The 144,179-nt window shown below is 39.6% G+C and overlaps 2 long non-coding RNA genes across 4 annotated transcripts; one reads left to right on the forward strand and one right to left on the reverse strand.

The window, feature by feature from the left end:
- Positions 1-37,577: 37,577 nt before the first annotated feature.
- LOC116782483 lies at positions 37,578-83,312 on the forward strand. 2 transcript variants are annotated; one of them, XR_004355248.1, is made up of 5 exons: positions 37,578-37,665; positions 57,296-57,379; positions 68,824-68,918; positions 82,937-83,093; positions 83,226-83,312. It is a non-coding gene; the product is annotated as an uncharacterized LOC116782483 (long non-coding RNA). The 2 variants fall into 2 exon arrangements; XR_004355249.1 differs by lacking the exon at positions 57,296-57,379.
- A 7,340-nt stretch (positions 83,313-90,652) lies between these two features.
- LOC116782482 lies at positions 90,653-97,253 on the reverse strand. Of its 2 annotated transcripts, XR_004355246.1 has the most exons (4): positions 97,146-97,253; positions 96,312-96,403; positions 95,329-95,435; positions 90,653-90,783 (listed from the first exon to the last, which is right to left on the reverse strand). It is a non-coding gene; the product is annotated as an uncharacterized LOC116782482 (long non-coding RNA). The 2 variants fall into 2 exon arrangements; XR_004355247.1 differs by lacking the exons at positions 90,653-90,783; positions 95,329-95,435 and adding an exon at positions 95,526-95,654.
- Between the last annotated feature and the right edge of the window lie 46,926 nt (positions 97,254-144,179).

Here is a 144,179-nt window from a genome sequence, read left to right on the forward strand (position 1 = left end):
TCACCCCAGGGATAGTACCTGCCCAGCTCAAAAGTGACTGACTCTGAAAGAAGGTAAGCACTTTCTGGATGCTACCTTCTGCATGGAACATGCAGTGCTGGTGTTTCACGAGCACAGTGTTGTGTTTTGTCACCTTACAGTGTCACTGAGGTCCCCTATTGCTGTGTGGCACAGGATTATACCAACTTGCTGTCACAATATGAGTTAGCTAAGTGTACACATACCTAGAGATCTGGCATGTTTGGGTGGTAACTCTTCCCTTCAATAAATAAGAAAAGGCAACCTTATGGCACTCTGTATGCTGAAGCATTGAATACAACCATTTTTCCAGTAATATGAATAACTAAATTACTATCAGCACATATTTATTTACTGTTTTATGCTCTCTAAAACCTTTTTGGAAGGAAAGGTTTTAACAGAGAAGGTAATCTAAGCACTGAGAGAAATAATTATATTCTTCTGCGTTACTCCTAAGCTAAGCAGGTTTTAATTGTGTTTGAGTCTTTTAAATTTGCAATGTATTGAGAGTATTGATTCCTTCTTTTTGTAGGTGTATATTTGTATGTGTGTATTTTTATATCCACCGAGTAGACGTTTAGTTGCTAAACGAGCTAAAATCAACCTGTGAATTCATGGAAGTTTAATACAGTTACAATTTAATTCAATTAACATGCACTGAGAGTCCCTTGTGCTTTGATCCCTGCTGGCATCACCTATTTCTAATAGTAGGGCAGTTGACTAAGCTATTGATGAATGATGGGCACAGTGGGACATCTGAGGATTTTTATATAAAATCCCTACTCTACTTTCTGTCTCAGTTCTTAACAGGGTCGTTACATATCTCAGAAACAGAATACAATTTTGAACCGATGGAGGCCAGTTAATGCTTGATCCTCAGAAAAGAGTTATGGAAACACAACTACCAGAATGGAAATCATGAGAGTAAAGTACCAAAAAGCTTTCTAGGGCGTATTTTAAAGGAAAATGTGTGTGGCCAGGGATATGAAGGAGGAAAGCTAGAAAAGGGAAATCTGTGCGAGTAATGCCTGTTTACAAATATCTAGCATTCATGTAATGTTACCATGGAACTATAACTGAAGTGCATTACCCTTTGTAATATTCCTTTGGATAATGCTGAAAGGTATTGGGGAAAACATAAAAAGTTATTGGATAAAAGAACTGAGGACCGGCGTTCTGACCTTTCTTCTGAAAGCAGAGGTATCCCTGTGAGCAACCACGTATCTCCACACCCAGGTATCTCAGTCATACAGTCATAGTCATAGGGCTTCTGGGAGGGCTTCAGAACTCAGCTGGAGGAAGCCAGGTGGGCTTTTCCAGAACTTCTTACACCTCAGAGAAGATCTGCAGTTATATGAGGCAAATTGACCTGTTTGAATTCCACTGTGTTGTGGATAATGAGCACTATCCTGTCCACTTGGTAGCTGTTTTAGAGGTAGCCAGTGTCTCTGGAAATGCTGCAGTGACTACTAAAAGCTGGTGGTTACTGAAAGCTCTGAGAAGCTTTGACAAAAAATGGCTTTCTTCAAGTTCCAAGGAACTGGTACTGAATTCCCAGATATCAGCTCCCTACTTCTTTTTCCCCTGAGAAAGACTAATCATATGCTTGACCCTTCCCCTGTTTGTAAAAGGTACATGAAAAAATAATTGGATTGACAGTGTGGTGTTCCTTCCTTCCTGTGCTGATAGGATAATACAAAACCCTCAGAAACACTCTGATAACATTCAGTAAAGCTAATTTAATAGTAATTGAATTCTTGAAAGTTCTCATTAGGATGCTAAAAGCAAGCATCTGTGTAATATGAGTATGGTCAGTGTCACAGAGGAGCATGGGGAACTGATGTTGCAGCTGCCTGTTCTTCATACAAACAAGACTACTTATTTTGCTTCTTAGTAACTTTCTGCAAATGTATTTGAAAGGTTGCACGGCGGAAAGAAGAGGGAGAGAGAAAAAGTGTTTACACTGTTTTCTTTGCCAGAAACCTATTGGTGTATGTGCAGCTGTATACATTCTCAGCATATACTAGGCCTGATCAAAAGGTATTGTACTCCCTCTAGCTTAAATTCAGTCACTTTATGTTGTGCTGCTGGTATTGTTCCAGTTCATCATATGCTTAGATGACTCAGAGTGCATGCATTGTGGTATTTAACATAATATGTTTTCCTCTTTTTAAATTAGTCTGCAGAGTATGATGTGAAATACAATTCACAATTAGCATTTCAGCACTATTAAATCCAGCTTGAAGTGTTTTGATGGAAACAGCAATCTGTTTCATTATTAAGATTTCCCTAAACAAAGCAAATGTATCAATAGCTAATAGTATATATTATACAGAATTAAGTGTTGTCTTTCAAATACCATAATATTTAAGGATTGTTCTTTCATAAGCCACTAGCAGTCAAAGAACCCAGTCTCACCTCTTCCAACAGTACTGAATTATAGCAGGTTTGATATGCTTTTGGTTTATCCCCTTCACTTCTGTTGCTCATAACCTACAACAGTCAGACCACAGAAAATGAAGTGGGCTGACTGATGTGGTGCTGGATTGTTTTTGCAAACGAGATAGCCAGAGTTATTGGCATGTCCGTGTTGATTGTGAACCCCTTCCATGTTTGGCATTTAAAGTGATGATCTCTGACAAGGCCTCAGGGACAGAAGAAACCCCAGCTGCAAGAGCTGAAGAGAAGCTACATAGCACATGTATGCATTTTAGAGAGACGCAAACTGTGTTGAAAAAAAGGAGGCGTGGCTCTGAAAAAATGCTACAAATAGAAGAAATGGAGGAGGGGCATGGGATAGAAAAACAAAAGAAAAATGAAGTAGAGAGGGGGTTCAGGTGAAACAATGAGAAAGAGGAAAAGAGCAATGATCTAACTGACCATCCCTCAAAAGCAAGATGAAAATCAGATGGCAGAGATACTGCAGGGTCATCAAATAAAGGACAGAGGTCAGCAGAACATTGCTCTCTCTCTCTCATTAGCAGCACCATGTGCCGTGATGTTAATGCAGCAATGTATCTGAGCAGTAGTGCAGCCAGGGCTGTCTGATGATCAGACATATTATCTTTCTTCCATCTAAGATTGCCTGTGCATACACAGTAAGTGTGATGCCTTGTGGAAATTTTGAAGTAACCAAGCCTATGTGTATCTTGTAGAATTTGCAAAGTATTAAATCTTAGTATATCTCTTTTTCATCTGCTGAGCAAAAATATGAGATGTTAACAGGCAGTCTGCAGGGTATTCAGTTGAGTTGTGTCTGCCATCTGGACTAGGGGCTCTTTGCTTCAAACCAAGATCCTTCTACCTATGACATTTCTGATGGTTTCAATCAAATGGTTCAGTCAAATAGTGCTTAAAACTGTGCTGATGAGGTTTTTGCATCCTCCAGAAAAATTTATTCTACTGGCTTAACCAATACCAAAAGCCCTTTTCTCAATCTAAACTTTCAGTATTTCTTCTGATTCATAGACAGCATGTTTGTTTGTTTGTTTTTTGGTTTTTTTTGGGTTTTTTTGTGCCTTGCAAGCATTCTCCCCCAGATAAAACAATTCCAATAGTTTCAATATTTTTTTTCCCCCAAAGATCAAATCTCTTTCACTTTGTTCAGCATTCTCCTCTGGGTTCTCTTTTGATTGTCTATGTCTTTCTCGAAAGGTGATACCCAACACCTGACACATCAGACCTGCTGATACTCCAGGGCTGGTGAAGAAAGTAGAAAAGAGGATTATTTTGTACCTATTAGAGATTATACTCCTGTTTGTATAAGGAATATAAGCTCCCAATATAAGGAACATTCATTTCCATAGCAGTAGATCAATGCTGAGTCATTTTCTGTTTGCATCCTCCAGATCTTTTCCAGCATGGCTTCTGCCATAGTTAATTGTTTTCCATGTTGTATTTGTTTACACTGTTCTAGAGCTAGAATTTACACTTAATGAATTACATTTTTCCAGACCATTTATCCAGTTTGTCAAGAACATCTTGCGTTTAATGTCTCCCAGTATTTGCAGCCCTGCACGACCTCTGTTATGCTTGGGTTATCAAGAAAATGTTGAATGTACAAGGCCCCATTATTACTGACCAGTAAGTAACCCCACTAGGAATCTAATTCACTTGCTGACCTTTCTGAACCAAAGGGGAGAGAGAAGATTCACTTTTGATCATAACTAAAGCAATAATGTAATTGCATGCAAGGAAAATTCTAATAAAGGGAAAGAGATAAGAAAAGAATGGAAATTATTGTTTAAGTGGTAAGATGCAGTTTTGCTTTCCAGTAGTTTTAGCAGCTAAGTAGCTTGTAACTATCCTCTGTCTTTTCTTCATTTGCTTTTAATTTTGTCCTTATAATTCCTTTTGACTATAATGTTGTATGTTTCCTATGTAGTTCAACCAGAAGGAACTGACAGACTTACAGATTCCTAAACCAGTAAAATCTATTTCCTAACTCTAACTTTGACCTAATGATCGACAAGCCCTGAATAGGATCCGAAAATCTTCAAATCATAGAATGGTTCCAACACCCTACCATGACACCTTCCACTGGACCAGGTTGCTGAGGGCCCCACCCAACCTTGAACCTTGAACATTTCAAGGGATGAGGCATCCACAGCTTCTCTGGGCAACCTGTTTCGGTGCTCACCATGCTCACAGTGAACAATTTTCTTCTAATGTCTCACTTAACCTGCCCTCTTTCAGTTTGAAGCCGTTCTCTCCTGTCCTATTGCTGCATGTCTTTGTTAATTCTCCAGCTTTCTTGTGGCCCCTTTAGGTACTGGAAGGCTGCTCTGGAGCCTTCTCTTCTCCAGGCTGAACAGGTTAAACTCCTTCAGCCTGTCTTCTGATCACCTTCTTTGCCTTCCTATAGATTCACTCCAGAAGGTCCACATTCTTCTTATGTTGGGGGCCCCAGAACTGGACACAACACTGCAGGTGGGGTCTCACAAGAGTAGAGGGGCAGAATCCCTGCCCTTGACCTACTGGCTGTGCTGCTTTTGATGCAGCCCAGGACATGGTTGTTCTTCTGGGCTGTGAGTGCACATTGCCAGCTCATATCCAGCTTCCATCCACCAACAAGTCCTTCTCCTCAGGGCTGCTCTCAATCCATTCTCTGCCCAGCCTGTGTTTTTGCTTGGGATTGTCGTCACCCACATACAGGACCTTGCACTTGGCCTCACTGAACTTCATGAGGTTCACATGGGTCCACCTCTAAAGCCTGTCAGGGTCCCTCTGGATGGCATCCCTTCCCTACTGCATATGACCACACCACATAGCTTGGGACTGTTGGCAGACTTACTAAGATTGCATTCAAGCCCACAAAGTCACCAACAAAGAGGTTGAACAGTGCTGATCCCAATACTGAGGAACACCACTTGTCACCGTTCCCCACTTGGACATCGAGCCATTGATTGCTACTCAAAAAATTGAGTGTCACCATTCGGCAAATCTGTTATCCACTGAGTAGTCCGTGATCATGAGGGGTTTTGCAGATTGAGAACTTGAGTTTCTGCAAAGTATTTTTTGATGTTCTGCCACCAGGTGAATGCAACAACAGAGCTCATTATAAGATTGACCTGGAATCTGAAATCAGTAGAAAGATAACACAAGACAACATGAATTGCCACAATTACTATGACAACTAAAACCCTATGATAACTCAAACATAAAGTATCAAAATCAGCTACCGCAGCCTTGAAGCATGGAAAAGATCAAATGGCTCAGAAAACAGATAAAAAATTAAAATTGATATCATGGAACAGCTGAGTATAGTAAGTAGTATATGAAGAAAGAATGAATGTTCTTTTTTTGCATTGTATGACACAGACCAAAATGTGCTGTAGTTCAGAACATCTTTGAGGTATACTCTCATACTCCATACTATTACCCTCCTGAATTTTGGTTTAGATTCAACCCTTTAGAGGATTCTTGGAGTGCATTTAATGTATTAAGGATGTTTTCCTCATAATGGATAGAGCCTGTGTTTAACGCCCTGTGGACTAAGGAACCTCCAAGGATATGGCCAAGGAGAGAATTTGCCCTTTCTGTTTGTTAATTGAACAGCCTGATACAATGAGAGGCATATGCAGACTCTAAAAAAATTTTTTGTTATTAGTAGTAAATTGGATGAGGCAGTTCTCTAGGTTTCAAAAATAGAAATGTATCAACAAATCGAAAAACAAACAACCAACAAACTTGTGTTACTGTTACAGTCACCTTCTTATTTCACCCTTATTATTCTTCTGGTAATACCCTGTGAAGCTTTTCTTCCTTGTCCCTGCCCTGCAGAGTCAGATAGTCTTTTGCATAGAATCTCTTTAATGTATTCTGAACCTTCAAAATATCAGGTGCTTTAGTCCATGCTAATGATTTGGCCTCCATCTATCAGTGTGAAGAGAGAGTGGCACCTCTGCAGAGCAAGTTTAGGGCATATAAGGTGAATAAATTGCTGCCTTAGAGGTGTGTTTGGCTTTCCCATCCCCTTCTCCAGGTTAGGAGAGACTGAGTGCATGCCTCTGATCTCCGCCTCACCCTGCAAGCTGTTCACCTTTTGCTGTTTAGTAGCTCTCAGCACTCATGTTTTGGTTTCTGAGATCCAAAGCCTTTTTGCTTTTAAAGCCTGCTAAATGATTGCAATAGCCTTGTGCTGAAGAATGGGCAGGGTGGGGAAAACAAAGCAATTATTACTCCTCATAGTGCGGGAAGTCTTGCATATCGGACGATATATGTATAATAGTGACAGAGTAGTAAACAATGTATATAAAGTAAGAGTAAAAAGACTGAATAATAAAATGTATTCCCTCAGCTCTGAGACTGCATTTAATTTGGGGCATTAATTTTCCAGAATTATCTGAGCTGATACTTACACTGTCATTTGCAAAACGGCTTTGCTATTACAGTAATTTCAGGGGAGAGAGACATTAGTCTGTCTCGTAATCTGCATACTCTGTGTGTGTGAGCATTACAGGACACATAGGTGAATAGGGGAGCTATTATATATTATTTCTGATATAAATCAAGTAAAAATTAAAACCTGAGGTAAGAGTGTTTCTTTGTCTGAGTGCTCCAGGGCTCTGGGGCTGAGTGCCTCCAGTTATGTTTTCTTGTGCTGGAACTTGGCTTGGGAAAATTTGGCTGGCAGCTTAACATTTTTTACCTCCTAAAGGAGGCATCCTACTAACCAGTAGGCATGAAGCGTGTTTTTTATCCATCCTCCAAAGCAGTGAGGTTGTCAGGGTTTGTCCCACAGCTGATAAAGAAAAACTTGCTCATAGCAAATCCTTTGGAGTGAACCCCTTTGCCCCCTCTGCTCCTGCAGAACTCCCCAGTCCATTCTCCTCAGCTTCCTCACCTGTGATCTCCTTTATCATGATACTAAACAACATACTGTTTTTCAGCTTTCACTTCTCCAAGCAGCATTTTATGACAGTCTGCAGTGCAACCATGTCCTTCATTTCACTGGATTGTGATTTTTAATATGGGGGGGGGGGTAGGTGTGCACAATATAGCAAATAATAAATATTTTAATTTTGAGATTAATCAGCTTCATTGCTCATGTTTTTTGGACTTAGCGTTTGGACTAATTCCACATGTATGAATAAAGGCTGAGTGCCTGGTCTCTATTTTTTGAGCCATTTCTTGTTATAATCCCTTGCTAAAAGGGATTTTTTTTCCGCTGTTTTTTCTGGTTGATACAAAACTTAGCATACCTAAGGACTCTGCAGACTGTTAGTTCCCTAAATTGATTTCTGAATAATGACCTGCCTGCAAGATATAAAATAACTTGAGTATTTTTTCTTCCTATTTTGCCTGGTTTGTGATGACTACACTTAAAGTCTTGGTGCATACTCTTACTTTTTCCATCCCATAATGTATTGCTGCAACAGCCTCTGACTAAGAGCATCATTTTTGTTCACCTTATAGCATATTTGTGTGAATGTTCCTTCAGTGCTTCCACTTCTTGATGACTTCTTAAGTGCATTCATTGCCTGCCTCTTTCTGTATCTGATGTCCTTGACATTTAATGCTCTTCATTCTGTAATGTTATCTGGTTACTGGGTTTTCAGCGCATTCAGTGTACAGGACACACAGTTTGCACTTAATTTCTGGCTTGTCTCTAGTATCTACTTTTAACAGGCTGTCAGCTCCGATAAGTTGTTTTTCACTGAAGTTGATTTTGGTTTGATTTGTTTCTGATGAAATTCTCAACCATTCAAAAGTTGTAGTATGGACTGATAACACAGGTGCATTATTTTGTCAGTTGTGGAAGTAAAAAATGAAGAGGTTTCTGAAAAAAAAGTTTCTCTTTTCAAAAAAGCATTTGTATTTATAAATAGTAAAATTTTGTGTAAAACGTCACTTTTGATAAAAACTAATTAAGGAAAAATGATGAAAATCTCATTTTCAGTCATACATAATGAAATGCTATCATTTCTCACTTAAAATTCTTCTTATTTTCACAACCTGTATCCTGAACATAAATTAAAATCTGAACAAAAATATTCATTTTTTGAAGTGGAACATATTTATCCAGTTATTTTTGTTTTATTAAAATTCCTTATAAATAAAATTCAGCTTTTCCCTTTGTCCCTCTCATAATGAAAACAAATCTGGTGTTTTCCAGTAGAAAAGAAAGTCTGTGTTCAGATCAGCATGCACTGACTTTATTTGCTTAGCATTGTAGGTTAATTTTATTTGTCATACTATGTCGAGTAGATTCAATATAAAAATGGTTGGTTTTTTTGATATATATGTCAGCATTTGAAAAGAGGGAGAGATTTTGCCCATAGCTGCAGTCTTTTCTGGATTAGTACCTCCTGACTATGTGGTTACCCATGTGCCTCGAGTGTATTGAAAGTTCCTTGTCTGTTTTTTTTCTGCTCATAACGTTCAATCTACTGCTTCTTTCATTTATATTTTCATAGTTTACATAGATGCATGAAAGACTTTATTCAACTTTCTGTTATTTTTCTGTAATGGGAAGCAGTTTATAAGTGATTGCACCAAATTTCCATTGAGACTATTAGTGCCTTGGTGAAAAAGAAATTAACAATGGAAGGAGATATGTGATGAGAACAAGAGATAGGAATGTACAGCTTGACAAAGAACACTGGTTTTTGGAGGTCTAGTTAAAAATTGCAGTATTTGGAAGGTCTGAAAATAAAAGAGAAAGGGGGTTCTGTTTAGTGCAGTAGGTGAATGTGTCTTCCATTCATAGTAATTAAAAGCCTGGCCCATTGAAACCACTTTTATAAGCCTGGATATTGCAGTAGGGAGTATCCAGCCATGACATTATGGGAGATGTTATGACACATGAAAAATAAATGTATTGCCTTATGTTTGTCTTCACAGTTTCCTACTTTTCAGTTTTACATATCCACTTGAAATTTACATCTTCATTTTTGTGTAAGTCTTGCTTTTAATAAAGGATTCATGACTTTCAGTGGAAAGCAGAAATCTAGTTCTGGCCAAAATAAAACTGACATCAAACCCACTGTCTCTCTTCTCTGCTTTTGGAGTTGACTTGTAATATTAGGAAGTCAGATATCAGTCAGTGCAATGAATGAAGATGACTAAGAATCTAATAAAAGTAAATTTTAAGCCCTTCATTGGAAAAGTGTAAACCTAGGTTTGAGAAAGGATTAAGAAAACTGCCTTTGAAAGAACGGTCCTATGTGGGAAGCTCTGAACTAAAAGACAGGTAATAGCTTTTGTTTTCATTGCTACTTACCAAAACTGTTACTGTTTTACACATTGGGAACCTGGTGCTGCCATTCAAATCATTGCACCAGACCCTGTGGTTCCACACCTCCACACTCTTGGTACAATCATGAATCCCCCATTTCACATACTTTATTGAAAACATCTTGCACATTTCCACCAGAATCCACAGTTCAATGGAATGCAAGTTTTAGTTGTTTGGGAATTTACCATAGCTAGGCAAATTGAAACCCCTCATTTTAAGATTCTAAGGCATAGAGGTATCAAAGATTTTGCTAAAGTTCATCCTTACAAAACTCCATCTACTAAGATTAAGTCACTCCAGCCTATTTCCCACTACTTTTAGCATGAATGTTCTTAGACTGATGCCTGGAAAATGACTGTACAAACTGAAACAAAAATATTTATCTTCAGCTTTTGCTTTGTCTCTCTCTTATATCCTGTGGTGGTGCTTTTTGTGAAGAGATCTGTGGATGCATTCTTTCCCCCCACTGATTTTTTCTCATCAATACCTTCAGTTATGAAAACTACTAATTCTGATAGTGTATGGTTTTTAAAACAGAGTGGCACTGGGGCAAGTGGAAGCCACTGGTAATCCAGAGAACTCTGGCCACACTGCAACTGCATGGCTATACAAAGTGTTGATTGACAGGAAAATAGTGCTTGCTGAAGGATAGTCTGGTTTTCAGAGAGTCATGTTTACTCAGATAAACATGATTTGCAGAACCAAGAGCAATCAAAAACCTTTAATTTTGAACGTTTATTGTGCAAATGTTCTTTATGGTTATTATACCATTGTATATTTTGTTAAAAAGTTACTGTCTTTAGCAAATGATATTTTCTGTCTTCCTTTTTTGTTTTCATGCCTAGACATTTAATACAAGCACTGTACCATGGATTTCAAAAAAGTTTACCATTGTTCTCACACAAATAATATTTTATGGAATAAAATAGCTATGACTTGACTACAAAGAACAGGGAATGACAGAGTCTTTTGAAAACAACACTGCTCCTTTGTAACCTGCATTATTAAAACCCATTCCCAGAAAGAAATTTCATGAGTATTTTATTAGATTCCTTTAGCAATGAAGAAATTCATCAGATTCTGTGCAAAGATTTAGCCACTACAGTACTTGTTGACTCAGTGGTGCCATTTGCATATTTTACCATTTAGGAGCACAGGATGGCATTTTTCTTCTGAGGAAGCAGTGTAGATTTTCTCTGCTGTTTAATATTGTCCTTAGCCTGGTATCATCAGATGTCTTCTCTGTGAGGTTCTCTGCATCCTTTGGTCACATCCTCAGTGGTCACACTGAAGTTTTAGCAACCCGTAATTTCTCTGAGTCCACAAGTTCAATGCCAACATGAAACCTCATATGTCAGTTCCTACTTGGCAGCTCAGTGCTTTTCTGCTTTCCTAGCCAAGTGTGTTCAAGATCAGAGTGTGGAAAAGTTGCACACCTGAAAGAGACTGTTCTTTAACATGTTTTTCTCTAAGTTTTGAAATTCAGAAAGGCAAAAAGAGCTGCAGAAATTCCTTTAAATAGTGTGATCTAACAAGGAAAGAACAAGCATCCTGTGTGAGGATATAGGACGTTTATTACATTTGTATGCGCATTCATGATTTTACTCCTTGGGAACTCTGAATGATAAAATTGCAAAGAGTGTCTGGTTAGAGGCACAGGCCCATAGGGAGTATTTGAAAGGCACATGCAAAGCAAACACGATGTAAGAACTTATATTACAAGGTTTCTTTTGTTAGTTTTTCTTTTCTTTCTTAAAGAAGTGAGAAAGTACTTTGGAATATTATGCTTCACTTCAGACTTTACTAGTGCATTGGCAGAGAGGCAACAACTGGAAGGCCAGCCTAACCCTGGGAGCTGCACTTTAAGTTGAATTGGGTATAGACTTTTTTTTTCTTAAACAGAAGTGTTTTCCTTGTAATTCTGCAACAATTTTCTATTAGATAGCGATCCCTTTCTTGGCTGTTTTTGTCTTTCAGATGTGTTATTTTTCAGTACTGCACTGCATGAATATTTTACATTTTTCTGTTTCTGGTTGTATTGTTCTTTCCTTACTATTAGCCAGAATTTACTATCAGGAATAGACAGCAGAAACTTTTGATGCTATTGAGAGGCTGAAGATCTCCTGATCTCTATTGCAACTGCTTATAAATTCTTTTCCTCTTCAAATTCACTTCCTCTCCTTGGCCAATTTGCAGCCCAGTGAGCCAACTTTTCAGCTATTTCATATTTCTGCACTTTAACCTTTGATGAAGTGCTTGGCTAAATGCTCTTTGAAGGTGCAAGTACTTCATTCTATTTTTGCCAAATACTGTAGGATTGAAAACTCTGCAGAGCAAGTCAGGCTGTTTTTACCTTTTTAATAGTTTTTATTTTTGTTTATACATAGATGCTTTTCTCAAAAACAAGAACAAGAAATAAATTAAGGACTTAACGTATCTATCACTTGCAAAATTATACTTGAATTAAATGTCAGGATTAATTCTTGGGCCAACAAAACCCCATGGAGAAAAAAAAAAGGTCAAATTTTGCATATCTTCTGCAGAAAAAGAAGGACAAGAGCACAGCCAAGGTGTGGAGGAGGGCACGGCCAGATTTGGCTGGAGAGGCAGCTGATGCTGGGCCAAGGCTGCTGGTCCCTGGTGCCAAGTGCAGGACCCTGGGCTGTTGGCCTCTGGCTGCTGCTGCAGTCTAAGTGGTAGCACTTACTAAAGTGGTAGCGGTGGCCAGAGGGGCACAGCCCCACTGGGAGCTACATGGTGGGTGCACTGCAAGTTCACAGGGTGTTTGCTTCCTGGCGTGTGTGGAGCATCTTCCAATAGCTGTGATTTCTAGTGACAGGGTTCCTAAGGCAAAGTCAGGGTTCTTCTTATGCAGATCTGATGGATTTGAAGGGAGATTTCCTATGGTGGGCTCTCCTTGTGGCTATGGCAGACCCCTTTTGGAGGTCAGATCTGGCTCTGCTGCCTGTTCCTGCCCTGTCTGGGGCTAAAGAAGCTCAAGGCAATAGCACAGAGCTAAGAGTGGGAGGCTGATGGATTGGAGGATGAGGTGTGCTCGTCTCCTGTGCTGAAGACCTCTGGGACATAGAGACCTCAATGGCAGTCACAGCTTTTAGGTTGCCTCTGATACATTTAAGAACATGCTAATCTAATACTGATGTTATTTATAAATTAATATCTTTGATCCTAAACCTACCTGAGGCCCATCTTGACTGTTTCCTCAAATGCCAAGTGTCAGTGCCACAGACTAATGATCAAGCACTAGGGAGAGCCGCTGTATTGCAGATGGGGAGAAGGATGATGTTACAAGGCTGGGCTGTGCTCCCAGAAGTTTAGACCAGCTGGTAGAACTATCACTGTCACCAGTCCAGCTGCTGCTCTCCAAATCTGACCATGCAAGTGTGGCACTGGACTACTGAATCACCTCCATGCTTAATGCTAAGCCCGTGCTTCCTGTTGCTATTCTGAAATGTAAACATGTGCCAAAGGCATGTGCATCCTTTTACTCATGAACTGGGCTCCAGTTTCTGGAAATAAATGCTTTACACACTGCTGTCAGTATATGAGCTCTAAAAATTGTTTTGTCCTGGATCCATCGACTTTATTCTGAAAGTCATGCTCTAGTACTTACCTGTCAATCCCCTATTGAGAGCGCCCTAACTCTCAGATATATTTGTCCCTTAATATAGTTTCTTCTCCCATAATAGATCTGGTCCTTTTTTTCACCACAGTCCGTGCGTGGGAATGAAGAAAGGAAGGATGGGGAAGGATAGGTGGAAAGGGTCTCGCACTTTTGCTGAGGGGTTTCTTGTCATCCACAGGGTTGTAGCACTGTCACACATCTTGGAATTTGTTCAGCTGCGTTTTCCTGTGGAATGTACCTTCCTATATTCTCTGTGTCAGATAACTTGATCATTGGAGGGATATTTGCTCCCAGGAAATTTTGTCTGAGATTGGGGATACAATGGATTAAGCAGCTGCACTTGACCTAACAAAACTTGTGGAACTGAACTGCTGCAGTCCTCAGCAGCACTTCCCAAGCACGCTGCCACAGTCTTAGCTTGTATATTTTAAACCAGATCTTTGCTCTAGAGTGACTTCAGAATATATGTTCAAGGTTTTTGGAATGATTTGTCTTTCTGGAATCAAACTATGTCCCACCTTCCCTAAAAGCATCCTAATTCAACTCTTCTGGTAAAGGATCACGGACACGGTGGCTATCAAAGCTTGTGTTTGAAGCTTGTTCACTGCCTCACATCCTGAGACAGAACCAAAGGAATCCCATCACAGGGAAGGCTGTTGGGAGGGAGGAGGGGAAGGAGGCATTGAACAGAAAACTGAGATCGAATAACAGAACTGGTATTTTAAGGAGATGGTTTAAAGGATTTAAAATTTTGCTGAGTCTCATGTAACAATAGGGATTATAAAAAGAAATTATAAATCACTATGTTTTCATTATTTGCTGTTGGTCTCACTGGCTTTTGTTGAAAGTAAATATTCATAGTTATTTTTGGTACAACCCTAAAACAATATCTTGCAGCAAGGCATTGTTCTTATTACAGTTTTAGAGTGTTTATGAAAACGAATCAATTAGTTAGCTGGCAGAATTGAATTTCAAATGTGAAATGAGCCACCCGTATTAGGTATAGCCATACACAGAAATTGTGTGCACCCTGCCATAAATTACGCAGGCATTCAATGCTGAAATGCTGAAATGCATTTCATTGCATTTGAAAGATTTGAAAATCCCTTAATTTGCATACTTTGAAAGATGGCTAATAATTCAGACCTATTCCACAGAAAACATAGCTAGAAAGAAACGTACAAATGCCATAACAAGGAAGCTTTTGTCCTATGTTGCTATTGTTAAACAAGCTAAAATTTTACCATAAGAAGACCTGTGCAGGTAAATCTTCACCCCCATACAAACAGCTCTAGATGAGCAAACAGATCAGCTTAATACTTTTCAAATTCCATGGACTAATGATGGATTTTAGACCTCATTATTCTAGAGAGGTCTATTTAATTCTGTTTTCAGTGAAAATATTCTGTAGTCTAATCTCTTGCAGTACTGACTCACTGGCAGTAACCATAATTCCCTCATGTGTTTGTCCATTTTCCTTCTTCTCCTACATTCCAAATGAACAGACAACTCTCAATAAAATGAAAAATCAGTTTCCCGAACAAATCTTCATCTCTTCAAGAAAGAAAAAAAGGGCTATTTTTTCTTGGGTTGATACAGAAGAACCTCCAATATGACATAGCTGAAAATTGATGTGCTGATATATGCAGAAGAGGGAGTGCATTTTTGACAGGCTGTGTTTCAGTCAAGAGCAGAGAAACAGGCAGCAGTATATAGAGCGGAAAGCCATTCGCAGCAGCTCGGGAAACCACGGTGATCTCTTAGGGTGATGTCCCTTGCCATCCTTGCTATCTCAGTGTCTAATCTGTCATGGTTCATGAAGCAACATTTTAAAACCAGCAAGGTATCTTCCCACCATTGTTCCCACTGACAGCTCTCTTGGAACCTCCTGGCTCAACTGTTGGAAGCCTTTTTCTAACTTCAGGCCTGAATACATTAAGGAATGTAACGTAAGGATATAAAAAATGACTGTTCCTGATAAGCCTAGAGCTCTTTCCAAACAAGCAGTCCATTTCTGCTGCAGTCAGTCAGGTGACTCTTCTGCAGGAGCACTCGAGCAGAGCAAACAAAATGAGTCCTTGGTATATTCTCCCCACTCTTTTTCTTTTTGCCCCTGAAGAAAGACACTGGCTTGAGCAGAGGCGTCCTGCAGACTGAATGCAGCCTGTGGTCCAATATTTGGGCAATACAGTCCTGTGTAATAACTGTGAAAGAAATTGTTCTTCTTAGACTGTACCATATAGCATTTCCTTTCCCAGAGGCCAGGTGGTGATTTTCTTACTGACACTGAGTGCTATCTTATTTCTAGGGGGGTACCACTGAGACCGTGAGCAAGTCACATAAGTGAGGGAATCTTGGATGTGAATTTTGCATACTGAGTTCAGGATTTATTTCACTCAGCATGTTGTAGCCTCTCGTCTTTCTAAAAAGGGTCGCACTTTTTATGCCACACTGTGAGGCTAATTATTCTCAATTTATTTGCACAGCCCTGCATTTGCCATCTATTATTCCTGAAATATAAAATGATCTAAATTCTTTTATATCTGGCTGCACTACCTAATTATTCCTCATTTGTTTTTATTCTCTTCCAATTTAGTATCATCTGCAAAGTTGGAAATCATGTTTTCATATCATAATTAGACCTCTAAGAGAACCTAAGAAAGTTACTTGGTGAATAAGCATGCAAAGGGCTTGTTTTTTTCCCCTCTTCTATTTTCATTTTAATGGAGATTTAAAGTGAGACAATAAATTAGAAATGCATGAAATTATGAGCTAAAAAATTTAAGTTGTTTGCCTGTGGGCCATAATGTTTCAGCAACCAGAACTGATATGAAGTAGTTATGATGAGAAAGTTGGTTAGGAATGACTGATAAGGATGTAGAAGATGAGCTGATGTGCCCAACTGTGCTGCATTAAAAGATGTGCTTATTTGGACAGTGTATTACTGGTGTTAGGAGTCTAGCAGTTCCTCTTCTGCCCTAGCTACATGTAGCCAATGTGCAGAAGGAAGTCAATAAGCGGCTGTGACTGTGATGCAGATGCAGTTTTCTACCTTAAGCAAGTAGTTTTCTACCCCCAACATTAAAAATTATCCCACCTTTAAAATATGGTTTATAGTACTTCCTGTGCCTCAGAGATACACGTATCTCACACTGAATAACAGAGAAGATATTAACACATTTACGGTATGACAGAAAAGGGCTCCTTTAATTATGTTACTTAGCATAATGCAGCAGAAATCAGCCAGTTTGACATTTTCTGAGGCCAGAAAGGCAGAGCAACTCAGGAGCCTTTGCTTCAGTCATCTGTATATCTGGCAGTCTCTATCTTAAACAGAATGAGCGTTGTATAGCATCTGTCTTTTTTTGTCTCCCTTTGGCTCAAGTTGTAGCAGTTGAATGCATTGTTTCAAGATGTTACAAAGCTGTAGGCAATTCAAACCAGGTCCCTTCCAACACAAACTATTCTGTGATTCTGTATTTTTTTCAAATGTGTAAAAACAGAATAAGAGGATAGCTATCCCATAAACAGACAAACAAACAAACAAGCAAAGCACACAAAAGGTCTCTCTCCACTGTTCGTATTTCATTCCATGTTCTTCTGAACAAGACTAATGTTGGGAGCTGCAGCCCTCTTAGAAGAGGAGCAAATCTGATGGACCGACCCAGTACAGGATCAGTCCTGAGGCCACAGACTGTGTTCAGACCCTTGATTACTCTTCTTCTTCATTTCCAGATGGAAGAGATGATGTTCTGCTTCCTGCACTATAGGCACATAACCATCCTCAGCTGATTTCCAGCAAGGAATCACAGAGTGTTCCCCGTGTGAGTTCACACAGACTTTGCATTTGTGACAATAAGTTTATGTTGATTGTGATACCCTCCTTTTTCCAGTTCAGACAGTGCTCAGTGGAGCTGCATTACATTTCCTCCTCATGCTGATCCATGCCTTGGCTTCACTGTGAGAAATCATAAAACTAGGGGACAGGCCATGGGAGCTCAGCTGTGCCTCAGTGTCAGCTGCTTTGTTGCACTTGAAAAATCTGACGAGTGAAGCTCATTTTCCAAGGACACTGCCACTGGCTGTGGGTGCACCAAATACTGTTGGGAATGAGACAGGCCAAGCTGTCACACCTGTGGAATGCATCTGGTGATCTGAGCATCTCTGGGCCTGATTCATTCTTCCCCAATGGTGTCAGACAAGAACAGCCCCTTCAAGTTCAGAACAATTGCACCGGTGACAGTATTGTCCTATGACACAAGAGATCAGAGTCACGTCAGACCTGCCAGAAGGAACAGATTTTTAAATTGCTTTCAGTGGTGGTTTTAGCCCCCACTTTTTAGGCACATTCAATTACAGATGCAACTTAAGTCATTTATATGTCTTCCTGACTGACAGATATATTGGTTAATGTCCTAGCTGCCAAATTATGCCCACAGGTATGTGCAGCTGTTGTTCTGAGCCAGCAGAAGGAATGTATAGGCACAGTACTTTAGCAGCTGTATTTCTTCTCTGTAGGATGTTGAAAAGAAGAAACACATTTTTTAAAAAATCCAATTGATCCTAATAGGATAAGATATTTAAATGTAGTTATTAAATATCATCTCTACAGGACAAGGTTAAGGGCATTTGTGTAATATAACTTCATATTGTTCCCTAAATCTGTCAAACATTACTCTTAATTGTAGCTTCAACTATAAATTTACAAGGTTTGGAGTGGCTTGGTTTTAGATGCTGACATTCCTGCAAAACCAATGATGGGTGAGTGAGTCATTTATCTTGAGAAATAAAAATGTTCATGAAAAGGTTGCAGTGAATACTTTAAAGTCTGACTCTTTCTGTAGAGATCACACTGAATATGGATTAAATTGTTCTTTGATTGCATGGTTAGTCTCCTAAATCTAAGATAGACTGTCTATTCCTTCATGAGATGACTCAAAGATTTCAAGAAGAGTTAATTAATTAAAAATTACAAATTTCAGGAAAAATGCTATTAAACATTAACACATGCCTATTTTTAAAAAAAACTCTGGAACACTTTCAAGCATACCCAGTATTATTCAAAATAATTCACAATGAAACCCAATACATTACAGCAATCTGGATGTTATTCATATGTGATTAAAGTGATAGGGGAACTCTAAGAGTTTAGAAATTGTGCAAAAAAAAAATGGAAGAGGGACAAAGACACCTCAAAATACCATGTGAATGATATAATTTTAAAGCTTGGAAATAGGAACTTGATTTTTATGATAAGAAACCACATCTTGATAAAGGATTGTCACCAGAGTTCTCTGTTTTCGTTTCCACCAGTTTACCACGGCTCATACTGTTTTTGAGACAACACTGAAATGTGGATAAGGCAAGCACGGATGTACACAATGCCATTTTTAAAAGAATCAGCACCCTTTATACCTTAACTTGTAATAGCTATTTAGGACCCAACAGAGTCCTAAATGTCTCATTTTCCTCCTCCCCATGTCACATTGAGCCAGAATAACTCCCATGCCATCCCTGAGGTGGTCGCAGTGCTGGCCATAACCCTTCCAAACCCACGGAGGAGCTGAGCATCTGTCAGCTCTTCTGCCCCATCTTTTCTATTGTGATCAGTACAGGTGCCTTGCTGTTCAGTACCTGGTGAAAAGCTAGCACAGAGATATTTTCTGTAGCAATAATTGGTCCTAAAATTCCAGTCATATCTTTGCCTGTATTCCCCCCACCCCCTCTATGCGGCACTATGAAAAATATAAGTCGCTGTAGAGAGCATTGAATCTCTAACTTTCTAAAAATTTTATCTGCAAACGGCTTTCAATATAATTAAGGAGGAATTATACCAAATTCTCACATTATGCCTCATTCAGTAGAGAGGGCTGTGGAGTAGTTCTGAAGAAATTAGTGTGTTCTTAGGCTATTTGTGATGGAAGCTCCTTCAGATTTCATGGCTTTGTCACGCTTGAGATCATGGGTACTGCACTGATCAGCCGTAAAACTGTCCTTTATTTGAAATTAAATGTGGAGAAATTTAAATTGTTCTGTGTGTATACAGACATAAGTAGCTCATCTTTGGCAGTACTCAGATTATTTATACTGCAGCTGCAGTAAATTTGAGTTGCACCAAATGTAACTCTCTAAATGTCAGCTTGATTTTCTCAAGACCTACTTTTCACTCGTTATAAATATTACTTGTTACAGATGCTAAGACTCTTCAAAAGAGGAATGTCACTGGGTGCAGAAATACGTATCATGACAGGACATTTATTTATTTTTTTCTAAAAATTTAGTAATTTTATTTTTTTAATATTTTACATTTTTTATATGCATTTAAGGATTTAGGGATTGTGAGAATTCACCTTCTCTGTAGGTAGGTACACACAACTTTCGCATAACTTCTGATGACTGCAGTTAGTGTTAATGTAATGGTTTGTATGTATGTGTGGAGGCACATCCAACAATCTTTTCTAAAATTGAATTAATGCAATCAAGTCTAGGAAACATTAATTTAAAAGCTGGCAAAAGAAAAAAAAGAAATATGAATGTCAATTTATATAGACTTCTTACTGATTATGTTATTTATTATCTCCAAAAGCTGTCTACTTTTCTCTTTTTATGTATAACAAAGCAAGAAGATAATTCACTGTTTATAATTTAAGATCTTCAGTTGCTGCCAGGCAATTAGGTGGTCCATAATTCACAGCTTAAAAGTGAAAAGGAATATGCAGCATCTTTTTCAGAAACTCAGCACTGAGCTTAGTCTCCGTTCGTATTTTTTATTCATTGAGACAAAATAAAAGGGTCAATGCTATGTATAGGAGCTGGATTAAAATAATATTGATTGTAATTTTCTTGATCAAAGGGAGTGTCAATTTTCCATTTTTACACCATGGCAAAGCAGAAATGAGGAGAATTTGTGTGCATGTGGGACAGATCAGCCACATTCGGAAGAAAAATGACCTATCTTAGAAGACAGCTTTAAAGTAGACAGGTCACTCTTCAAAGAGTGTTTTGCTTCCATCATGCAATTATTGGATCTGGTGAAAAAACTGCAACACCTGTGTTCTTAGCTGTAGAGTTTTTAAGACCCCCATTGCCTTGCTTATTACCGTGGATGTTGATTCCACAGTGGGGCAGTCACATTACATTGATCCCAGTTACTGTTGGTAGTGTTTTCCTTTCTGACCAGTCACCTTTAATTACCCAAAGTCTTAGCTTCACTTCATTGTTAAACAAGAAGCTAAGGTTCTAGAGAGAAAAGAGATATTTTTCATTGGGTCTTCATTGTTTACCTTATTTGTCTAAACCAGGGACTGTTTGAATGGGATGGTATCATGGAAGAAATGTCAGTTTGGGCAAAGGTCCACAGAAATTGTCTTAGTTAGATGTATTTTTTTTCTGCTTCATATATTAATTTCTGACATACTTCCAAACCATTTTATTTACTATGTCTAGGCTGTAATTTTTATTGATCTTGCAGATCACTCTTTGAAATTTTCACCAGAGTTACACCAGCAGATATCATCTTATTGGCACAGTTTTATTATTATAACTTCGGTTATGCTTCATTACTAGTAAAAACCAATTTGAGCAAGGTTTGCAACTCTTCTTGGCCATCCTCAGCCACCAGAGGGGTCAGTGGTTGCTGCCTCCAGGGCCTCCAGGAGGGGTGATGCAGAGGGGAGCCTGTGAAATACTCTCAGGGGCATTCTAGAGGCCAAACACTGCTCCACATAGTCTGGGGTGAGTTTGTGGCTGTTGATATAGTTAGCAAAGTTTTCTGTACAAATTAAAGCAGAAATTGTTCTTTGCTTTAGGTCCAAGCAGGAAAGAAAGAATTTGTTTTGATTGGTAGTAAATATTCTTATATAATTTGTGAGAATTAGGAAAACTTGTTGTGTATTCAGCAATACCAGTCCTTTTACCTGTGCAGAGATAAGATACAGAAAACCTGAAAAATAGATGAAAATAATTTATATGTGAGATAGAAAGGCAAGAGAAAAAGAAATCAAGTTGGCTAGAATATTCCAAAACAAATTCATGTTTTGCTGAAGGATCAAGTACAAGGACTTTGAACATTTGGGTTAGCTGGGGGACATCATCTGAATTAGATCCACTTGAAAGGGTGAAAAAGCATCACTGCTCTATTCAGTAATGCCACAAGTCTTCAGCTTTTGTGGTTGCTGTTATTAATGTGGCATCTTGTTTTCAGTAAGGAATGTTTACATTTCAATTGTAGCTTCCAGCTTGAGCTCACAGTTCACATTTTTTGTAACAGTTAAGTTCCATTGCAGCAAAGCCTAGTTTAATTCTTCATCTTAAGTTTGCTATGTAATCTTGATTTCTTAAGCATATTTTCCAGCTCTGGTATTCTCTTACTAGACTCAGGATATTATGACATTTTCAAAATGCTTTCTATTTATAAGTTAACATTATACAATGTCAAGAATAATCAAAAGCGTAAAGAGATGACAGAGAAAAATCCCATTTATATGATCTTTTTGGGTCACAGTTTCACTTAGAATGCCTGCTTCAGGAGCTGAAATTTCCCTTTTTAGTGAGTGAAATGTGAACCGAAGTTAACAGAAGATGGTCATGAGCACTCAATACATTTATTAGCACAGGTTGTCAAAGTTTAGATCTAGGTGGTTTCGTCATAGGTGGTTCAGGACCAGTATCTGACCCACAGTATGATTGACTCCCTCCCTCAGTGCATGAGGAAATCACCCCAGCTGACAGTTACTCTGTTTGGCTTTGGGATAAAGCTTGTCTGAGGTTTTGAGGGGCTGTGGAAGACAGGGATTTAACATCTCGCTCTGTCTTGCTGACTATGGGGCTTGATGGTGCATCTGACCAGGGAGAGAAGAAGGGGACCTGTAAATCGTGTTGCAAGTTGCAGCATAAGGATGTCAGGAACCTCGAAACTTTCCTCTTCCCTCCACTCCTTTTGAAATACAGACCCTGTACAGTGGGCTCTTCTTGCAGGACTGACAACTCCGACTATTCCCGTGCATCCGGCAGCTCTGCCCTACTCCTTTCACCTGCCCCCTGCTGCATCAGTGGGATCACACAAGGAGCACTAGACTGGCTGCAGTGAGGGGAGCAGTGGATGAGAAGAAGAGAAATTCAGAGCTATAGCAAGGCCATGAAAACCCAGAATAGGTTGAGGCATAAACAGTGACATGTCATATAAGGGATGGTAAGGCACAAGAGTGGAAGGGAAGGCACACATCAGTGATGTCAACACCTATTGAGTTTGCTGCCCGTTGGTACATTAAGGAATTAAACCCAATACATCAGTATGTGTCCTGATAGTGTTGATACGCATATACTGTATATCATGGTCTGTTCCAGGTGCTGAAAGGTATCATGCCTGAATGATCAGAAACATAGAGTGTTATATGTGTAAAAGAAGTAATTAAGTTATTGATAAGTTATAGACATTTAAGTTTTGATCAAACAAGGACTTTGATACTACACAATATTTGGAGACTCATGGCAAAATCTGTAGCCTTGAGTTAGAGTCATGAATTTCCTATACAATGGCAAGGAAAGAATGTATGATTCATAGTGTTATGCACAACCCTCAGCAGTGAGCCATCTAAGGTAGCAATAGCAAAGCCCTGAGGACTTACTCATGGTTTAAATCCCCACCCTCTTGGAGGCTTAAGTGCTTAACTGTGCGTTTCTCTTCATGCGTTTCTCTCCACACATGATTTACAGCCATGAAAGTCGGAACTTAATCCTCTTCTTCACAGAAAAACACATAGAAGAATCAATCTTTTCTTTTAAAAGGGAACCAGAGAAGTAGGTGGTGATTCCTCTCACCTCCTCCTCAGCTCTTTTTCAAGAGGACATCTCGTTTCAGTCCTTTTTTCTGCTAGTACAAGCACAGTCTGACCTGGAAAGTTCCCCAGCACACAGGCTGCTGGGGAGGACAAGTACTTTTGAACTCTGCCCTGAAAGATATGGCAGATTGTATAAAAGATTTAAAGATTCAGTGAGCTAGGGAGTAGGGGTAAGTGTAACCCTGATTTTGCAGTATAGCAGTTAGATCACTTCCATGGGTTTGGAAGGCTCTAGTCCATACTTCATGGGCAATTTAGTTATATTCTATTACTCAGTCAGAGACTGATACATGGGATTCTTTGGAAACAGTTTCCCCAGTCAGTGTCCCCATAGAGCCAATCTTGCTTCTTTAGCCCTGTCCCAATGAATGCAAAAATGCTCCAAAATGACCTAAATGAAATTCCTAAGCAAAGTATAATGCAAACCTATGCATTCTGCATTTCCTCTGGAAAATTTTAAGAACTGATCAAAATAATTTAAGTAGTTACTTCATTGTGAGAAAGGCTTTAAGAGCCAGTTAGACAAAGTCTCAGGGTTTAACCCCATCCAGCAACCAAGCACCACACAGCTACTCTCTCACTCACCCACCAGCAGGATCAGGCAGAGAATCACGAGGGTAAAAGTGAGAAAACTTATGGGTTGAGATAAAGACAGTTAAATAGGGAAAGCAAAAGCCACGCATACAAGAAAAGCAAGACAGGGAATTAATTCTCTGCTTCCCTTGGGCAAGTAGGAGTTCAGCCACCTCCAGGAGAGCAAGGCCCCATCAAGCATAACAGTGACTTGGGAAGACAAACACCATCACTCCAAATGTCCCTCCCTTCCTCCTTCCTCTCCCCAGCTTTATATACTGAGCATGATGTCATATGATATGGAATATCTCTTTGATCAGTTTGGGTAGCCTGTCCTTTCTGTATCTCCTTCCAACTTTCCATACACCAGCACGCCAGCAGGAAAAGCAGAAAGTGCCTTGCCTCTGTGTAAGCCCTGCTCAGCAATAGCAAGAACATGTCAATGTTATCAACCCTGTGTTCAACACAAATCCAAAACATAGTCCCATACTAGTCCCTGTGCTGAAAATTAACTCTACCTCAACCAACACCAGCACACAAAGCAGGTTGGGAGAGCTGCAAGCTTGAACTATAGAAGCAATAAAGTGAAATATTCTTCTAAGGAAAAACGTGATGACAGTATATGAAAGGGAAGTGATCTGCAGATGAAAGGCACAATAGCAGTAAAAGTCACACAAGGATATCTAGCATATATGAAAGTGTGTATTTATGTATTTTAGTTAAACTAGCCAAATACTTGCCTTGTGCTGTGGTGTGTTGTTGCAGGACTTTCACAATAACCAAATTGTCTCCTTGTGTGTTTTGATGATTTCAATTGTTGGTAGTGTGATTAGTTTCTCCAACCCCCGTACACCACACAGATTTGTATATACACCAGATTCTCTTTTTCTGCATACCCACAAAACATTTGTCAGGGAACATTTAGCGAAATGATATCAAACTAATAACACAGGACCTATCAACAGACCTACGTCGGAGACAGCACCAGACAGGCGCTTCATACCTGAGCAGTGTGGAAAAAACCTGAAATGTACAAGTTTTCTCATGTGTGCAGTATCATGCGTATATACATTGGCACTCTGCAGTACAGAGTGTCACAGTTGTCAGTGCACTACATGAATGAACAGGCTGAGCAGGGCATGTATGTTATGCATCCTCTTTCTCCCCTACTCTGCACCGCTGCTAAACTTTTGCCTCCATCTTATAACTCCCAACATCACATGCACAAGTCTGGTAGTGTGAAGCAAATTTAGAATTTCCCCCTTTCTCTCTGTGTTATTATGAATGGCTACAGATAGTTCTGTTCTGTACAACAGTCTGTTGCAGAAGGTAAAAGCTATGAAAGTACACACTTATGTATGTGAAAAGGATGTGAATGTCAAGTGTAAGCTAGATTGGTTGGACAAGAGAACCCAGAGTTTACTTCAAGTTCAATAAAATTACTTATGGAGGAAGAATATGCGTCACATGAAAAAGGGAGAGCTCTTGTAGCTGCAAGGAAGGATGAAGATATTGATGATAAATTGACAATAAGCAAAATTTAGACTTTAATGTTGTAATAATAATGCTAATTAATGACATTAATATGGTAAAAAGAAATGGTTTTAAAAGCGTAGAATACGTACAGAGTTATCTGTCAAATCTAGCTTGTAAGGTCATAAAGCAACACGAATAAGAGCTATTGTTCATAAAGAGTGTATTTCAGAGAACTCATTGTGTTTTCTCTTCCATAGTATAGGCATTTCTGAAAAAAAGCTGAAGGTCACATCTGGAAGATGGGAATATATTTTCCCACAGAAGGTACTAAAGGCTTTATGATTTTGCTAGAGCACAGAGTTAGGTATATGAAACCATTAAATTTCGACAAGGCACCTGATCTAGATGAATAACATTCACAAATTCTAGAGAAATCATTAAGGTGAAGTAAGAAAAGCCTTTAGAATATCTCTTTTTTTCACATCTTGTTAACAGCTAGGGAAACATCAAAAGACAGAAAGGGGGAAAAGTTGGAGAGAATTCAATGGAATGTGTAATACAGAAAACAATCACTGTTGACCAGGCAATGAAACTTGATGAATGAGCAATATTTCTGTGTGGACAGTCCTGAGTAGCCAGAGAAAAGCAAACTAAAGGACTTGTTTTGGCTGGATATAAGAGCCTCTTGAAACTATGTCATATATAGACATGCACAAAATCGATTACTCTAAAAAGCTGGGCTGAGATAAACATGGAGGGCTGCTGGAAAGAATTTTAAATAAATTTAGGGGAGAAAAAGTGAAGCATGTAAGCTAGAGGAGTATACCTTATATGAAGAGATGAAACAAATGAGGCAGAACTAGTGGTCAAAGCTGAACACCGCTCTGGTATACAAGAGGGCAGTTACTAGTAAGAGAGCTGATTTTGCAAAACAAAAAAAAAAAAGAATGAATGGAAAAAGACATCTGTGTAAAGATAAAATAACAATTTTAATATGATGCTGGTAGGAAAGCAGGAGTAAAGTTAAAAATAGTAGAAGAATGCAATTAAACCAACCCCCAGCAGCAGAACACTGAATGTCAATCAGTAATAAAAGCTGGACATACATGTAATAAACTATCTGTGCAATGCTTACCGAGATAAATATATAACATACTTAATTTCCACATATAAACATACTTATACCATATGCAATATATAATACAGTTATTCTCTTAAGTGCTTAATCCATACAAGACAGATTGATGGAAAAAATGAATGATACTCTACTGAACTCCTAAGGTTTCAATGTGCTGTGTAGACTGTCTATCTATCTGTCTTATTTTATTGAGGAACATTCATAGGATCATAGATTCATAGAATCATAGAATAATTTGGCTTGGAAGGGACCTTTAAAGGTCATCTAGACCAACCCCTGTGCAATGAGCAGGGACATCTTCAATTCATCCTCCTAGCATCTCTGTCATGTTCCCATTCTTTGAGCAAGTAATCTCCAGACAGAACTTCACAGTTCTTTATTATAGCTATAGTTTATTTTTGAGGTTAATCAGTATCAAGTTTGTACTGCTCCTTTGATTTTTGGATGGTATCTTTAGGTTGTGGGCAGAATCAGAAAAGCATGTTGTACAAATGGGGAATTGAGCAGTAAGCAGTGCAGTACAGAAATAACAATAAAGCCTTTAGACCATATCATATTTTCATCTTCATGCCACATATGTCACAGATAAATGATTTTAAGAATACAGAAGAGAATTTTACCATGTACTTTAGCATGCATTTCTTTCTCCTTATAAAGCTTCATACTTCTTTACATTAAAATCAGCTGTGCCGAGTGAGTTATCCTTATGAAGAGGGAAGAAGATACAAAGCTCTCTAAAATTAGGTATAAGACCAGCTTGTCTCTCATAAAAATGTCAGAGTTTTAAGTGCCAGTTTCTGACAGATCTGCAAGGTCAGAAAAAGATGTAAAGTCGTACATGGGAGAGAGAAATCAACCCTTGTGAATATTGTCACATGAAGCCATACTCGCTCTCCCTGAAGGACTGTACATTATTGAACTTCACAGCTGTGGTGGTTTTGGGAATAGGAAGGATGCTGCAGATGGATGAGTGAAAGCTTCTTACAAAAGTAATTTCAAGGAAAGAAATACATACTTTGGTGGTTGCCATTTTTATAAGTTTTTAAGGTTGTTTAAAACTGAGTCTCTGGCTTGGACTGTTAAGTACATCCCAGATAATGAGGAGTGGGCAGAAGAAAATAAAATCTAGTTTGAGCTGTAAATGTGGTTGGCAATACCCGCATGCTGAGCTGTTTTATCCACAGGTCAAATTCACTTCAACAAACTTATTTCCATAGCTCATATAAGTTTCAATATACTTTATTAAAATTCCTGTCCAGAAAAAAAAAAATTAAAAAATCCCTTCCTTGTGGAAAATATATCTCACAATTAAAACTGCTCAGGCAGTGTGCTTGCCCACTGCACTGTCTTTACATTTTAACATGTTTATTTATAGGAACACAATTTTTAAAAGCTTCCATAACAAACCATCATGCTCTCCAGGCAAATGCATAAGATGGGCTAGAATCTCCATTTGTCTGTGTTGTGCATGCTCATTTAGATTATGGTAAAGTGGGTATAAAACACTACTGGAACACAATGCAAATGATGTATGCCTCTTTGCAATGAGATAAATGATTATATGTGGTATTAGATCCATAATTTTATGCCTGTTAGTCATCCAATTTTGATTAAGGGAGCATTTATTTTAAGAAAAAGTCTGCACCACTCTTCAGATTTTCTACATCAAGTTGTATATTAAAGTGCAGGACAAAAAGCAATTCAAGAATAGAGCAGCTGGGAATGATGTGGTGAAAATAGCACAGCACAGAGCTGAACAGTCTTCCTCCCAGTAGAAGTACAAGATGAAACTGTTAGTTACTGGCTTCAAAGGGAATTTGTGTTTAAAGGTACTTGGCCCCTTGAACTAAACACTTGGAATTGCCACATTGCTCATAAAATGCTAAAACTGACACAGAACGTATTCCTTCCAAACACCAAAATCTTTTCAGGTTAATTCCAGATTAATTTCAGATTAGTTGAACATACTGTGGGGTTTTTGATAGTTCTTGTTGATTTCAACAGTTACATACAAGACAGATACTCTTGAACCAAGTCAAAATTAAAAGAGGAAAGGGAGAGATTTAAAATCTTACTGCTACCTCCTGAATCTCTCTTGTGGAAGTGTTATGAGTAAAATCAGGAAATTTTGTTTTTTTCTTTCTAGATAATTGAGTTGACGTAACACAGAGAAGTGCTAGAAGGAAGCAGTTCTTAGATGTACCATGAGTAGAGGGTTGCTATTTGGATTCAGAAAAATGCTGCTTCATGAAACATATAGGAGGGGTCTTCTCTAAGGCCTATATCTGAGTATGTGTTCACTTCCTTTATAAGGGACTAGCTGATTCCTAGGGCTACCTGGCCCTAAGCTTGTACATGCACCAGAAAAAGAGAATACATCTTTAAGTACATCTGAATTTAAAACTTTGGTTCAAACACATGGGGAATAAAGGGTTTTGAAATACAAGCTAACAGCTAAACTTTCTTTATGTTGTATCTTAGGCAATCGGTTTGCTCCTCTTTTATATAGGCCAACTAAGTGGGGTGCAAAATTCTTATCCTGGCTTACAAAGGAAATAGTCTGACATAATTCAGGTCTTTCAAATCATCTGTCATTTGAAGCATGATGCAACCCTTTGTGACATAGCTGTAAGGGCTTTAAATTCCCAGCTCACGTATCGGTCACTGTTGAGCTGCTGCAGAGGGTCAGCCCACGGGCAGGGTGATGGACCCCAGGCCCCGTGATGCTGTGGCTGCCCTACAGTGAGTTCAGAGTGAGTTCAGAGCTGGCTTGGGCAACTTCTGCAAGCAAGACTCAAGCCTTTGACAGCAGAATTCACTGCCTGGAAGATGTGGCTCCTCACTGAAGGGGAGTGGGGTCCCCTGACACCTACTTAGTGAACACAGGTTGTTGGGAAATTTATAATGCCAGAGTTTTCAGTCCTGGCAGAGTGACTTAATATATATTTAAACTTACATTAGCGAGGAGGTATTTCATATCCTGGTTTTCTTTTCCTCTAGATAGTGCCACTGTTTCAGTGAGCCCGCAGGGCACATTTTCCTGAAAGACAGATATGCTTTTTCATGTAACACCCCATTAAGTAAAGCCCTTTAGCAAGGACAAAGAGTCTCTGAAGATCCTCTTCTGGCATAGAGTGTTTACAGGCTGAAACACAAAGCTGGCTGTTTCATCGAAAAAGAAAAAATTTCGAAGTTCCTTGTTAATTTGCTGATTGCCCTGAAATGTTCTGTTTGTTTCTGTTTGATATTTCCCAAGAAAGCTGCTGCTTCTTCTTCTTCTTTAACCTCTTTCTAATAGCTTTGCCAATATCTTTCAAGCATTTGTTTTTGTGTCAAGTTTGCATACATCAGATATATGTAAATGACAAGGGTGTTGGAAAAGGGCTGCTGTAAATGTGCAAGGCTCTGAGAGCTGAAAAATTAGTGAGGTGCAATTGTAGAATAGTTGTACTGTGATGGATTTGGCCTCCAGCTGTGGAAATGGGGGGAAATATGCACACAGCTGAAGTGTGCACACAATAGTGAGGGATGTCAGGTAAATCTTGCAGAATGGTAGTTTGGGGTCAAAAGTACCACCTTGGTGCAGTGGAGTGATTTCGAGAGCCTTGTTTCTCCTCACCTTGCATACGTGGATTAGTAAAGAGCAGCAGAAGCAGCGAAAAAACTGTGACTGACAGTTTCAATGTATTGCTTGGCTGCAGAGCTATTCGAAACAAATTGTACCATGTGGAGCTGGTGGCCATGGGATGGGTGTCTTCCTGATGGACATGTTCCATGTTCTTAGCTTCAGATCAGCCTTGAACAGCTTTTTTCTAATTTTTCTCTGCCTGCCAAAGTGTTCCTATCAGCCTTTCACAACTTCAGTAGAATTTATTTCTTTCCACTTACCATGCACAGGAAATTTGACTCAGAAATATGAGATGCAAATATTATGCAGGGTTGACCTTTTCATTTACAGGGTAACTAATTAGCTTGACAAGTAACACATTTAGTAAAATACGTATATGTCATTAGATAATCCTGCCTACCTCTTTATGGTTGCTCCCTAAAATACATCCTACTTTTGTTGCAATTAACTGCAGGCTTGCTGTTGACTTCAATATGAGCAGGACTACAGACTTAGACCAAATGCAAAGTAACTTAATGCTCAGTCTCTGATCTGGCAACCTCATAGTTACTTCTTTAGTTGTGCTTTGGCACCACAGTGGAGTGCTGAGTACCTTTTTCAGTTCTGCTTACTTTTTGCTATAGGACAGGACATAATGTGTGGTATTTAATATGAAAGACAGTAAAATAGAAACACTTTTAAAGTAAACTTCAGGGAAAGTTAAAAATTTCTCAGGTAAACTAAACTGAAATATCAGTCTGAACATGACTTTAAGGAAAACATGTGCAACTGGCTGGACAGATTCCTTTAGCTAAGCTATGAGACGGTATTTATGCATAGACTGCTGTGCTGAGGTCTGCACAGGAGTTGTAATTTATATTGTTACTTTGCTGCAACTAAGTGGAGAAAGTCATGGTCCTGTTCATTATTCACTGTGGGTGGCATCCTGGTGGCATTCAAAGAGTCTGTAGAGAGGTGGTTGTGCCCTTCACTGAAGGAAGGGGACGGAAGAGGTGGTTATGTAGATGCAAGGAATCAAAATAAATGGCCAAGAATTTGACCCAGGTCTTCTAGGTGAACAGAAAGAGGCTGGCCATGTCAAAAACATAAAGCCCACTCCAGACTGCCTTTGGGAGTCATTTACTGCCATGAACAGATGTTCTCAACCACAGTTAACCTTGAATCCTACATGGTTTTGGGGTTGATGTAGGATGATTAGCATTCCCTAGCTCTGGATTGCTGCATCTGGTTTTTGGTGCCACGTCACAGTATGGTGTGGCAACAGAGATAAATGGTACCCTGCTGCAAATGGGAAGCAGTGATACTTTGCAATTCTAATGAACCCATCCTGTGCTCTTCAGTGTCCTTTAAACCTTGACAATTAGGAAGAGTAAAGAAGGGGGAAGAGTCTTGCTAGATGGGAGGTAACAGGGAAGCAGAACCTGTGAATGCCTACAGCAAAGAGAGCAGATTAATTTCATACTAATATTTTGAATTGTCCCATTCCTATTTCCGATTTGTTTTGGAAGAGGTTTATATTTTTATCATAAAATACATCAGTTAACTACTCCACTGTTATATATGCTTTTTTTAAATCTGGACCTGAGCCTTATGTTGCCATTAAATCTGCTTTGTCCTTCTTCTTTATTTATATTCTTCCTTGTCAATTTATTGCCTCTTTGCCTTTAATGAAGCAGAGGTGGCAGCTTTACAGATGGGAAACTAAATCACAGAGAAACTACGTGACTTTTTACATGACCTATGCACAGAAAATTAATAATCACTCTTCTTGACAGGTGCAGGCACTACATGCAAGTATTGTAAGTAGTTTAGCTATGTAGGCTGTGCTGATTTGTGAAAAGTTCAGGTTTTATGAGAGAACGTATGACAGATCAGTGCAAATTTTCTTCTTTTCCTTACATTTTTGCTCATGGTGCATACATTCAGCAAAGGCTTTACGTACCTTTAGGTCCTTTCCTGGCTGCCATTGTGTTGGATTTCTCTCCTCCGTTACTAAAGTGCCATTGCTAAAGCTGCACCAGTTTTGGGTTTTGACATGGTCCCTCAGCAGAACTGCTTCTTCATGGAACTCTCTTTATCCTCCCTGCTTGGTTTCCTTTTCCTTCGTGTTAGCTTGTCTTCATCCCTTACAGCCTTTTCTCATGCTCCTGCTTTCTCCCTTCCTTTTAGCAGAGTCTCCTGTTTGAAATTTAGAGCAAGTCTTCCCTCTCTGTTGAAATATTTCACTGCCCTCTGCCATTCACTTTGTTCTTTCTCCCTCCTAGGAGCCTGTGCTGACATCATCCTCTCAAAAGATTGCTTTGCTAATTCCTATGACATAGAACTTGGGGTTTTTTTTCATTTTGTTTTTGCTTTCTATTTTATCCTTTTTGCATTGGGCTGATCATTCTCTGGTCAGCAAGGTCAGCAAGGTCACAGGAATCATTGGCAGGCTTCTCTAAAAGGTTATCCTATATGATCCATATGAGGCATACAATGAAATCTGTGATGTCTATTAACAACTCCTGAGATTTTGTAAATACCAGGACTTTAGCTGAAGTCTTGCTACTTTTAGTTGTCAGACTTGGAAGATTGCTTACCATATTTTACCTATGTAACTGTACTAGGCCTTACATGCATACAGAAGTAGTCCTTGGGTAGATTGTCACCTTACTTAGCAACATAATACTAAGGTTTGAAAAAGAGCTTACAGGAGGTTGCCTGGCTCAGTAAGACAATTTTAAATCAGGTCACTTCTATGGGTGCCATTGATGGATTTTTAATAGTAAGGCGATGATTCTGAAAGGTTTGTTAGCAAATATATTTGAGAAGTGAGGAGATTGTTGAGGTGCCACTAGGTGAAACAAAGGCAAATATCTTTCAAGATGCATGAAAAAGAAGAGCAAGGAGAATATAGATCTGTCAGCTTCTTCAATAGCCAGGTGAACGATAATTGATGCTAGAGGCAAAATCTTATTTTGTGGGAATGTAAAAGGTTTTTCTACCAAGTGTCAGTTAAAAGTTAACAAATTAAAGTCTGACTGAAATATATTTCTCACTAGACATATCATGTGCCTCTGAAGGATAGAAAGATCTTGGAATAGGAAGGGGGGATATGAGTGAGACAGGAAGTACAGAACAGACCAAAACTTTCACCTGCAACCTTTTTGTCTCCCGAGAAAAACCCCTTCCTTTTCTCATATGTTCATTGCAATACCTGGCATTTCAGCATGCAGTGGCAATGCCTTTTCCATGTACCAAAATGTTTAAACTAAAGTTTAGCCTAAGTTCTTAGAGGTGAGAATTTGGTAATCAGCAAATATACTGCTTTGCAGATGTGGCTAATTGTGTGACCCATGACTAAAGCACCATTTTGAGAGTGTGAATTGATTTCATAGAGCTTCTCTCACTTTCCCTCATGAAAGGCAAAAATGGAAGAAACATCTTAGGGCCTATGACAGCCAGGGAGCAGTTTGTGATATATCATCACCATTGGGCAAGTTTCCTCTGAGCCCAGCCTATAAACCTTAAAGTGTCTGGTAAGTATCCAAATACTGGCATCTTTGTTTTTTGCTTATCCGTAGTCAATAGCCCCTACCAATAAACTGCTTCTACCAAAGGAAATACTCCTGTTGGAATGGAGAAGAGCTAAAGTCTTAGTCTTACACCTCTGCTACAGGTCAAATAAATCCCCCTGAATTTTTGGTACAATGACAGTGACAGCTGGGGAAAACAATTCATTAAGGACAACTGCGTTTCTCCAAAGAACTGTTGTCCAAAATAAAAGATTCAGTGCAGAAAGAAAATAATCTAAAATACTGTTGAAATAGATCGCCCTTTTTGGATCAAATGTTAATATTATTTGTAGCATTGCAGTGCTCTGGCTAAGCACCACTGCTGGCCAGTTATCCACCTCCTCCTCTGCAGCACCAAGGGGGAAGCTGGTTCACCATGAACCACCTTCATCTCCACCTCCTACCCATGGGGCAGATGGAGTGCCTGAGGCCTTGATGCTACTTCTGCAGAGTCAATTGTAGTGAGAGAGAGAGAGAGAGAGAGAGCGAGCGCGCCCTACTGGCTTTAAATTTTCGCATTCTGCACCATCTGCAGAACAGGAGGAAAGGCAAATTAAGAATCCTTCATTTCAAGTCCTTGACTAGGAATCCCAAGGTCATGCAACAATATACTGTTTATTAACCTGTGCAGGTGATAATGATACAGGCTGACTCTTGTGTCATAATTATTATATTTGATGAGCTTTTTAAAAGAGTGACAGCCAGTAGATTCAGTAATCTAAGCTAAATGTATGGTAGCATATACAATGCATTATGCATTTAGTTGTTTCTGTATCAGGCATTTCATAAAGTGATAGCAGTATGAAAATCTCTGCTGGATTCAAAATGCAGAATTTGGGTAGTGGAGTAAATTACACTGTGCTTAAGTTCCGGAGTTCCTTTACACACTCATATAACAGCATGACAAATAGTGTATAACATGACAACTTGTGTACCAATCTTTACCAAGTAGACTCTGCTCCACAAAATATGCACAATACCAACACTAGAAAAGAAAGGGTGCCATGGTATTGTAAATATCACCTTCTGCTCCTCACTCCTGTATGGATAAGGAGTCTGGTCATGGTATAATTAACTCACTTTTTCTTGCTTCTTGGCTAAAATATCTGGATTCCTTTGGATAGTCATCTGATAAATCTATTAATAACTTTTCCATTGCCTTTCTAAAGTAATTTGGCTAATGTGCAGAGCTGAACTTCCAGCCAAGTCTGAAAGGCTTTTTTCCCCATTTAGAAATTGCAGCTGTTCCTTATGTGAAGCAATAGTTTTCCCTTAGAAGAGGGTAAGATGGCTCTATTAGAAGAGCTTATGGTTTTCAGATATGTCTCTTGGGTACATTTACACAGAAAATGATCACATTGAAGTACTTATGAAAGGCAAACCCTTTTACCTCTTTTAAAGCTGGCGTGGGGCTTACTAGGTAGGTCTGGATAACTGTGCTTTGTTTTTGCAGAGCCCTCCTCTGTAGGACAGGACAGCTTTGAGCACCATTAGAGACATATCTGCCTCATTGTTATGGCTGTACTACCTTTGATCCTCAGCCTCTGAAGATGGAAAACTAGTTGGTGTCAACAACTGCAGTGACTTTTTGTTAATTTCCAGGCTGTATCAAAGAATAGAACATTTTGTTGGGATTGCATCAGGACATTGCCTCATGCAAGTGGGATAGAGACAGGCTGGGCACATAAGGGACGGCTTTCCCTCAGGCTGCTGTGGTTTTCTGTGACAACACGATGGCAGAAGCAGATTGCTGGGGTAGATGTTGGGGATGAGCCAGTGGCATTAAAGCAGCAGGCAAGAGGCTGCATGCAGCATCCAGTTCAAGCTGGCATTTGTGTCTGGTCTGCAAGACACCCAGCCTTGGTACTGTCAGGCGTAGTGCACGTACGGCTGGCTGCCGGCGGGTTGGGTTATCTAAGAAACAACAAAGCTGATGCAGGAATGATTGGAATATTTTCCCATAAATATTCCTTGAGCATAAATGATTGTGATGAAATCATAAAAGTAATTGGCTCTTGTAACTCCTTTTTTGAAAACAAATTAAGCCTAAAAACATGTAAAGACCTCCTTCCTTTCCAGAATATTATTGAAAATTAATAGACCATCTGAGCCTGCAGTATCATAAAGTCTGTATCCATTTTTTTTCACATACCTGCAGATTCATCTCCAGCAGCTCTCCATCTGTTTGCAGGCTGTTTCCCAAACCAATGTGATGCCTCAGGTGCAAAAGAGAGAGACAATAATTAACAATGTGGCCTACAGCATCTTGGGGAACAATTAATTTTAGTGAATGGACAGGGGGAAGAAGAAGAGGGAAGGTAAGCTTTGCTCATTTGTCTGCTCATGCATTCACAGTTGTGCATATTGGGTAGATGTACATGCAGATATGCATTTATCTCCCAGGAAGACTATTTTCAGCATTCCAACTTTCACTCTTTCAGTGGCTGTTGTGCGCAGAAGCTACTTGAAAACGACAGTGCCATCTGCGCTGAGGAGATTAGGGGGTGTCAAGGAATATTCTTTTTCACTTCTCACATTCCTGCTTCTCTCCATCCTGTCCCTGGAAAAATCCCAGCTTTTAACCTGTCAAAACAGTTTTAAAGCTGGTCTCTGATGTATAGAAACCTGTGAGACAGAACCATGACAGTTATGTACTGTCAAAGGAGTATGACTGCATAAAAAAAATGAAAACCCAACACTGTTGAATAAAAGAACAGGGAAATGTAGGAGGCTGCACTGGCATGTGGGGTAGGTCTTTCATGTACATTGATCAGGGAATACTAAATTTATATACAGGAAGACATTTGACTGATTTATATATGGAGATATTATAGAGTATATACACAGAACCAAAAATTAAAGATCTGCACATCTACACAGAGGTTAAAAATGAAAACCGTATCATGAATTAGACTTTTTCCCCCAAAAGTAGGTACTGAAATTAGAAGACTAAATCCGTTTATAAGCTCTTAAATGCAAGTGGCCTCATTTCCGATGTGCTGAGCAACTGCTGCATCTACTTGTTTCTATTATTAACATTGGTTCTATTTCTGAAAAACAGCTGTCAGGAAGGAGATCCTAAAGGATCTCCTCTGATGTGTCTAGCTGGCAAATAGCCAAATATGACTGCAGTACCTACATGCCATGTGAGTACAGCTGGAGATATGGGGAAGTGGCACCGAGCTTTCTGACTGGATATGTAATCATCAGGTAGGAATCTGGCAGAGATACTGAGGGAGGAACCCCACACACAGTCTGATTAAGTATTTTTCTGCTTTGACTTCTTTTTCATATCCCTCTATCCCTTCTTCTTCACACACCAGTGCCCATGTTGAAGGCAGAGTCTATTTGAACCAGAAGAATAAACTCTTGCAGTGTTGGTTTTGAGTGTGAGATATCACAAATGTGACGACTTACATCTGGGTGGTGCACAGGCAAATGAGGTTTTTCAAAACTGGTTCACATCTCACAAGTGCATGGCCAGATTTGGAAAACGATTGTGTTAATAAAGGGCACCTGAAAGCTTAATTGTGAGCCCAAATAAGGTGGTTTTTAAGCCTTTGGCTTTATTCTGCGATTTTGTAATTGCACAAGTGTATGTGCTGCAGAGAGAAAGCAAAGTGCCCCACTGGAAAGCTAGAAGTGCATTTATCCCCTCAGAGAACAAACTCATTTACCCTTTTCTTTTTATGTTGTTTATTCAAACAATTAAATAAACTTTAAAAAAAAAATCTGCTCTGAGCCACCCTCAAATGTTTCCAGGCAGTAAAATAAATGAGAATCGGTAATCTAATGCAGAACTGATTTGAACGTGTTTACATGTGATTAGGAAGCTAAAAGGTTTATTCATGCCTTTGGCTCTGTATGTACGTAGAAACAGCTGCATGAGGAGGCTGCTCTTGGCTGACTGCTTTCTGTGCAAAAAACCCCCAAAACTTGGGCATTTGTCTTGTTCTCCTCCAAATGCCCAGTCTATGACAGCAGGGAAGACTACGGAGTGTCTTTCAGGACGTAAAAGCTGTCATTTGTGCATCCAAGGAAGGACTGTGCTATGAAGGTAGAAGTATTTTTCTGTAAGAAAGTTGCATGCCGGGAAAAAATGTGAATTTCTCTGGAATATGAGGAGTGGATTATGTTAATATCTGCAAATCAACTTTGCCCTCTTGATTCACTTCATGCTGCATCAATTATACTGTAACTTTTCAAACTGCTGTCTGTAAGTAGTATTGTTAACTATAGCCAAAGTTTGGGAAAAGATTATCCTTTTAAAATTTGATTGCTTGCTCACCAAGAAAGCAACTAGAATGGGGAAAAAAAAAAAAAAAGCTTTACCAGATCCCACAAAGAAAAGGAATTCTGTCTATTTTCACTTCTAAATACAATAAAACCCGCAGAAATTCCCATTTTTGACAATATAAAATATCACAATGTCAAATATAATTTTGTTTATATTATACATGTTGTTGCATAGAAGTACATATCACACAGAGGTTCTTTATTCTGCCAAAATGCAACATTGCCCTCTCACAAGAGCTTACTCAAAACCAATTTTATACGGGGAAATTCATCAAAATCCATAGATTCCCATGAATTTTTTCTCATACCACTCAAGCTGCTAACTCCAGTGAAAGCTGTTCGGTTTAAACATTTTCAACCTGTCATAAGTTCCACAGGCTTATTTTGGTTTAAAATGTAGTTTTTCACATGCTGGTTTGTGTTACTCCTTTTTTGCATTATGAATGGATGTGAGTTTATGACCTGAAAAAGAAAGCAAATGGTAGAGTTGGGAGCTCTTCCATAATGTAAAGAGTGGAGCATAGAGCAGACAAAGTAAATTCCAGTATGCAAGCTTTACACAGCTGTAACTTCTGTAATTCAGTGATATTTCTTTCATTTCTTCCAGTTCTTGGTGGAATGGCTGCTGAATATAAAGGATGAGATGCTCTTAACTCACACTTTTAAAAGACTTGATAGCAAAATTACTCTTTCTCTTTAATGTCAGTAGGGGTTAGTGTTACTGCCTGAAAGAATATCAGGCTTCCATGATCCAAGTTTCCTCAGTGCTAAACATTCACTTGTATGATTATAGACAGTCTAGGTACTGACCTTCTGATGTTAACATGAAATGAGCTGTATAAATGACACCAGCGAGTAAAGGATGAGAAGGAAGAAAATGTAAAGCGGGAGTGATACCCTCAAAAGATTTACTAGAAAAAAATACTTATTGGGAAAAGCCTACCATCATTAGTAATGAATGAAGAATCTAACAGAAGGAAAGCAGGACAAAGGTGGTTGTTGAAAAATTAGCATTTGAACGTAGGGGAGAATAATATAATAAGAACTGTCCTAGGCATGAATTCTATGCTGCTCACAAGCACGGCTGGAATCTCTGCCCTTCCTGACTAGCTATGATCTATCTAAACAAGGTAGATGCCAGGACAAGGCGTACTCCTTCTGAGAGGTTAGACTGGGAGATGTCTGTTTTCAGATGCTCTGCATGTGCCCTGAACAAAAAAAAAAAGCCAAACAAACAAAACCAAAAATAATGACAACAAAAAAACAGATGGGAGGAGGAATTCTCATGCTCAAAAATTGTGACATTATTTAATATTTCATTGAAGTTATATGAGCCTAAGGTATTTCAAGGCTGTTTGGTCCTGCAATAATAAGGCATAGAGGAAGGAGCAATTTGGTAGCAGTAGTGGAAATGTTCATAAATTATTTTGAACATGCCTTGTTGAAATGTTCTTGGTTTCAGAGAGAACTGGTTCCTTAGCCCTGTGTAATGATGAGCGTGGCCTAGAGCAGTAAGAAAGGAGAGGAGGCAATCAAATGAATTATAAAACAGAATCCAGAGTGAACTACTAAAGGAGAGGGCTTTTTCTCAGTGGTTGTGTCTTTCCTGCTGCTGGCAGTCCATGATGACATGGTAAAGCTACCATGTACCAAGAAGAAATTGAAGGAAAAGATTATTAATAATATGACAAATTCTTCCTCCTCCCTATCTACTGCCAATGATAGACCTCTTCATTTCCACCTCTACCTAGGAATGGCTAGTAGTTACTGTATTACCCGTCTCCTGACCTACAGTGATTGCTTAGCCATGCTATACATATTTTAGCTCATTTAATCTTTCCTTTGAAGTCATTCCCTCCAGCTCTTTGTCATTTGTCTTGCTTTTGTCTGAACTCCTTCCAATTCATCCTGGCATGAAGGTAGCTAGATAGGGGTGTTTGGAGTGTGCTTTCAAGAATATGCAGTCAGAAAGGGCCATCCAACCCTTGGCCATCTCCCAGGCTGACTTGGTTAATCCATGGGAACACTAAGTGGGGTCCTGCAGCCTCCCTGCTCCTAAACTCTGCACACTGTGGAGCACCTAAAAAAAGATCTGCAGATTGCACTGGCTGTTAGTTTGGGTTTATTTTTTGTTGTTACTGAATACCACAATTCTGATCCTTCTTGCTGTGTATACTCCTTAGATCTTTTTCAGCATTGCTGTCTTTCTCTTTCCTTTCTCCCACAGAATATCTGTGCTGCAGTGTATGATTCATCGGATGCGCTCTTCTGCATTTTTCCAATATGTGTATCCTTCAGTGTTTCTAGACAGTATCATGAGGCTTCTTAGTGCATTGCCTTAGGTATTTGTGTTTCTCCTCTGTGGACTCCTCCCATGAACTATGAAATTGATTATTGTCTGGATTTTTTGAGGTCAAATCACGTAACAATCCCCACATAACAAACAGCAGACGTTGGCTCAGTCTGCTGCTCTTTTTCAATTTCCCAAGTCTCTCTCCAGAAACTTAGTCAAGAAGACAGGCTTTGTGGTTTCTCAAAATGTTTCCCTGCTATGCTCCTCATTTGGAACTGAAATTAATTAATAATTCTTTCTAACACTTGTTGACCTTCCATGATGCTTAAACAGTGGGTTCTGCAGCTTTGAAAGTGAGACTATAAATAACTGAGATCTCTTTAGTCAGTTTTTAAAATAAGAGGTTGTTGTCCCATCCCCAAGGAAAAATACTGTTATTCTTGGTAAAACTAACACACTCCCCCCTCATTTTCCCAAATGTGAAATCAAGTGTCAAAGGGCAGGGTAGTGGAAATACCATCTCAGCTGTCTCAGTGTGATATTACAGGTAGATGAACTATGGTACCCTGAGTATGTCCAAACCAATGGATGTAAGAACACCTTAAAATGTTTCAAATGCCTTATTATAATCAAAGTTTTGTGCTTACATCCTATTCCATCAACCATGTATTTCATAATTCTACCAAAAAAGCTACCAAGTGATATGCATTATTCATTCATTAATATTTCATGATTTCTACAGTATATTTGTCTGGATGTTTGCTTGATTCTCTACTGTCCATGCTGCTGATTCCCTGTACAGTAACACTTAGCTAAAGCTGTATTTTGTTCTGAAGATTCTTGTTACTGTGGAAGGTCTCCCTGCTTACTACTTTCTTAGTTCCTTGTTTCACCATAGCTTTTGAAAAACAACAGTTAAATGTTTCTCCAAATGCTGAATTTTTAATCTCTCATCATGTGTACAATCTCAGTCTACTCATTCTGAAACATACACTCTTATGAGCATAGATCAAGAGCAAAAGCAAGGCATAGTAGTTGGGAAAAACTGGGAGATTTGGCTTCAGAAATGTGTTCCTGATCTGAACTAAAACCTTAATGGAGATACATGTGGAGAGCTCATTTATAAAACATATGCACTCAGAAATACAAAAAAAAAAAAAAAGTGTGCCAAGTTAGATTTCTTTGGGCTTTGTTTTTGGATTTTTTTTGTGGAACAATGAAAATGTTCATGGATGTCATAAATGACCTTATCTACATAACTGGGACTTCAGCTGACAGAGACCATCTACCTTCAAAAGCATTATTTGCATGCACATTTAAGCACAAATCCATGCTGTGTGTTCATGGAAACAGATACAGAAAATTATTTTAGATCACAGAATCAAATAGGTTGAAAAAGACCTCTGAGATCACCAAGTCCAACCTTTGACAGAACATCACCTTGCCAGCTAGACACATCCAATAATTTCTTGAACACAAGATAGTAAAAATAATTTCAGAAAGGCTGTTAAGGACAGTTATCAGCTGCCCACAGATAGTTCCAAGGGCCCTATGAGGTGCCTGTAGGTCCCCCAGATGTCTGCCCAAGACTGGACAGTACCAGAGGGGTCCAGGCCCGTTCCCTGGAGGATGAGCAAGGAGCTGGGCTGGGGGCTCCGCAGCACCCAAACAACATGAGGTGTCTATGTTTAGACATCTGAATACCAGGAAGGCATCCAAATGAGCTCTTCCTAAGGAGCTCCTTAGCATTCACTTACTAAAAAAAGGGTTTAGGCATTTGCATGTGAATGCCTAAATGTAAATGCCTTCACACCAAACTGAATTCCTCCCAAGCTGTCAAATGTGTAACTCAATATAAATTATCAAGACTAGGTAGAAAAGTATATGGTTGCATCCAAAGTCATTCTGTTTCATTTTGTGCCTTTTTTTTTCCTTTGTTCAGATACCTGCACTAATTTGCTCCAATTAATTAGCTTCCTCATTGTTACTTTACAGACTTTGAGCAAGCAAAGATAACTAAGCAACTGCCTGATATCATCTCTTATTCTGCACCTGGTGTTACATGCAACACTGTGTCACCAACAAGCAGATCTTGCGATACATCTGTCATGTAGGGATATGGCAAAGGCCACTTTTCTGAGGAGCAGGGCACAGAGCTAAGCAGGATGAATAAATACAGATATAATTCTACTGCTCTCAGAAAATTAGCTGTTTCAGTAGTCCCTGATCACGCTCTGCTGGACCCATATCCTATATATCTATAGCCATATTCTATACAGCTATAGAGATGAGTTTTCTTATAATGGTGGTAGTGAGGCTGATTAATGTAATGCCAGTCAGAGACCAGTCTATTTCTGTAATGCCAAGGCAACACCTTTTTAAATAAAATGAGCTCCTGCTTCTGGCTGAATGCTGCTAAGCCTCAAGAAATATATATGGTTTTACGAACTTCAGGATCATCCATCTTTTCTCCATGTCTTCCTATCACTTATTCTCCATCTTCTCCTCAGTTTCCCTGTGCCTGTGTGTCTTTGTCATGAGTGGGAGTGGGACTTTAGACACAGTTTATAAGAGAAGCCCTCCCGTTGAGTCACGAGCTGCAGGAAGGACCCCCTTGCTTCCTAAACTCCTCAGAGAGGAGCCTGGGTGCAGCTGAATCCAATCTTAGCCCCAGACTATGTCCACAGTTTTAAGTACAACTTTGTGCTGCAGATTTATAGGTGGCAAACCAGGTATATTTATATGAAATGAATTCTTTATTATGACAAATGATCAGATAAAGGATCTTAATCAGAGTTATTTACTACACAATGTAAAAGAAACTACTAGTAGCGTATAGTATAGTGCACTATAATAAAGCAACTACAGTAATTATATTAAAGCTAGTAAAATAAGAAATAATTATGAAGTAGAGATTTTATGTAACTCACCATACCAATGCTTGTGGGCTGATCTCTTTCACTTAACCTCAAGAAGTATCCTTGAATGGGCATCCCCACTTCCACAGAGAATCTCCACACATTCCAAGAAGAGTACTTTAGGAGAATCTGATCGTATGACAGTGGACTGGACTTTTATAGCATAAAGTGATTGACTATCAGTTGCATGTCTCCAGGTCATCTGCCAAATCTTTGCCTCACTACCAGTACATTGATTTGGGGTTGAAGTGCCAGACTGGTTTTAGCATCACCTGATGCCCCTCTCAGCCCACCACTGATAGCTTGCAAAACAGGGCATTGACCATGGTCATTTGACCATGTAGCCGCAGCTGTTGTTTCCTTTCCTACCTAGCCTGAAGGATGCTGTCCTTATTCACCTCGGACCTGACCTACCACCTTTATTATGCTATAATGCCAATATCTTTCTCCTCTTTAGCCAACCAACTCTAGCATGGCAGAAGCAGATTTTAAAGCTATTGTCACCAGGTGTTAACTGGAGATATGCTGGGGCCTGTGATTTTAAAGGACACTGTGGTAAAAAGGATTAATGAAAACCTGTTACATATGGGAAAGACTATTCCTATCTAGTAACAAAGGCAAAATTCACTCAAAAGCAGAAGGTCAGTGCAAGGGGAATGAAATACCTAATTATAGCTTGAGAAATGAAGTTGATGATTTGTGGGGGTTTCCTACACAGGGATAAATTTCATCTGGCAACAGCAAGACTAGGCAAGTCTCCTCAGGTGTGGCCAGGGCTGACAGGACATGAGGCAGAGCTGGCCAGGAGACTGGATTACCATATTTGCTTGATGGGAAACCAATGTGCTCAGCTCCAACATTCAAAATTATGTGCACCTCTAACTACTATGCAAGTGTGTGGCTTTCAGACAATCTATGTCACATGTCCAGGCAGCTGAATGCAGACAGTTGGAGTTTGGCTTTCTCTGCATTTGCTCAGACAGAGGTACCACTTTCTCAATTATTTTTCCTTTTCTGTGTCATATTTCCTGGAGTTTATTTGAACAGTTAACTGAATATCTAATTATTCTCTATTTTATTACATTGAAAGAATGCATGCAGCTTTTTAAAACACTGCCTTTTGCTTCAAGGTGGATTGGTGATATCTCAAAAGCTCCATTCCTTCCTTTTTTCAGTTGCTTAAAATGAGACCTGTGGGATTAAGGACATGGACAACAGATGTACTAAGCAAGGAGGAAGTTTCAAAGGATATACTATTCTCTGAGCCTTGGTGTTCCTTACTAGTTGTGCTAGATAGTGCAGTTAACATATGACTATGTGAATGCTATAGGAAACTGTGTGTGCCTTGGAGTCACCTGTTCTCTGTTAGTTGCTGAATATGTACATGTAGTTTAAATGTGTGTGATGGTTGTTTCTTACTGTTTATCCTGTCTTAATGGCTAAAAGCCATTATCAGCTGGGTCCCACTGCATTCACTTATATGTAATGCTACGTAGTCAATGGACTTGTTGCCCAGGGGTCTGGAAAGCGACGTATGTGTTGGGGACCCTGAGTCCACTGGGTGTTGCTGCAGCCTCTTCCTCCCTCCCCAGGTGTTTGGCTGCCTGTGCTCAAAGCCTTTAATCTCTGATGTGGTGCTGCTGTGCAGCCAGGGGTCAGCCATGGCTGGGAAAACAGCTGAGTTATAAAAAGGAGCTGTGAGAAGCTTCCTCTAGAGACCAGCCCTTAGCTCAGGAGCTGTGTCCCTGCATGGTCACTGTAGCCTGCCCACTGCCCTGGCTAAGCCCACTCTTGCCTCCCCATCTTGACTCTGAAGCCACCCCATCCCCATGGCCACACTTGACTGTCCCATAGCTGCAGGAGGCCCTGATTGTCCTTCCTGGTCCAGCTCTGCTTGTCACCTCCATCTGTGGTGGAATGGGGCTGTGGGGGGAGGTCTCTGCCCCGTCTTGCCCCAGTGACCCAATGTTCCCTGCCCTCACCTCACAGCCTGCTCTTGTTGCTGTATGACAGATATGTCTGGTTCTATGAGCATGTATCACTTGTGCAGATGCAGTCTTCCTGTAATTCCCAGACAGCTGTCTGCATTTAAAGACCTGTATCTCTTCACAGAATCATGAGTGGTTTGGCTTGGAAGATATCTTAAAGATCATCTATTCCAACCTCCCCTGCTGTGGTCAGGTTTAATCTCCACTAGACAAGGGTGCTCAAAGCCCTGTCCAACCCTCTCAGTTTGAGCTTACCATGCAAGGGTGCTTAATATGACTGTCCTGTGGAGATTTGTTTTACTGTAGGACAGAGGAAATTTCTCCACAGAACAGGTTACTCAAAGGGATCTAAAGAGCATTTTGGCTATTAAATAAGCCCTGAGGCAGCTGTAAAATCATTGAATAAGGAACATTGAAGGATCTAGCTATAATGTGAATGCAGGCATAGATGCCCCTCTTGGAAAGATATGCTTCAATTCCAGCCTTTGTGAATAACAATTTAATTGCTGTGTCTCTGTGTTTGTGCTCCATCCACTCCAAAGAAGGCAATAAGTGCGAATTGAAACATGGGAATAGACATACTGGTCATAACTAAGCTGCACTGAAATGCTGTGTCCAAGCATTTTATAATGGGCACATCCGCCCACCTCACAAACCCACCACAAAAATTGGCAGGATTTGCAGCATCTGTTGTGAAAGTTGCAGCTTCAGAATAGCAAAAGGTGTTGAGTTTTGGAGTTTAGCTGCACAGATCTTTATAGTTTAGTTTCTTCTTGTGCTCTGTGGATGAGTCCTAAATCCTGACCTCAGCAGGCACATTTTACCTTGCCTTTTTTTCTAGCCCCCGCACTGAGATGTCTATTTTCCCCCTCTGCTACTGAAAGCTGGCTTTCCACCTCTCATATTTTCTCTGTGTAAATAAGGTGCTCCTTACAGTTTATCCACTCAGCAGAATTAGCAAGTTTAGCAGATATTTTCATGAACCTCTCATTTCTCTAAAAGTTCTAGTGGTTTTGGCACTGCATCTTTCAAAAGATGTCAAGTATTCATCATAAAGTTTCTTTACACAGAATATATCACATTCTCTTGTAGTAAAGTGTTAAAGTGGTCTAAGCTTTCCACTCTTGCTGTAGATGATATAGATCTTGGGATCTTCTGTTAAATGTGTGAACATTTTGCCCTCTTTCAAAAAAAAATAAGTCATTCCTCAGTATTTGAGTCTTCTCTGTAAGATGAGCATGACCAATTCTCCTCATGGTAGATGGTCATTCAGCTGCCCCACAGCTACTTATTTCAGCTTTAACTCCCCACCAGTCCTAATGGTCTTTTGGAATTCCACCCACCTCTCATAAGCAACAATTTCTGCTCCCTGTGTCTGCACCTCTAGGTTTGAACAAAACTCCTGCTTTACCACCAGCAGGGTTCTTCATCGGAAAACCAAAAGTGCAGTCAGTTGTCCCAGTCTGGATTGAACTCTGTACCTGCCTTTCAGCAATAATGCATCCTCTGAAAAGTTTTCTAATACCATCATTGCTTCTGTGTAAGCAGGTTTCTGATGTCTACATGTTTATACACCTGACTGGTATATAACTGGAGTGAAACTCCTTCTGTTGGCAAGGGATAAAAGTGGATCTACTATGCACGGCCAAGGGCTCAAATATGGTCTATGCAACATGTCCTCAAAGTCCTGGCTGGTAGAAGAGTGCTGACCCTAATGTGCCAGGATCTCATTCTGTTTCTACTTAGAATCAAAGACTTTCCCATGCAGTTCATGGATTTCCCAATCCCTCCCAGCAAATTACTGGATTCCACCCATCACTTTGAAAATTATATTGTTCCTTGTCAGAGACAGGTGCAATTATTCCCCTCTTAGATTATAAAAAGAATCAGATAATATCTGCTTTGGTGTTTGATTAGGCATCCAAATTTAGTTTCTGTAAAGGCAGGAAACCCTTTTCCACAAGGCTTAGTGATATTTTTCTCATATAGATGACATATTTCATGCAAGTGTCATTTGCATAATTACATAACTATTCAATTTGTATATGCTACTTACTGCTCGCACTTGTTTGAAGCTGCATTAGCAACTAACTTCCCTGAGGGAATATGGGGTTAAGGGGTGACATTCACTTGAACTCTGTCCTTGGGAGCACTAATCATGCACTGCGTGAAAACTAGCTGTAACTCCTGTTATTTATCATCCTCAAACAAAATAAGTAAAATCACCAAATGATATAGATGAGTCTAAGGTCACAGAAGCAGAGCTTATACTTGACTTAAAATATGCAGTTGAACTTTTATGGTTTGATTTAAAATTTAAATTTAAAATATTTTAACAACTCTATATACTTGACACTGAAGTAATGCCGTTATCTGTTACTGACTGTCCTTGTGAGGCATTTCAGTAACAGTGCATAACTTGAGATGGAAATCCCTAATTGGACCAGCATGCTTAGTTTTCATTAAATAAATACACAGAGAGGTGATGTTGCTGAACTGATAAACGGCAGCAAATACAAGTCATAAACAGAATGGGGATTTCCATTCTTCTCATATCATAATATTATGGTCCCTAAGCCAGTGACCTTACAGTCTAAAATAAATACAAAAGGGAGATATCAATTCCTAGGGGTTTTCATGTAAGCCAGTCAATAGGATGGGACATAAGCAGTGTTGTTCTACTGACGTACCCCAGCCTGATTTGAAATGTCATTTTTGGTTTTGTAGGATAATTTTAGGTTAATTGTTATTTGGGAAAGATCAGGTTAAACTTCTCTGTTTGTGGTTTAGTATTAGATAGTTTATGATCTCACTCGTACAACAGAGGCTCAAAAGTCCTTGTCCAGGAAACCCACAGTTCACTGTGACTGCAATTTTGTTTCCTTGTGAAGAGTAGAAAGGAATTTTTGGTGCTTACTGTAGGTCTCTGAAGGCTATACTTACATGTGCAAGAAGTTCAGCGCTGTAGGAAGAGATCCAGCTGGTGCTGAGGACTCAGTGAGGGCAATTTTTTCCTATTTCAGGTGAGTTTTACTTCAAAGCAGCTCTGTTCTGGTCCAAAGGACAAAATAGTTGTAGCAGCTGGAGGGAAGTAAACGTGTTCCTCAATCCTGTCTTCCATTTCGATTTAATTTGAAAAGAGTATGGATAATTGTAAAAGAATCCTCTGGGGCCTTTCCATCATATGAATCAAAGCATACTAAGTGGCAACAAGTGCAAGATCCACCTTCAAAAACACTTTCATGATCTGAACTAAAGCACAAACTTTTCGTACTCTGTATGAAAATAAACACAGCTGCACAAAAAGGATTCATTTTATGTCACAGTCCCATACTTTGGGATTTGGCTATGAAGTCCTTAAGTAAGCCTGAAAAGTGGCAACTTTCCCCATAGGCACTTCAGTATAAATGCCTGGATTTATTATTTCATTGCTTTTAATATTTTGCAGATTGCTGAAAAAGAAACTCAGAACATCCTGATCTAATTTACTGATTGCCTGAAAAATCACCTGTAATAAACTATGTAATTGTAAAGGCAAATGGTGATTTCAGTCCAAGCATATTATTCTGTGTCTGTAATTCCTTTTTCTGTGATATTGCCATTCGGATGCTGCTGAGGTTTTGTAGGATGCTGAACTGCCTGCTCACTGAACATTAAGAATATTTGCGTGTATGCAACATTTAAGGAAATACAAATACATTTGAGCTTTTCTTTTTTTAAATAAGCAAATCTAATACAGCTTGCTCTTCAATGACAGTGCTAGTTTAATGTTTTCCTTACTTAATGTAACTAGCTTGCTATAAAAAAACCAAAACCATTTAACGCTAACAGATTTCCCCTTACCCAATTTTCATCGCAGTTTCTATAAATCATTGTAAAAGCAGAGTGATAAAAATTATCACTAGCTGGAAATTACCTTGAATGAATCCTGAGACATGTAGCTCACCTAGAGGTACTGGAACTAGAGCAGTCAAATGTAGTTCCAATGCAAAGTTATAGATTAGAGCTGTGAGTGTGGAACCACCTGCCTGGTGAATGGTCCTGAGTTCATATAAAAAGGTTATTGAGTTGCTGAACTCATAAAGATTGAAGCAAATAGATTCTATCTCATCAGGTCTCAAGAGAAAAACAAACACTGAAACTACTCTCCTTAGGATGTAATATCATAGCTGAGTTTCCTATTACAGGAAAATTTACCCTCTGATTTGCAGATATAAGAAGGAAGGAATAGCTAACCAAATAGGAAACTAATGGTCTTGAGCTAATTACTTAAAAAAGTTTGTTGGCATGCAGAAGCCACAAGTTCAAGCTCCCCATCTCCTCAAATAGACCCCCTGTGTGCATGGCATTTTTCCTGGGGGATTACACTCTTCTGACCTGGGTCAATTGGTCCAGCCCAGTCCAGGAAATAATTTAAATTCTCATTTTCAAGAGGGAATTTTTCTCTGGTCCCCAGACACCCCTGAATCTTAGAAACCATGACTAAAGCTGGTACATTTCTATCAATGGCAGTGTTGATGGAGCAATATATTCCTGTGAGAACACTTTTTGTCAAGCCAACTGTGCTTGAGCTTTTATCTTTCACCTCTCAGATACATTATTGCAATCTGTCTGAGGAGTTGCACAGACTTTCCCACATAAGGTCAGCCCTTCTCAGCAGCAATGGTTTCAGGGTCACTTTTCACTTAAATGAGCATTCAGTTTCTGAGATACAGCTAGAAACCAGCTTTAATGAAGGATTTGCCATTGTGCAATCAATAAGCAAACTATCTGAGTACTTTATGTCTGGAACATAGGGTTACCTGATGTTTTTATTAGAAGGGACATGTGTGATGATGTGAGACTTTCTCGAAGCAGCAGATTCTCTCAGCTTGAAGCTTGTGTCAGAAACCGCTGAAAAATCCCTCCCCATGAAACTTTTCCCTTTGTACCTAGCACTTTGCCATGACCCCATGGATTCCCAGAGTTATCTCAGTTTGCACATGGCTTGTCTGCAATATCAGTTGAATTTGTTACATCCCTAACGCTGATGTACTCTAAATTTGTCAAAATACTGTGGCTAGACAAGCTTAAAATCAAATTAGGAAGGCAAAGAGAAAAGCTCTTGATTACGGAGATGGAGCTGCTGCTATGAAAGCATCAAATTAAGAATGGCAAACTTGTGTCAAAAACTAGTCTGTTCCTCAAACTGTAGCTGAGCACTTCAGGAAAACTGCCTTGGTGGCTGCAGCTGAAGATTCACTCTGTGGGCTCTCCCGAGGTGGAGTCCTTTGGAGTAGAGCAGATGCCCCTGCTCTGGATTGCCTCATTCCTATGATACCTGCACAGTGCAAGCATGCCCCTGCATGCAAATGAATCTTCAAAGCAACTTGCTAGGAAGGTCTGCTTTCCCCTCCTTCTGGATAATCAATTTAGAGAAGCTTATTGTAGCACACTTTGCTGTTTGTGCAAATGCAAATGAAGTCTTGTTTGAACTTGTCTGTGACTGGGATAGACAGAGCTCTTCTGATATGTTGATTTTCCATACCTTGATCATCCACCTGTGTCAGAAGCTGTTTGAATTCTTTCTGACTATTCCCTTCCTGGACACGGAGCTTGTGAATCTTTTTGTGGTGCCACAGCAATTTCCCAGAATCACAGAATGAGTAAGTTTGGAAGGTCGTCTGGTCCAACCTCCATGCTCAAGCAGGGCCATCCAGAGCACATGGCACAGGATTGCATCCAGATGATTCTTGGATATCTCCAGTGAGGGAGACTCCACACCCTCTCTGGGCAATCTGTTCCAGTGCTCGGCCACCCACACAGTACAGAAGTTCTTCCTCATGTTCAGGTGGAACTTCTTGTGTATCGGTTTCTGCCCACTGTGGTTTGTACTATTGCTCGACACCACCGAGATGAGCCTGTCTCTGTCCTCTTGGCACCCTCCATTCAGGTACTTATAGACATTGAGGGGGTCCCCTCTTCTCAAGGCTGAACAGGCCCAGCTCCCTCAGCCTTTTCTCCTAAGAGAGATGTTTCAGTCCCTTAAGCATCTTTGATTGCCTCCCACTGGACCCGCTCCAGGAGCTCCTCTTGTACTGAGGAGCCCAGAACTGGACACAGCACTCCAAATGCAGCCTTGCTAGGACTGAGCAGAGGGGCAGGATCATCTCCCTTGGCCTACTGGCACTGCTCTTCCTAATGCAGCCCAGGATACCTTTGGCCTTCTTGTGCACAAGGGCATTGCTGGCTCATGGACAGCTTGTTGTCCCCCAGGACCCCAGGTCCTTCTACACAGAGAATTCTGCTTTCCAGCATATCAGTTCCCAGCCTGTACTGGTGCCTGGGGTTATTCTTCCGCAGGTGCAGGACTCTGCATTTGCCCTTGTTGAATTTCAAATAATTCCTCTCTGCCCATCTGTCCAACCTCTCGAGGTCCTTCTGAAGGGCTGCACAGCCCTCTGGGGTATTGGCCACTCCTCTCAGCTTTGTGTCACCAGTAAAATTGTTGAGGAGACATCTGCCTTTTCATCCAAGTCATTGATTAATAAGTTAAACAATACTGGGCCCAGTATTGAATCTTGGGGGACACCACTAGTGACAGGGCTCCAACCAGACCCTATGCCATTGATTATGACCCTCTGGGATCTACTGTTCTCAATCCACCTCACTGTCCATTCATCCATTCCACACTTCCTGAGTTTGCTTGTGAGGATGTTGTGAGAGACAGTGTTGAAAGCCCTGCTGAAATTGAGGTAGACAACATCCACTGCTCTCCCCTCATCCATCCAGGTAGTTGTTTCATTGTAGAGGACAATCAGTTGGTGAAGCGTGATTTGCCTTTAGTGAATCCATACAGACTACTGATCCACTTCTTGTCACCCATGTAGATAGAGATGGCCTCCAGAATAAGGTCCTCCATCACCTTTCCAGGGATTGAGATGAGACTGACTGGTCAATAGTTCCCTGGATCCTCCTTCTTACCCTTTTTGAAGACTGGGGTGGCATTTGCTTTCTTCCAGTCCTCAAGCACTTCTTCTGATCCCCACAACCTTTCAAAGATGATCACGAGTGGCCTTGCTATGGTGTCCACAGCTCCCTCAGCACTCGTGGATGTGTCCTGTCAGCGCTCATGGACTTGTGCATGTCAAGTTTGCCTAGGTGTTCTCTAACACAAACCTCCTTGACCAGGGGAAATCTTCCTTCCAACATGCCTTTACCCTTATCTCCTGGGTCAGAGATTCTTGAGGAAACCTTTAGTCAGCTCCAGATGTCTTGACTAGTTGTCCTAAGGCCCTGAGGTCCCTCTTGATTTTTCACAGCCTTCTTTTTGGTACCCACCTGGAAAACCAGTAGCATGAATAATCAGTGGGCCATACCATGCTGGAAAGTTTCTGGTTGATGTCCCTTACCTGGGGGAGACAACACACCCCCCATGGGTTGGGTCCGGTCAGCATATCGGCCCCTCCGTGCGTCTCAAAAGGGAATCACCTTCTATTTTTTTATGGTATTTTTTTCAGGTATTTACTTGTTTACCTTCTTTTTTTCTTAATTGAGGAGGTCATGAAGTGGGGGGTAGGCTGTCCTGCCCTAGACTACCCCTCCAACCTGGATGGGCCTTCATCCACACTCATTTCCCTGGTCCTTGGATTCCAGGGCCTCATACCTGTTGTATAAGGGTAGCTGGGGAGGTGAAGTAGGTCAGGAGGGACTAGCCTGCAACTCTGAGCAGAAAACTGTTTCCACTTCCTTCCTTCTCTAGGGTGCCTTCCTTCTGCCTGATGGTGAAGAGGTAGGGGATCCATTGTTTTTTGTGAAGTGGATGATGAGTGTGTTTGTCTAAGGCAGGGCAGAGTGCAGCTCCACCAGTCAGTCTCTTCCTCAGAGTTCCTAATACTTCTTAGTCTTTTTCTTCATCTCTCAGCTCTGCCACTAGGCCTACATAGGATTATGTATAGGATGTTTGTGATTGTCTTCCAGTGTAGGGTGAATTGCTGGGTTTATTCTGGGGTTGCACTGGACATGTTAAGAATACTTGTACCAATGTGGCATTTTGCTCACTGCCAACCACTGAAATTTTTTGGAACTTCTGTCAATCATAATACAGGCCTCTGTCCACCCTTACGAGCAACATCTGCATGTAAGAACAACTATATATCTAATATTTCACTATTTCTGCCTCCTTATAACCAACATATCCACAGATATCTATATAAACAGGTTCGAGTAAAGTAAGGTATTAAGTGCAAAACCAAAGAGACTCATAGAAGATGAGCTGGCCAAATACTGGCTTTTTAACTAGGCAAGAAATTTTGACATGGAGTATGCTCAGGGGGGATGTACAATTGGAATATTTCCCGTAAATATTGGAAAGAATGTTTAGACTGTATTAAATAAAATTTTTGAAAGGTGAGTGGGAATAATATTGTATAATGCCTATTGTCCATAACTAGAAGGTTGTGTAATGTTAGTAGCTGTATAGAATTAGAAAATTTTTAGTGATGGATAGATAGATGATTGATAGATAAATAGGTAGATAGATGGATAACAGAGAATGGAAGCTAAAGCAGATTTCCAAGCATTTTAACTCTCTGCTGCTATTTAACAGCACAATCAATAGTTCCGAAAAGGGAAAGACATTTGCAATGCTAATTGCAATTCACAAGTGGGGGTGTACTGAGTGGGTGGAAGAGTTAGTTGTTTGCTTGCCGAGGGACATTTCAGAGCTGCTGAAGTTCTGATACTAGTAATTCTTTTTGTAAAACAATTATCTGGCTGACTAGAACACAGGAATAATTTCTAAATCAAAGAAATCAATGTAGGTGGTACTTCCTCAGGTAGTGATTTTCTGGCAGTTTTTTCCGGTTGTCTCAGCACCCCCAGTGAGAGGAGAGATGTGATGAAGAGCTTCTAGCCATGGAGCTAGTGGGACTAATAACCTTTGCTAACTCTTAATGGTCCACAAGGCTTGTCTCTTCATCCAAAATTTTGTCAAATATCTCTTGTCTATTTTCTGGTATCTACTTTTTTTATTTCTGAATAATAATGGATATTTTTACCTATGGTGTGACCTGAATCCGCCAACCTTATTTAACCTGATTAGTGCTCTACTCTGTGTATGCAGAGAGAGATTTGTTGGCCCCAGTTGAAGCACTTGCAGAATAAAGTATTACACCAGTGTGACAGAGGATGACAAAACTGAGCTCTTCACTCCTCTTTTCCTCCTTAAGCTAGAGTGAATGTTCCCTGGATTCCACAAACTGACTCCACAGCATGAGAACATAAGTTTGTGCGTATAAGACCAGAGTGCAGAATCATTTTGGGCAAGAAGAGGAAGAAAAAACAATATTCTGATGCCAAGTCTTGTTAATTCTAACTCTTAAATGTGTCACTCTAAGCATATGGGATGAAGTAATAGCAAAGGCACCCATCTCCTGGCACTCCAGTTTGCTGCTGGCCTCCCAGTGTCCCCGAGGATGTTCAAGAATAAGGTGGGGTTGGATGTGGTATGGAGTCAGTGTTACCCGGTGCACTCAGAAACAATTCTTTATTTGGTCTAGGTAAGAATTTCTGCTTTATACAGGGTAAAATGTAAATGTCTGTGGCACCTAGATGTCACAGACATATAGTTTTAAATACCTGAACTAAGAATTTTAAAAGAAGATCAAATATTAATATATGGTTTCTTTTTGATTTTTTTCTCAAACAACTAACAGAGGAGTGACTACTATTGTTATATATGTTTTTATCATTAAGAAATGGAGGTATGCAATTTCCTTTCTAAACAATTTTGAAATTAGAGCAAATGTTTTCATTTCCTGAAACAAATCCATTTTTTTCTTGAAAAAAATCCTGAAATTCCTTTTTAACTTCTGCTGAATTCAAAAAAATAATTATTGGATAAAGGGGAACCTGGAAAGGGTAATAGATTTTCTTTTTCCATTTCAATACAGTGTTGTGAAGCTATTTTATCATGTTCAACTTTTCAAACCAGTTAAAAAACTTCATAAAATAAATGCAATAGTTCATCTCAGAGCATTTTAATAATCTCCACCTTTTCCCTAAAAAATCTTATCACCGCTTTGGTCAAAGTAAAAGGTACTTATTACCTGCAGCAGTATGAGAACATGATTACTCTGAAGTACAGGAGATATCTATTACTATGATCTTAAAATATCTGCATTGCCTTGCACCAACACTGCATAGTCCTTTTCTGTAACATCTGCGTAAAGCTGGAAAAATCTGACTGATTCCAGTGGGGTTAGTTAGAATATATCCAGGAGTAGCTGCTCTCCCTGCTTAGCCATAGGGTGATACGAGATAACCTGGTGGCTGATGAAGAAGCAAAGAAAAAAGGACTTAGGTTAACTGTGTGATAGTACAGAGGGGTGTAATGGTATGAAGTCTTCTTTTGTTTCCCTCTCAGAAGATTTCAAGAGTCTTGCTGTTAATATTATATTTTTGTATTGAAATATGATTCAGTATCCCTTAAGAGGACCGAGACGTGGGTGTTCCAGCTATAAAATTGAGGGTGGGAAGAAGAGGGACCAGGCAAATGGGAACCACAGGGACAATCTAGCACAGAGGCAGTTCAGGACCTGTGCTCCAAATAGCCACCTGCCCTGCAGGCTCTGGGTAGACTGGCTAGATTGCTCTTGTGGTTTTAAAAAACATCTTTTGGATATATATGGAATGGAGGAATTTTGAAAACACTGGTCCTGCATACTGATTTGCAGTTGGTAAATCTCTGGCTATCAGCTCTTGTAAAACAGTTTGGAGATCATAGAATAATAGAATGATTTGGGTTGGAGGGGACCTGAAAGATCATCTAGTTCCAACCCTTCTACAATGGGCAGGGGACACCTTCCACTAGACCAGGTTGCCTGGTGCAACTTGGCCATGAACACTTCCAGGGATGGGGCATCCACCACTGTTGCAGTGCCTCACCACACTCACAGTAAAAAATTTCTTCCTAATGTCTAACCTAAAGCTACCCTCTTTCATCTTAAAGCTATTCCCCCTTATCCTATCATTACTTGTCCTTATGAAAAGTTCCTCTCCACCTTTTCTGTAGGCCCCTTTATGTACTGGAAGGCTGCTGTAAGGTCTCGTGGAGCCTTCTTCAGGATGAACGATCCCAACTGTCTCAGCCTGTCTTCATAGGAGAGGTCCTCCATTCCTCTAATCATCTTTGTGATTCTACTCTGGACTCGTTCCAACGTGTCTACATCCTTATGCTGGGGATCCAAGAGCTGGATACAGTACTCCAGGTGGAGTCTCATGGGAATTGGAGTAAGGGGGAGAATTACCTCCCTTGACCTGCTGGCCACGCTTCCTAGAGATTTCTTGGTTTGGTTTGTAACAAGATAAATGAACCACTTAGTGAACTATTAGTGGGTCATTATGTCCTGTGTAAATATTGAAAAAATCAACAAATAAATACAATGGATACCAGTTTAAAAAAAAAAAATCAACATTGATGAATTGCAACAGGGCTGAAGCAGCAGTAAGATTCCTGTTTGAGGAAATGCTTCAAATGAACTCCAGTAGAGTGTGTCTTACTATCTGTAGTACATGGGAGTGTGAGATTCCTTTAAAAGACTCAGCAGTGAGGGCTTATTTGGGTTTTTTTTGAGGCAGATCCAACTGAGGTGGAGGCAGCTTGGGGTGGGGGAAGCATGCCCTGATTGGGAACATTAGGCTGTGCCACATGGGTCTGGGAAGGCTTGCTCAGATCAGAGGGCCAGGTAGCTGCTTTTAGGTGATACAGAGCTCAAGTTAATGAGCTGACAAGACTTCTAGCTTGCACAGGACACAAATATGGTACTCCTGTTCCTGGACATGAATTGTCTTTAGTGAAGTGCTTGAATGCCAAATTAACTTTCTGAGTGAAACCCCCTGGGCACAAAATGATATTTTCCAATGAAAGTTTATTTCCTCTGAAAATTTCCAATCAATTATTCCACTCTTCTGCTAGTTTAAGCATGTAAAAATGTTTTTATGGCTTGCCAACCGCCTCAGCCTGAGGTTGGCATACTTTTCTTATTTGCACTTAATCATATCTTCGTTATTTATAACAGATTCTTTCAAAGTTATTGTTTGTAAGAATTGAAAGATCTGTGGAATTCATTACAAGATTATAAGGTTAATCTGCAAAGTGATACAAAGATTCTTCTTTCTAAAACCTCTAAGTATTTCTTTTGCCTTTCACAGATATCCAAGCATTACTGAGAGTGTGACCAATGCTCTTCCTGCCTAACCCTACAGGCCAGTAATTTCCCTCGACTGTCCTTGGCTGTATGTCTGCTTTTAAATAAAGCAAAATCGCCCTTTTCATAGCCAAATATTGTATGTATGGCCAGTCTTCGTGAACGAAGATTTGGGAAAGGTCTTTACCCTTGGAGCCTGTGCAGTGGATTTTTTAGGTGAGACACAGTGTGTGCTGAGCTGAGCCCACCCTTTAATCCTAAGGTTCAATCTGCCGGGGCTGAGCGAGCTTGGACAGTGGCAGCGAGGTCCTCAGGACGTAGGTTTGTTTAGAGTGACCTTCTCTTAGATGGATGGCCTTACAGGGCTGACAAGCTCCATCTGCCCAGGGGAGTTTCCCTGACCGGGAATCAAACCCGGGCCGCAGCGGTGAGAGTGCTGAATATTAATATTTGGTTTAAACAACATTAGGGCTGTGATATAAAATCCAGGCAGCATTAAAAGAAGATTGATGCTTTCTCCTTTAATCACATGGCTTTGTGTCTTGGCACATGCTTGGCATGCATTGTCAGATTAACTGTGAAGGATTTACAATTTCATGGAGTTCAGTGCTTCATCTTTCATCTTTGGCAAACATGATGATCTCTTCTACCACAGAGCTTCTCAGAGGGTAGCAGTCTCTTGTGACAATACCAAAAAAAGTGTACCAAACACACATATATCAGGTGCCATAACATGTCAAGGTGATTTTGAGGAGTATAGCACATGCCAGTCTTCACTTACGGCTGCTTCCTGTCAGGAGCTGGGAGGAATTTGGTAAGAAAGCTTCAAATTAATATATAAATATAAAAATTAAATTAAAAATAAATGAAGCTGTTTGAGTGAGATTTGAACCCTGGAGAATAAAAGCAGGTAGTAATAATTCTATTATTCAGATATTAGAAATAGTAGTAAAACTGTTCTCTTTTATTTCCTTCAAATAAATATGGCAGCTTTTTAAGATCTAAACCACTACATTAAAACATTAACAATCTCTAAACAAGCTCAGATTCAACTTGACAAAAACTAGAAGTATCTTGAAAATGTGAATAAGAAGAGAAATCTGTTTTTGTCAACAGAGTGACAGCAGCTTCTTTTATGTTTTTAGAGGTGAAGAAACTAAAAATGTGTTGCATTATGTTGCAAAAGAAGAAGCAAACTCAAAGTCCTCTGGCATAATTTTATTTTGCAGACCCTGGTTAGGAGGCATAGTTATAATTGGAAAATGAGAAAGACTAAATGTTCTTCATGAGCTTTTTGTTTTTTCTAATATATTGAAAAAAATGCTTAGCAAAATCAAAGCTGTGTGAGTGATGTCAGTATTTTGGGGTTTGGAGTGGGGGTTTTACAGTATGTTGGGTAGTGGTTAACATAAGAGGGTCATAATCAAAGGGGTTCAGATGTTGCATATAATGCATAACACTAGGAACTGGTCTTGAGAACCAGCATTTGTCAGGATGCTCTTTTGTGCTATAAAAAATATATCTGTGAGGTAGAGGCCATGAGATGTCCTCCTCAAACAGCAGAACCACAGTAGAACATGTGGCTGGGTGTGCCAGAGATGGTGTGTTCAACCCAAGGCCTTTCAGGGTGCCTCATGCCAGAGGTCACTCTAATTGATTTGATTTGCTTAGATTGTCTTTCCAAATACCTGTCTCACTGTGCTTCTCCCTTAATGCCTCCTTCTGCATTTTGGTCTCTGTTCTGCAAAGACTTTAATGTGGCTGCAGGACAGTGCACGGATAGACTCTCTAATGGCTCTGAATGTGCCACGCAGAGCTCACGGTCAACCTGGGGTGCTTTGATCTACCTCTGGCATCTGACATTTGCATATCCAACTCAAGAACTGGTGAATGGACTATTGAACCTGCTCAGTTCTGTGTCAGCACGTCTCTATTCTGCTTTTCCTGACTCACAAATCAAATATTTCATTCTTCAGCACCATGAGAGGCTCCCTCAGCAACTGACATATTTGACAGCCACACTGCACTTCAAAGAACTTCACAGGGTTGTTAGCAGTAGCAGAGATTTTTCACAGAGTTGTATTTTTAGCGCAGAGTCTGAAGGAATGACTTGACATATAGTACAGTGATCCTAACCTTACTCTAAGCACAATAGACTGCTTAATTTATAACTGCTTTTCGAAATAAAAATTCAACATGGAATACTTAGCAACGTCAGATCTTCTGTATAAGAAACACAGAACTGCAGAAATGCTGGGTGAGCATTTATTAAAAGTAGCTCTGATTATGTTTTTCATTCCATAGTGTGACTGATGACCTAGTTTTCCCTATATTGTTTATTTCATGGATTTCTGGCTGCTATCATTACTGTCAAAGGTACAGGGTTATAATGAAAATACATTAGCAGGCTGGTTTAAGCTAAATACTTTTTGTAATATTTGGAACAAAGGAAAAAATTCTATTCTGGAACATTCATTTTCTGAAATACATTCCAGAGAACAATGGCAATATTTTAAATCTCCTTGTCTGTTGAGTACCCATGTGTCTTCTTTTTGACTCATCCAGGCATGTGGCCAATGATGAGTATTTCTAAATTATCTTTCAAAAATCCAACAGAATATACAAGGTCAGTGAATTTGCAGAAGTTGTTTCACCTACTCTTGATTGTCTCCCTTCTCCTTCTTACTTTCCTCATTTTGTCTTTTTAATTTACCTATTTTTCCCATATGGTATCATCTATCCTTTCTAACTACTGCATTCAGTGAGGAATTGGAAACTGAAGCAAGTAGAACGTGAGCTTGCCATTATCCTAACACACTGACTTGTGTGGTATTACGCACAGACATCCTCTCACCTTTCGGTTTCTTGTTCTTTTTTTTTGAAGCATTTACTTGTATGGATGTGCCTGACCCACTGGGTTACCTTAAAGATGGGAATTGAGTCCGTGCAATTAAGCTGGTGTCTTTTTTGACCTTCTCTAGGCTGATGTTCACAGCTCTGTTGTGGCTTGTGTGAACTCGCTGTAAATTTGCTCAGCTAATACCACTGCAGGTGCTTGTCTAGGCACTCGGCAAATGTTTGTGGTGTACACTCAGACACGCACAAGTGTGAACGGTGAGTGTGTGTGCTGTGGAACAAATTGTTCAGGCTACCATTTATGTGGTGGCACTTAATTTAAATCTCCACTCTTCTGAGTTGTCGTAGATGCATTAACTCTGTTCTGTGCATGCCCTCGATGGAGATGCTGTGCTGCTGCTGGAGCTCTGCTTTCTGCAGCCTGGTCTGTGAGGCCTTGGGGGAGTTCACCATCATAGATAAGAGTGTGTGTCTGATGTCTCTAAAACAGACATTGAGTTGATTTTTGTTGATTTAAACAGACTAACATGAAATAAGACTACTGAAAATGCAAAGGCTGCAGTTGACAATTTAAAGGGAGAAGCATTTTTCTGGGTGGATCTTCCCGGGGTTGCTGAATGGGTGTCATAGCATTTTCTTTTCTCTTACGCCATGTGTATTTGTCAGTGCTGCTCCCTGCTCTAGAAGGAATTATGTAAATATGTCTCTCTCTCGCATTGCCTTGGATTTAGTTTTCCTGTGCTACTACTATGAATGCAAAAAATTGATCTCAGGAATACTAATTTGTTAATTTCAGTTCCCACATGTGATAGGTATGACTTTTTTTATTTTAATTTTTCAGAAACATTAAAAGTTGTACTGAGTCTTTTATCTCTTTTTCTGATTTATCCTCGCCACACGGAAACACATTTCTAAAACTTGCAGTGTATAAATACTGTTTAAGGCTTTCTGTGGATTTATCCACCACATTTTAAGTTAAACTGGGGGATTAATTTGTGTTGCATATTCTTTCATTATATGAATTTGTCCACAGGACAGAAAACATCAAAAGAAAGGTTTTTATTAGAGGAAATACTGTGAGGTTTTCTCCTTCCCTTTTGCAAAAGATGTGAAACAATGAAAAACCACAAATACTAAAACCAATATGAAGAATATAGTCTTTCTAAAATCTAGGTAGCATTTTCTTGCATCTAAATCCATATTCTATGAATCCTTGATGTGACATAAAATTGTAACTGTTGAGTGGGGAGTGGGACAGAAAGCCACAGGGAGCAGCAGCTCTCTGTTATCTTTCTTCATTTCTATATTAGTGCAGACAGAAGGAAACCTCTTTTAGAATTCTTTTATTCTTATTTCTACTTTTTTCTAAATACGTTTTAATTTATTGAAGCCTTTGGTCAAGTTACAATAAAGATTTGAAATGAATCAGACCCTGTAAGTGAACAGTGGGGCAGGTAGCAGGTGTGTAGGCATCAGAGAGCATTTTCCTTTCCACAGCTGCCTGACTAACTCTTCTGCAGCCTCCTCGTCTCCTTCCTACCACATATGTTTCCCTGCCTAAACCTATGCTATTTTGTGATGGTTATCTCAGGCTGTAGGTAATGGAGACCTTATTTTCCAATCCTGTCCCCTTTGAAAAGATCTATGTTGCCCCGGTTACAGATTACACATTGAAAACATGGTTCTTACACAACCACCCAGTGGGAACCCAGATAACTACTGGATACAAGTTTTTCTTTCATTTATCCCATATACCAGAACAAGATCAGCTAATGTCTGGAGCATCTTATTAGCCTGGGCCATGTACCATCCTGTCTTGATCCAAGCTCTCCAAAAGGCCTTTGAAGACAGCAGTGCCCTGTTGGTGTAGACACTGTATGCAAATGTGCAAAGCTCACCAGACTTGGACCTATGCCACTGGAGCATGGGACCAGTTTAGGACATTCTCGTGCTGACAGAGCAACTGCAGGTTGAGATATCCACTCCTGCAGTGGTTTTGAATTCATGCTTTATTCGTAATGTGGCATTGCACCTGAAGGATGCTGATATAAATGTTACTGCTCTTGATGCCAAAAGTTCTCTGAGTTGTGCTTGTAGCTGGGAGAAGAACTGTGTTTGAATTTTTTAAAAATTCTATACAGATGTATTTGGTGAGCTGGGATTTGGATTCTTAGGTGATGAGAAAACCACACAGAGGTTATGATGAAGTACACTGGTGCTTCTAGGTGGGCTCCTTTAGCTGCAGCATAGTTCCTCACTACTTAACGACCCTGGATTATGGGCTTTGATGGAGAAAGAGTTTTGTGCAATCTCTGAGTATCTGTCTCTAAATATGACATTTTAACTTGAAATCTGTAGTCGAGAAACCACTAAAATCTCTTGAGCAAAATATAGCAACCAAAAATCTACACCTTTGAATCAAATGAAAAGGCCAAGTTAAACCAGCTGAGCTAGTAACATTTATGTTCTCCTGCTTTCCCCAGGTATTATAAGAAACTGCCTAAAATCAAAACCAGCAAAAAATCACATAGGTTATCACAATGTAGGAATACATTCTCTTTCATGATGAGGGTCATAACTTTGTATCTTGACTGAATAATATTGAATCAAGAAAGGAGTGTTAACTAAAAACTAAGTTTTAATTAAATCTGCAGCAGTTGCTATTTTTCAATGTACATAGGAAGAGATAGGGTATGATATATTTCCTTGATTGAAGAATTTTCAAGTTCCAGCTGGACAGCACTTTAATTAACTTCATTTTCTATATTTTCTCAGCTGTGGTCCCCTTCCATTATGTCTCTGAATCAATCTTAATTGTAACATTTTGGAAAAGACAGATTTCTCACTGTGTGAATGCTAAGCGAAAACCTTTGAACTTGATATTCTTAAAGTTGTGGTGTTAAGGGGAACGTGGGGAAGCCAAAGTGAAGACGATGAACATGGGAAGTGTGTGTCCCATCAAGGCTGGTGTGCAGCACATGCTTTTAATGGAGCTACTTCTGTTTCTGCTGTTTGCCAGCTGTAGTGTGACACTGGGGATCTGCTCAGTAAAATGATAACACTTGCACAACAAACTGTTTGTCCCTGGCTGGTTGACAAACTGAGAGCAGCAGTATCATTACTGAACAAGAGCTCAGAGTCTCCTCCTTGTCATCCTCTCACACTGAGCTAATTGCTAACAGTCTAAAGAGAGCATCTACTTCACAGGTTAAAGTTGAAAGAATTCGTAGAAGTACGCGAGAGCCCAGGTTGAGGTTTTCCTCAAGTCTGGCTTCAAAGGTGTGGATAAATCTTCATGAGGGCTTTGCACAACTCAAGCAAAAGGCTGGAGGAGGGGACTTGTCACTAGTGGAAGCCAACACCAATTCTTCCTTCCTGACAGTCACTGGAAATATATTTTATATTACATTTCAGTGGGTAAAATATGACAGGTGTTATGCATGTAGTAACAATAATTTATCTTCTCAAACAGTTTGGATTTCAAGAGAAGGATACCAGCCAAATGCTGTTGGCCTTTGTAAACTGATCATTTGGGAAGGCTCCATTGGAAAGACAAGTGCAATGCGTGGGTACCTACACCATGTTTTATAGCTGTGCCTTTATTTCTACTTGGAAATGGCAGAATTAAGACAGACAGGGTGTCAGCACGCTAATAGCATCTAAACCAGGGAGTTGTCTGTGAGTTTGGCACATCAGAGAAGTCATGCCACAGCATGCCACATGTAATGTTAGGGAACATGATGTTTCAATTAGTAAATCAAGGTTGAAACTTAGAGATTGTATTTTTTCCTCAGGATTTGTGTTTAGTGAGTTTCCGTTTTTTCCCCCTTGTCAGTATGGTAGATAGGATACCTTGGGTCTCAGTGCTTTTTTTTTGTGAAAGCTTCTATTGGGTCTTCAAATTATCTAATTTATTTGGATTATTACAGTTACAGTTACTAGGATCTCAGAGGCAATACTACTGCCAATTTATTTCTTTTTATTTCTTTTTGTTAGTGATGCTTGTAGTGTTACCTCTAAGACAAAAGAAGAGGAAGCTTTGAGTGGAGGTGTAGTTGTTTAGCTCTCTGTCTTCCTTGCTGAGACAGAGTATGGCAGTGCTGCAGTGCAGTGATACTTCAGCTGGCATTAAACTAATTATTTTGGGTACATGAAGCATTCTGGCTACACAGAATGAAGTCAAGTACGCTCTGATTTTCCCTGCCAAAAGGCTTAGCAACTTGGGCACCAATGAATGAATAACAATAAATAGCAGTGTCTGGATAGGAATTTATGGGGATGTCGTGGTTCAAGCCCAGCTGGCAACTAAGTACGAGGCAGCTGCTCACTCACTTCCCACCCTACCTCAAGTGGGATGGGGATGAGAATTAGCGTGGGGAAAGTAAAACTTAGGGGTTGACATAAGAAATGAAATGAAGTAAAATATAATAAGAATAAAAAAGAAGAGGGAAAGAGAGACAGAAAAGCCTAGAGAAAAAGTGATACACAATTGTTCACCACCCACTGACTGGTACCCAGCCCATCCCTGCCCTGCAACCAGTCCCTTTCTGGGTAACTCTTCCCATTCATGGACTGGGCATGTTGTTCTATGGTATGGAATACCCCTTTGGCCAGTTTGGATCAGATGTCCCAGCTATGTTCCCTTCCAGCTTTTCTGAAGCTCTTCCCTGGCAGAGAATAAGAAGTCCTTGACTTAAGGTAAACACTACTTATCAACAACCAAAATGTCAGAGTACTACCAATATTATTATACTGAATTCAAAACACAGGACTGTACCAGCTACTAGGAATAAAATTATCCCAGCTGAAACCAGAACGGGGAGAGCTTGTCATTCTGAACTTTTTCATATTCCCTACATTGCTACCTCTCTTGCTTCTGTAGTCTTTTATCTCTTTTTTTCTAACTTCAAAGGAAAAAATGAAGCAAAGAAGGATGACAGAATGCAGAAGCTGTGGGCAATGTATCATCCAACAGCAGACACCTGACTGTAGCTATTTCTCAGACAAAGGGTCTGTGCAATAATTCCCATGTTAGGCAAAGCTGATGCCTTACATAGAAAATAAGAGTTGAATTGAATGAGAAGATAGACTGGATTGTGGTGATCATGTGCAGAGCTCAAGCATACTGACCAACAACTCAGCTGTCCCCTTCTGTTCCCCTCCCTTCAATTTCCCATGCCTATTCTTGGGTTTAACATGATGACCTTTCTTTATCCCCCGCTGTCTACTCTCAAATAACTTTCCACTCTGACTACTTTTTCCTCACAAGTCTCGCTTTTGCTACCTCTGTATCCAAACTTGGTGTTTCTGGTGGGGTTACCTAGCCGATCATTTAGCAGTCACCCAGCAAGTTTTACTCTTCAAAATGTCCTTAGTTCTCTGCTCCATTATCTGTGAGATTTCATAGAATCATAGAATTATTTAGGTTGAAAATGACCTTTAAGGTCATAGAGTCCAACTGTTACCTTAACACTGCCAAGTCGATCATTAACCCATGTCCCTAAGTGACCCACCTACACTTTTAAATATTTTAGATACCTCCAGGGCAATACCTTCTCTGGGCCACTTGTTCCAATGCTTAATAAACCTATCAGTGAAGAAAGTTTACCTAATATCCAATCTAAACCTCCCATCTTGGCCATCCTTACATCATTCCCTCTTAACCATCTGTGAAATTTAGTCATTCTTCATGATATTATCTGTAACTGGACATTAGGAAGCATTACTTTAGCAAGAGGGTGGTCAAACACTGGAACAGGCTTCCTGGAGAGGTGGTGGATGCCCCAAGCCTGTCAGCGTTTAAGAGGCATTTAGACAGTGCCCTTAATAACATGCTTTAACATTTGGTCAGCCCTGGAGTGGTAAGGCAGTTGGATGAGATGTTCCTTGTAGGAAAATGTTCCTTGTACTGTAACATTGTTCCTTACAAATGAAATAACCAATTCTAAATGTGTTCAGACTGGATATAGAGGATATTTCTAATCAAGAGTGAGGGGAGTATCTGAAATGTGCTCCCGAAAAGTATTTTGACCAGAACAATCCCAAATAACAACTAATGAAGCTTACAAGGCAGCTTCATCAAGTGTAAGTGGTTGCAAATCTGTGTTAAATTTATCTTGTGATGTGCCTGTGATTTGATACCTAATGCTGGTGCCAAAACAGATCATAAGGAAGTGGCTGTATTTTCTTCATAAATTTTAATAATAGCAAATATAGACCAGTTTCATTCCAAACTGTTGTTTGCATTGTGATCTTCAAAACACTTTTACAGTTATTATTATTATTATTACTATTATTGAGGGTTTGAAGCATAGAAGGAAAGAAAAATTTTGCTGCAAGTTTGAAATTTCAACCTAGTTTTACAAATAAAGACCAAACTTTTTTGAAGTGCTGGCAAGAAAGAATAGTGAGAGAAAACAACTTTTTCTTTTCCCCCACTACCACTTTCCTTATTTCCTCTAAAAGCCTGCAGTGCTTGCTTGAGGAACCGGAGACCTTGCCATAACTTTTAATTCCTACAGAAAGGAGGCCTGAACAGAGTTTTCTAGAACTAAACATGTGTCTCAAGCCATTTTCATGTTTTCGTGATTTTGTTTTCTCCAGAAATTGAATCCAATATCAGAGAAATGTGTTTAGTAAATGATGTTCTTTTATGCAGTGTAAGAAGAATTGATATTTTAATTAAAAATACAAAAAATATAGGAGACTGTGGACAAAAACATTATTTGCAGGATAGCACAATACCTGGAAAATTTAAAACTATCTGTTTGAAAACTGAGAACTCAGACCTGGGTGAAGTGGAAGATATTTGTATTTAGTCCAAGCCCAAGTTGTAGAGTGTGGAGAAGAACAAAGTCCTGAAAACCATAAAGCATTTAAAAAACTCTATTAGTTTTTAAACTAAATCCTCCTAAACATATCTGAGTTTTTAATTTTTTCTTTGTTCTTAACATAAAAAATGAGGTGAGAGAAGTATGAAAAATGGAAATGCAGAAATTTAAGACTCGTGTTAAACAGTTTGATTAAAAATTTGAAGATAAGATTTAGAATCTTGGCATTCACATAACCAGCTCCTTCTGGTATCCTTTGCAGAAGGAAGTACTGGATGTGAGTATAAAATGAGAATAAAATATGATATTAATTTGCACTGAAGTAGCAAATATTCTACAGAAGTCTCAGGTCATTAATCTATCTTCCAGCTAAGGGAACTACATTAATAGCTTATGGGATTTACAGGGCAAGCTTCAATTTAATGGTTCACCCTAAGTTTGGGGAAAATAGGAAAGGGCAGGATACTGGAGGATACATTATATCTTGATGCATTAAAATCAATGGCAAAACTTTCTTGGCCTAAAATGGCCTCTAGATAGTTTCTAATTTCGTTGCTGCTGAACGTTAATTGCCTGTCTGCAAAGTGGAGGAAACTATATTTTTCTGACAAGTGTTAAAACTGACAGTAATCCTCATAGCTCTGTCTTGAATAGGAAAATAATCTGAATTAATGTTAAGCTTTAATTGCATTTTTGGAGGTGAATGGGATGGGGCTTGTTTTTTTTAAATGTGGCTTCAACCTAAAAAAGACAAATATTTGCAGTGAATTATAAGAAGATACCTGCAGGGTCACACAGTTTCACTTTTCTAAGGAGCTCTCATCACTGGGGTCCTGCCTGTGTTTTGTCACTAGTCACTATGTTCTTTAAATTATATTATTGCCCTGTGCTCTGAAGCTAGGTGAGAAACCCTTTTTTATGTTTCTTGCTGTTGGATATAGGGTGTGCCTTTGTAAATGGAGAGAAGAGCATATTACATATTTTGCAGCTGATTCATGAGAAGGCTCAGAACAAGAACCAGGGAATAATGTTGTAATCTAATAGCTGAAATTCTGTCTTCACAGGGGAGAGTCACTAGTACAGCACCTATAAATCTGTGTTGGTGCAGTGCATCATCAGATATGCAACCTTTTTTAAGGTGATAATTCCCATAATTTGAGTATTGACCTTGTTCTATGTTGTACAGACTTGTAATCTGTGTTTTTCTGAGTGATCCCCACAGGTGGGACATTTCTAATGTGAAGTCACACTGTGAGACACTTCTGAGTGTGCTGGGAAGATGGGATTATAAATATTCATTACTCTTGCAACCTTGGGCTATGAATGTTTCAGATTTTATAAGCTGAGCAGAACTGGGCCTAGTCAGAGAGAAAAGAAAATCTCAAAACTTTGGTAATTCCAGGTGATAAATGAAGCAGAATGAGTAGAAAATGAGAGTTTTTCTGCTAGGCTGATTTTGAGCCAACATGCTAATTTGATTAGGAGAAGTACATAAGCACAATATAAAATCTAATCACTTATGACAAAACCAAGTCAGGCTGGATTTCCCTCCCTTGGAAATACAATAACTGCTTTGTGGTCTGCTTTCATCATCGGAACTATAGGTTTGATCACCTTACAGGTGTAAGGAAAAAGAGTAGGTGCTGTCAGGCTCCCCCATGCTGTCCCATCCCTTCCCATGGTGGGAAATACAATTAGAAAAGGGACCACATCATGAGCCTGGTGAAAAATCTGGCTCGGATTGTGTATAATGCCACTAGCAGTTTCTTTCAACTACATGTCTGACAAGTAAGGGATGAAGGGCAGTAGGAACTCATTTCGTTCCTTTCCTACTTCATTTGTCCAGGTACAGAAGAAGGACTTGCTAATGCTGGGTGCCTGCCTGTGCTCTGCAATGAGATGCAGCAAAATCCAGTCCTCAAGCCTCCTTCCTAAGATCAGGTACAAATGTGTTTGGATTTTTTTCTTTCTTAAAGAGTAGCTTTGCAGATAAATTATCCCAAGAGAAAATATAATCTTGTATGCCTCCCCTGACCACTGATAGATCTATGTGGCAGAAGTTCAAAAGGAACCCTGCTGCCACCAGCTTCATGGCATCGCCCTGACGGAGCCTGAAAATCATAACCCAGCGCAACTTAGAGTGTAATTGTTTTCCTATTGGATTGGTACTCATGCAGTACCACTGGCTAGTGAGAGCTCTTTTCTCTTTTTTGTTGTTGTTTTTTGTTTTCTTTAAACCAGGAAAGACTGTAATATCAAAAAGTCATCATATTTTCACAAAACGAAATCACTGTTTCCAGTCAGCCCTGAAGTTCTCCTTTAATACACAAAAGCTTCTCCTTATTTGTGATGTGTTAAGCAGTATGAATTCAGTGGAGAAATTTGGGACAGCTGCCTTGAGGGTGACTGGCAGGAGGGAATTCTTAGGATCTGTCACAGTAGAACATGGCAGCATGAAATATAAAAATGGGTTCAAAATGTAGATCCACCTCCATCCAAAGTCTTCTAATGCCTTTTTTTCATCTCCACCTGAGAATTTGATGTTCCTGGGAAAAAACAAGAAGAGAATTTTGAAATTAAATGGATGAAAATTTGATAATCCCCAGTGACCTATTTTCTTATAAGATTATGGAATTGTGTAAATCAGTGTGGGTTTTATGATTATTAGAGTATGAGAGTACCTGAATACATACAGCTGGGACTGCCAAGGCAGGAGCTGAGTCTGGGACTCCTCCCTCTATCTCTTTCTTGCTATTTCTTTTAGAGAAAAAGGATTCTACTGAAAACTCCTGGAGAGTATGCTACTGTCACCTTCAGTTCAAATTTCATTATACTTCCTGTTCCAAGGGCTTATCCCACTACCCAGGGGCAACCAACCTGAGATGGGATCCTCAGGATTATCTCTGTGAAACACAGCTGGTAGTTCTTCCATTTTTGCCACTGTGCCAATTTTCTGTTCTTTCCCGGCATGCCAGTTGAGCTTCTTATGAAGCTGTAGTGGAAAAACAAATCAGTGAAATGCTGCAAACTATAAAAATTATCCATTGAACAATTTTTATTATTATCATGAACCTTAAAGGGGAGGGAAAAGGGGGAAATGTTTTAAACTCCTGTCCCTTTTGGACAGACAATAATGCTCATTTTTTGACGTCATAAGCCCAAAGCATAATATTTCTGTAAGATACTTCCCTTCTGCTTGGGGCTCTTTAACAGAGCTTAAAGACATCCTTGCCCAAAAAAAATATACTGTGTACTTGAACAAAGTACGAAGCAGGTGGAGTAATGGTTAAAATCGTTAAAATCTTTACCCCCGGGATTCTGGCCCGCAGCTTGTTCCCCCTTAGCTTATGTGATGACTCATATGCATTTACATTCCCCGTGCTTCACACGGCATCTGCTGCTACACATTTGTTGCGGGATCTTGTCTTTGAACAGCTGGTGACGACCCACTTCCTCTTGCTTTCTTCAGCAGAGATTTTTCAATTGTTTCTTGTTGTTTTGATGTGAGACCCAGTGTTGGAAAAACAAGCCCATTTACCCTGATTAGAACCAGCCCTTTAAACACTTGCCAATTAACAACTCATTTGCTGTTTTTCTAAGGACCAGGAAATACTTTCCCTTTCTCTCCATTTTATTCAGATGTGATTCCACATAAGCAGAACAAATTCAAACAGTTCTTATATAAAATGTTATAAATATTTACCTTATTCTCCCCCTTCCTTTTGTACTACAGAGTTGGAGAGGAAGGGATCCTTCAAGCTAATCTTCATAAGCTTGATGTCACGATAACCAGACTACCTTCTTACACTGCCACTGTCACTAGTGATGAGTTTTATAGACATGACCTGCTGAAAACCAAGCAGGAGAACATCACATTAGCAACAATGATACAAAAAGTGATTAATTTTAGTTACTTGATGCCAATTCTACTAACAGACATTAAGAAAAATAATGTAACATGCATGTGTTCTTAGCAAAATTAGAGACGGTCTGGTTTGTAGTAGTCAAGTACGTGCAATCTTCTTTCAGAGATTTGATCTCAACTATTTCTGTGAAATCGTACACTATGTTTTTATTCTTTCTGAAGTAAGCTAAATGCTTAGTTACTGGTTTTTTCTTTTTGTTTTCTCATGCAACACTTCGGATTTCCTTGTCAGGGACAACCTTTATGACATAAATGTTTTAAGGAAGTACTAAACTTTCAAAGGTTTTCATTTTTGAAAAATACCATTACTTATCTCAGACAACTCCAGTAGTAGTTACTTGAGAAACTGCATATGATCCTACCAGGCCTAAAGGTAAGGGCTCTTCTGCTTTAAAATGCTTGTGATTTATTACTGATTCAGTGACTATACCACTCCACAGAAATTTTCCAAGTGGGAGATTTCCCCTTTTTCATAATTCAGGTTGAGGTTACAATCTGTTGTTTAGCCTGTACTGTACTATTTGTTCCCGTAAGTAGTATCTGTTCATACCTTCACCTATACTTTGCCAGTCCCTTAAAACATAGGTATAATTATGATACATGGCTGTTTAGGTGTTCTGTACCTCTCCACAGAGGTATCTTTGACAACCACTGCATACTCTGAGTTGAGTTTTCCTTTGCAAATGTCACAGAGCATCTGACTACAGAGAAAGGGGTTTTCTTGGAGAGTCAGCCTTGCTTTTTGCCATTGGATATGTTGATTGTTCTTCTCTAATAGAGTTCCTTGGCTCCTGAATTTAAATACTGAATAAGCACACATATTTACTGAATCGTTGACAAACTTGTTTTTTATCTGTTTGTTTCCTATGGCAAGGGAGGATTTCAAATCACTTTGCTGCTCAGGGGAAATTGAAAACAGGATCTATTTTTAGTTCTCATTTAACTTCTCAAGATGGATCAGTGGAAACCTGTTATAACACTAATTTACTTAAAGATGTATTATGTGCACTTTGCTAAAACGCTGAAGGGAAAAAGCTTTGCTTTTGCAGTTGTTTGGCCTGAAGCCAAGATCCTCCATGAAGCTATATGAAGAAGACAGAACAGAATTATCCACATATTTTTATGCATACAGTATTATTCAACTGATTGGCCAGTGAATCTATGCCCTTCTTAAAATATATTTAAAAAGACAGTATGGGGATATAGATGAGCTGAAGCTGTACCCTTTCTCTGTAGCTATGCAAATCAAGGATTGATGTGGAGCATTTGGATGACTCTGCTCTCCACACCTGATGTCAAAGCAAAATATTGCTTTCTTAGAGCCAGAGATTAAATGTTTCTCATTTTACAAAATGCGGTCCAAGTGCAAAGAGAGATGCTAAAAGTCTCGATGTTATTTTTTTTTACAACAAACCATAAAGGTCAGTTGTACATAACTGTTAGATAATTTTTACTGTATTAGCTGTAACTTCCACTTGAGCACACCATGGTGCTCTACAGCTGAGTGCACAACATCTTTTGGTGCATGGGGCAATATTGGTAAAAACTTAGTCTGTGGTTACACCTGCTCTATGAATAGCAGTGTCATTTGTCATGCTTTTGAACACACTGCCTGTTCAACACAGCTGTTGACAAATTTTAGGTTGAGATAGATTTGTCCTCTAGTTCACAAACTGGCTCTTTCCCCCCCCCTCCATTGTAGTTCATCTCAGGCTAAGGAGAGAGATTTGCACATAATTGGATATTCAACACCTGTGTTTCAATTATCATAATATTTGAAGAATCTGGTGCTTCACTTAATGTTCCTCAAGTAGTTCTCTTGATTATTTGCTATTGCAGAGCTGCAGTAAACTTGTTTGTTCCTCCTTTTCTCTCTGCCTGAATTTGATTTCAGAAAGCAATCTCAGATAAAGAGGAGATTTCAGAGTCCTAATCACATGCTGCTGTTGTTGGCTTTGTTGCTGCAAGTGGCAACATAGAGTATACTTTACCTTACACTATATGAAATGCCAGGAGCAGAATACATTATTTTCTTGTGATGTAATTTTTTTTTGTGAGTTGTTCCAGAACAGGTATATCTGAAGGCCACAATAGTTGTATTCAGCAAGAATTTTATATAATATTTAATTACAAGACAGACATGTATCAAAGGGTTTTTTGGTGAGAAAACAGGTCAGAGCACATACAACAACATATCACTTCTTTCTCTGTCTTGTCAATTACCCTGGAGTCATCCTGCTTGCATAAGCTTCAGGTCAATAAAACAGATTTCAAAGCAGAATCCAGTATCTGCTGAGACACTAACTTCATCATGTGCCTACAGAAAGTGCATATTTTTTCATCATCTCTTTCTCCCAGTGTGAGTGTTCTTCTGATTTTCTTCTATGGAAGGATCCTGATGCACATTCAATGTGGTTTCATTTAAAGAATTTCTGCATGTTCTTGTTTTCCATCAGCACGCACCTTCTCTGTTTGTAATTCTGGGTAAGAATTGCTAGTTTTGTTTGTACAATTTGCAAAACTCATTGGGTCCAGGAGGGGCAAAGCTTATCACAGAAGTTTGATAAGATGGATAGATTCTCATTACAGGAAATAATAGTAAATTTAATATATTCTGTGTTTCATTATGTTTCATTTCATTATGTGTTCTGGAGCTTACAGAGTACTCATTTATGTGTTGGTTTAATAGCACTATGGTGTACTGTATGTTCTAGGCAGTATCAGTCATGATGAAATTGAGAATTTTCATCCCTTTTCATCTTTGGTTTTGGTGTAAAATGAGGCAAAATTTTGAAATGCTGCATTCCATTAAGCTGGAACAACAGAAATTTTGGACATTTCTAGTTGAAAGAAAATTCTTTTACAATCCTCAAATGGAAGAGTTTTGCTTTGCAAATTCCTGTAGCCTAAAGCGAGTTATGGTACTGACCCTTATTCAGTTTCATGGTTCCCAGCTGCTACTAAAGCTCCAAAACTGAACTATAGGATTCTCATACTATACCACATGGAAGATATACATCCTGAGAGATACACTTCATTACAGCTGGAGTCCTTTAGAGATCCCTGCCTTGCAAAGAGTAAGGGCTGGAATTAAAAAGTAAACAATGCAATGTAAATACAGGGAAATATACTGGAAAACACAGAAAATCCAGTATATTTACCAGTATATGTTTTCCAGGGGAGTGTTTCTACTGTGCTCTACTCTGCTCTATTTCCAGGTATGTGGAATGCTGTATTATAAATAATAATTACTCCATTATATATAAAAACTTCAAAGGATCACAGTTTTCCCCCTTGTTTTACAGAACACCACACTAGAGAAGGTTGAAGTGAGTGTAGACTCTTTCATTCCACATGTCTCCTGAGCACAGAGAGCAAATAGTTTAGTAGAGATTTTAGGGTGAAACCCACTGCATCACAGTGGCCCTCTACAGAAAAACATGCTGACCAAGTACAGTGAAATTGTTGAATGACAAATTGCCCTGAGTGCAGAGCTGGATTTACAGGCAAGCAGGCAGGGTAGATGTCCAGGTTTTCCACAGGCTAGATCAAGTAGTGGTACAATCTATCCTATGCAAAGTGAGAGATAAGAAGGGACCCAGGCTTGAGCCTGAGTCTTTTTTGAGGACTTAGTCTAATCACCTCTGTGAGCACAGTCAGTAGTTCCCAAGAGAGCATGTACAAAATTCATAGAATCATGTAGGTTGGAAAAAACCTTAAGGACCATCAAGTTCAACTGTATTTGGACTCTGGATACCATATAACCATATTTAAAAATGAGTACTATACCTTCCGATTTTGTAGGAAATAGTTTCAGTTTAACTCCATCTCCAATGGTGGCTGCCAGATTTAAGGAAAAGAAAAAAAAGAAAAATTGAAGAAAGAGTTAGGTGTTCTTTATTGTTTCTCTGTGGATATCCCCAATAAACAATGGCATGTCCCATGCACCCAAACCTTTCATCTGACACGTAAAGAAAAGATAATGCCAGGTATTTTATTTTACTTGATTTTCTTCTTTTCTCCCAAATAAGTGTCTTACTCTTCAGAAACATGAAAGAGAAGCTAAGTAGGCCTCAGTTTCCGTTGGCCAAAAATATTTTGAATCCTTCAAAGGAAAGCATACATTTGGACACAAGAAGCCACAGGTGCCATTTCATTTTCTTCTTCAAACATACTCTGGTGAAAGGCCTGCTGACCTTTTGTGAAAGATTGCTTCCTGAGAATATGGTGAATTTCCCTTCTGTTCTTCCCTCTCTCTGGAGATCAGTTTGTCTTATGTTTATAGAGAGTAAATCAGCCACATCTTATTTCCTTGAACTGAAGAACCCAACTAGCCTACCTCTTTGACTTCTCTTCCACCAGCTGTTCTTCATATGCTTTGATGGGCAAATCCACCCATCAAAGCCAAAGAGTAGACACCTAGGATTGTGGCTGTATTGCAAACTATTCTATAGATGCATGTAAAGTGATAGGAAAAATCATCTGCTGAATTGCATTATATCAAGAATAATTCATCAGGTAAAACTAAGACATTCTGGGAATTCAGATATGTACAAAAAATTGTAATATAGACTTCATGTTTCTTCTTAAACATGCAGAGCTCTATTTCTTCATAGATAAGCATGTACACAATTTTGTTGTAAGTATTAAAAAGTAATGATCTTTCAACCTCCATACTGCTATTTGTTCCATGTCAGCAGCCTCATAACAGATTCACTGGCCCCTAAGCTACAGCTTGTCACAAGCAAGAGACAAATGCTTAGAGAGCTTTCCCTCTGTTTGATCCTTGTAATCAACTTTATTTCCTCTACAGAATTCCAATTATCCCATTAAACAATGAGTCAGAATACTTATATTGATACAGGTGCCTTAATTGGTTAATTTATATTTGTGCCAGCCCCAGCTAAGAATTCATTTCCCTGAGGCCTCCTTAGACAACCACAGTTCCTCCTAAGTCTTAATGGTAATTCCTAGCAGGCACAGTACTTGAGCACTACATTTAGACATACCCACAAGCACCCTGCACAACACACTAATCTGTGTTTAGCCATACATATACTTGCTGCTGAGCTTTTATTTCCTTCCACCTTGTAATTTCTAACCTATTTAGTTTTAATTATAAGACTACAGCACTGACCGTATGCTTCCAAAACCCATTTGCAAGAAAAAAGTCCTAATAATATTGCTTTTTTTAGTAGCACTCCAAAGCAATTAAACACCTATTAAATGCCAGTGAATTCAACTGCAGTCTATCATATAAACATTTATTTGCATATGCTGTCTGCTGAGCGACATAATTTTCATTATTGACTTATGAGGATAGAAATAATAGACAGACTGTTTACTGAACTGTCTTTAACTCTGCATCAACCAAAACAGCTAATTAAATGTGTAACAAGTTTCACTGACATAAACCAGGAGATTTTAAAATCAAGGTGAAGAGAAGGACAAACGCTAGTCTGTTCTCTCTAAGGCTTGTTCTCACCATGGCAAGAAAATAGGATATCTAGTCCTGTAAATCATCAGAGAAACCAGACAGAACTACAGGTAGATTTTAAAAATTTACCAGGAAATCAGTTTTTCAGGACCAAGTAAACCCACTAGTGAACTGCCAGGATTATTATATTACCAAACTCACATCCTGATAAATGTCATGAACAGGAGCGTCTTCTGTATTCCCTATAAGGCAGTTTCCAAAGGAGCTATAGAGCAATTAAGTGTCTACTCAAGGGACTGTAATAGTTGTTCCTCAACTTCATTTCCAGTTTAGCTTACTTCACTGATTTAATTTCTTTCCCTCTGCCGATGTAAATTAAGAACTCACCTCCCCTCCTTATTCTGCTATATTAACTGGCAGCTTGCAGGCAGAAACAGCTGTAGAAGGTGTCAGTCATCTCTAGTCTGTAGACATAGTCCTGTACTTGCCAAAGGCAGCAGCTTGCAGAGAGCAAACAACTTAACCTGCATCTTTTGAGTTGCAGGCTAACATTCAGAATGGGGGATGATTCTGCTTTTCTGTTCATGGGATTGTGTCTCTGTTTGTTCTTTCAGAAGATACATTCAGTTAAAGTAAATTACATTGAAGTAAATTAAACCATCAGTTTCTGCCAATGATCATGTACGATACCTGTTTTACATTCTCTCTTGTGCCTCATGTAGTGGACTGACACTGGCTGGACACCAGGTGTCCACCAAAGCCACTCTGTGAGTCCCCTCCTCAGCTGGACAGGGGAGAGAAAATATAGTGAAAAGCTCATGGGTTGAGAAAAGGACAGGGAGAGCTCACTGACCAGTTACCATCACGGGCAAAACAGACCTACCTTGGGGAAATAAGTTTAATTTATTGCCAATCAAATCAGAGTAGAATAATGAGAAATAAGACAAAATCTTAGAAACACCTCCCCCCACTCCTCCCCTCTTCCCCGACTTGAGTCCTGATTTTCTGTACCTCCCTCCCATCCAGTGCCTCAAGGGGATGGAAATGTAGGCTTTGGTCAGTTCATTGCTTGTTGTCTCAGCCACTTCTCTCTCTTCAGGGGGAGGACTCTTCACTCTTCCCCTGCTCCAGTGTGGGTTCCATGGAAGACAGTCCTCTATTAACTCCTCCAACGTAAGTCCTTTGGGCTTCCCACAGGGTCACAGCCCCTTTGGGCATTCACCTGCTCCAGCATAAGTCCCTTCCAGGTGGTGCAGGTCCACCATGGACCTCCATGGGCTGCAGGGGCCCAGCCTTCCTCACCATGGCCTTCACTATGAGCTGCAGAAGAATCTCTGCACCAGCGCCTGGAGCACCTCCTCCCCCTCCTTCTGCACTGACCTTGGTGTCTGCAGGGCTGTTTCTCTCACATATTCTCACTCCTGCAGTGGATCCATCTTATAGCAGCCTGGAATTGGCTCTGTCAGACTTGGGGAAAGCTTCTAGCAACTGCTTACAGAAGCCACCCTTGTAGCCCCACCGCAACCAAAACCCGGCCATGCAAACCCAGTTCAGTTCAGTTGTATGACCTGATGTGTCCTTGAAATGTGCTAAAAGCTTCAGATGCATATAATTTTAAATAAGAAATAAAGTAATATAATTTGACTGGCAAACCCCCATTCATTCCAGCAAAATAGTGGTATCTACAGATGATACATTCCAGCAAAGCATCTTTTCATACACATGAGCTGACAGGGAAAATTTGTCAGTGGTTTAGTCACCACTCAGCTGAATCACCAATCTCTTAAAAAATAGCTTGATTGCAGCAAGGGGGTTCATGTCTCCTACAGTAAATTAGATTAAATGCAATACAACAGGTACTCTGCAGAGGTATATTTTGGGATAGAAAACAAATCTGTTTCTCCTTGTGGGTGTTGGCTAATATTTTATGTTGCTCAAGTAGTATCTTTGATAGGCTGGAGTGCCAATTGCTGCTGTGCAGCAATATGAAATAATGTCATCTCCAAATGTGCCATCTTCAGGGACACTGCTTCTGGAAATGATCACAAAACCAGTGAGGCTTCTCCTCCCAGGCTTAAGTGAACAAGTTCCTGTTCACAAAAAGCATAATCTCCACAAGAGAATAATAGCTGCATTTAGGATATCTGCCTTAGGGAGGGAACCACTTAAGATGGTGACCTAGTCCCCAGATTAAGCTTGCCTAGGCTCCCCAAAACAGCAGTTGGAACACCAGGCTCTTGAGCAGAGAGAAATTCCTATAGGACACAAATACATTTTGCAATTCCACTTTGTAAGAATTTCAGCCAGGATCCATTTCCTTTTTTCCAAAAGATTCACTGAGATATTTTTACAAATGTATGTAGCGGTACCTGGTATTTTGATTCCTCACAGTCTGCACATTTAATGTTGATCAAGAAATGTGTTAAGAAAGACGGAAGAGGAAAACAGATGAACCAGTCTGGGTTACTTGATGACCTATCCAAGCTTTAATCTCAAAGTCAAAAGACCGGTGTTCTGAAAGTCAGAGCTGAGTAAATTCCAGCAGGTTCAGCATGTTCATCAGGAATATCAGAATTTGTGAATTATTGTCTTTTCACTGATTATGTTTGTGAATGTGAAAAAAGTTGTCAGGAGTTTTGCATATCTCTGGGACTTCTACAAAGTTTCTTCCCTGGTTTCTCTGGTATCTACAAAACTGTGAATGAAAATGGAAGGTTTTTCCCTTCAGGTGGGACGTTTCTTGGATCTCTGTGCTTTGTTTGGTCCACTGTTTCTGTAATAGGTGGACAAATTTTATTTCTGTTCAATTCTAAAGATGCTTTTTTTATATATATCCATCTTCATTTTCTACTGTAAGGTGCAACCCTCAAAATATCATGAGCTGGCTTTGTGGCATCACAGGCTTGCATTGCTGACTTTGCAGTGACAGTGCTTGTAAGATTTCCAGGTCGGTTTTATGTCATCAGAGAACTGATTGCTGAGAAAATTTGTCAAATATTTGAGTCTTCATTGAGAGCAACTTCCAGCCTTTTTGAAGGCTTTCCTACAATTTGCTTTATAGCATCTACAGCTTGGATGAAACACCCAAGATGTTCTGGGAATTTGAGTTCATTCATCTTGCAAAAGCCACTGAAACAAATTTATACTTCTACGTAAGTGTTATCAATACATATATTCTTTAGGTTCTGGAATAAACCCAATATGACTATGCACTTTCCATATAAGAAGGGGATGTCCTTTAACATTAGAACAAGGATACCAACAAGCCACAAAAATACTGTCCATATTTAAACAAGCTCTTTCCATACTGAAGGTTTTTGTGCAGGTGTCTGTGCTGAAAAATAATGAAGAGGCTGCAGCAAAGAAGAGCGGGGTTGGAGAGATCATAGATAACTGTAAACTAATCCTGTCTTTATTTTTCTTGGGTTTAGTCTGAGTCTGCCCATTATAAACTGACAGGGCAGATGAACAAGCATGCTGTTGGGACACCTATATAGGCAGTACCAGTGAGAATGCTGTGGACAGAGGCTGGGTTGCAATACATGGGCGGTAACACTGCTGTGTTTCCTGAACAACACATTCAGGGTCTGAATAGTTTCAGACAGTTCCATTGTGGGAACAGTGCACATCTTTTTTTTTCTTTTTCTTTTTTTTTTTTTTATTCAGCTCGTTCTATTAGCACTTGGCAAATTTTGTTCATTGTTCATTTCAAATATTTGCATCCCATCCTAATGACTCTCTTACAGCTACCATAATACATAATGGGTGTGTATCATTGCCAGCTATTCCATTGAAATTACAAATATCTTGAGCATTATTTGAAATGTATCATCATCACGTGCCATAACTTATGAGCTTTGGATGCATGGTGTAGCAACAGTGGGATTGTGGAATAATGATGTGGAATAATCATGAATATTCATGCAGAGGCTGCATTTCCTGTGTTTATGAATTGTTTTCAATCTGGAGGACTCCATCAGTTGCTCAGATTCCTCAGGGATGGGAACTACACAGAGAAATCCCATGACAATTAATTATTCATTCATTTTGCATAAGAAAACAATAATCTTCAAACTTCATTTGAATCAGTGTTTAAAATGGAAATCTGAGAAAGCCTTTCCTGCTGCTGGAAGTGAATAGCAAATTAAAACCTTCCTGGAAGACTGCACACAATTTCCACATGTTCTGAGTAGTGTGGTATAGAAGGGTTTGTACCAGCACTGAGGGACAGCCACCACTGCAGAATTACTGACTCACTGCTCTCTGCAACTGTTGTCCAAATGTGGCCTCAGTAGAAATGTCACAAGTAAAATTAAAATGGCTTTGAGAAGGTCTGAATAGACTAACATTGACCTTCTGAGAGTGTGAAGAGGAATGGTGCTGCTGTTGCCAAGCCCATGCAGGAAGGAAGCTGTAGTGCTTGTCCAGATGACTAAAGTGAAGCAGGAGTCTCCTCCATTGCCCGGTCCAGGGTCAGCCCTACCAAGGCTGCTCTCTAGGGGTCTGACCAGAGTGTGTTTCAAGGGCGAGCACAGCTATACCAGTACAGCAGTCCTGGGCTTCAGTGAGTTTTAGGTTTTACTTCTCTTTCAACCCATAGTGTCCACAAGAATCTGGTAGCTGATAGTCATGTAAGTGGCCATAAAATACTGCAAATACCCAGCACTGCTCAGAAAGTCTTTCAGAAGATGCAAATGTGGAGAGCACTGACATTTGTAGGTGGAATTGGTAGTGGTCTCTGGAGCAAAATAATGTTTAATTCATAGCACTTTTTTTCCTACACAAAAAGTTATGAAAATAGCAATAAAATTAACAATCCATGAGAGCAAGAAGTCAGGCAAGAAAGACAAGAGACCAGCATGGCTGAGTAGGGAATTGCTGGTCAAACTAAAGGGAAAGAAGCAAATGCACAGGCAGTGAAAACAAGGACAGATGACCTGGGAAGAGTATAGAGATGAAGTTCAGTTCTGTAGGGATGGGTGAGGAAGGCCAAGGCAAAGCTGAAACTGAACTTGGCAAGAGACCCAAAGAGTAGCAGAAAGGGCTTCTACAGGTGTGTTAACCAGGAAAGGAAGATCAAAGAAAGTGTAGCCCCCTGATAAACAGTACTGGTAAAGTGCTAACAATGGATGAGAAGAAGGCTGAGACACTCAACAACTTTTTTGCCTCTATCTTCAATAGTAACCTCTCTTCCCACACTATAAGTGGATGGACAGCAGGACAGGGACTGGGGGAGCAAAGTCCATCTCACTGTAAGTAAAGATCAGGTTCATGACCACCTGAGGAACCTGTACATAAGTCTATAGGACCCGATGAGATGCATCCCAGAGTCCTGAGGGAATTGACTGATGTAGTTGCCAAGCCACTCTCCATGACAGTCAGGTAAAGTCCTAGGTGACTAGAAAAAGGGAAGCATTGTGTGGGTTCTGATGTAGCAAACCATGTGAAGAGACAATGGTAGGGCCGGGATGACCCAGGGGAGCTCTTTGAAGTGTCCGGTGTGGGGACTGTGGTGGTCCTTTCCCTTGGCAATGACGCCTCGGAAAAAGGCAGTAAAAGTCCTGGAAGCACTGGGGATTTTATCCTGTTTCCTGAGTTCTTGTGATGCTTCACTTCAGGAACCCCCCTCCCTTTCTGGCAGGTCCTGAGATGCTGGGAACAGTCCCTCCCTGGCTCAGCTCAGTTGCTGGGAGGGGGGTCCCCCATGCTCTGAACCATGTGATGGTATGAAAAAGTTCTCCAAAAACTTTCCCATTTAACTAAAACTAAAACAGACAGACAAGATTTAATAGGTAGAAGAGTTCTCAGTCTTCTCAGGAAGAGACTCCTTTTATCTCTCCCTCCAAGGTGATCAGTGTTATCAGCTGGTTTGAGAGCCCATTTGTGCCAGAGCAATGCAAAAGGAACAAAGCATGACTGAGAGATACATGCAGTACAGTGCTTTTCAGAGCTTATTTTTAGACTGGAAATAATGTTGGTTTTAATCTTCCTTGACAGCTATTTTTAAAGGCACACAGAATGGACATTGCTATTTTACCTGTCAATTCAACCTTGTTTACAAAATCAAAGAAACATTTAAATGTACCAAGATTGTAGATTGTACCTTTCTTTCCAGTCCTTTTTTTGTCTCAGCTGAAAAAATTCTGGTAACTAACTGATTTTAACAGAATATGACATTTTCTTTGCTGTGCACAGGGGCAGTGGGTTTTTGGGATAGAGCAGATTTCCTGTGATTCACTGGATCTGTGTAGTGGGCCCCTGCAGAAGACTTGGTAAATAGGATATACTGATTTCTAGCCAAATCTAGGCAGAGAATGACCACAGACCTTGGTTGTAGAGACCCGTATATTAGCATGAGTGACTGACAAATAACCTGAGCCCATCCCATGACTCTCCTTAGCTTGTTCCAGCAGAGACGTGTAGGACTGTACCACTGAATGCCCACTTGGTGACTGCTGGACCAACTCAACTGATAAGCTGTAACAGAGATGCCTCAGTGTGGGCCCCATGCAGTACATGTGGACAGCACCATCTATGTATCTTGTCTTATCTTGAGATGGAGCAGAATGCCTACGTGAGTATTTTTTTACCTGGCAGCAGAAATCATCAACAGAATTGTTTACGAAAATCCTAAAGAAGCTGTACAGACCACACCAACAATGAACCTGGCTGCTGTTGGGATGTGTGCACTGTGCCATGATCCATGAAGGGACTCATCCAGGACTGTGATAGGGTTGCCAGCATCAGCAGGGAGGTGAGATTGCTATTACCTCTTCTAGTGCATCTATTAGCATCAGAAGTGCTGTCGCAGTATCTATTATTGATATCACCTCTTACAGTACTTCTATTATTTATACAATAAGCTAGTTATGCATTTCTTCTTCAGATCCCAAAGGAACGGGTACCTCCTTGGTGCAAAACAAGATGCTGGGAGATCTTTCTATTTTCAGTATCGCTTTGGTTTCGTGAAAATCCACTGATTTTCTGAACTTCTGGAGATTACTAATGAATGCTTTGTCACCTTCCTTCACTGGCTGAGAATGATTGTTCTCATGGTTTCTATGTTGAGCTGACTTATCTTTGCATCCTTCCCTTCAGTGTTTTGGGAATGCATCCAAATCCATGTTTTCCTACACAGAAAAGCCAGACATTTTACAACTCGGTGAAGTAAGTATGATGCTATTGTTAGCAGTAGCAAAACTTTTAGTCCCTGGGTGGCGAGACAAAAAGGGTTGAGGGGGGCAAAGAGCAAGGTGCACACACTCCAAAACCTGGACTATCTGTTTCTTCTGCTTAAATTTGACTGACATGGGGACCACTTTTGGCTAAGGTGCATGACCCATAGATCCAACAGATGACCAAGAACCAGCTACAAATGGGCAAGGCATTAGGAACCACAGTTGTGTCCCTGATCCTGGCCTTTATCCATGTTCCAGCAGCTGTATGGGGTGAGCAAAGACATGGCTGGGGAGGCTCTATGCGAGGTGAGGGTGTATTCACCCAGGAGGGATTCCTCCCACCAGGATATACCATCAGGTTAGGGCTGCTCTTAGTTGTTTGACCAGGTCAAACTAGCTGGAAAACAGCCTGGTTTGAATGTACAGCAGTAGCAAAATAGGTAGTGGAAGACAGGGAGAGAGGACACTCCTTGGAGAATCAGGGCAGGTTTGGTTGTTGTAGCCCCTAGTTAATGAAGCTAACAATACTGTAAATGGCAAAGAGAAAAAGAGGCTCAGGCAGAGCAGCAGCAAAACAGGGGACAAACTTATTTTAAACCTTTTCCTGCTATCTCAGTAAATGGCTTTGATCATTTCACAGAAACCAATGGGGGAAAGAAATTACCTCAGAGAGGCAGAAAATCCATTTTATTCTCCTTTTTCCTCTTTTCTAATGTGCTTTCCAATACAGATATGGCAAAGGTACAGAACAAGAGCAGAAAAAAATAAAGACAGTAATTTCAAGAAAAAGGTAATGCACTAAATGCTACCTGCTGTCTACCCCATTTCAGATAAAAAGTAGTGAGCCTCACTGCATGCTCTAATCTCAAGAATTCAAGTTTTATGTTGAAATCTGTGCTTTTACTGAAATTTCAGAAAAAGTGTAAGGAAAGGCAGAAAGAGAGAAGAGAACCAGGCAGGGACTAATCAAGGCCTAGTTTGTTTCAAAGTCTGTTCTATCCAAATATCACAGAGAAGTGCCTTAACAGAAGAGATGTTTTGTCAAAAGAAAGGCAATGTGAGATCATAAAATGAAAGATGAAAAAGTCTTACTAGAAGATTAATAGAAACATACATATCCTCAAATCTGTTAGAGAAACAATGCAAAGAGCCTCAGATGAGACACTTGAAAAAAAAATGTGCCTAGTAATCTTGAAAGAATGGTAACTGCAGTTATGTCAATTCAAGACAGCTAAGTTGAAGCTTTTCTCTCCATTCTTTCTCCCACACTGCCCTAGGGTTGTGACTGATCACCAGCTGCCATTGATACAACAGCTGGTCAGAGACTTTGCCAGCAATGGTGATGTATTGAAACTTCAGGTCACAAAGGATGGGTGAGGCCCACACCACCAAAGAAGCACCTCCCGAGCTCTGAGTTTAGACCCCCCCTGCAAATCACATGAATCAGAAACAGCAGCGTGAAGTTTTAAAGAGGAATAGGCATGGTGGAGGCAACCACAGGAGTCACACAGCTCAGGGCCGTTACAAGTCAAGACACAGTTTATCGGCAGCTTCCCCAGGCAGCCTGGGAGCTCATGGGTAATCTGTTTCTCTAAGGGCTCTGGATGACTTTTTCTTACATTGCAGTTTAATTACAAAGTCTTTTGCTCATCTTTACCTTTAGTCTTTCAGCCATCCCAGATTCCAACAAGTAGACACTATTTTTAGGCTCTTCCAACCTTACTGTTGTGGAGTACTCCTGAGACAGTGACATGCTTTAGCATTTAGCATTTTAGGGCTCTTCTATGCTTAAGGTCCCAATTTGTTAGAGGTTTAAGTAAAAACAAGTAGTAGTTTTCTATCGTATCACATTTAATGGGCAATGCTAAATATGCCACACTGCTTAGATGTCTCTGAAAACCAAAAAGGAGTAGACCTTCTAATCTGTGAAATCAATGTAGTAGCCAGGTCGTAGGATGGGATCACTCAGCCACTAGATTTGTTTTTTCTTGTGTATGTGTGTAGATACATCTGAAGAACAGGGGAATATATAAATGGCTCACAATTTTTATACAGCTAGGTTGCAATTTCATGAAACTTTGCTCAGCTATTAGGCACTAGCACCAAGGCCTAATACAAAGTCCACTTGAGGCCATTAGAAGGAAACTCGTTGGACAACTCTTCGTCATGATTGGCTTTGTTGTGGCTAAAGATCGCTCTTGAACATACTGCTTTAAAGAGTGACCCCCATCCATGTATTTATCTCTGCTGCAGTGGTTGGACTTGGGCCAGAAACTTTCAAGTAAGGGGGCTTTCTGACATATTTTACTGTGCTTTGAAACAAAGATCTGAGAGATCTATTCTATTTCTTTAGTAAGTCAGTGTTTCTTCTTTTACTAAGATTGAGCTAGGGATGGCTATATTAAATATCACAAGATGAAATTTACTTCAAATACTGTATGGACACAAAATCCAAAAATCACAAAGGTAGATTTTCAGTAAGAGTTTTGCTTGCCTTTTTGCTAGTGAATGCCCTCTGTAGTCCCTCTCAATGGTGATAACTGGTTACATTCGTTTATACGTGTCAAAAGCAAAAACATGAGGAGCCTTTTTAGTCAGCTGTACAAAAGCACCTGCTGCTCATCTTGATTTCATAATTGAGGGGAAAAAACTAAACCAAATCAAATCAACCAGATTACTAGATCTGCATAGGAAGGCAAAGAAGTTTTCTTGAACAAAGAAAGTTCATTGTAACAAAATGACATGACCGGAGCAGAAGTGGGACATCATACTAGCAACAGAGGTCTAGAATGTGCGTGAACCTGTATGAGATCACCATGGTCAGCAGCTACATGATGATTTATATTGCCTCAAGACCTAATTCCTTGCTGATAGTGAAAAAATATCTCATTTCGACACCTCTTTTCTCTAACCAAACCAGAGGCATAACTGTGACCACTTGAATAACACATCACCGAACAAATCTCCATATTCCCATCTTATTCCCCTCACTCACCAGACACTTAGCCTGCTAAGCCTGTCTCATTCCCTCATCCCCAGCTCATACAGTCCAGCACCTCATGGGATCCTGCAGCCCTGCACTGTCTTGCTGCAATCTTTACTTGATCTGTTTCTTATGCTTCTCCCTGTAGGACTCCTGCAGCAGCATTGCCACAGCTCAGGGAAAGGATGTGGCTTCATCATGAGGATTGCAACACAAAATGTTTGTCTCTTTTTTGTTGGCCCCTCCTGAACCTCCTATCTCAGGTAAAAGGAGTTAAGTTTAATTGTTTTCCTCTGATTTCAACAGGTAAATTCAACTAGCACTAGGCTTATGGATTTGGGCTGGCATATTTGCTACAGCAAAATTCACCAATATCTCTGATGTTACAAGAATATAACAAAAAAACTGAGAACCACTGAGGTGGAGCAGCATTTATCTCTAAAAAAAAAAGTTTTCAAGGTAGTGAGTTGCTCTGTTCCAAATAACCTGTGCTCTTTGGGTGAAACCAATATAATAATATTCTCGTATGATTTCAAAGCCTTCCTGATTTTGGGACCCCAAAGCAGCACAGGCATTTTATATGTCAAATACCACTATGGCAACTGTGAAACTCAATGCCACTTTGATATACAGCTGCTCTTGCCTTAGGGCTCAAGGCAGGATAGCTTTACTATAAAGGTGCCAGATCCAGAATCACAACTAACATCTTGCACTTCCCACACCAGTGGTCCCTCGAGGCTTGAGGAAGAAACTGGGCTGTGAATAACAAGGTATCTGAACAGTTGGTGACTCACTAAAAGTCCATGGTCTGAGATATTGAAAGTCTGCCAACAATTTTATCATAGTTGTCAGTGAGAGGAAAGATAAGAACAAAACCACAAAGTGTTGTTGATTTTTAAAGGTCAGCATACTTATGGTTCAAAGTCACTGTGGAAGGAATCTTCTGGTTTTTCACAGAGATTTCACTGAGAAAGAGATAACTAAAAAAAATGTGGATTACCTGCTCTTAATATAAAATACCTATAAATTAGTGTTCTGAATACAGGTAAACCTAGTCTATCAGTGGTCCAAATTTAACTACTTATTCTTCTTTGTGTTTCCAATGTTGAATTATCTTGAACTTCTAAACATTTCTCATCAAAGGAATGCCAAATTTATGGAAATATTTGCTTGTGCATTTTATTGTCTCTCATCCCAAAGGTGGTGTAAGGTAAGTTTGTGCAGTGGGATTACCAGGAAGCAACCAATGAATCACATGAGGAAGGTGGGAGAGCTCCAGGAGTTAACAGTTGTGTCTGAAAATTGTGCTTTCTTTTTGTTGTAGTCTTACTCATCTTTACCAAATTGACAAAATTGCATTGAACTGGTAAAAAAATACTGGTAATCGTTTACATTAATGCATCTAATATCCCTGTGGGTTTCATTTTACACAAAACAAACTTAACCAAAAAAAATCCTAATCAAATTATCCTCAATATGAATTATAGTATGTTCACAGTGCAGCAACACACAATAAAAATGGAAGATTCCAAACCACTTAAAGACCATGGGAGATCTGTAGGTCCCTGAGATAGAGATGGTTAGATGGAATAATTTATCCTGCTGGTGAGTCTTGCCATGTCTGACTGCATCTGTCTCATTTGTTATTTCTCTACCTCCTACTTTATATGGCTCACAGATGTTACCCTCACTGCATTTTTGTGAACTTGTTAACAGAATACTAAGATCTTTTTCCCTTTCTATGTCCTGTTCTGTTAAATAGCTCAGTCAAGAACATTTATTAATCAAGCATAATTTCTTCCTTTTCCTCTGCAAATTCAGACATTGATTATTGTGTAAGACACTGTCTCTTTGAAGTATATTGCACAATAATGGAAATATGTTCAGCTGTAGGTAGACACCCCAGATGATCTATTAGATATCTCTATACTGTTCTATTCCTAGCTTGATTTTTTTTTCAGACTTAAAGTAGGATCATTAACAAAATCTTTTAAAATATGGGCAAAAATAAGAATAGATACTGAGTATAAACTGATGTAAACTGCTGTTTGTCCCATACTGAGAAATTCTTTGCCTTCTGTAGAAAGTTTTGCGATTTCTTTGTTTGGCACGGGAGAATTAAACTTAAAACTCAATCCTCCCTCACTGTCATTGCATTGTGCAGCATATCTGCTCATTGCAGTTGTGGAGCTGCTTTCTGTAGAGGTGAAAAAAGCCATTGTTTGTCTTCATACTTCCATGCACTGAATAAGTCCCTGGCACTGAGGATGAGATACAGAAAAGTAATGTGCAAACTTGCATTGTGCAGGTGAGAGTCAGTCTCTAGTACAGTCACTGGGTTTTTCTTTATATTTCTTTGAGACCTTTGTTATTTCCTTAGCTCTTCACTGCTTGCATAAATAAGATTTTATCAGCAGAATACTGATGAAGAGCCCTTATAGGGTTATCCTGACTTAATTTAGCAAAAAAAAAAAAAAAAAGGATGTATCTTTTGTTAAGGAGAAACTCAACCTTTCCTGAAATACATTTTTCTATAAGCCTCTAATTTATGGCAAATCTAATTCAAAGTTACCAGAATATTGCATTCTTACTGGATCTCGTACTGTGTAGACTTTTTCTCCTTTAATGTTAAAGTTTTTAGAATTACTTTTTTTTCTTGGAAACTTGTGATGCTAAAATTCAAAACAGGGGACTGTTTAGCCAGATGGATACTGTAACAGTAGCATTGCTTATTAAAATAAGCAGCACAGACTTACTGCTTTGCTTTGCCTTTTACTGTCTTTTTTTATCCTCACGAACTTTTAACGCCATGCTGAAGATGAAAAGCAGAACTCTTGGGAAAAGAAAAGTATTTTTCTGATTTTTGTCAATGGGACTTTTCAGAAAAATGTGCAGTAGTTGAATGTACTGTAAAATTTCTTAGAAAACTGTATTTATGTGGCTCCCAAAGAGAACTCCTTGTCCTGCGTCACTTCCTCATGACTAAGCGGCAGTATGCCATAGAAAACACACGTCAAAGGATTTGGTCCTACCCTGGTTTTCTGAAGGAAAAGATTTATGCCACAGTGGTTCATATGCACATGTGTCCTACCCATCCTTAGTAACTTTGCAGCCTCCGGTGACTCAGTGACATCTGACAGAGCAGTGGAGTACTCAGAGTCTGGCAAAGTTCCTGAAGATCCACGTGGGAGAGACCTGTTTTGAGGGAGAGAACTTCAGGCTAAAGTTGGAGAATTTGGGCAGAGAGTGGTCAGGCACTCTGATGCATGTCTCCTCCTTTTTACCTCCTCCTCTGCCTCTCTACTCCTCAACTTGTAGATCTTCTTGTGTTTAAAGAGTGGTAATATGTATAATATGTTCATACTTCAGCCTTGACATAACACAATTGAAATCTTTGTCCACCACAAGATGCAAAGTAATTGAAACCCAAGGCTTCTGGTATCTGACCAGAGACATGGAGTCTTCAGAGTGTCTCAGCCAATTTAAAGTATTTGGTTCTTCACTAACTAAACCCTTTATTTTATATGTATTAAGTCAAAAGGAAGAAAAAGAGAAAAGAGAACAAAACAAATGTTTCAGGGAAGTTCAGCTGAAAAGACTAATTTGTAGATGGTAGTAATCATATTCCTTTGAAAAATCTCTTAATGACATCAGGCAATCCAACTCCTGTAGTTTTTGCAACAACCTATGATAAAAAATTTGCCTTGCCTCGTTGTTTTTTGGTTGGTTGGTTGGTTGGTTGGTTGGTTTTGTCTTGGTCTTTGTGTGTTTATGGAATTTTCCTCCTTAGTCCTCCTTAGATTTAGGATTAAAACTCAATGCTCACACTAGGGTCAGAAGTTCACTGAATTAATCTGTTGTTGCTTGGATCCCTGAAGTGGGTTCTATTTTATTATGGAATGCTTAGGAATTACTGAAACTTCAGTGGAGACTGTTAATGAGAAGCTGGAAGTCCACTGACTAATTAATATGTTGCAGTCTCTTTCACTTGGTTTTAGTTCTATACCATGGCCTGGGGGGACATATCTCTTAGGTTTCTGGCAGCAGCCTCATTATTCACAGAAATGGGCAATAACTTCTTCAAATAAAACCTTTTCATTGATCTTAAAAGAGAAATTTTAACTTTGAGCTCTTTATTTAGTTTCATAGCTATCTTTTTTTGTCATTTTTGTTATACTGGGACCCTGAGGTCTAGTCAAAAAGGTCACATCACTTTGGGCTATGCGTCATTAGGACTTGCAGGTCAAATGCGCTTGGGTCAGAAACTGCGCAGCTGTGAAACTCTGAAACAACAGCAAATATTGAAGTTCAAATGGATGGCATTTCTCCCTGGCAGTCAGTTCAGAGTGAAATCACACAATGCTATTTCGGTTCTGGAGGGACAGCTTTCAGATACCTTTCACAAAAAGAACACAATTCCAATCTATAACCTACAGTCAGTAGAGGTCAGAGCCACAGACACTTTTAGATGTCCGGTTTCCACCCAGAACTTCCTCTTGAAATCAAGAAGAAAATGGACACTCAAATGAGATGTGGTGGTTAGTTTCATAGAGGCGATTGAAAGGTTCAAAATTAGTTTTTGGTGTCTGATCTACAAAAATCACCAAAACTACCAGCTGGGATTTTCTGGCCATGGGGATGGCTATGGGGATATTATCTCTGGAGACCAGCCCCAACTCCGAGAGCTATTTTCTGTCTCACTGAATTGTAGTTTCAGGAACACAAGGATTCACTTTGTATTTTGTGAAACTATCATAATTTTTTAATAAATATAAATTAGTCAGTGTAATATGAATTTGGTTTTTTTTTTTTATTTTCAGGAAAACATTCTCCAGAGAATAAAATAATTGCTGCAAATTTGTGATTACTGTATGTAACAGTTTTGAGTCATGTTATGTAACATTCAGCTGAAAGATTTTGACAATATGCAATGATAAGTATGAGGTAAGAAGAATAGGATAGGATAGGATAGGATAGGATAGGATAGGATAGGATAGGATAGGATAGGATAGGATAAACAGAACAGGTATTCAAACAGTTATCAATGAGTGCCCTGAAAGAATGTACTCTTCCCAGGGTTGAAATCTGTATTCACATGGGCTGGTGGAATAGCAATATGTATTCTACATGGCCACATTAATTCAAAGAACTGTTTGCATTTTTGGAGGGTGTGGAAATTACTGTAGATTATTCAGAGATTTGGTGTTATTCTATCTGACTTATCAGTTCTTTATTTTCCCCTTGCTTATTTCCCCACTAATTTTCACCTCTGGTCCCTCACATTAGGAGGTCTTTGTCTTCACTGTCTTTGACTTTTGGAATCGTTTGTTCCCCGTAGTGTAAACTGTACTCGAGGGAATGTGTCATCAGTTTTCATATACCTCCTGCAGTCTGGAGAAATCACATTAAATTTTTTATATTGGATATTATCACTAAGACATTTAAGAAACAAAGTGAAAACCAAGTTGAAAGACTTTCAGTTGTTTGACCCAAAAGCTTCCAATACAGGTGCCCCACAGCAGACTGTGTGTGCCTTTGCTGCATAAACATGTAATAGCAGTCAGTGGCATCAAAGGCTGGCTTTGACACATTCCTCTAAAACAGTTATTTCTCACTAAGGTGTTGCAGATCCCTCATATTACAATTTGAATTTTATATTTCTATGACCTAAAAATAGCTCAGGTATGATCTACAGAATCAATGGATATTATAGACATATTTAAGAAAGGAAAGTTATGTCAATGCTTGGAAAATTATGGAAAAATATCTAGTTTACTGCATAGGTTTAAGATTTATTGTTCCCACTATTCTCTGTGTGTAGAGAATACAGATATATGGATAATTCCTCCCATGACTTTCAAGCTGGTTTGCTGAATTTTAGAGGACTTAGATACACCATTTTCCAGTGGGTTTGAAGATGATAAGTGACTAGGTAAAACAAAGGGACCAGTAAGGGATAGACTGACATGAGCACACTCCCGGTTGCACTAGGCAGACCACAGGTGAAATAGATGTTTTGACTGTTTCAACCAAGGCAAAAGCATTAGTCAGAGCTTAGTTTGTTAGCAAATTCAGCCATAATTCATCTGTAATAAATCAAGCTTTGCTGCTTCTACTGCTCCCAGAACTGTTTTTTATATGTTTATTTTAGGGTTTGGCGCCTGCCATAAATTTGGGGCTGTTTTTCAAACAGTGACAGTGATATATTAGTATGACTATGTTGGCTCCCAGAAGTGGGACTGTAGACATGCTGAACAAACAGAAGCTCATGTTTCCTTTTTTCTAAAAAAAAAAAAAAAAAAAAAAAATCACCTGTCGTGAAATTCATTTGTGATCAAAGTTCATAAACATGGTTTACTGTTGACCAAGGAGACTTTGAAAGAATTCACTCGAGAACATTTACGGGGTGAATTTAAATTAGTGTGCTCCCATTCATTTTTTTTTCTGATAATCTAACTTAAACATTATCAAAATTATCTGAACAACACGGTACTGGATTGTATCTCCTAGGCAGGCTATCAGTGCAAGGACAGTTCAAGACTCTAAAAACAGCCTTTTGCTTTCAAGACTTTTTCTCTATTTCAGCTGAAGTAAGAGAGCTGTTTCCAAGAAAAAAATTAAGGAAAAAATATTTTGTTTGCCCTGAAAACGTAGTGTCAAAAGAATGTCCATCTTTGCCAGGAACAAGGTAGGAAAGAATGGAGACAGGGTCAGAAATGTAGATCAGGAATGGGGAGCTCCCAGAGACTGATGCTTCCTTTGTGGCCCAGAGGGAATTTTGTGTGCAAGTCTTAGTGATCAGAAAGCAAAAAAGAAATGGCACAAAACAGGATGGGCATACCAGGGTGGGAGAAACAGCTGGAGACCCAGGAGGTGAAGTAGCAGTACCCCAGTGGGATTGTATATCAGTGAAAACAGAAACCAGAGCAGGCTGGGTACTGAAGCAGAGCAGAGAGGGGTGAGGTGCCAGGGCAGGTGTACAGGAAAGAAGAGAAAATGAGTGGAAAGCAATGAGAAGGAGAATGGCTGAAACCTGAGGATACTGAACACCCCACACCCAGAGGAGCAGAAGACAAAGTTTCTTTGCTGCTGGAAAATGCTTGCAAAGCTCACTATCCAACCACATTTCTTGTCTCTGGTAGTAGCTGGTTCATACAGGATATAGAGATTGATTGCTTTTAACTAGGGAGATTATAAACCAAGGTTGCTCTGTAAGATGGTGCTTCAGTTCTATGCCTCCCGATACTTATTTTTGAAGACAACCCAAATTTTGGTGTTCCAGTGCATTTGAGTAACTGACTTTGTAAATCTAACCTTGTAGTCTTCTCATAATGTGTTTATGTTAATAGAGATATATGCTTAAAGGGAAAATGCCAGAAAACAAAGCCTAAATACAAACAATGCAGCTGGCATAAACCCCAAACCAAAAGAGAGACAAGGTTGTTGCTACCTGTTCCTCTCCTCCTTCTCTACCCGCAGCCAGAAAAAAATGTGATGTTTAGGAAAACTGGCACAGATTTCATTTGCTGGCAAGGTTAATGGAGAGTAGAAATTCAAGGGTAACTTTTTTTGTTGCACCTGCTGTGTAAATGGACCAACAACTCAATATTATAAATATAGCCAGTCTATTCATCCACCATGATGAATTTTTAAACTGTGAAATGTGAGACTGAAAAAAAGGAGGAGCAGAAATGGTTATGATTGGTACTTATATTATTATGATGATGGTCTCAATAAGCCTAGAACACCAAAGCTCTGAACTCTACAGTGAGGAAGCTCAGACAGAAACAACTTTAAATCTCCTCCTCCAGACCCCTTTACATCCTTCTTTGTCTATGATAGCACTCGCTCTCTGATCTCCCTTCAAGCTATAAGCACACAGATCGCCAAAGCCATCTTTTTTTCCCTTTTGACCCGATTATGACACTTCCAGCTCTGAAACATTATTTATGCTGTCTTGTTCTCTTCGTTATTTTCTCCTCCTTCAAAGACCATGCAGGTTTTGTTCTTTATTTAATCCCTCTGACATGCTTCCAAATGCCCTTAGTCCCTTGCAGGTGCTTCCCAATCTTTTCTGACAGCTTAGGTGAGAGTTGGCTCTTATAGTTCCAATTCTTTGCAATATTTTATCATGTTTGGGGATCAGGTCTGGATGAGCAGAGAAAATGTCTTTCATTGCATAATCTCTTATGGACCTCTTTGATTTACAAAAAGGAAAATATGGAAACAAAATGGAAACATATGTGAGTTCTTATGCTGATTGTGAAAAGGCTGGGTAGCAGCCTGTTGGAGAGAGATGGAATACTGGAATCCGCACAAACATTCCCTTTGCCTGGAATATGTCTTTTGAGGTTTGTTTATCATTGACATGAACTCTGTTTTAAACAAGCAAATACCAAAATTATCATTGCATGCTTACCTGGATCTCGTGAGCGCCACCTATAGAAAAAGCTTTCTACCACATGTGAAAACAAAGCATGGTTGATAAACATGATATTTGAGAGAGAGAATATTGTCAAAGAAAAACTGGAATAGCTGTTTCTTCCAGAAACTCCTTCCTTTAAAACCATTAGGTGCACTGTGGATGTAGTGGTGTTATATATTCTAATATAATGGAGAATTAAAAAAAAAAAAAAAGAAGAAGAAAGGTTTTTGAATTTGCATTAAAGTTTGTTTGTGCATCACCACAGCCTTTTCTCTTTCTACTGGCCAAACATGAAATGAGGGTCTTTGTGTTAAGGCACCAGCTTCACAAACACCCTACTGGCGAGGTAGAAGGTGTGCCCCTGGACTGGATCTCAGCATTTTTGCTGCAGCTTGTATCATACCTGATTGATTCCCCTCAGCCTCATGATTCTGCAGGGAAGAAGAATGTTTATGGAATTACAGCAAGCTGAGTTCCCCAGACACACATGCTCTCAAAGCATGCCTGCTTCTATAGAGTGGAAAAGCTTTGATTAATAGGAATAGCACTAGACTTTAAGGCGCACTTTATTTCATTGATGAACTTTGAAGTGTCTCCGGCAGCAACGGTTTTGTAAACTGTAATTGTTAACATCGCTTATTCAGGATTTACAAGAGAGACTAACATTGCCTATTTTTTCAGGCTGCTACAGGGATAAATAACTGATGTTGAAGAAGCAAATCAGAATTTCTGTGGGAAAAAAAAAATAGAAGGAAAAAGAATTGTGTGTGGGTTTTAGAACCAGCAAGGCATTTTTCTGAGGTGCTCGTAAAAGTACATGCTGTGATGTGACTGTGTTATAAAAGAGGGAAGGGTGATGTGTGGGCTCCATTATATAATATTATTCCAGAGCTTAAACGGTGAAGGGTCACAATAGAAAAGTGATATCATGGAAATCAATTTGCATCATATACCACTTAGAACATGCAAAAATTAAAGTGTTTGTTCAAAACCTCCTCCATAACAGGATTAACTGACAAGGAAATTAAAAATTATGTAAGAGGAAAAGCTGAAGAGATAATCCAGGATGATCCAAAGGATTTTGCAGATATCTCTGTACTGTTAACAATCTTGTCATTAAATCTAGCAATTTAATGAGCTACATTCTCCATTGGTATAAATACAGTTCCATGTACACACTTAATGCGTTTTTTACTTTGACATAGATCTAAGCATGATATACTTGTTTTAGTGTATCATATTGTACATCAGTACACGTATATTTAGCAGTGTACTCCTGTTGAAGGCAGTATATCTGTGTTGATTAAAAAGCCAAGGATGTGGCTCATAAACCATTACTTTCAGGGATGTCTGAAAAAAGTGCTTGAAATCCTGCTTCATACTCACAGTGATGTATAACACTGGCTTGTATCTGCAGTTTCATCTGTCTCTTGGTGGTTGGTGTTGTCAGACATTTTGACACATTCTTTTTTTATTGGCTGAAAAACAATGTAATAGTAAATAAGAATAAAATGAACCAGTTGTCTTCATAAGAAAAACATTTTAGGAAAGGTGCTATTATTTCCTTGATGATTAAGTTGACCTATTGAATTTGCATGAATATCCTTGCGGAGTTACATGACTGTATGAATGTAGTGAAGACAGTTTGGGTCCATCTTTGTCTCATGGGTCACACTAGGAGCAGCATGTGCTAAAAGCTGACTCTCGACTAGTTTCTTATCATGTGCTCTGTTACAGCTAGTCTGCTGCAGTAGGAATGTGTTACAAAAGTCAGAGAGTGATTGCTGCCCTTCCTTCTCCTGCCTTTTGCTTGTCTTTTATTGCTTACTGCTCCTGGAGCTTTCTTGAAGCAAATTGAGTGCTGCCCTTAGTGTCTCTCCTTGAAGTTTGTTGCTCCAATCAATCTCTTCTTCCCATGAATAATCCCCACTTTCTTTTTTAAAATATTAATTTTTGCTTCACTTTGGGCTTCTCTTGCTTCAGCCAGCTCTCTTTGCAACGCAGCACACGTCTCTTTCTCTGAATGTGAAGCGTACAGATCAGCTCAGTGTTTTATAATGTCCTAATTACTGTACTCACAGGTTACGGGTTATAACAGTAAGCCAGAGGGTCAATGAACCTTTTAAGTTAAATGAGAAGATGTATCTTCGTGCGACCTAATTAGAAGGTGAAGTTAATAAAGAGAGAAGAGGGAAAAAAAACAGTAAGAAAGTCAGATACCTTCAAAAGCTGTTGAAAGAAGCAATCTACTGGGGTTCTTTTAAGTACTAGCTGGCCTTTAACAAGAGGTAAAGTGTGAGGATCTTTGTGAGAGCCCAATGATGAGAGCTGGAAGTTGCCAAGTGGCAGTTCTGTGGCGTACATCTTTGTGACACATGCTAACAGGAGAGACAGGAGGAACCAGAGGAAGAGCAAGAAGCTTGAATGGCTGCTTGCATGGTGTTGGTAGGCTAAGCAGGGGCTGGGGAAGCAGCAGAAGTAGCTTCCTGATGCCTTCTCCTTTAATGCTTCCTAGGAACCTTGTGCCAGAGGAGGGGAGCCTGCCTATTGACATGCCTGCATTGGAGGGCTGGAAGTAGAGACAACTTCTAGGGCAAATAAACCCAGAAAGCTTCAGCTGGAGAGCATGGAGACTGTTAGACCATAGACTTTTACTGGTGTATAGTCTTTTACCATAGACTATGTACTGTTGGACCCCTGCATATTTACAGGGGCTTTCAGTTGGGATTTTGAAATGTTATTCTGAAGCACTGGGAAAAATAACTGCTCCAAGACTCAATATTTCTGAATCATTCAGTTACAATGTTGTTTTTAAGAATTGTACATGGAATGAAAATAGATATTGTCTCTCCCCACTCAGCCTTGGGCAGAAAAATTCATGATGAGTTTGGAATGGTGTTTGTTGTATTTGAAAAAGAAATTTCACTGCACTGATTTCCTTCATTATTAGTGATTCAATACTAAGAATAGAAATCTATTATTCTTATTATTCCATGTTCGTGTTCCTCACTGGAGTTTATGTAAACAGGTCCCCATGTGTAGAAACCTATTGAATTCTGTGTGAACTAAGTACTGGGATGTATTTTTTTCCTGCAAATGCAATTTGCTTGAAAGGGCAAGACGCTGGCTTTGACTTTCACATATAAATCTCATTTCCCAGTTTGTATATGTTCATGTTATTGTCAGATTCTTTCACCCTTTCAGCATCAGTGCGCAGTTCCGGGGTCCTCTTTGGATCCTAAACAAAATAACATTCCCGTTCAGTACGTAAGATACATCTACTTCTTAATGTTTGGGTGTTTGCTAAGCACAAAACTAATCTTTTATATTTACTAAATGATTTGCATGAGAACTTTCCTTATTTTTTTTTTCCTGTGGTTTTTGTTGTCTGTTTAGTTTTGAGTGTTTTTTGTAGGCAGAATGAGAATTAAGAAAATTTCTGTGATTTAATTTTCATCACTTGTTGGCAAAAAAAATACACAGTGTATATTCTTTCTGTAAAATTAATCTCTCAGAAAAATACCTGGTGTATCTTTGTGGACCAGGCATCAAAAGGATTCGCCAGGCAGGTTCATGGCACTGTCTGTCAGGCTCATCAAAATTATCACTGCTTTGCCCAGTACATGGGCCTACTACCTTGATGCTTTGAAAGTGTGGGCTTCTTGATGGAATGGGTCATCCATGGAAAGAAGAGCAACCATGATGCTCTGAGAATGTCAGATGGACCTACAGCCTTCAAATAAACATAGAACCATACAGTGGTTTGGGGTGGAAGGAACCTTAAAGACTATGTTGTTCCAGCTTCTCTGCCATGGGTAAGGACATCTTCTACTAGACCAGGTTGCTCAAAGCCTCATCCAACCTGGCCTGGAACACTTCCAGGAATGGGACAAATGTGTCCTCTGTGTGCTCAAGGACATACAGAAAAACATCGGCACTACCCTAACTTTGGGCATTTCTACTACAGGTAGCTTACAGGTAGTTGGCCTCCCGGCAGCAGCACTTTGTTGACTCCTGTTGGCAAGCAAGGAGTGCAAAGAGGAGCATGCCTGGTTGAATTTCCTTGTTACTTTGGTGTGCCTCAGGGTGCTACTGTGAAAAAGCAATTCCCTACCAGAACCAAGGAGCAGTTTTGAACTTACAGTGAACAGAAATCAAATTACAAAGGTCAATATTAAAAGAAAGAGTGCATAAAATATTCAGAATCATGAAGATAAATGTTTGGGCAGCCAAATTTGCCTGATGGATCTGGGCTTACCTTTGGTGAATGATGCTGCCCTGAAATAGCTGATAGGGGTGTGTAAGCAGATACTCAGGCACTGTGTTTTTTTTTCTTGTGAGTTTGTTCCGTTTGGGTTTTTTTGTTGTTGTTGTGAAGGAGTAGGAGAGATTTTGGTATTTCATCCCCAGATCCTATGCATGACTAAACTCCTTCTAATGGAGCTGAAGCACTTTGGGGCCTGCTGTGAGGTGGCATAGTCCAACAGAGCAGCAAACACAGCTGGTGAGAATGACTGTTTATAGAAAATTAAGATAAATCTAGATCTGTAAGATTTGTCCTCTAGCAAGGTACTTGAGATACCTACGTTTGTGAGAAAGCATGGGGAAATGGTAAAGTGAAAATGAAGATGACTGAGGAAACTACACCAGCCTTCCCAGGAAATGGGGATGGTCTCTGTGGGTGTCATACATGTGTCAGTATCCTTGAAGCAGCCTGCCATCATTGATCAGATCAATCTCTATTCAGAAGATGCAAAAAACCTTCTGTAAAATCTAAAAGAGGGAAGTTAATTTTTTTTATATTATAATGGATGGGAAAGAATTTGGGCAAAGGTTGAAAAAAAGCAATTGTTTCTTGTGTGTGACCTATGGAAGCAAAATACTCAGTGGAAGAGTAGAATCAGAACACAATACAACATTCCTTCATAAAACAGTTTTCTGTAGATTTGATTAAATATATTTTTATATTGCTGAAATACACGTTACACTGCTATAAACCTTGCACAGTTGAGATGTCTGTACTGTTTCACATTTATCTTTCCTAAGCTTATGCTAGACTTTTACCAGTCTTCTGCACAGCAACACTTTTATTGGGTTGGCTTAAACAGTTCATAAGGCTTTATTTATCACTCATTTTATGCTAAAGCAAAGGACCTACTCTCAGTGTTTTGTTTTCCATTTGTTGGTGTAGCTTCACTAAAATTGTTACTTGCATTAGGTTTATAAAAAGATTAAGAGATGAACTTCAACTTGCAGAGAATCATGTGTGTGTAATAGTTCATGTATCTTCAGTGAATTTTCTAAATTCATTGAAGCACTGAATTTGACCACTGAAATGAAAAATATGCTTTTTTTGAAGTTATTTGAGGTTTTGGCCATTCAGTTCTGTGAACCTGCAGTCTCAGCCTAAATACAGACTTAATTTCTCAAAAGCGTGTCCCTTTAAGCTATCAGTGTTCATGTTGTCTGTGCCAATATTCTCAGGGCATACATTTCCCCATACATTAATAACTCAATTTTCTGAATAAAGCAGGGTCAGTTCTGTTGTTAAGGTTATGTGGACAGAGGACATGGAAGACTGGTTAGCAAACAGTGAATGCCAACTCACGCCTGTACTGAACCATTGAAAACTCTGAATACTTAATGCTGAGCCTCAATGAAATGGTGATGTCTGTCACTGCAGTTCCTGAATAGCTCCCAAGGCTAAATGGGGGAGGGTTACTCACTCATCTTTTTCAGTAGGAAAGAAAGGTAAGAAATGAGCTTGTCCTTCAGTGAGAATGATTTGTCCTGAGAAAATCTGTAGGCAGACTTGGAATTGAGTTTGCTTCAAGGGCCATTCTGATGTTTTAGCAGAAAGACCAGGGATATTCCAATTGCCCAGTCAGAGGAATAAAATGAAAACAAAAAGGTTTCTATTTCATGAAGGTCATACCAAACATAGATAACTAACCTAAACCTTCCAGAGTAATTCTAGGCAAAATGTCTTAATTCTGTTCCACAATTCTGCTTTTCCAGATCACAGGTTATCTGTCCTCAGGTCAAATGGTCCTACCAATGTGTGGGCTGATGGGCTGAAATAATTATCAGTTAATCAGTTGCAGTTCTTTAAAAAGTGCACTTATGAAGTTACTCTGATTAGCAATATATGAATATTGCATCCCTGGGCTTTCCAAAGTGACAGGTTTTTCCATCCTCTTAGTCATACAAGGAGTTCCTTTACATTGCCTTGCTAAGGTTACTCAAGACACTTTACTGAAATGTGCCTTCTATTTTAAGCTAGAGACAAATTAGTATCAAATTATGTGCTTTCTCTGTGCTTAACTGATGGATAATATTTTAAAATATCATTTTGTAAAAACTCTAATTGTGTCAACAAATCTTTTTTTGGTAAACAGAATCTTCACATTTCTTTTAGTGCTTTATTTTCAGGCAATGCATGCTATTGAAATGCATGAGAGGAAATTAAATGCCTGTGATTTAGTAAAATGTTCATTTAAGGAACCAGTGGTTTTGCTTATTAGCATTTTGTAACAATTAGAATGTTTCTTGGTTTCAATTAAGGCAGTATATGCCTGTTCCATACACCTGGATTTTCTTAAGTTTTATGTCTCTCATTCTCCCTTTTGCGATAAGCTCAATACTTGGCTAATTTAATTTTTCTTTCTTTTTTTTCTTTTATTTTGGCATCACTTCTCTAAGCTCCAGCCAAGAGGAAAGCATTGCTATGCTATAACGTGCAGGATTAGGACATTCCTTAGAAAGCCTAGTTTTGCAGATGTAGGACAAGGAGAGAAGAAACAAGTGATATGAGAGAAAATTAGGAGGAAAAAAAAAAAAGTCTTTTTTTTCTTGGAAATTAGATATTTCCATGTTGCTTTTTGATTGGGCTGGAAAATTGACTCGACATTACAGATTCTAAAGATCCTCAGTTCTAAAGACCCTTTCTCAATTAGGTGAATTGAGAAAGTTTCATCTTTACACCCACAGTGAAAATGGTCACATGAATCCCTGTTTGTTTGCCTCAGTTTGCCTCAGTTCCCTGGAGCCTCTGCCTGTGCTTGGGCCACTGCTGTGAATCACAGGACTCCTCAGGCTGCCCGCTGTGGCCCACACGCTGTGCCTGCAGAGGTGTTGTCTCCTGGGGAAGCAGGACCCATGGAAGTCCTGAGGGCCTATTGTTCCCATAATTTGAGTCAAAGCTTTACTAGCAGATTGGTTAATGTCATCTTGGTCTGAGGCTGTATGTTGGATTTTTTCCCAGTGGAAAATTCTCCCTTATCTCTATCTTCTCAAAAAAACAAAATAAACAGGAAAATAATGAGTACTGAGCAATCTGCAGGTTTTGCAAAAATAAACACAGTTGCAAAAACAAATTGGCTTTAGTTATCACTTCCAGAGCACAAGTGAGACTGAAACACAGAGTTAAGTGACTTGGCCATGATCGCATAAAAACCATTGAACCCACACATCTTGAAGGTCTTGCCTGCATGAACCCTTAGGTGGGTCTAAAAGTTGGAGTTCATTTGTTGCCACCTCCATCAAGGTGCATGGAAAATGATTTTGCAGTTGTACAGTCTCTACTTTGTCTTGAGAGAGTAAAAAAAAAAAACAAACCAAAAACCTGAATAAAACAGAAAAACTCTTTCTTTTCTCTTTCTCTTCCTTTTTCCTTTACTTTTTTATTTCCTTTGTTCTTTTCAGGGGCAGGAAGACTACAGAGTATTTACAGTCTATTTATTAGCAAGAATTATCCCCCATTTCTGCTAATACATTTAGTGAAGACAAGTTTGCATCATTTCTGCCAAGGGATTTCATATTAGACAGAGGATAATGTTTAACTTTATAGATGCCAGTGATCATTTCCAATGGGAATTTACTACATTGGCTTGATTTTGTGTTTCTGAAACTCTCATTACAGCTGCACCACACTGTATATGGCAGTTCTGGGAAAGGAAAAGGCTCAGTGGGGATTTCAGTGTTCCCAGTTTAATGGTTTTTGTTAACAAAAAATAAAAGCAGAGACAGCAATCAGAGATGAGTTTGGAGAGCTACAAGGAGTCTAACAGGGAATACCCATGGTGGGGATGATTTGAGTTGGCTTGTTTCCCCATGGCAACATAAGACCTCTGGACGTCCCGCTGCTGTCCAGGCTGCCCGAGAATGCAGGTGTGGAATGCGATGGGGCAGAGCTGAAGGCAGACAGGGGAGGAGAAGGAGAGGAAAGCAATGCTGGCAGGGTCTGCACAGGGACAGCCAGGACCACCAGCTAAGGGCAAATCTGAGATGAGAAGTTGGTAAATCTGCACCTTAATTATGGGTGTCTTGTAAAGAAGTTCTCCTAAAGCAAATGTTCAGTTTCTCAGGTTTCAGCAGAGGGACAGCTGGGCATTTTTTGGAAGCCAGTGGAGAAAAATCCTGGCTGCCTATATTTTAGGAACTTGAGTCAAGTGCCTGATTCCCCCCCAGCTGGATGTGTAACTCTCTCATCTTCAAACTTTAAGCTGTTGAATGGACATTAGGTGCAGCTGAAGAAGGCAGAAGTAATAAATTCTCCCCTCTGTCAGGAACTGCCTGGTACAAGTACTAACCAAGGAGGAGAAAGTCCTAGGTCTGTTCCCAGGATTATAGCTCCTCTTTTTTTGTTTGTTTGCAACCGACAATGATTCTTTGGTGTAAAACATGTAGCCAGTTTAAGGGCCAGATGCAGGTTTCCATCTCTCATGAATGTGCCCTAACCATTAGAGTCTTAACCATCTGGGTGAACAAACCCGTGAAATAAATATGGCTGAGCGGAGAGGTTTCATTAACCAGATCTGTCATCCACAGATATTTTCCAGAATGAACCACTAAAAATCAATTTTGTGCATTCCTTAAATTTAAATTTGTCTTTGTGATAACCATGGCAACTATTACAGCTAAAAAAAACACAAGTGGAGAAAAATACACACTCATTTTAAATTAACAAATGGAAACTACAATGGGAAAATGTGGTTAAAGAACCTAAAGCAACTAAGTGTTACTGCTTATGATCACTTTGGTGTTTAATACAATCTTCTTTCTTCTTTAACTTTTAATTATAACTATATATTTCTGTGCATTCGAGCTAATTTTCTGCTGGTATGTCAGAATACCAGAGTAGTTTCTGTAGCCTGCTTTATTTAACTGAAAAAACCCCAGAAATAGTTTAATAAAGAGACTCCAATTTCTGATCTGATTCATGTGCAAGAGCCCAGACTCTCAAGGCTACAGAATGAGATGTATATAATTCCACATGGCTTTCAAGGGGTGAGGGAGCAGACAGATGCCTACATATCCTTCAGGAGGTAGTCCTAGCACAAAGTTCAAGTGGTTGTAAGGAGATATATGGTTTAATGGAATAGGTTTTAAAGCTGTCTAGAGACCTGCCAATGCAGGTACACATTGATGAGTGTATATCAAAACAGCTAAGCATCCTACGTACCTAACTTTTGCAATATCTATGGAAGTTAGGTACCTACCATATTGAGCCAAGTTAATAAATCTCCCTAGCTGCTACCTGTGCTTTGAGATGTCCAACAGGCCTGTGTACTTAGTTTCAGCCTTACATATTAATATCACCTGTGGAAACAACATTTGATCATGACTGCAAAATCTAGCCATACTGAATAGTATTTACCATGTAAATGATTGATAAAATTAGGGGCATTGTCACTAAAATGAAAATACCTTGTATAACTCTAGATGTAAGCTACCATTTTGGATTATTTTTGCAGCAATGATTCATTAAAAATCCATGCCAGTGACTATGGAGTGGTGAGGGACAAACCTAGCTGTTCTGGCAAGACCTCACAAATACTGTTCTGCAAGAAGGAGCTTTTCTCCCCAATAAGTCTTTTGACCACAGCTGGCTGAGAGGAAATCAGAGCCAATGCTTGGAGGAGAGACTACAATTTGTGCACCTCTGAGTCCCCTGTGAGAGGCACTGGCGAAAGCTGGAGGGTAGGCAAAAAAAAAGAAGCAGAAGAGCTGAACTGAAATACTTTACCAGTGGGCTATTGTCTCTAAAATATTCATGCTTTTCTTTCATTAAAATTTTCCAACTTCTAATTAGAATTGGATGGGCAAGTTCTGTAAGAATGATTTTGGCATAAAAAGCTGTTTTTCCGTCACCATGTTACCACATGGGAGTTGCATAAGCCTCCATTCTCTTGTGTGATGTGGACTCACCAGGAGAAACAATAAGATCATTTGGTTTCTGAATAGGGCAGGGTGCCATGAAGGAGAAAGACAGTTTGGGGCTGAACTGACATTTAACTAATGTTTGAGGAATATTCAATAAACTGTTTGGTTTTTTTCAACCTGGGAAATACTCTGTCAACACAAAGCCTTTCAACACTCTTGATTATTTTTTTTCTCAGTATTTCTATTTAGCAACAACCGAAGAAACTCTTAACTACAGTGTTAAAGAAAGAGTCAGATTTGAATAACCCCTAGGGTGGTGATTCTAATATTTTACAATCTGAAGAAAAAAGACCCTTTCCCCATCCAGGCTACATACTGAAAGTGTCTCCTGTGCTATGAGCCCTTCTGGTCTTTTGCAAAGGGAGAGCACCAATGAAGGCTCAACAACAGCAATGCTTTCTTCACTTTCTCTGCAAATGAAACCTAGGAATTTTGTTCCTGGATGGCTGCATGTTGACTCTTGTTTAGTTCACAAATCTCTTAAAAAGTACCACTAATCCAGACACCAGAGTGACAGTATAGGCCAGCTGAAGAACCAAACTTACATTTTTTTATGTAAAACTTTAGCTTTTCCAAAAATCTTTGAATAGAGCTATTCTAAATAAATTTATTATACGATCATAATTTACCTGAAAAGTCTGTTTGCAAACTTAGGATACTTGCATCCAGAGATGCAGAGCAGTTGTACAAATGGTTTAAATATTTATTTCAGGTAATGAAGAGACTAAAAAAAATTACAGATTATTTTTACAAATTATAAACATAAAAGAGGATAAATGGATATGATATATAACCTTGAAATTGTTTCATGCTACCCAGCACTGTGTCTTCCTTTCCACTTGTCAGTGACAGTGAAAATTATTGAATGGATTCTCTTGAAAAAGAGTTTCACCAGGAGTGAGATTAAGGCAAAGTCACCAAGTGGAAATTGAAATAAACCTTCCTTTATCTCTGTTTCTTTGCAGTACAATTACATTTCAGTAATTTTGTTTAGGATGTTTTTTATATATTGCTCATTTGAGAGACTCGCAGAATAATTTCATGAGAATAACTGTGTTGTTACTGGAAGAAGTTCCTTGTCATTGTAAACAGCAGGAAAAAACAGTTACTAAAAACTGATAAAATATTGGTATTTTTACTGCAAAATAACCAGTAGCTATTATTGGCACTACTTAGAGCTCATTTAATTTACTTTGTTTTCAGTTAGGGTTGTGCATACAGAAAAGTTTGCTTTGGGTTTTGCTGCTAGCTGAACAGAAGCAGAGTGAGAGATACAGCACTTCAATGCAGTATTTATGGGAAAAACACCACGCATTCCTGCTGGAGCTAGTAAAACTGCCTGTGGCTAAGGCTGCTTAATATTTGCCATTAGCTCTATTTTCATTGCTTTATCGCTACACAGAACTGCTCAAGCTGAAATTTGCTATGCTTGCCTCTGCCTAAGGAAGGGTTTTTTGAAATATTTCAACCATAATTCCTCAGCTGTTTTCCAAGAGCAAATTTAGGAAGAATAAGTAACATGTAAGTGGTTTCTACTTCTCTTGGACAGTGTGCTAAAGACTAGCAAAAGGCTAAAATTCATACTGTGCTACCTGTAGAGAAACACTTCATTACCCTCTGCCAGGAGAACACACGGTAACACATCTGTCTCTCTGGAGACCACGTCAGGATCTACAGGGTCTGGTGAGGATAGGGGTGCACATTGGCAGGACCAAATGGACAGCTGCCACTGGAAATTCACATTTAGTTGGGTAAAGGGGGCTGGCAGGAGAAGAGGAGAGAGTCCAGGGAGACCTTCCCTTCCTCCCACATATACAGTGGCAGAGCAGCAGGGATCTCCATCTGCCCTCCCCATATCTAGGGGAGTCACCAGTGTGGCTTCCTGGCCAACGTGCCACACGGTGGCACTGGGTTCCCATGACCACTCAGGAGTGTTAGTAGCAGAAAATTGCTTTAACAAGTCAACGGACTTGGCATGGTTATCCCTAGCACAGTGATTTCAACTGCTGCACAAATACAAACTAAGCGCTCAGTCCCCCAGGCAGTCACTGGTTTCCTGGGGTTAGTGCCACAGCTCTTCACACCAGGATGCTCATCGCTTGGAGTGACTCACTAGCTCTGGAAATCATTGAGATTCAGACTTGGTCATCTGAAAGCTGCTGCTGAAATTCCTGGCAAGACTCTCCTCATTAGCAAGAAGTTGGTTTTGATTGACCTCTGCTCCTGGCACACAGCCTGCCTGGATGGCACAGAGGTTGGAGGCTAGAGCCTCCTGGCCTCTGTTCCTGCCCATGGACCAATCCTTGAATGAGGTCCCAGAATGATGATGGTGGAGGCATTGTTATTCCCTTTTCTCTGACCTTTTGACATAGCTATGGTGGGACAAGGTCTGGCTAAATGATCAGTCTCTGAAAAGACTTGCTCAAGTCCAGTTTTTAAGGCTTCTCTAACCATCTTATAACAAGTATGTTCCTCTGTGTCTTGTCTCTTTCCTAACACAGTGTTGAGGCAAAGTAAGGTAGAAAGTGCTCAGGAAGGGTCCAGAAAAAGTTCTTGTTGCTATCGCTGGTGAAGTTAACAGCTTTGTATCTGTCTTTCAAGCAACTGAGGGTTCCTACTTTTTTGACAGATGGATGATGGAAGAGGCTGCAGAAAGTCAACTCTGACATGGTTAGCGATATGACCTGATGCCACTGTTACCCTGTTAAGCCCACTACCTTTCAGAATAAATTTGTCAAGGTTGTGCTTGTGCTGGAGTTGTTTATAACCTTTCCAGCATGAAGAAAAAAAAAAACCCTCATTCAGAATTCAGAGTCTGTTAACAAATAGTTGTGTAAATCCCTCCAAGGCATGAACAATTTCTCCTGTCTAGGGCTTTGTCCACCACACCTGTAATGACCCTGGCCAGTTTGTCTTGTTGGACCAGGAGTCATCCCAACTATTAGAGTTCTCTTCATGTGACTCTCTTCTTGGAACTTGGTGTTATTTCACTTCCATAAAAATCCTTTGTTCCTTTGCAGCAGAGACAAGGAATGTTCTTAGAGAGTCTAATGACTAATTCACATGTGCCTCTCTTTTTGAATTTAACTAATTACTTTGAGCAAAAGATAGATCATACTACTTGTCCTCAGAATTCAGGCTATTTCTACAATTAAAGATGATGTTTCTGCAATTAAAACTGACTTTTAAAGGTGGCCTAGTGTGTTTTTCATTTGCTCATTATAATTTTCTACTCTAAAGAATTTTCTTGTCTGTGAGAAAAAAAAAGACCTGCGTGCAAAACTGAACAGTGATTTTATCACTCCCTTACTTTTGCTTTCTTTCAACAAATAACCTGATTTCATATTCTTACCTTTTTTCTACCCTGTCATTACTGTAAAATAATTTCAAAATTATTTGTAAAGAGATCCAGCCTTTATATTGCTGTTGTGATGAATCTCAACTTAATTCGGGAGGTCTGTGTTCAAAAAGCACCTTAAGCTGGTGTAAGCTTAAGTCTGACAATATTTTCTCCAGCTGTATAGTATGTTACCAATGCATGTCCACTCTGTGAGAGTCACAGGACCCGTCAGAGATTATTATCCTTATTTTAGGGTCTTCAGAGGGACCATGCTTTCTGCATGTCACCTGCAGACTTTGAACATCATTTGCAACTTTGAGCACAGCTGTAAGTGCCACATGAGATCCGCTGGGTCTAGGGTGATTTGACTGAGTGTGAGGGCTTTCTTCTCACTATCTGGCACCAAGCTGCAGAAAGCAAACCCCAGTCAGCACCTCTTTGCATCATCCTAACGCTGGGCAGACATTTGTACTGATGTAGTTGAAATCCAGTTGGATTTCTGGCTGATAGGGATAACTAAATGTTGTCCTTATAGCATGGAGGTAGATGAAAAAAAATTATTTTTAATATCTTGGACACTGTCTCTACAACTGGTTGGAAAAGAACAGAGAGATTTAGCAACCCCTCTAGAATCATAGGATCACTGAGGTTGGAAAAGAACTCTAAGATCATCAAGTCCAACCTTAAACCCCAAACCCACCACTAAACCTTGTCCCCTTGCCACGTAAACACACCTTTTAAATACTTCCAGGGATGGTGATTGAACCAATTCCCTGAGCAGCCTGTTCCAATGGTTGACAACCCTTTAGGTGAAGAATTTTTTTCTAATATCCAATCTAAATCTTCAAAGCAAAGTGAGATCATTTGCTCTCATCCTGTCAGTTGTTACTTGGGAGAAGAGACTGACCCCCACCTCTCTGCACCCTTCTTTCAGGTAGTTGTAGAGAGTGATAAGGTTTCCCCTGAGCCTCCTTTCCAGGCTTAACAACGCCAATTGTTTAGCTCCTCATAAGACTTGTGCTCCAGACCCTTCACCAGTTCCATTGCTCTTTTCTGCACTCACTCCAGCACCTCACTTTCTTGTAGTGAGGGGCCAAAAACTGAACACAGGTTTCAAGGTGCAGCCTCACCAGTGCCAAGTACAGAGGGACAGTCTCTGCTCTGGTCCTGCTGGCCACACTATTTCTGATACAGGCCAGTATGACATTGGCCTTCTTGGCCACCTGGGCACACTGGTGGCTCATGTTCAGCCATTGCTGACCAGCACCCCCAGGGCCTTTTCCTTTGGGCACCTTTCCATCCATTCTTCCCCAAGCCTGGAGCATCACCTGGGGTTGTTGTGACCCAAGTGCAGGGCCTGGCACTTGACCTTGTTGAATCTTATACAGCTGGCCTTGGCCCATTGATCCAGTCTGTCCATATCCTTCTGCAGAGTCTTCCTACCCTCCAGCAGATGACAGTCCACCCAATTTGGTGTCATCTGCAAACTGACTGAGGGTGCATTCAATTCCCTTGTCCAGATTGTTGATAAAGATATTAAAAATAACTGGCCCTGACACTGAGCCCTGGGGTACACCACTTGAGGCCTCGAGTGTGGGAATCCACGTGTTGTGTCCATTGTGCAGAGTTTCTAAATCTTTCTGGAAAAAAAAAATAGTTCACTTCACAATTACCTTAATCATGTCTTCAGTATTTAATATCTCCCTTAAATGATTTTTTTACGAGCTTCTTGCATTACACAAATAAAGTAGTTTGTTCGCTAATCATATGGTAATTCAAATTATTTCTATTTGATACAGTTTAATATTAGCATGCTCTGATAATTGCTAGAATTTAATTTATTTCAATATGTATCTGCATGTTCCACAGGTCTCTCTCTTTCTCTGTCCCATAGGAGAAAATGACCTTATCACTTCTTTCCTTGCTAAAATTTTGCTCTGTTCCCCAGATACCAATTGCATTTCCTTTCAGATTTGTCTAATTGATTGATGGAATTAAACTAAATTCAGAGCAATTGCACTCAACCTTTAAATAGCAGCTGGGTTGTGGCTTCTATTTCAGACTTGAAGAGGAGCCAGTGTTCCCAAAAGAAGGGCTGTTGTGCCAAAAGCCTGCCTGCTTTGCCCAAGGACTGGTTTTCCTTTTTCCCCAGGAGCCTTGCTTTGCACACAATCTCAGACCATTGGAGGTACAACACTGCCACTTCAGAGTCTCTGCCATTCTAGGCAGAATCTATTTCATGTTAATTCATACTAAGAAAAACATTTTTTGAAGATTGCACTCTCCTGGATGGTAGCCAAAGCTGCCTGTGTCCCATCAGTATGCTGCAGCACAAAGCACAAGCTTCAAACAGGACTAATATACAAAGTCAACAGAAATTATTATATTAAGTTCATAGCATCAACTTAATTAATAAAAGCATAGCAACAGTTTAAAATTAGAACAGCTCTATCTATTCTGTGCTTTAAAATCAGTTTGCCTCCAGAAGGTGGGGTAGGATTTCACTCTGTGTTTTTGAAGGAACTTGGTTCAGATTAACCTGTTAACATGCCCTTTAGAGCTGATGAATTTATTTCTTGTACCATGTTAGCTGTACTGCAGATAGTACTGGGATAATACTTCAATAATCAAAATAATGAACTTTTGAAGCCATGCTATTTCACTGTATTGTGTGAAGATGCAGTTCCCGTTACAAACTCACAGATGCTTCCAGTATCTCAATCATACAGGGAGGTATTGCCTTGAGAATCTCAATTATCCAGATGCAGGAGAAGCTTAAACTACTTAAAGAAAGGAGAAAAATGTATGACATCTCAATACTGCTTGTTATGCACAACATTCAAACCTTGATGTCCATCACTCACCCTTTAATATTTAGAAGGGAGACAAAGCCTCTTTTGGGCACTCCTCTAAATAAATATGTGTTTCTTTTTGTGAGATGCCTCTTCCAACGTCAGGATTAGCATCTGTTGTAGTTTTATGATATGAGGGGGTTGTATCTCAGCTTGAGGGGGGGAAAAAAAGAGGGAATCTTTATTGGCACACTCAAGAATGGAGACGAAATAATTCCAGAAACATGATAAAAGCTCAGACACCTCAATAAATTAAGGTTGGAAACCTCCTTCAGTCAGCACTAAACTTCAAAATTACAGCTTAAAAGCCAAATACAGCAATTGGCTGCACCATTTGACTTTTTACTGATATATATCTGCTTTGAGATGGTAAAGTCAAAAGCAGAGCTGACTATACTTGTCTTTCACTTACTTTCCTTAAAAGGTTAAAAAGAAGTCAGACTTTCATGTTGGGGCTGTTTTAAAATGTGTCACCTATCTCAATTGAAAGAATCTGTCTACGCCCTTTGAAAGCCCTTCTAATTATAGATGCTGAGGTGTCCTTGAGCTTTGAAGCAAATGCTGTTATCCAGTTCAATATATTGTACATTGGAGATTGTTTTATCTCTCCATCCAAAAGTGCATTTTCAGTTTTTGGTCACAGATTAATTACCTCTTCTAAAGCTAAAGGCTCTGTAACCACCTTAAAAGACAGGCATAATTCATTTTCACACACACACAATGAATTTTCTTCTTTTAAAAGTGATTTTTTCCAAGCAATGAGTTCTTATTTCCCAATATTGTATTCATTTGATCACAGTGATGGTGTTACTGTTTTGCACTTGCTGAATTGATTTTATCAATGTTTTGCCTAAAGAGGTCTTAGCTACATACTTGTTTGATGTAGTTTAAACAAACTCTTTGTTGTTTGGTTATTTTCTCTGTGTTTTGGAGTATGTAATTCTGTGAATGCAAAAATTGTCAGGAAGAAACACTGGTGCTAGAAAAAAAGCCAAATTCACAAACATAACAGAATTATTTTAATATAGCTATAAAACAGGTTAAAAAGGTTTGTAAACAGAAGTGATATTGGTCAGGCTTTCTAGCACAAATGATCTCCTTTCAGTCTGAGATAGAAGCAGAAATCTTTCAACTAAGTGGGGTGGAGAACATTTGTTCTAAGTTTAACTTAATTATATTGTTCAATTAATTAGCAACTGCTGGATTGCTGGAGCATATAGGTGACCTCCTGATCGTGAGGACTGAAAGTCTGGTTTCACTCATTGACTTCAACATAAAGCCATTAATCACGACTCTCTCCTCTTATACCAGCACCATCCTTCTGGATGCCACAATGAAAATAAGCAGCAATAACTTAGGAATTGTCAGCTGCCACGGGCTGACACAGCCTCCACAAACCAGCCCTCAATCACAAGTCACCAAAAAGTCTGGGGTGCAGAGCCAGGTCCTCAGGTGCTTCTGTGAGTGCTCTTTGCGGAGCACTTGTGGCCCCCACCTTACTGGTGAAAAAGGACCTCTGCTCAGGGAGAATGTTCCTCTGAGGTGAGAAATTAAACTGCTTTTTCCAACAGGTGTGATAATGCGTGTGCTGCTCCCTGCACATTTTCCTCACTTGCATTCTTGGACCATCAAAGCTATAATGATGCCATTACCACTTATTTAACCTGTCAGAGTATTTTACTGAGTTCTTAAACTATCAACCCAGGATACGGTGGTAAGTTGTGCTGATGGAGTTTATTGTTCATGAAATACACCTTTCCAATTCTAATATGCATGTGTTTTCTTGCTTGTCACTACGATCTCCAAAAAAATTACAAAGATTTTAAATGGAGAAATGCAGAATTCCTCAGGATTTTTAAAATCTTATCTATCAGTTCCAGAGGGATGTCATTTATGCATGGTTCCTACTTTAACAATGTCAGTTACTTTTTTATTTGTAAGTATTTTTGAAAAATACCAGACTCTTAACAATAGAACTCCACAAAGCTTTATGTGCAGGTCACCTTCTTAAGTCATTGGGAGATTATATTCAATGAAAAAATTGCAGCAACTTGAACATTACAGAAGTTTTCAGGAACAAGAGTGTGACGTACAAGAGTATTTTAGGGATGATAAGGGATGATAATAGGGATGATAATAGGGATAATAAGATAGACACTCTGATAGCTGCTTTGGCTGATCTCCTAAAGCCAATAAGCAGGTACAGTAAATATGGTGTAGAACACCAAAGACAGCTTATTACACATTCTCTGCTTGATCACAGATTAAATTGAATGTGAAGAAAAAACTTAAGACAAAGAAAGTTTCTTTGTGTTTCCCCAAGAAAGTGACTCATCTGAATTCTGGTGGAACCACATCTTTCAGCATAAATGAATACCATAGGTCTCGAAATTTCATGTTATTAAAGTGATTATATATTCCATATGCATTAATTCTGCAGAAGGTGAGGTATAGATTTCATCTTTTGTGGCTACCAAACACCCAGGCCAGTTACAAAAACTTAACAACATGCAAATGAGAAATTTCAGTTTTGTGTCAGATAACACAGTACTTAAAAAAATTGCATCATTGCTGCATCTAATCCTGGAGTGATTAATTTTGATTTAGTTGCTGATTTATAGGAGAGAATGCCACCACATCACTGACATACTACAAAATCAAATTCCACTTCTCAAATATTTCAGCGGGTTTCCCTGGCCCTGCTGCCCAGGACATGCAGGTTTAGTGCCATTATTGTGCTTGAAGGGGATAATAAGGTGAACTGTAAGCCTTCTAGGCTTTTTCCCATCTCTGTTTTATGCTTTTCCAAAGAGGAGTGAGTCACTGATCTGGAAGTAGTTTCTCACATCATTTTTTTTAGAGGGAAAACAAGTAAAATATACCAAAGCCTGAAAAATAGGAAAGGAACAAGCTAAACCATATGTTGTGGTTTTATAGAGAGAACATGTGTATATTCTCACTTTTCTTTGTGTTGTTGAATATCACACAAGCCAAACAAAGCATAACTAGCCAGGATTTGCTTATTGATATTGCTGATCAAAGAACAATAGAATCATTTAGGTTGGAAAAGACTTTTAAGACCAGCAAGCCCAACTACTAATCCAACACTGTCAAGTCCTCCACTAAACCATGTAAAGGTGGGTCGCAAGACCTCAACACAAGACATTTAAAGCACTTCTGAGTTTGAGAACAGACTAAATTGTCTGTAAAATCAACAAAAAAAAGCTGTCATCTAAATTGAAGATATGCTAATGTATTCTCATAGATTTGACAAAAATAAATGCACCATGATTGAAGTGTAAGACACTGCTTGTTTCTCTAGGTTATGGAGATTTCTTTCCATCTAAACAGCGCTGACTTTTACCTCTCGTGCACAAGGAATCCAATGGCTAACATAAACCTAGAGTTTTCTCCATTCTGTGACAGAATCCCTGATAATTAAATGGCAGAAATTTGAAATGAAATGAAAAATTGAAGCTGACAAATACATTGAAAAAGAGATATGTAATCATCTCAAGGTAATATCATTCTATTTTACGTCCTGCAACCCCTTAATAGATACTGTTACTCTAGAAATCATGCCCATTATTTTTCAAAACCTGTTAAAATATCTTAGGCATCTTATTAACCTGTAGAAACCATAGGATGGTAGAAGTGCTGAAAACTTTTAAAAACAATGGAAGTACTTTCTCCAGGACACACTAGTTTTTTGCAAATCTTTCTCCAGTTCCAGCAATCAGCCTTGCTGTATATTATCATATCACACATTTGGGGGCTTTTTTCAGCATTCCTTTGATTTTGTTATGTTGAGAAACATGTTTGGATGAAGAGGAAACATGGACTAATGATACTCTTGGAATGACATTATTAGTAGGGTTGAAGAGTGAAGCAGTTTGTGAATGATAACTAGGGATTATATAGAAAGAATTTAAGCAACAAAACTATGAAATACATTGTGAAGAACACTGAGACAAAGATATTGCATTTATATGTAGCCTAATAGCTTAGATTTCATTTGCCATTGTATAGTCCCTCAAAGATTTCCATACCATAAGGATACATTTCACTGAATCCTTTTACATAAAAGCTTTACTTATTTTTCTGCAGATTCAGACTAGATTTCCATTTCCTTTAAGTACCTTTACATCTCATTTTGAGATCACAGGTTAAATACTTTCTTGGAATTTCTTAATTAAGAATAAACATAATGTACTTTCTGAGTGTATTCTGCCAAATTTCCAAAGAGATTGAGGCTATCTCAGAGGAAAATTGGTACTTTACACACATTTTAACTTCACAAACAGAACTGTTAAGGACTTTATTTAGAGTCCTGTAATCATTGGTTCCAGACTGCTGCTTAACAGGCCATTGCCAAAATCGGTCCTCCCCACTGCAGAAGGGCTAGAGCATCCCAGCATCCCCCAGCCTCTCCAGCACCACCCAGCTTCCCGTGTCAGCTTGGACAGGGAGGAGTGGCAGGAACTATGTGGCCACCCACCTGGTTCTGCTGGTCCAGGTGCACTCACATCTCCTCCATCACTGAGCACTGGGGCAGAGAAATCATCTGACTAGTACAGCCTGGCATTTTGTCTCTAAATGGGTGAAATAATGCTCTACAAAACATCTGGACTTTTCTGTCTGGCTGCTTGAGATCTCTTTTTGATTCCCACGTGGTCAAAGACTACTCTGTGTTGTACCAGGCAACTGATGAGCACTCCCCCCACACATTTGGGAGACACTTTGGAAATAAAATCTTTATCACAGATTTAAAAGACTGTAATTAATTCAAGCTTCTTCTCTTTCCTTTTCTCTTTCTCCCCCCACCCTCTTCTTCTTTTACCTTCTTCTTTTCTCTTCTTCCTCTTCTTCTTCTTCTTCTTCTTCTTCTTCTTCCTCCCCTCCTCCTCTTCCTCTTTTTCCTCCTCCTCGTCCTCTTCCTCCTTCTCCTCCTCCTTCTCCTCTTCTTCCTCTTCATCCTTTTCCTTCTCTTCCTCCTCTTCTTTTTTATCTTTTTATCTTTCTTTTTCACATAGTATAATTTTGGAATATATCTTCTCGCTTTTCATCCTGGTCCATAACAAGACCGATGGTTCACTGAGGCCAGCAGTAGGATTTTTCCAGCCACCCTTTTCCAGCCACCCTTGCTCTCCACACATTGGACTCCAAGGTAAAGGTCTTGATGACCTCTGGAGGCCGCAGTGAGAAACGTTTGAAGTTTTTGCCATGTGTTTCTGCAAGAAAAGAGCAGAGCTGCAACAAATGTAAGCCAGTGCTCTCCATTGCCATTAACTGTGATATCTCACTAAGGATGAGTTTCAATACATAGAAACCAAGGACGAGGATGGAGGAATGATTTTGTCAAAGACCAATGTACCTGATTTAGACAAAAAGACAATATCTCTGGGTCTGCCACAATGCACATCAAATATATTGTGGGGCATACTGAACCAGCAGGAAACTAAGTATGATTTTTCAGGTTTTCTCATGATCTTTCATGCTACAGAGATTCAAGTTCACAAAGCCTCCTTTCCAAGTCTGATCCCTTGCCATTATATTAATCTTATTTGACTGCTCAGACAAACTCCTGTTTTAATGATTTTCTTGCTACAGAGAAGTTTAGATTACTGTAAACATGTAATTCAGTCCAGTTCCCCTTTACTTAAAGGCAGTGGAAATCAATTATAATCAGTGACAAATGATAAATTGGGCAGAAGATGCACTTTAATATTCAAAAGGGAAATTTCACAGCCCTAGATATTCAGGTAAAACTTTGATTGAGCTAAACAGATGCTTAATTTCTATTGAAACGTTGAAGACTTAAACACCCACATAAAGTCAAAACCATGCTTAAGATCTTTGCAAAATCAAAATTATACTGGTATTTACCCAAGGTGGAGTGATTCTTACTATCTTCTCTATACTCTTTAAACATCTCTCACACTTTAAACATCCCCTAATACTTACTTTCAGCATTTATTCTTCTGACACTTATCTTTTATCTTTTGTCTTGCCAGGTTTCAGTCTTTAAGATTAGAGGGGAACCTTTGAACAAGCAGGCTGACTGTCTGCACACAAAGGCTTAAAATTGGCCCCATTATCCCTGTCTGGAGACCAGTTACTCCTGGTTAACTGAAGCACAGGTTCCAGAGAGCCAAGTTATCCTGACTTGTAGTTATCAAATTTATTACTCTAATGTCTTACTCCTGTGGTCAAGGCCTGTCATGTTTAGAAGAAGTTTGTGCTTTATTTCTCAGCTGGCTGTGGCTGGCCTCGATATTCAACCATTCTCTATGTCCTGATCTTTGCTAAAGTTGAGTTCCTTTGCATCTTTTCCTCAACAAGGCAATTTCTCAGTCATTTCTCATGTCATTTCTCACTCCTCTCTTTGACAAGATAGAGATTCTCTAGTTTTTCACTGTGAGAAATTTTAATAATTTTTAACTAAACTTTATTTGATTTAATTTAATAATTTTCAATCATTTCAGTAATTTATGTGGTCCCAAATAATTTTAATTTCCTTTAAAACATAGCCCAGAACTGTTACCTTCTGGAGTAATATTGAGTTTCTCATTTAAGATACTGAAATTTTTTAAAAGTTCCATGTGCTGGAAAAGAGGGTCTTAATCTCTTTGTATGGCCTGCATCCCATGTTCCTACACATACGGCTTTTCTTTTGGCTCTGTTTTAGTGATTTGGACTCAACTTACGGTCTATTGAACACATTCTCTGTTGGTGCTCTGCCCTCATTGCTGTAGACATCATTAGATTAATTCCTGTATGTAGGCTTAAGCCAAATTGTATTAGGAATGATTTTATATTTGTTTCTAGAACACAAATAGAAATGATGAAGAGTATCACTTAGCAGTAATTTTGGTGAAAACCACTTAAGAGATGTCCTCATGGATTGCCCTTTGAGATCTTAAAACAGTTCAGTGTAAGGTTATTGATATTGTAAAGTGCCAATTTCTCAACTGGCATGTGTGTGTGTGTGTGTGTGTGTGTGTGTGTGTGTGTGTGTGTAGTGATAAAAAATAAATATACATCCCTTACCTCTGTTCTGTATATATAGTGCAGCAATCAGACAGGAAGTAACCTCACTGGAAAATGAGATCAGGTTTGTTTTGACAAGTCTTGTTGCAGTCAAATTGTGTTGACTGACTTTCATTGCTGTGATCATTATTAATTAATTTTTACATTTGCCTGGGGTTGAAGTCAGAATAACTGTACTCTACAATTTCCCACAACAGGCTGATGGTCAGGTCTGAACACTTACTGTGTGGAATTTTATTAAGCACTATGAGTTAGTACTGAAGGTATGTACATCAGTCACAGATCTCCTTGCCTAGCTCTTTTATGCTGATATTTACTCAGGACAGCTAACTTTAAAAATAGGTGGGAGATGAAAATAACATCTTTTTTTTAGTGCCTTTTGAATAATAAGCACATATTCTTCTGTCTTCATGAGTAAGTGAGCTATTCTGCTTCCTTCCAGACAAAAAATTATTATTGAAAACTGTACTATTTTCCTTCATTACTAGCTGTGCTGTCACTATTTTTCCTCATGACAGGTATATTTAGTATCACTCAGATTTCTTTTTCTCCTAATATAGTTGTTTTAATTCCCTAGTACCATTTACACTGCCACTCAATTTTATCTTTTCCAAAGTTCTTCCCTTTTGACTTTCTGTGCTCCAAATTTTACACTAGCTTTACACTGACTCCTGTCTACTCCTCCACTTCCTCTTTGCAACATTTTCTACTCAACTTATCTTCATTTTGCTACTGAACTAAAAGGAACTTTTAGCAAAACATTATGTGTTTTCAACTGTACATCCATGGCTTTTTAATCACCTAATATAAGTTTTTGAAGAGTCCTCTGAGAAACCAGAAAAATAAGATTGTCAGGCAGATTATTCTCTGTTTTTCTACACTGAATGTAATCGGATTGTGATCGCTGATCTCTGGGCTTTGCCAGCTTCCCCTCCAGCAACTAAAAATTTTCTTTTTTTCTTTAAGCCAGCACAACAAAGCCAACAAAACAAAGCCTGCAACAGAATTGCTGTGAGACATCATTGCTGTGAGAATGTACCATCTACTGCTTGGGCTCGTTGTTTTGCCACAGACTCCCTGGGTGAAACCTGCAAACCCTCCAACATTTTTTTCCTCTTTCTCTGCATTAAAAATAAGTGCTCAGATAGGGAGCCATGCTGCTCTCTCGCTCAGAATCGTATTGTGCCCTGTAGCAGCCATCCCTGCCCATCTCCCCCATGGCAGTGACTCCTCCTGGGTTTTGTCTGACATGCATCAGATGCTGTAATTCTCCATTTCTCTCAGTTGTACAGTACTGGAGCACTTCCAGGTCTATAACTATGTTGCTGGCTGGGTGAGAAGGAAAAAATAAGCAGGGAGAGATGGGCTCTTGAGGTTGTCCAGCCAGGGTCCCATGAGGTGTGGGAGAACCTAGCTCAAGCCTGACCTCTCCTCAACACACAGCAATACGAAACTATTGCCAGTGCTGCAAAGTCCACTTTTGGGTTACACCAGCTGGATAGGCCAGCATTTTCCGAGCTTCTCAGCTGAGTCTGGTTTGAACTATCTCCTCTGGGCAGAAAGGTGAGTAAAAGGATGATTCCTCCTAACCAGAGAGAATTATAGGAAATGGCCTCAAGTTGCTCCAGAGGAGATATAGATTGGATATTAGGAAAAATTTCTTCACCAAAGGGGTTGTCAAGCACTGGAACAGGCTGCCCAGGGTTGTGGTGGAATCACTGTCCCTGGGGGTATTTAAAAGACGTAGATGTGGCATTTTGGGACAGGGTTTAGTGGTGGACTTGGCAGTGCTGAGTTTATGGTTGGACTTAGTGGTCTAAGAGGACTTTTCAGTCCTAAATGGTTCTATGCTTCTAAGAAATGGTAAATGTCTTGCTTCCTTCTGTGGGTGGACCTCCAAAAGACCTGCACAAGCTTAGTGTCAAACATCCACTGCACTTCATGAGTCATTTTGAACTTCAAAATTATTTACACATGGGACATGAAACCAGAGCAAAAAGGTAGAAAAATGCTGCAAATTTTTGAATAGAAGCACCATGAGGGTATTTCTTTGCAGTACTGTAAGAATCTGTTGTTACCAACCTACTTGAAATCTCTACCGCTTTTGTTTGAAACAATGTAATATGGGGGTTTTTTCCTCTGATGCTCACTCATTTTTAATTACCTTTTGCTTCCTAATAAATTTAGAAAACTTAAATTGAAAACAGCTATGACCTGCAGCCCCCACTCAGTATCAAAAATCTGTATGCAATTGCACCTAGTATTTCAGTTTGCATAACTTATTTGTGGCTTGTTATTAAAGCTGCTTGCATAATAAAATTAAATGCAGTTTACATTTAGTAATGTGTCTGTTCACTTGCCTGTAATCAAACTGACAGCTTTTCCTTTAAATAGTCAATCAAGTCTCCAGTTCTCTCTGGCTCCATTTATTTGATTGGAGTTGAGATGTCATAAAACAGAATGGAATATTTTACAAGTTCTGATTACATGCTTTGACTTTTTTAGGACTGCAATTTCTTTCATTCATAAAAAAAGAACCCTTGAATTATTAAAAAAAAAAGGCAAAAAACCTGATTTTCATTTCACAGTCGATGCTACAGTTACTAAAAACACAATCTGAATTCTAAATGCTTTTTCTCTGTCAAAACTAACTAAAAAGCCTAGACATTAAGATCTTAATTGATTAGACTATAGCAACAATTTCACGAATAAGGCATATTTTTTCCAGGCTATATCCTCTGAATAGAGCTGTGTTTAAAGATAAGGTACAATGATTCTTTTACAGAACAGAATTTAGGAACTGAATGATACATCTGCAGCTGGAAAAGTAGGTGCTTATTTGAAGTAAAAAATATTCCCTAACATTTTTTATTACCCCGGTCTCCCTGCTTGTCCTTCCTAAAATGCCTGTATCCTTGCATTCCAGCACTCCTGCCGCAGGAGCCATCCCACCACATCTCTGTGATGCTGATAAGATCACAGTCTTGCAGGTGTGCACACAACTGTAATTCTTGTTTATTCCCCATGCTTTTCACATTTCCAGAGACATTTAAGATGGGCCCTTAAAGGGGGCAATGAAGCTGGTGAAGGGTCTAGAGAGCAAGTCATATGAGGAGCAACTGAGGGAGCTGGGGTTGTTTAGCCTGGAAAAAAAGGAGTCTCAGGGGAGACCTTATCACTCTCTACAACCACCTCAGAGGAGGTTGTGGCCAGGTGGGGGTCAGCCTCTTCTCTCAGGCTACTAGTGACAAGACAAGAGGAAATCGCCTCAAGCTGCAGAAGGGGAAATTCAGATTGGACATCAGGAAGAACTTCTTCCATGAAAGGGTGGTTAATAATCGGAATGGGCTGCCCAGGAAAGTAGTGCAATCACCATCCATGAAAGTGTTCAAGAAACTTAGTCATAGCACTTAGTGCTATGGTTTTATTAACATGGTGGTGTTTAATCAAAGGCTGGACCCAGTGAACTTGGAGGTCTTTTCCAACCTTAATGATTTTATGCTTCTATGATTCTCAGTGAAGTTGACTTAAGGGCTGGAGTGGCTGGAATTCCTTGCTGCTGCTCTTCAGGTGCTCCTGCAGTTCTGTAAACCCTGTCCAGGCTCTCGTCATTTCTTGCTGGCCCTGGTATCGAACTAGTAGAAATGGGATGAACCAAGATTTTGTCTCACCTTTAAACTGTAGTTTAAAGCCTATTCTCCAGCTCAGCAAACCTGTAACTGAAGATACTCTTTCCCTTCTCTGCCAGATGGGCCCCATCAGCCCTCTGTAGACCAGGTTTCTCAAAGCAAGTCCCATTATCCAAGTAGCCAAACTCCCAGCTGTGGCATCAGTCCTGTAACCATTTGCTGTTTTGCCAGATTTGACTGTGTCTTTCAAACCCCTTCCATTTGACCTTTGGGAGGACAGATGAAAAAACTATCTGCAGTCCAGGTGCCCTTACCACCACTCACAGTGGTGAGGTGAGGGCTCTGTAATCCTTGATACTCTTCAAACATTACATTTCAGATCAATCCTCAGTTTCAATTTGCAATATTTGGCAGACTGCATGAGCATCAAACACAGCCATATTCTTTTCATCTTACCCTTTGATCTTTTCACATATTATACACAGATACTTAATGGTCTTACTGCTACAGGCCTCATGGGATCCTACATTCAAAATACCTCTCTGAAACATATATTCAAAATAACCATTTGAAATACTTACGAAAGCACTATGATTAAATTAACTTTTTGTATATAACCTGATATAACCACAACAAAACTTGGACAAGTTTTTCAGTCTTGACTCTTTCTTTGGTGTATCACTATACTGTAGTCTCAAGGGACCCAGTTTCAAGAAGTGTTAGGTACTTTTAACATATCACTGTTTGAGGATCAAAAATTTGGATTTTAACATTACTGAGATATGACTTCTAATAAAAATAAATAAACTAAGAATCCAATCCAGTTATATGCCACACGTATTGAGAATGCATTTCATTCATAAATCTCTCCAAATACACTTCTCTAACTGCATGACATGAACCTTGAAAAAAGATTTAGCAGCAGTTTAGGATATCCTTTCTCCATGAAAAGTTTAAATGGAACATATTATTCACAGGAATGGTAACCCTACTAGTATCTATATTCCTATACTTATGGGTATATGAACTGAAAAAGCAATATCTTGAAGCAGTCTTTCACAAGGAAGACAGGCACCAGGCAAGAAAATCTAAGATGTATAAATCAGAATTGTATTATTTACTTCAAAATCTTGTTAATTAAATTTGTGTCATGGGATTGATGCTCTCTTCTGGTGGTTTACTTGAGTATAATTCTCATAAGGTAATTCTCATAAGGTTTAACATGACTAGAAATGACAAAAATAAAGAGAATACTCTGTTTCCTAAAAAAAAAAAAAAAAAAAAAAAAAAAAGAGCTGCATTAATCCCAAGAAATGGAGGTGTAACTCCTTTTTACCTAACTTCAGCTACCTAAAAGTGAGGCACCTGGGCTAAACCAGGGAGCTCTGCTCACTGCCTAGCCAGGGAGAGGGACATCCATAAGGCAGAAACTAGCTTCAGAGTCTTCCTGTGGACAGATCATTCACCTTCTCTCCTAGCAGCTATGCAGACAACCCAAGTAACTACACAGAGTTCAGGTATGGATTTTACAGGACTACATTTATGCAAGAGAAATCTGACCCAGACATAAAGACTGGTTAATTATTGTAGTATTAATTAACTGTAACTACAGTTTTAGCAGCTCCATAAAACTGAAAATCTTCTGAATATCTCATTGAGTATAATAATTAAACTTGCATTGTGGATATAACATTATTAGGAAAGCAATCTGAAATTCAAGCCTGAAGGGATTCTTATCCCCAGTCCAAGTCTGGTAAATTCCAATAATTCTGCATTTTAGTATACTGAAAAAAATTAAAAGAAAATTGCCACAGACTTGCTTTCTGTACACTGTGAATGCAGCTCATAAATAAAATGACAGCAGACGTCAAAGGAGTTCTAAATTATTATATTCAAATTAATATGATCTATAGACATAAAAATTTAAAATTTAGAAGGTCAAAAAGAATTCTAATCCATAATAGAAAGGAAAAAAACCACCCATTGAAGAATAGAAGAATAGACACTTCTAAATGTATCAGCAGTCTTTCAAACATTTTTTGAGAAGAAATCCTGATAATTATATAGTTTTTGAATGTATGGGAAAATGAAATCATATACAAGTTTAGTGAATGAAGTACATTTTAGTAGCTCTCCAGTTGCCAGATTATGAGATTGTTTAGGTGCTACAAGCAGAATCTAACAGTCTAATTAATTCAGTTCCTGTTTGTGGAAATTAAAAATAATATAAAATTATTTGGTCTAGTTTTTTACATCCATCTTCTGGTTTTTGCTGGATCACTTGCAGCTACTGGCAACAAAATAGATGAGGCTGTAATAAATCAGTCATTGAAAGAAGGGCAAATTTCTGTATCTCGATGGTGAAAAAGCTTGTTTAACTCCTTTTAAAGGCTTACAAGACTTTCTTGTCAATAGTATGATCTTACAATGCACAGGACTCTGAAAGTATTGGTCTTAGACACATTGTTAGAGATTTCCATGCCATTTTCAGTTCTGTGTGTACAAATATTTCTATAAGAGTACCTGCCAAGGACCCCATCATCTATCAATCAAGACTCAAAGGTGAGCTCACCCATAGGCTTCCTTCCCTTCACACTCTACCTGTCTGGGCAGGGGCACAGTGGTGCCACCAAGGAAAGAGGCAGGAGAGGAGGGTGGCTGGATACAGGTACAGCCAACGTGCAGAGGCACCAGCCCAGTACAGAGCTTAACAGAGCAGCTCAATGCTGCTTACAGCTGTGAAGACCCTTATCCCCTGAGCTTTGCTTTCAGGCCCCCCCAGAGGCAGGCAGATCAGCACGTGAAAACACTGGTGACTGGTGGCAGCAATGGTGCTTTACCTGGCTAGATGCACACTGTGGTTTTTCCCCAAACATGAATAATGCTCTTGACTCATGGTCATTAGGGCACTATAAAAGGATTTGGTATTTCCCCCTGCTGTATTTGTGCTTTAACCGCAAATAACTGACAGCAGCAATTTTGTTTCCCAGCACAGCCCTAACTTGATATAGAGTCCCTTGGACTAGTATCTCATTGCTATTGCCTGCACATTACAGAAAGAGAAGTCTTTATTGGATGTTTCACTGTGTTTCATGGCAGTTTGGCTTTAGCTGAGCTTTGTCTGGTCTTCTTAGGGAGACTGCTGAAAGCAGCTGTCTAAAATCCAGAGCAACTTTGCAGCTACTTTCCAGTGGAGCTGCAGTTTCAATGTTTTATTTGCAAGGGCCTAATATAAGCACAGAAGAAAAATGGGACTTCCCCCCTCACTAAAGCAAGAATAACCCTGGACACAGTCTCTTTGCAACAGGCTTTCCCCAGCCTTAGAAGACAATGTACTTCAAAGCTCCCACTCACAGAGCTACCTGCTGATTCTCAGATTTTCAAGGTGTTCACTCCAGATCTAAAGCAGCCCTTCAGCATGCTCCAATGGCCATGGGCTCCAGTAGACGTGATAAAATTATATCCTCTGATTAGTTGTCTTCTGTTTTACAGCCCAGCTCTTCCATCCCATGTGCTCCCTCTCAGTTGCATTTCCAGCATATTGAATAATTGGGCTACTTCCTTTTAGAAGGGGGCTCCCAAAATAGCAGAACTCTCACCAGCAAATGCTGAAAATGTTCAGTGTGCAGGGATGGCTTTGTTGCAACTGTGATTTGGATACCATTGCTTATCTCTGCTGAGCAACTCCTAGGAAAGGGCTTATCGAATTAAAAGAATAACTGGATTCTGCCTGCCTAAGATTACTTTCTACCCTACTCTCCTAAGGAATATACATTTCAATGGTGGTTTTTGAATGTACTTTTGATTTGTTGGTCAACCAAGACTGCACCTGTTTCAAGCAGAGGAGTGGTATTTGAGGAACACAGGAACGAGTGATTTGTTTGCTTCTGATGGTGGTGGTAACTGTTGGTATGTTACTGGGGTCTGTGAGTCTCTCAAAATATGGGTTCACTTTTGCTTCATGAGCAAAGTCTTCCATGCCTTCCAGCCTGTAGCACAACCAGGCTTTTTGCTCCTGAGGCACACCCCATACAGCTATGTCCTAGCAGTAAGTAGCCTTGTTCAGGAGCACATGGGCCTAGGACTGTCTCTTTCCATCAGATTCAACTACGATTTGATCAAACAAAAATTGCCTCTGTCCTCACCACAGCCTGTGGTGCACATCTTGGTGGTGCAGAGCATTCTCTGGGAAATACTCTTAGCCTGGGGAGGGTTTGAGATCAAGGTACTTTGTTTTCTCAGTTAATGCTCCAACTTCTACGTTAGTGTGTAAAATGTAGGATGACTTTTGGAATGAAAGTGGCCCTGGTTGCTGTGTTTGTACTGGGCTCAAGCTATCACATGCTTACCTTGAGCTTACCTGTCAAGGACGGCACGTGGAGCCTACCTACTCCTTTGCTTCAGTTCCTGGTGGCCAAAGTAGCAGCAGTTTTATAGAAACTATCAGAAAACTGGAAGAGATGAGGCTAGAAATACCTCCAGGATACATTTCCCGTAGCACTGTTCAGGATAGCTTTTGTTGTTGTAACTGATGAGGAGAAATTTCCCTGGATGTTGTCTGTATGATGCATACCTCCTTTAGAGGATATGAGATGAAAATATCAGACCAGAAGTATTTTGAAAGATGTCAATCAAATGCACACCTTCCTCAGTGCTGTCAAAGCATCCAAGAAATACTTTATCTTGAATGCTTCATGGCATGAGGAGCTACAGGAGGCAAAAACTGGAAGTATTACTATTCCTGGGTTCATTTATCATAAGTAAGACAAATTTTAAGACAAATTTACATGTTCTCAGGGTATCCAGCCTGAGCAGTGTGCAAGACACCATTTAAATAGATCTCTACTAGTTTCCATAAAATTGAAACTGCTATCCCTGAGATGAAAGGTCTTATTTATAAACACAGCTTCTCACATTAAAAATGAATATGCCAGGCCAATATGTCATCTTAAATTAAGCAGCAGTAATGCTCAGACATGGCCAATCCATCTAATTTGAAACCAAAGAAGAATTATTTCAATTTCCAAGCTCATTTAGATTGTATCTAAACTAGAAATGTTTATTTTTCAAAGGTTATGAAGCACATTACACTAATACTGCCAGACTCATTACTTGGATGAAGGACTAAAACTTTCAGTCATCATGCAAAGGCCCATTTCTTTTTGGCATTTTAGCAGTTTTCTGGGTTTGAATTCAAAGCAGTGATCATATTTGCATTTTTCTCAACAGCAGATAGTAGGGGAAGTTATCCCACACCATTATTGAGTGGTTTTATTAGCTTTTATATGCAGGAGACTGATCTGGTTTAAAATTCATCTGGTGATCATCAGACTGGGATGGACCTGTTTTATATTTTAGTAGCAATAGTACTAACTGCAGTAGTATTATAAGAATGAGAAGCAACCTGTGTTTAACTAAGAGCACAAACCCTTGCATGTTATCTCTGTGTTGGCAAGACACATAGATGTCATGCCATTACCACAACCTCTGTCAGAGTTTAAGTTGAAGGAAATTCAGCACAGAAGGAATTTGTTTGACTCCCCCAGACACACGTTTTTTTGTCTGATGTTCAGGTATCTCCAGTGCTTTCATTTCTGTTTCATTCTCTGTCCCCAGAAAAGATCTGTTTGTGGCACATCTGCCTCCCGATCTCTGGCAAACACTGTGACAAGGGGAATCATTTTGGCACCCAGCAAGCACCACCTCATTTGTTATCATGCTACCTGTGCTGCCCCCACAGCTCCTCCTGCCTCGCCCTTTCTGACCCTCAGCTCTATATACATTTGTAAAGAAGGGGATTTGTCTTCACAGCTCTAGTAATTCACTTTATTTTTGAGGTTTCTTTTTGAGATCGGGCTATCTGTTCTATGTAGGAAGGAAGGGTTTAAGGAGAAAGGCAGATATGTATGACTTGACAAAATACTTTCTTTAGCTTTTTCAGTTTGACTGATGGTTCCTGCTCTTTCTGTCACTGATGATTTACCATCATTAAATGCTCCGATCCATGCTTAAAAACATATTTAAATTAATGGCACTTCCACACAGATCTCCTTCCTCTTTAGACGTTGCATCCGTCTGCACTGCATCAAGGCCGAAAAGCTTCCCGAGGTACCCTGTGAGGAAAGTGTACAAGTGCAAACGCAGACAGTAGAAAGGATTAATTCAAACCTGAAAGGTCTCTGTAATCTGGGAAGGTGCCCCGGGAAGGTGTTCAACACAGATAAGGATAGGAGACCAGGGAGACAAAGACTGAGGTTATTTTTTTTTAAGGGTTTGTAGAAAAGATGCCAGATGAAAGAGTAAGTAGGGATTCAACTGGACAATGCAGTATCTGTTAGAGAGGTGTTAAAGGGGAACCCTGTCCCTAAGAGCAGGGAGGCTGGAGAGGAGCTGAGGAGGAATGGAGGCAGTCACAGCAATGCCCACAAATAGTGGGGAGGTGCTGAGACCATGAGAAAAGTCCAGGTCTCTGCTCTACCAGCAGGCAGTGGAACAAGCATTAATTACATCTAAGCTTCAAAAGTCTTGTTTTTCACCCCCACCCCCACCCCATCACTTACACTTGGATCCACTGATGGACAGGATTTTTTCAAAGACAGGAATGAAAAACTAATTTGAAAGTCCAGATTCTGTCTCAAAAACACTTCCAAAAAAATGAAGACTTTGAAAAAGTAGACTAATGAGCTAAAACCCTTGCTGTTTCTACCCAGATAGAAGTAAAACTGTCTGGAAACTTCCTTCTCATGCTATTTTTGCATTTTTCTTGGAAGCCCTTAGGGTCTCAAACTGTACCACTGTGTAAGAGAAAATGAAAAATGTATCTGAATATATCTGTCATGAAAACAACAGGCATACAGGAAAAAAAAGTGCCTCTGGCTAACAGAATCTGGAAAAATTGGGGAGGAAGGCTGCAGGGAGTTCTTTGAAAGGATTGGAACTGGTGTTCTATGGAGCCCTGGGAGAGTGAGCACTATATATCTCTGGAAGGAAACAAAGAGAATTGCATATATCATGAATAGACTTAAATATACTGTCCAGAGATTTGTACCTCCATTTTAAGGTTTTTAACAGTCCACAAAAAAAAAAAAAAAAAAAAAATTAAAAAGAGAACAGGACAAAGAAAATTAAAATCCGTAACTGCACAAGACTTTGTTTCAACATGAACTTTAAGTCTTTTCCAATATTGCTCCTAAACTCCACACAAAGGTGTATGCCCCTACGTTTTTTGCCTATGTTTTAACTCCTAACATAAAAAGAAGGTCCAGTAACTTACAAAGGGATTTTGTTCCAGTTTGGAATAAGATTTAGACCTCAGCAGCTTCAGGTTCTCTCCAGTACAGGTCTTTTCCCTGCTACAGCAAAACTTTTAGGGTGAGATCTAAAATAACTATTGTCACATCAAGTGTGACTTAGAGGCAACACACCTTACTCCAATAACACACCTAACTCCAAGAAAACCCTACTCACTCTTTCAGGCATTTAAGAGATGGCAGTCTCCTAATTTTCCATAGCAAGCTCACTTAACTGTAATTTTACTATTGCATGCACTGACAAACATCACCACCTTAGATACACTGAACACAAAGCCCACCTACCTATTTGGCAGATGCCACCACCACAGCCTCCTGAAGAGCCTTACTTACTTGGCATACTCAGATAACACCTAAACAGCACTGGTAGCCTTCCGTTCACTCAGAGGAAGAAGAAGGAGAGGAGGCAGAGGCAGTGGATATACTTTTTTGTGTGATAGGTTTGCTGCAAGTGCATTGTCTTAGAAAGCAGGTGATAAAATAATCTTATTTATCCTGGCCCTGAAAAGAATTGGAACCTACACTTGTGGTATCTAATTTGCTACTGCTACAGAAATGCTCTGATGGTGAAAAGAAAGGACCACTCCTTCCTCCTAAGGTGAAAAAGTTAAGGATGGAAGCTATGCTGCAGAGGATCAAGAAAACAGAGCAAGTCTGTTCTTACATGATTAGGAACTGCGTGAAAGAGACAATTTCTTGCCTTCAGTCCCAGCTGAGCAGAGTCAGGAGTATCTCCAACCTGTGGTGCAGTGGTGGTCCTGAGCCTGTCTGCACATGTTAGCTTGAGATGGTTCTGAAGACAATGCCCACGTTTGAAAGTTGGTCTCAAAATTTCCAGCAGTACCCTCCTCTCAGTTTTCTCTTTGGACTGGTTTAAGTATCTCCTTGCTTGGTAAGCTGGGTCTTGTAGATGTCATGAGAACCTTCTTAACTCTGAGCACTAAGCAGGTAGGAAGCACAAACTTATATAGTCTGGCACAGCATCACCCACTCCTGGTCTGTAGTACAGTAAGTTTAAGGCTTTGCAAGTATCTGAGTATCACAATGCTGAGGCCCTTTTTGCAACTGCTTCATATCTCTATTAAACAGCCATTAAGTCTTCATGGATACATACTGAGGATAAACTTCCATGCTTTTATTGCCTCAAGTTCTCCAAAAGTGTTTTTGTGAAACACGGTATGACTGAGAGTTGCATTTGCCTAGTGGTTTAACAACAATAAATCAAAGATAATCAGGATATCTCACACTGCTATAATTTGCTTAGTGATACATCCTTTATTGTTTGCTCAGCTTCCATATGAGTTTCATTTCAAATTGACATTTGGCCTTTTGTCTTTATATGGCAAAGCAACCAGAATAATATTTAATTACAAATTTTCTGTTTAATCTATAATTTTAAAAATAGACCTGAGTTGAGTTCTGCAGTACTTTTTAAATAAAATAATGGTTTCACAAAAATCATGTTAGACTGAAGAAAACATTCATATCATCATCTCAGTGTTTCCTTAGTGACATAATTAGGTTCCATAAAACTTCTATGATTCATTATTTGTGGCAAGAGAGAAGAAAGATCCCCTCCCATTACATATCTGATAGATTAATGCTGTTTGCATTCCTCTTTCTCTCTCCAAAGGAAGTATTAGCACCTTTTTTTTGTAGGGGGTAGGGGGAATAAAATATTTGTAAAATGGGTGAGGAAATGATTTTACATTTGCAATAATTGTGTCCTTAGATTTATCACTTCCTCAATCAAATTTCCTATAAAAAACCACAAAAGCTCTCAGATGCAGACAACAGTTTTTTCACATTTATTGTTTCTCGGGTCCCATTTTAATGCTTTTTGGAAACCTATTGCTCCATTGGTAATGGATTTTCTCACTCTGCCAAGTCATCTGACAGCTAGTTGATAGCCAGTGATAAGCTAACATACATATGTGCTAGACAGGTGCTTGCATGTGATTGAATTAGCATTATGTGCATTCAAACTCTATTTTTCACACCTTGAAAGTAGACAGTGAGGAAACAATCAGCAATTACAGAAACTGAGATATGAAAGGTTACAATGGATTCTCAGTCCAAAGATCTTCCTGAGCTGACAGAGTATTTTGCTTGTCTAGACGGATAAATATGGAAATTCAGCTGCCTGATTTCAGGTGACTCAATAGCTGCCTGTGTCTTCCATGCTTTACAGTCTGAACTGCATTTCTCACTAGGTGCTAGGTATTCAGATGTTTTGGGGGCATGAGAAAACATATTGCCAATGTCACAATATGTTGCTGAAAATCTTAAAAGATTTTCAGAAAAATGTTCCTTTGGCAATTTCCCACAGCAACCCAAGCCCCTTAAAATCACAGGTTTCATGTTTTCTACAGTCCTGGTGATCCTCATCCAGAGGTTTTCCTCACTCTTTCTTTCCTGTTTGCTTCTGCCACAGCCCACTTTCGGAAAATATTGTTCTAACCATGAAAAAAAGTCTTTTTCTAGAAAATTCCTAGGTTTTGCTCTCTCAAAAAGCACTATACTTGGTTGCCTGAGACACTGAAGCCAACAAACAAAACGCTTTATTAAAAAATTGGTGTGGGAGGGGACATGATTTGTAACATCTGCGCTGTCAGAGCCGCTCTTGTGCTATGCCAAAGGTCCTTCTCTCCCTTCAGCTTTGCCACTGTACACATCCAAGATCCACTGTTTTAAAGACATTTCTGTGGAAGCTTTAAGAGTCTTGTAATTTTCTCACTGACAATTGTTGGTCAACTGCACCAATTATTCACCAATTATTATGAATTCATCAGAGAGGTTTGAAAAACAGTTGTATGTTTTGTGCTTCATTGTTTATTTAAATTTGTCTTGCCTTTTGTGCCTTTTCTCCCATAACTTTCTTTTCTGTCACTTGCTAGTGTGTAAAGCTGTTTCCATCACTCAGTAACATATTTATCTATTGCAGCGATAAAAGGACATTCTACCATCCTTTCAAACTGTCATCTGCTTAAAAGAAATGTCAACAGTGCCAAAATCCATGATGCTCATCACATTGACACTTCAGAGGTACAATTAAATTGCTAGATTAAGACCCATGTGGGTCAATTTTTTCATGCATTACAGCTAAATAAAGTTGAATGTTGCAAATGGAAAATGCCTCTTACTAAGCACTTAACATAATCTCTTTCTATTACCTCAGACACCTAGAGAGAACACACATCTTGCATTATCTCACTGAAGTACACTCTAAAGGTCCAGGAAAATGTCAGATTAAAGGGCCACTGTATGGATTTTCCTACCAGTGCACAGAGATAATTCTCAGCACAGCGAGACCTGTGGAAGGATGGAGGTGGATTTCAGAAGTCAGGAGAGTCACCTCAAAGTGCTGTTCTGTACCCAAACTGGGCCTCCTCAGCCCAAATGGTCTTTCAGCGAGTGATTCACATAAAGCCCCAGAGAAGGCTGGTGAGATAAATAAGATTTTGCTCACCTCTGTAAGTCTATTCGAGTATCTCAACTAAGTTTTTGTTGCAGCTCTGGCACTTTTACTATCTAGTTATTTGATATTGAACACATCTGTTTTACAGACAGGGTCCTTTTCCAGGTTAGATAGATGTTGGCAAGTTGAAATGATGACTATATGATTCCCTTTCTACATCCTATGTGCAATCCTTTTTACGTGGGTCCCCTTCACATGGACCTCCTTCCCGGATCATGAGCAACCCCCCAAATATAGTTTATTTACAGTCAAAGCAAGTCATACAGTAGTCCCTGGATCTTGCAATTGCATGGCCAGTGTCTACTGCTGTGAATAGAGCTCTCCAAGAAGAGCCCATCCACATTCTTCCCTCAGGTCTTTGGACATTCCAGCAGCCCCAGGATTCTTCCTGTCCCCTCACCGCAACATGGTGACATTGGATTCCTGTCCAGGACCTTCACAATTGGAGCATGACTGACTGGAGTTTCCCTCTGCCACCCAGCAGCAATGAGGACCCTCCGGTGGAGGGTGAAGAGAAAGAAGACTGTTCCCTGTAAGTTAGGGAGTAAAGCAGTTGGCCACTCCCAGAGGAAGGATGACATAGTTGTAGTCCAACATATTGCCAGTTTATAAGCTCCATTTCTGCAAAATCCATTTCTTTATCCAGTCTTTCGCGGCCTATAGTACCTGTGGGCATCACAACACAACGTCATACATAATGTAGAGGGCAAAGACCTGCCAGACTCTATTTAACATCACCTATGGGCACAGGGCAACAATCCTTAGAGTCAATTGCCAAATTTTTTTTTTCACCTAGAAGAGAACTATTGAGTGATTGGTGAAGTCAGTCCATAGGGCTGGAGGAAGTAACCATAACACAACACTGGGGCAGAGGCTACGTTGGTTACCCCAAAGGGCATCCAGTGGAATCACGAGGAGGTGTAGCTCCTGCAACAAGCTCAGTTTGTTATTACAGCCCTATTTTAAGAAAGTCATAGTTACTGCTGCCAATCGACATACAGATTTCAGGTTTCCAGTCTACACACAGATTTCTATATACGACAATGCAAGTGGAAGGATGAAAAAGGGAGTGGGATCCTGCTCTACTAAAAGCAGTAAACAGTTACAGTAGCTGCAAGAAATGGTGACTCAAAGCCAGCAAGAGGAAAGACAAGGGAGCTGCCAAACATCAGCTGAAACTATTGTGGAATTAACCTGTGTCTTCTGAGGAAACTTTAAAATAATGTGCCTCAGATTCAAAAATCTGCCTTTACAGAAAAAGAAAGGGGATGGGAGGGAAAAGGAACTAAGAATACAGGGTTCCTCTAAGAGAAAGTGACTTTGATTCAAATCTTATAGAGAGAACTGAGATCCCATTACTGGAATAGAGATTACCTTTTTTTTCCCCCTTTTCATTTTGTATCTCGAAATGATTTCTTTTTGTTCTAATTAAAGGTGCTGCACTAACAGCACAGAGAAAAAAAATACAATCGCTCTGCCTTCAATGACAGAACAAATCCAGCAGAGACAGCAATGTTCTTTGAGTCAGTCTATCGCTGTGTCTGAAGTCTATTCATCAGTGATCACTCCCAGGGCAAGAATTTGTGCAGGTGTGTTACACAGTGCAGTGCAACCATCAGTGCTAACTTGGGATCTGTCAGCTGGGTACAGGTTGTGCACTGCTTTTTTGGCAGCCCCAGCAGTCAGGGCTCTGCTTGCAAATATGTGCCTGTTAATAGCACCCAAATCAGATGAATCTGCACTCACTTAAGTGCAACTGGTCATCACCAGCCTACCATGTGGGCTATGCCTTCTTGTGGATAGCCAAAAATCAGCCTGGTGGAGGGGATCTTCTTTAGCACAGAATTTCCTCTGCTAAGTCAGTGTTGCTCCCCAGAAGGAAGAAGAAAAGGTTTGACAGAAAAACCTATAGTGCCTGTGTTTGTGTGTTACCTTTTCCAGCTCACTGTGGGCACGTCATTCTTACCAGACCATGGAAAAGTAGAAGAGGAAAGCCATTAATTTTTCTGAAGCCATTGAGCATTAGGAGCCCATGGAGTCCACATCTTTAAGTTTGTACTTATCAATTGCTTTGAATAAGAGCCTGAATTTCTCTCTGTATCTTCACTATTACTTGATCTTCACATAATTCTGCAAGGACAAAAGACCTGGGGAGGGAGACAGGTATAACAGAGCTGGAAAGTTGCAATACTAGCAAAAAGAGCATACCAACGGGAAACATCCTTCAAAATCTCTGCTATGACTCCTTTCCAGGGGGAGCAACCAATTAGCTAAAAATGCAAATTATTCAATATCACAGAGCTAGTGCTGTAAGAAACAAGTGTTCTGACAGCTGTTTGATCACTTGGTAACCCATGGGGAAGTGGATCATCTGCACTTTCCTGTAACCTGACACTGCATGATTTTGAAATTTTGACCTCAAGTAGAAGTGCCAAAGACTTTTGAAATTCTAGTTATAGTATCCAGATAAATAGGAGCAAAATTAAAGTACTCTAAAATACCTCGCCTGTAATCAATAAAACTCAAACACTTGGCTGTTAATTTCTATTTTAGGAATTAATGCTATGTTTTCTTAGGTATTCTTGGACAATACTTCCTCTCATTTTTTCACTCTAAAAGAAAAAAAGTAAATTAGGAAAAGTATAAAATTATATCCAGATATTAGAAGAAGAGCAAAGAACTAGTAAATCACCTATTGGAAAAGAAGACACTCTCTAGATGATATCTGATTTGTAGGGCAGAAGTAAACAGTGCCATATACTAGGTTTTGCTTGTCCAGCCTAAGGCTTGCTCATGCTGCAACTTCCCTTTGGCTCAGGTTACCATGTTTCAATTACAGAAACCAGGGTACAGAGCTGGTGGATGGATATCCCCCTGACATCAGCAAGTAGCACCTCCTTGATCAGGATCCTTTATCCTGCAGTTTAGTGATGGCATACTTAGAATGTGCCCAATATTTTTCAGTCCTATACACTCTGTATTCTTTTGGTATTCAATTTTGAGCATGTGTAAAGAGACTTGCTATTTTAATTTTGAAATGGAAAAAAAAAAAAAAAAACAAAAAAAGAAGAAACACTTCATCCAGCAAGCAATGAATGAATTTCCCAGGAAATTGTCATGCAGAGATCTACTAAGAGTAAGATAAATTTACAAAAAGGAGTCTGGTCAACGGGAAACTTGAGTATGCCAAGTGATTGTGTTTGTTGGGATGGATGTGTCGCGCTGCACTGATACATTTAGCTGCTTCTGTAGGAACACATTGGCCTCATAGCTGGATGCTCTCCACAGAGATCAGAGATCATAGAATGGTTTGGGTTGGAAGGAACCGTAAAGACCATCTAGTTCCAAGCCTCCTGCCATGGTAAGGGACATCTTCCACTAGGCCAGGTTGCTCCAAGCCCCTTCCAACCTGACCTTGAACAATTCCAGGGATGAGGCATCCACAAGTTCTCTGGGCCCAATCCACAGCTGACTGGAAGGATAACTCATCCTTAGCTCCACCTCAAAGGATGGGTCAGTCTGTACAAAGTGCTGACATGTTTTTCCCATGCCCTCCTCTCTTGCTAGGCTGAGGTCATTCAGAGGTTGGCCACCAGGCCTGGGTCTGGGCCCAGGAGATGCAGAGAAACACTCGTGAAATGCTTTTGGGCTTTAAACCTGATTTTGGTGCTTGAACCCCCCTGTATGGTCAGGCCTCCCATGGTCTACCCACCCCAACATCAGAAATACAGAGAAATAGAGGTTGTTACTGGGAGTACAGATGGCACCAAGAGTTTTAGCTACCTGAAGGTAAAGCAAGTGAGGAGCCTTGAGGAAAGTGGGGTGTCAGTGGCACCTACATGAAGCCTAAATGCCATCATGAATTTAGGATCCACTTACAATTACCCCTGCCATACGGGGCAGAGGTAGCACTCAAAATACTTAAATTCTTGCATGAATCCATAGCCAAACAGGAGGCAGAGAGGGACAGAATAACAACTTGCTATTTTGTCCTTGCACCTGCATGCTCTGTTTTCCATGGGTGAAAAAGAGGACCACTCATTGCTACGTACTGACTGCTGACAGGCAGGAAACATGACTTCCTTGGTGTCTTATTACACAAGAAACACATCAGCAGAAATTAAGTTGCTCCTTGACAAAATCCGTGGTGCCGCTTGTCACTTCTGACAGAATAGCCATCTCCATAAGCTTCATTTGAAAATGAGAGAAAATGATTTTGTGGGGATGGCAGGATGTTCCAGCTGCTGCAGATTAGACAAGTCACCTTCAACACACTCTGTATGCCAACCTGAACAGGCAGTAAAGACAAAGTGGATGATGAAGCACTGCTAATTTGCAAAACACTTAACCTGTATGCAATTATCATATATAGTGCCTCTAGCAGATCAGCTCTGCCACTTTCTGCTCTTACAAAACAGCAGACCCATGCTGGGGATCACCACAGGACTATAGTTTCGTGCAAATGGATTAAAAATGTAGGATGCTGTGTAATTTTCCACAAACCTGCTTATTTAATTGGTGCTGCCAGAAAAGGCAGTACTCCTCATTTCCTGAAGAAGTTAGAGAAGCACAAAACAAAATAAAAGAGCGTTTCCTTTCTAGGCAAAGGCGATTTGTGCAAATATTAGGGGTGAATGGGTGGCATTGAATTTTTTCTGTAGTTTTTTATCACAACAGGAACCTAAGGTCATTAACTACAGATAGAATATACTTCCTATTGCACAGCTAAGACTACTACTAAATCAAAAGCTGCAAGGTTTCAGAAAGTTGTAATGATTAGATTTTTTATAAATCTGTTAACTAAAGTGGCTGCTTTAAGGAAGAACAAGTGGACTACCTGAAACAAATCAATGGGTTTTATTTGTGTTTGAATTAAAACAAATAGTATAGAAATTAGGTAGTAGTTCTTTTCCTGCTATTGCAGAGACATTAAAGAGTACACCCTCTGGCATTTCTGTTGCATTTCTGATTTCTCAAATGCCCTGTTTTTCAGCTGAAGTGCTTTATCTGTATACTAAAAATATGTAAGTGCAAGATACTTACCTGAGCTCAAAGTCTCCAATATGGGGGTTTTCTGAATTACAAAAGACCTGGAAATGATCTTCAGGTCTGAGTTATGTGTTTACCAGCAGAAGACAGTTATTAGAATTATCCTTTCCTTATTGCTGTCCATCTGAAGTACCTACAGGCCTTTCTTCTTTCCTGCACATCAAGACCCATTCTGAGACAGATAAGTAAATTACAGGTACAGTTTTGGTTCAGCTGCAAAGAAAAACACCACCCTCATAAATTCTGACAAATGCCAGGAGCTGTATTAACTAGCTCCTTTCACCTGGAGAAAGTGGACATATTCCCAGAGTCTGCTATGTTACATGGATCTTGAGGGAACTGCAGCTCCGAGGTCTATTTTCTGAGGTTTTATCCAACTGCAGCAAGTCTCACCATCTCCATTAGAATGGGAAATCTGCAGAGGCAATGTCACCAAAAAAAAAGTTTTGGCTTATAATTTGTTATGCCCACAAAGGTCTTGGCTAAGTCTGTATGAGTCAGGTGCATATCTGTCCCACAGCAGAGATCTACTCATCCCACATGTTAAGGCAATGGGTTGTGCAGAGCCCACTGAGCAGTAGGTCCGAGGGGCTGATCAGGCATAGGCAGGTCTACCAGACATTGTAGATTTAACCAACACCCCCCATCTCTGCAATTCATCATGCAGGCTCCTTGCACTTGGGGGAGCCTTTTTCATATCTCAAATTCTGTTGCTCCAAGCATTTCTTACAATGGCCTCAGACCTGACACAAGAAACGTTGTTTTCTGTGTGGTGATAAAGTGATGCCCCTGAGGGAAACATAGTGATAATGCTCCTCCCTCTGTTAAAATAGATTCTGGGTGTCAGGTATATCCTTTATATCAAAAATAAAAACTACTGCAAGTGGAATCACCAGAAATGTCATTTATAGCAGGGAGGATACCCTGCAGCTGTTCAGGGTTCCTGCATGAATCTTTCATTTGTTTGTGCTTGTTCCTCTTTGTAGTGATGAGACACAAATATTTAAGCATAACAGGCTGAAGGGCCTGGGTATCATCATTAAACAGGCATGGGCAGAAATGGTACCTGTGCCAGGTGATCTCACTTGGTATGAGTCTAGAAATCCTGCTGCAACTATTGAACATACACAAGAATTTGGCAGCAGACTCTCAGGGATTCATCAGAGGACTTTTGCTGCTTGAGCCATGTGAAGCTATGGCTGCTTCTGTGATAATAAAATTTCTATTCTCTTTTGTACACCTGAATGTTCATGTATTTATTCTCTTTATGCTCCTTTGGCTGGCACATGGCACCAAGGAAAAGAGGGGGGATTATTCATTGCTACAGTCCAGATGGGGAACTGAAGTCAATGGGTGTTTTTGTGAGGGGGTGCACTGAGTTCAAGGTCAGCTCATAGATGTGAACACCTTATTAGAGAATGAGATCCCTGTCTGCTTCAATGTCATAAGTGTAAAGTGGTTTTTCTCCCTATTTTTTAAGCACTTCTATGTAGTATTTGGTTTTATTTCTGTTGCATAGTTTATGAATTTTAGAGTCTTCAAACAGAAGAAAGTTAGCTCTCCTGCCAGTTTAGCCTCACCAGTCTGCTTTCTCCATACAAACCAGAATGTCTGTCTTACACCCGGGAGTGTGGGTGTCTGTCTAGCAGCAGCTCCTGGCCCACATGAGAGTTACCACTCACTGCAGCTTTCAGGAGTAACCAGACCAGCTAAACACTACTGAACAACTGCCCCGGGGTCAAACAAGTCCCTCCTGGCTCTGCTGCTCAGCACAAAGCCATGGTCTCAGTATCAGCGCCATGTGTCTGACTAGACCACTTCTGCTTGAGACTGAGGATAGGCCTACATGGGTTTCAGCACAGCCCTCTCTTCTGGCTTGTCTGCAGCTATCTGTGTTTGAGGACCAAGCTGGAAAAGGGTCAATGTCTACAGATTTTGTTTTGTGCTTTCCAAACCATCTTCTGGAGCACTAAGTCTAGTGAGAAGCCTCCTTGCTTGGTAAAATGACTGGTCTCCTGGTGCCTTGGACTTTTTACAAGAAGAGCTGGAAACTGTGGAGATTTTTCTCTAGTCTAACAGATAAGTATCTAGAAAAAAACCGGGACTCTAGCAGGTCTCTAACAGAATAACAGCTACTGCTGTTGCAAACTCCAAAAAATGTCAGGCTGGCCAGGACTGCTTTTCTGCCTCTCCAAGTCAGGTCTAGAGCTGCAGCTGGTCAGTGATATGATCAACTCCAGTCCTTGCCCACCACAGTGGTATTTGTTCTTGTGCTGACTTCAGTAGCTACAAAACCAACACCACCACTCTGAGGATGTTATCTAAGTGTCAAAATCAGAAAGGGTATTAAATGAATTGCGTGGCAAAAGAGATCCACTTCTTGTCATGAGCCTCCCTCGTGACAAAGTTCTCTCACAAATTCAACTGACATTATAGGAAGGTGTGAGCATAGACAGAAGTGAAACAAAATTGTTTGGCAAGGGAAGACACACTGGGCAGACCAAAAGTTAGCTATAAATGAGGAACAACAGTCAGATAGAATAATGAATTAAAAAAAATTTTGAAAAGTCAAAATCAATAGGCAGCAATGAGTCAATGAACTAATACCGGTAAAGACTGCACAGGACTGAGAGAGTGACGGCCAGCAAGTATGTCTCTTCAATAATTTTATCCAAAGACTCTTATTCTTCACCTTGGCCTACTTTCTGTCACTTTTTTTCAGTCGCAATATGAAGAAGACAACAAGTAACTCTTGGTATTTTTATTAATTTATTTCTTGTCCATGAATCCAGTAAACCTCCCAACAGTTTTCAGTTTTGATGAGCCCAGGGATGAGAAAACACTTCCCTGGGTGTTCTGGACATGTTCTGAACTCTAGCTTCAGTCTGCGATTACCTGCCTGGTGCAATATCTCCCTGCCTATGTTAACATTAAGATTTCATCCCAGTATTACCATCTAACAATGCCACAAACATTTACGCTAATTTTGAAGTCGAGAAAGGGCAATGATATCTTGCCACTGCAATAATGTTTGTGAAGCATTCATGAAAAATGACAGGCAGGGAAACAAGAATAATTGGAGCTAATGGAGACAAAAATCCACAGTTATAAAGATATATGGCACTTTAGAAAATTGATTTAGTACCTCTAGCCAAAAGCAAGAGGGAGAACACATGATATCCAATCATTCACAATCTACTTACCGTGAGTCTTCCTGATTGAATTGGTATCAGTATAAATCAGCAAAGTAATACAATTGATACCAACCATGCTCTACTGATACAAAGTCAGTGTGAGATCAGAATCAGTTTGAAGATACGGATTTGAGTTACCTTGCTGCATGCTACTTGGTAACATATAAAATATTATCAAGTAATTTTTAAATCTACATGTGACTTAAAGCAAGATCAGATGTGCAGCATTTTGCAGCTCTTGTATTGGGACCTGATAAAAAAGTTGCTTTAGTGTTTTCTGCAAAATAAAGAGTCATACTTGCTAGGTTATCATTTCGTTTTTCTTTGGACAGGGTCTTGTTCCTAGCATTTGCCAAGCATCACTTGTCTCTTTTTTTTTGAAGCAGAAACTATCACTGCCCTTGATTTCTCAAGGAAAAGCTGAATTTCTTGACATGCAGTAGAAACTTTGAAAATATTCAATGTGGACATGGATGTTTAGGTATGGAATTAAAGCAGAAAACAGTTTGAGAGATTACCTAATACATTTCTAGTTGATATAATATGTTGAATTTGCTCTCCGCTCTGCTCTCCAGCCAGATTCCGGCAGTGGGAGCAGAACACAGTACGCCATTTCTGCAAAAATTCTATCATTAGATGCCTAAATATAAATGTAGTCATTTTGTTTCATATACTTGGACATTATCACTATTTATTTTTTACCAGTTTGTCTTAGTCTGGGTGTTGCTAAATATTACATCTATCTATATATATAAAATTTGATATTTAACCTGTGATCATTGACTTAATTTATGTAACATATGGCTAAATTAGACAACTATTTTTCCCATATGGTGCAATGGCCAGGAGATTGGTAATTCAAGCATTTATTCATTTCATTGAGGCATTCCCTCTGTCAGAAATAGTTCTCCATCCATCCTTTTGCTGAAATTCCCTGAGGAGTAACAAGAGGATTTATTGGCTGATAATAATGGATATCATGACTGGTATCCCTTGAGCATTCAATATCTGACACACACAACAGATTTCCTCCACTCTGAAAAAGAAAAGTGTTTTGCCTGAGCACATCCACTTTGTAATGATGTGTGAATCTGTGGCATGCCCTTGTCATCTTTTTGAGCAGAAGCAGAGAAATCTGTTGAGCTTGGGGTTCAACAAGAAATTTTTGCATGTACATATTACTTCTCCCATGGCGTTTTCAAAAAAATGTACTTGCCTTTGATGATTTACAACCGAATTGTTTGTTTCCTTCTTCAAAGGTCTCTCAGAAGATGTTTTTCTCTGTGTCCTCCTTCTTCTTGCAAGAGAAATACATCTTAAACTAAACATGTTTCACAGGGCTATTTGACGTCTCTAATGGTTTGTCTTCCACTGTCAGTGATTGTTAAAAACAATGAAAAGAAATTGGGAAGAAAGGCAGATATTTGGTCTTTTAGTACTAAAAAGCCAGTGAATTCACTGTACAGGAACTTAGGAAAAAAGATTATTCAAGCAAAATGTAAATTAATCCACTAATTATGCACAATTCGTACATTTTCAGGAAAGATTGAGAAATAACTGCTGTTAAGAAGCCAAGCTTTCAAATTAGGCAAAGTTCAGTGAGTATACTGTTCTTAAGATGAAACTTGCAAAATCTTCAGTTCCATATTATGCCACTTTCCTGAAATTACAGTGTTAACTTGCATGAGCAAACAGCATCAGGAAGATGTGAAAGAAAATGAAATAAAATTGTGTGGAGACAATGACTGCCATGAACTCAAAATATCTTTTTTCAATTTTGTGAGGTTTTATTTTGCTTCTGAGAATTTTTCTTCTTTTCAGAAAGGTGCGAGCTGACTAGCAATAGCACCAGAGTATTTCACTGTCCCCATTCATCCCATTTTAATATATATAAGTGTCATGCCACACTTTGAATTGAATCACCTGTTCTGTATCCAGCCATCCACCCATCCATTTGAATTGTTTATGGTCAGTGGAAGGGGGCCTACAGTTTGGTATACAGAAACTTCTCTCTAGTGTTTAAAATAAGACTATTCCACCAAACTATTCATTACAGTGTGGCAACTATGCAGCTGTGAGGACAGAATCATTTAAGTTGGAAAAGATCTCTGAGATCATCACGACCCTCTGCTCCGGTGCATGTCTATTGGGCATGGTGGTCTCAAAGTGGTGTCTGAGATCTGCGGGGCATTTATACGCTACACTACCTCAGCCTTAGACCTGCAAACCATTATTTTATCCTCTGGACTATGGCACAGCGCTGGAAATGGCCTACCATGATAGCAAGTATGGAAAAGTAGTGATCTCTTACTGTCAGTTGCATCTTTACCACCAGTATCTTGACATGAACTGAGGGCTCATTGAACAGTTGAGTGAATGAGGTTTCAATACTAGATTTGTTCATGGAGTCCTGCTAACACATGCTAGCTAAGTGTGCCCTTAGCTAATTTGCAAGCACACCCTAAACCTGTCCACACGGTCAAAATAGATAACCATATCTCATATGAAAGACAGTAAGAAGAGAGAAAGTAAGTAACTGAGAACTAAAGAAAGACAGTAAGTGACTGAGAACTAGTAGTTCTCATGCCTCCTCTCTGCTGTGTCTTGCTGCATGAGCATCCCTAGTAAGTTGAAGTTATTGACCCGTCTCCGCCTTTGATTTTTGCTTGCCCTTTCAAAGTGGTCACAGTCCTAGTTAGCATCTAGCACAGGGAGTGGGAACATACATTCATGCATCTAATATTCTGTATGTTATGTTTGGGGGGGTATATATATATACATATATATATATATATATACATTCTGTGTAGACACTGATGCTCTCTGTGTAACTTGAACATGGCGTTCTCTCTTCAACTCTGGCCCCTCCGTTCATCTCCACAGAGCAATTCAAATGGGAAAAACAACACTATTCCAGATATGTACAGATTAGACAAGGATCTGAACTGGCTGGATTGATGGCTGAGGCCAACTGTATAAGATTCAACAAGGTCAAGTGCCATGTCCTGCACTTGGGTCATAACAACCCCAGATGATGCCCTAGGCTTGGGGAAGGGTGGATGGAAAGGTACCTAAAGGAAAAGGATCTGGGAGTGCTGATCAACAGCTGGATGAACATGAGCCAGCTT

This window comes from Chiroxiphia lanceolata, chromosome 2, assembly GCF_009829145.1.
Source record: "Chiroxiphia lanceolata isolate bChiLan1 chromosome 2, bChiLan1.pri, whole genome shotgun sequence".
Classification (NCBI taxonomy): Eukaryota; Metazoa; Chordata; class Aves; order Passeriformes; family Pipridae; genus Chiroxiphia; species Chiroxiphia lanceolata.